Source organism: Phaseolus vulgaris, chromosome 4, assembly GCF_051622355.1.
Source record: "Phaseolus vulgaris cultivar YP4 chromosome 4, ASM5162235v1, whole genome shotgun sequence".
NCBI classification, from domain to species: domain Eukaryota; kingdom Viridiplantae; phylum Streptophyta; class Magnoliopsida; order Fabales; family Fabaceae; genus Phaseolus; species Phaseolus vulgaris.
The window spans coordinates 45,676,367-45,820,545 of NC_143501.1; the positions used below are offsets into that span (position 1 = coordinate 45,676,367).

General features: G+C 31.1%; 9 protein-coding genes and 1 pseudogene across 15 annotated transcripts; 5 read left to right on the top strand and 5 right to left on the bottom strand.

The window, feature by feature from the left end:
• The first annotated feature begins 12,442 nt into the window (after positions 1 to 12,442).
• On the top strand, positions 12,443 to 14,216 carry LOC137837793 (putative UPF0481 protein At3g02645). 3 transcript variants are annotated; one of them, XM_090301703.1, is made up of 2 exons: positions 12,443 to 13,231; positions 13,350 to 14,216. In XM_090301703.1, exons 1-2 carry the CDS (start codon positions 12,443 to 12,445, stop codon positions 14,184 to 14,186), a joined length of 1,626 nt encoding a protein of 541 aa, XP_090157829.1. In that variant the 3' UTR covers positions 14,187 to 14,216. The 3 variants fall into 3 exon arrangements, with proteins under 3 accessions (XP_090157829.1, XP_090157830.1, XP_068503025.1); XM_090301704.1 differs by having other exon boundaries at positions 12,443 to 13,223; positions 13,357 to 14,216; XM_068646924.2 differs by having other exon boundaries at positions 12,443 to 13,223; positions 13,393 to 14,216.
• A 12,129-nt stretch (positions 14,217 to 26,345) lies between these two features.
• On the top strand, positions 26,346 to 33,845 carry LOC150028123 (uncharacterized; annotated as a pseudogene). Its single transcript, XR_016520643.1, has one exon. The product of XR_016520643.1 is annotated as an uncharacterized LOC150028123 (transcript).
• LOC137837794 (putative UPF0481 protein At3g02645) lies at positions 31,804 to 33,554 on the bottom strand. Its single transcript, XM_068646925.2, is given in 2 exon segments — positions 31,804 to 33,307; positions 33,309 to 33,554. Coding segments are annotated over 2 exon segments (1,590 nt in total). The 3' UTR covers positions 31,804 to 31,963.
• A 2,102-nt stretch (positions 33,846 to 35,947) lies between the features above and the next one.
• On the bottom strand, positions 35,948 to 43,845 carry LOC137837796 (3-hydroxyisobutyryl-CoA hydrolase 1). 4 transcript variants are annotated; one of them, XM_068646926.2, is made up of 14 exons: positions 43,770 to 43,845; positions 42,895 to 42,975; positions 42,419 to 42,487; positions 41,720 to 41,783; positions 41,487 to 41,566; positions 41,309 to 41,392; positions 38,690 to 38,774; positions 38,239 to 38,324; positions 37,987 to 38,108; positions 37,836 to 37,896; positions 37,633 to 37,731; positions 37,277 to 37,378; positions 36,284 to 36,325; positions 35,948 to 36,181 (listed from the first exon to the last, which is right to left on the bottom strand). In XM_068646926.2, the coding sequence occupies exons 1-14, from the start codon at positions 43,806 to 43,808 to the stop codon at positions 36,050 to 36,052; spliced, it is 1,146 nt and encodes a 381-aa protein (XP_068503027.1). In that variant the 5' UTR covers positions 43,809 to 43,845; the 3' UTR covers positions 35,948 to 36,049. The 4 variants fall into 4 exon arrangements, with proteins under 4 accessions (XP_068503027.1, XP_068503029.1, XP_068503028.1 ...); XM_068646928.2 differs by lacking the exon at positions 42,895 to 42,975 and having other exon boundaries at positions 43,770 to 43,844; XM_068646927.2 differs by lacking the exon at positions 42,419 to 42,487 and having other exon boundaries at positions 43,770 to 43,837.
• An 8,601-nt stretch (positions 43,846 to 52,446) lies between these two features.
• On the top strand, positions 52,447 to 53,929 carry LOC137836525 (secoisolariciresinol dehydrogenase). The gene is made up of 2 exons (XM_068645196.1): positions 52,447 to 52,527; positions 52,934 to 53,929. The coding sequence occupies exons 1-2, from the start codon at positions 52,490 to 52,492 to the stop codon at positions 53,706 to 53,708; spliced, it is 813 nt and encodes a 270-aa protein (XP_068501297.1). The 5' UTR covers positions 52,447 to 52,489; the 3' UTR covers positions 53,709 to 53,929.
• Positions 53,930 to 71,395: 17,466 nt separating this feature from the next.
• Positions 71,396 to 78,962, bottom strand: LOC137837797 (disease resistance protein RPV1). The gene is made up of 6 exons (XM_068646929.2): positions 78,280 to 78,962; positions 77,079 to 78,180; positions 76,454 to 76,726; positions 74,590 to 75,444; positions 73,722 to 74,411; positions 71,396 to 71,619 (listed from the first exon to the last, which is right to left on the bottom strand). The coding sequence occupies exons 1-5, from the start codon at positions 78,837 to 78,839 to the stop codon at positions 73,779 to 73,781; spliced, it is 3,423 nt and encodes a 1,140-aa protein (XP_068503030.1). The 5' UTR covers positions 78,840 to 78,962; the 3' UTR covers positions 71,396 to 71,619; positions 73,722 to 73,778.
• Positions 78,963 to 88,172: 9,210 nt separating this feature from the next.
• LOC150028124 (uncharacterized) lies at positions 88,173 to 88,988 on the top strand. Its single transcript, XM_090301063.1, has one exon. It carries the CDS (start codon positions 88,173 to 88,175, stop codon positions 88,986 to 88,988), a length of 816 nt encoding a protein of 271 aa, XP_090157189.1.
• Positions 88,989 to 92,264: 3,276 nt separating this feature from the next.
• On the bottom strand, positions 92,265 to 103,103 carry LOC137837798 (putative 3-hydroxyisobutyryl-CoA hydrolase 3). Its single transcript, XM_068646931.2, has 14 exons — positions 103,065 to 103,103; positions 101,002 to 101,082; positions 100,429 to 100,497; positions 99,624 to 99,687; positions 99,428 to 99,507; positions 98,911 to 98,994; positions 95,502 to 95,586; positions 95,185 to 95,270; positions 94,951 to 95,072; positions 94,800 to 94,860; positions 94,604 to 94,702; positions 93,955 to 94,056; positions 92,852 to 92,893; positions 92,265 to 92,574 (listed from the first exon to the last, which is right to left on the bottom strand). Exons 1-14 carry the CDS (start codon positions 103,101 to 103,103, stop codon positions 92,443 to 92,445), a joined length of 1,146 nt encoding a protein of 381 aa, XP_068503032.1. The 3' UTR covers positions 92,265 to 92,442.
• Positions 103,104 to 108,999: 5,896 nt separating this feature from the next.
• On the top strand, positions 109,000 to 110,409 carry LOC137837799 (secoisolariciresinol dehydrogenase). Its single transcript, XM_068646933.2, has 2 exons — positions 109,000 to 109,079; positions 109,485 to 110,409. Exons 1-2 carry the CDS (start codon positions 109,042 to 109,044, stop codon positions 110,257 to 110,259), a joined length of 813 nt encoding a protein of 270 aa, XP_068503034.1. The 5' UTR covers positions 109,000 to 109,041; the 3' UTR covers positions 110,260 to 110,409.
• An 11,459-nt stretch (positions 110,410 to 121,868) lies between these two features.
• Positions 121,869 to 127,961, bottom strand: ABCG11 (white-brown complex-like protein). Its single transcript, XM_068646934.2, has 10 exons — positions 126,823 to 127,961; positions 125,888 to 126,177; positions 124,630 to 124,801; positions 124,415 to 124,537; positions 124,027 to 124,155; positions 123,656 to 123,850; positions 123,464 to 123,550; positions 123,102 to 123,374; positions 122,472 to 122,579; positions 121,869 to 122,382 (listed from the first exon to the last, which is right to left on the bottom strand). Exons 1-10 carry the CDS (start codon positions 127,216 to 127,218, stop codon positions 122,044 to 122,046), a joined length of 2,112 nt encoding a protein of 703 aa, XP_068503035.1. The 5' UTR covers positions 127,219 to 127,961; the 3' UTR covers positions 121,869 to 122,043.
• Positions 127,962 to 144,179: the final 16,218 nt, after the last annotated feature.

The window sequence follows — 144,179 nt, forward strand, 5'->3', positions numbered from 1 at the left end:
GCAGCCCGCCAGAGCCCTCCTAGCAGCCAGATTTACTTTGGCTTAAGTTAATTAAGATCAGGGTACCTGTAACCAGAAAACCTTCTTTAAACACCACATAGCGGACTTATGACCTCACATCCTCAACCTCTCCCCCTCAACTACCATCCTTCCCCTTTTATTTGTAACTTCTAATGCAGATAAGGGGATTCAGCAACCAATCTGTAAAAGAATAGCTAAAAGAGGAGCCCCTGTGCTTTAGCCACTGCCAGGACTTAAGCTGGACTTTCTGAACAATCTCCTCCACATCTACTTTCCCATGACTAAAGACAACGGAATTCCTTTGCTCCCAAATACATGCCACAGTAGTTGCCCACACTCCTTTCCAAAATAGATTTTGTCTACAACTAAGTTGGGGTAGGTAAAAGCTTTCAAAATGAGATATGATGGCATTCTGCTTGGCCGACACAATGCCGATCCATCTAAGGCATAACACCCACACCCTCTGAGCAACATCACATTCTATGAATGTATGTTGACATGTTTCCTCCTTTACCTCACACATAGCGCAAAGAGTTGTATTCACGATCACCCCTCTTCTGCTCAAATTTTCTCTTGTAGGTATTATACCTATAAGGACTCTCCACGCTGTGGTTATCACACTGGGGAAGGTTTTGATTTTCCAGAGATAACTGAACACATCATTTTGGGAGCTTCTAACCGGATGTGCTATACATTCATACGCAGAATTAACAGAAAAAACCCCTGAATCATCAAACCCCACTCCCGAATGTCTTCCTGATCCCTTGATAGCCTAATTCTTGATAAGTGTGTAGCCAAATCTGATTCCAACATGCTTTCCCACTCAAATCTAGCTCTTCTCCATCTATGTTTCCATTCCCATACTGAGTCTACCCAAGAGCCAACCTCTTCCACCTTTTGGCCCTGGTTCAAAGAGATTGGATAGAGCCTAGGAAATAAGGTTTTGAGACTACTATTGTCGGTCCATGCATCCTCCCAAAATCTTACTTTGTCTCCTTTCCCTACTTTCCATACAATTTGCTGATTAAATCAACCTTCTCTCTCACCCTCCGTACACACTTTATGTAGGTCTCTCCACCACCATGATTGGACTTTTATTCGTGCTTGCCGGCATTCTAAGTCCACCCCATACTTGGAAACCAACAGCTCCTTCCACCTCCCTTTCTCTTCAGATATCAAGCGCCACCTCCATTTAGCCAGAAGAGCATAGTTGAACTTCCTTATATTTCTGATTCCCAACCCACCTTCCTCCTTTGGTTTACACAATACTTCCCAACTTACCCAAGCAATCGGTTTTATCTCCTTCCCCCACCCTCATAGGAACCTCCGTTGTAGGCTGATTATGCTTTTGCACACACAAACTGGTGCTTTATAAAGCGAAAGGTAAAAGAGTGGGACTGCAGTTATAACTGATTTGATGAGACAAATTCTCCCTGCCAAAGATAGAAATCTCCCTCTCCATGCATTGAGTCTGTTTCTCAGTTTACTTAGAACTGGCTCCCAGAAAGAGGTCTTTCTTGGATTCCCCCCCACCTCCAAGCCCAGATACTTGAATGGAACTCCCATCTGGTCACAGTTCAATGTCTTTGCATAGCAGACCATGGCATTTCGGTTAACATTTACACCTGCAATTCTAGATTTATGAAAGTTAATCTTCAGGCCTGAGGCTAGCTCGAACCCCCTAAGGATTGCCTTAATAGTGACCACATTACTATGAGACTCCTCACATAAAAATAAGGTGACATCTGCAAACTGCAAAGAACAGAGTTCAACCTTCTCTCTTCCAATCTTGACACCTGATAGTAGGTTAGCCTTCTTTGCTTGCCTTACTAACCCAGCTAAACCCTCTACCACCACTAAGAAGAGGAAGGGGGCAAGGGGATCACCCTGCCTCAAACCTCTTGTTGGCTTGAATTCCTCTGTAGGACTACCATTCACAAGGACAAATACTGATGCAGATTCCAGACATCCACGCATCCATTCGACCCATTTACTTTGGAATCCTAACTTCAAGAGCATATCATAGAGAAAATCCCACCTAACTGAATCATAGGCTTTTTCAAAATCCACCTTCAAGCACAACCCAGATTTCCCACTCCTCCTCAGATCCTCTACCACTTCATTTGCCATGAGAACACTATCAAGTATCCCTCTATCTTTTAAAAAGGCTGACTGGCAGTCGTCAATAACAGAGGATAACACTTTTTTAATTCTGCCGCCAACACCTTTGATATGACTTTATATATAGCCCCCACTAGAGATATTGGTCTATATTGTTCTAGCTTAGAAGGATCCCTTACTTTTGGTACCAGTGCTATAAATGATGCATTACACCCCTTTGGTATAAAACCTGTATCATGGAACAAAGCCAAGGCTGTAACTAGCTCATCTTTGATATAGTCCCAGCTTCTTTTGATGAAATTAAAATTGAATCCATCCGGTCCAGGGCTCTTAGATCCTTCGCACTGCCACACCGCTTCCTTGATTTCCTCCTCTGAAAACGTTGCCATAAGAGACAGGTTGTCCTCCTGGTTTAAACTTTTGAATTCTACTGCATCAAGTCGTACCCCAGGTCCTTTGTTGCTTTAAATCTGTTCTCAAACAACTTCTTTGCTTCTATTCGAACCGTGCAAGGTTCCTCACACCATTGACCCCCAATCTCCACACCCTTGAGTTCATTCCTAAGTCTTCTCCATTTAATGGATGAGTGATAGAATTTGGTGCAAGCGTCCCCGAATTTCAGCCAATTCATTATAGTCTTTTGACTTATAAGTGAGTCAATTTTCCTATCAATCTCCCGCAGTCGACTCAACAATTCCACTCTTTCCACCCTTACACTTCCATGTTGGGCGACATTGAGGTCCTGACAGTCCAAACTTTCAATTTCTTGTAAGGTGGCCCTCCTCCTGGTATGTAAGTTTCCATATACATCTCTATTCCATACCTTGAGGTCTCCCTTTAGCCTTTTCAGTTTGTCCTTGAGCTTAGTTATTTCATTCCCCTGAACAGCATATGACTGCCACATTTCCTTCACCATCCCAGTGAACCCCCTCTCCATATGCCATGCATCAATGGTTCTAAACGGTCTAGGCCCCCAGTCCTTGTCGACCGATTTAACCACAATGGCGCAATAGTTCGACACTTCCCTCCGCTGTATATACTGCTTGCTACTTGGCCATACCTGTAACCACTCCTCAGATAGAAGAATTATATCCAACCTACTTTTTGCCGAACCATTTGCTTTAAACCAGGTGTATTTTTTCCCTACCAAAGGCAGATCTAATAACAGATTTGTCTCAATGAAATTGTTGAAGCCGTAGGTCTCCCTAGAGCACCCAACTCCACCATTTATACTCTTCCTCTCACTTATGGTTCTAACTGCATTAAAGTCCCCGCAAAAACACCATATCAGATCCTGTGATGCTGCTTTAATGTTACATAACTCCTCCCAAGCCTCTCCTTATCTGTGTATGTGCAAGCAGCGTAGACATTTACAATTACGCATCTCATATCAGATCTAGAGAGTTTCCCGAAAAAAGCAATGAACCCTTTTCCCATGACGTGACTCTCATAACCAAGCACAGACTTCTTCCACATAGTCAATAGACTACCTCCTCCATTTTCCCCTTCATTGTGTATCCACCCCACCTTATTATGCCCCCATAACGCAAAGCATCTAGCATCAGAAAAGATAGTGGTCTTTGTTTCTTGTATGCAAACAATTTTTGCTCCCTCACCCGCAATAACTTGCCTTAGGTATCTAGCTTTGGTTCCTCCCCCCAGACCTCTAATATTAAGATTAAAGATCAACATAAAAACCGGGCTTCTTCCCCTCCTCAAACCTCCGCATACACTCCGCGTCTCTCACTTCCATGCACTTATATTCCTTAACCACCTCTACTTCGTCTCTTCTGTAAGCAACACCCATACGTTTTCCCACTTCCCATAGCATACCTGATTCCTTCACAACTTCCAAATCACATAACCGGGCATTACAATCAAAGATGTCTCCAGCAGAGATTGTTGTTGTAGGCGTTTCAGCTGAGAAAAGCGAAGAACTCCTTATCCGAGCAACTCTGTCACTTATTCTTATCGAGCGCCTGGGATGGGTGCTTGGTTCACCCAATTCCCACAGCCCTTTCTTCTTGCTTTTACGAGATGTGGACTTATTCACTAGGCCCCTTACCATTAGCTCTTCGCCACTATCCCTCCTTCTTTGTGCAGCTTTGCTTCCCTCTTCAAGCTCCTACCATACCAGTTCTTCAATATAGCTTCTAAGGGGCGCATCGGAGTCAAAGATCTCTCTCTCTTGCAGATTACCCCCTCCACACCCTTCCTCATGGGCTGGCTCTAGATCTTGGTTTTCCTTCAGCTGGGCCGACTGGTTGCCATGATGGCCCAACAAACTAAGAGGTGTGAAAAGAAAATTACTATGCTCCACGTCCACCACTAGCCTCGCCAGATCATCATGTTTAGGATAGTTAAAACCTTCCACTTTATCAGTTGCCCACACTGGACAGTTGACTAACATCAACTCTTCTGAACCCTTATGGATCTCCCTTTCCCCATTCATGAAACTCTGACACACTTTAAGCCGACCTACTAGTCCTTTTGGCACAGACTCCCCAGATCCAGACATTTTTGTCTCTTGCGAGACCTGGTCCCCACCTTCATTCTCCTCCCCCTTCTGCCACATAGCCCCTCCGTCGCACCGCTCCACCTTCTCCTCACAGCTACTGACCGACAACTTTGTCTCTTCTACGTAGGTGTCAACCGAAGATACACTATCGGAGGACTCAAACTCATAAGCACTACACTTACACGGATTTTCCTTGGTGCATGAGTTTTCTTCTTCAATAAAAATGCTATAGATTTTATTGTTAATCCTCATGTCTTTCTTCAACCTTGCATTACAATTTTTCAGAATCCTGACTTGGAGTCTAGCAAACTCTAAATTCTCCCATACTAGCGTTGAGTTATCTATGGAAACCAGAGTTGCCACCTCTCTTACTACTTTGGCAAAGCAATCCTCATTCCACAGGGAGAGGGGCAAGCCATAGCATCTGACCCATACCAATTTATGGCCCGCCATATGATTCTCAGACCAGGGTTTTATATAATCAAAAATGCTATCGAACCATTCCTTGTTGAGATTAATAAGGGCCTCCATGCTTTCCTCTACTCTTGGAGTGATTAGGGTCAATCTATCACCCATATACCTCAACCTGACCGTGTCCAAACCTCCCTTCACAAACTCCTCTTCCAGATGGTCAAAGTCTAACTCTGCATTAAACTGGCCAATTGAGCTTTTTTCCATCCACGGTAAAGACTGTTGATGGGCCTTAAAAACTGGTCCTTTCCATTGCTATTGAGCACCTCCAACAACTGCTTCAACAAAGGATTTCTTTCGAGCTTTTTCCACCCAGACCTCCTTCTTTCTTGATGACCCATTTACCCCCAGACCTACCGCACTCTGCTTCCTTGTTTCTTTTGGCAACTCCAGTTGTCGCTTCAAGTCTTCCCTCTTCTGCTCCCTTCCATCTTCTACCTCATTTCTCCGGTACCTTGGAACATTAACATGCAGCTTCAGATTTCCTATATAAATTTGGTCAAGTTCCTTCTCCAATCTCCCAACGTTTCCCACCTCAAAAAATCTCACAAAACCAAACCTCCTCCCCCACTTATTTAGCCTACGAGAGATAAAAACTTCTTTCACCCTTGTCCACCTTTGAAACACCTTGTGCATATCCAGCTCACCAAAATCATGTGAGAAATTTGAGAAAAAGAACGATGTTGCATTATCCACTGATTTTCGTTTCTTGTGGTCGGTACCTCCCTGTCTCTGTGATTGACTAGTTCCCCAAGCTTCCCGTCCATGACCTCCATACCTCTGAGCATTGCGCGCTTCCCTTCCTCCATACCTCTGACCATTACGCACACCTTCCATTTTTACGCAATACGGCTAAGTTATCTTGAATGGAGTGATGGTATCAGAAAATTTTCCCACATTCTATAACAACGTTTGTTTTCTTTTGAAGGTGATGAATCCTCTTCTGACTTCCCTTCTCCCCCTGTTTGCAGGATTAGTTACCTGGACATATTCAAGGTTGTGGAGCTAACATGCCAAGAACATAAAAAAGAATTAGTAGCATCTCCTTCACTGGAAGAAATTATTCACTATGATCAGTGGGCAAGACAATATTATTATGTATTTTTTATAAAAAGATTAAAGTACTTCTAATATTCTTATTTATATAATTCTTTATAATTAATATATATATATATATATATATATATTTTGTTTTCATATCCGTCTCTCTTAATATATTTAATGTATTAGATAACCTAGAAAAATCTTTTTTTTCCTATTACCTAAAGCTGTTTTTTACTACCCAAAGTCCCTTTATAAAATGTTTCCAGAAATAATAATTTTGATTTCGTGTCATTATTCACTACAAGAAAATCATGAAATAGAAAATAATTTTTAGGGACCAAAATAATTAGTTACAATAGAAACTAAAATAGAGACCATTTTAGAAACTAAAAAAAAAAATTGGTTTCTAAATTAATTTATATTATTGTTAAATAGTTTCTAAATTGGTATCTAATTAGCAACTAAGATTTTATCTACCAATTATTTAGTTTCTAAATTTGGTAGCAAAAACTTTGGTTGCTAATTAGATAACAATTTAGAAACTATTTAACAATAATATAAACTAATTTAGAAACCAATTTTTTTTTTAGTTTCTAAAATGGTCTCTAATCTAGTTACTATTACAACTAATTATTTTGATTTCTACAAATTGATTTCTATTTTATGTTTTTCTTGTAGTGCTATGAAACCTACTTAACAATTATTACTTTAAAATATGCATATAAAAAAATACAAACAAAAATCAAACTAGAATCTATATAATAAAGAAAACAATGTTAGTAAACCAAACAATTTCTAAATCAATTTGACTAATACATCCATGGTGGGGTCACCTATTCATTCTTAACTTACAGACATCTAAATACTTTTTCAAGAATCTTATATATTGCTATATATAAGTAAAAATAATTAAAATAATAATATAAAAGAAGAAAAAATTGTCAAAATATCATAATTGAATTGACATGATATGAAGAAAACAAAAAAGGTGGCACCACATACGCAGGCAATGACAAATGTAATTTGTTTTTGGAATACTTATTATTAGATTTGTCTTTAATTGAGATTTTATTTTGTCCGTAATCGGTGTTAAATTTATTAGATTTTTCGTGTGTTGTAGACCGTCTAATTTATACCTTATCCTACGAATTTATAACAATATATAAAACATGTAAGTAGAATTATTTTCATTCAATTGGTTTAATTTTAAATATATTATTTGATAAAATAATTTAAATTTATTAACTTTTAGTTTTTAATAAAATTTTCATTATCATAAAATATAAATATTATTTAAATATTCAATAATTGTTAATAATTCAAAAAAATAACGTTCATAATTATTTTAGTCTCGATTTTAGTTGATGTTATATCTTACAGCGTACTAGGTAAAGTATTTTAATAGAAGGGTTTTTTCTTTTTATTTTTGTTATTTATCATGGGGAAGGATAATGGCCAGTAATTATTTTAATATTTATTTATTTGATTCATCCATTTATTGGTTATAAGGTATAATTTTGAAACTAAATAAAGTCGAAATAAAAATATATTTTTCCTAATTAAAATATTTAAATATGATTCATTTATTGAATTTATGATTTTCTAAATATTTAAATGATAACATTTTATGAAGCTAATAAATTAATTTAAATTAAATTAAAATAAGTCAATCAAATCTGTGTAAAATATTACAAAAAAAATTTACATTTTTTATTCTTCCGAAAGTGAAAGAATTACATTTTTTCCTTATGACAAATTTATATAAATAATGACATATTACAATAAAATCATTAAATAAAAATTAATTTTATAGATTAAAATAAATAGTTACTATTTAATGAAATTGGAGATATTTTATAAATTAAATGTAAAATGTATTATTAATAAAAGTTTATAAAATAGTTTCTAGATTGATATTTAACTATTAACTATCAAGATTTTAGCCACTTACTACTTTATATTTTTTTCTTAAATGATGACAAATTTATATAGATAATGACATGTTACAAAAAAAATATTAAATATAAACTAATTTTACAGATCAAAATAATTAGTTATCATTTAATGAAATTAGAGACATTTTATAAACTAAAAAAAACTATTAGTATCTAAAGTAGTTTCTATTATTAATAAAAGTTTATAAAATGGTTTCTAGATTGATATCTAACCATTAGCTATCAAGATTTTAGCTACTTACTACTTTATATTTTAAATTAGTCTTTTAGAGACTAATTTAGAATCTAAAATATTAGTTGTTAAAACTTAAGTACCTAGTTTAGATACAAATTTATAAACTATTTTATAATTTTTTTATTAATAATAGAAACCTCTTTATATATGAATAATTTTTTAGTCTCTAAATTAGTATATAATTTAGTTAATATAGTGACTAATTATTTTTAGTTTCTAAATTTAGTTACTATTTAATTATTTTTTTATAGTGGGATCTTTCTTAGATTATGCATTCAAAACTTATGAAAAAAAATGCATTCAAAACTCTTTCCCATTCAAGAAGTCGTCGATTAAATCTTATTGAGTCTTCCTTCAAGTCTTGCATGTGATTCAAATGTGTTTCTTGGTCATGGAATTCTCTCGTATTTGTTTCTACATTTGTGAAAATACATTTTGTAAGGATTTAGAAAATAATCTTAAAGTAGAAGTGATATATTTTAAATACCATATAAATATTTTATTATTAAAATAAAAATGTTTATAAATAGAAAATTCAGTTATTTAGATTTCATTATAAAAGAATCATCATTTCTCTAAAACTTATCTTTTCCTTTTTTTTCTCCGATTTTTTAATAGTCCGACCTCCTAATTTATCAGTTTGACGATTGGAGTTCGTCATTAGACTCCTAGCAGTAAAGACTACAAGACATACCCAATCAGAATCTCTCGTATAGTAAGTTCATTTTTTATCTTCTCTTTAAGTCAGGGTTAATCTTTGTTAGCTCATGGTATGGTCCTAGTGATATAGTTAGATTTTTTATCAGGACTTTGTGATGCATGTTAAGCTACATTTGAACAATTTTAGGGTTTGAAGCTCTTAGTAAGCATTTGTTCAAGTTCAAGTAAGGGAAGCTAGTTTTAATTTCAAATAGAACCTTAGGTTAGAAGATCTGGATGTGGGATGACGTGGTTAGCAATTCCGAATTTTGTTTATAGGATCGATTGGTTATGAGTAATGCAAGGTATTGTTTGAAATAAAATGTGAATATGTTGATTTTGATATGGACGATTTATGATAGATGTTTTTGTTTGAATATAAAAAATTGGTTGATTTGTATAGATGATATAGTGTAAGTTACTCTTGAGGTGAATGAGTTATTGATTTTCTTTTGTTTGACTTTAAATGATGAAATTGGGTAGAATTATGCAAATTTTCTACATATCTCGCTCAGACGAGGTCTGAGATGAAATTCTGGGTGCTCTCGGGTTCAATCTCGCTTAAGTAAGAGAAATTTTTGCTTGGTGAAACCCACTTTTGTTCAAGCTAGACTGTAAAAAAAAGGAAAAAAACTTAACTGAAATTTTTATCTTTGCTTTTAAAAGGTTGAGTTATAAATTATATAAAATTTTATTTTATGTATATTTAATTGAAAAATACTCTAATTAGATATTTATGTGATTCATGTATGAATTTTTGTGTTTTGAAATTATAAATTTTGATATGATTTAATTATGTGATTTTGGATACTGTGAGATGTGGAAGAGGTGGAATAATATTAAAAATTTATATACAATTTTTTATTATAATAAACACATTATATATGGAAAGAAATTTGTATGTAATGTTTGATAGATTACACGAAAATAAATTTGTATGTAATATTTATTTAATTTTTTATTAATATTAATATTCTTATTATTGATATTGTTATTATTATTAATATTAATATTTATTAAAGTTATTATTATAATATTATTAATATTATTATTATAATTTTATTATTTATTAATATTAATAATAATAAAATATTATTATTACTACTAATTAATAATAATAGTCGTAATATTAATATTATTATTATTATTATTATCTTTAGTAATGTTATTATTATTATTAATGTTATTTTTATTAGTACATGAGTAATAAAAAATAATAATAATAGTATTTTTAATAATAATAATAATAATAATAAAAATAAAATAAAAAAAAATAATAATATAAAAAATTTACAGACGAAAGCATCTATAACATAATCATTATATAATGGCTAAGTGCATTATTTATTATGCTGAATTTTTAAGAGATAAATATCTATATGTAATATTTGTATATAATACTGAATTTATTTATGAATTTATATGGAATAATTCTAGTATAGTATTGGAATTTTTTTAGTCAAAGTTATCATAAGTTAAATAAAAAAATTTGTTTAAGAGTCTATAATCACATTAACTCGTATTTTCAAATAATAAAAAATTTATTTTATGTTTAGAAATTGAATAATAAAGGAATGACGTTGGAGGATTAGAATCATTACAGCATTTTTCACTTTAGATCACGCTAACATGACAATGAGTAAAAAAAGTGTTGTCTAAAGAAGGTATAAGCAACGACTTATTATTGTTGTCCACGTAGTACAATTTATTTATTTTTTTTCAAAATATTTAGAAAAAATGTTGTCTATTTATTTTAAGCATAATGTTGGTTAAGTATTAAAATGTGAATACTTTGGACCACGTTTTTAAAACTGTGGTTTTTAAATATTAACTAACATTTTAGACAAAGTTTTTAAAGTGTGTTTCTTAAAAACTATGTTAGACCACGTTTATTATAATATGTCATGTACATATGTGGCTAAAATTAGCTTCACCTCTTCTTGAATTTAGTAAGTTTCGAAAATTCCATTAAACTCATTCTCTAATTCCAACCTAAATAAACGTTGCAAAGAATTATCTAAGGCAATACTTTTTCTAGTTTAGGTAAGTTTTTTTAGTTGTTGTCTAAAATAATAAATTGTGTAGTGAAATATTTGATCTTCTATTAATATAAGGATACAAGATTAATCGAAAGCAAGATCATGACATTAACTGCATTTACTGTGAGCCCCATGACCATAATAAGGATTGTGAAATTACTTTCTTAAGACTTTTGGTAATGTTTAATTAAAAATTTGAGTTTTAGCTTACTAATTCATATGGTAAAAAATTAGTCGAAAGGTCAGTATAGTTAATTGGAATTTTTATGATTTTAACATTAGAAAAAAAAAAAATTTAATGATAACTAAAACCATTTACTATTATATTATTGATATGATATATTGACACCTATGAAGTAACACATATTTGACGCTACAGACGTGACAATGACGTAGCAGAGTGAGATTGTGAGCGAATGAGTAGCGCGAGCTATATTACATTGATTCTTAGTAACAACCGATGTAATATATATATATATATATTACATCGATTCTTAGTAATAATCGATGTAATATATGACACAAATTCAAAGTTTCACCTTCCTCGCGACGAAGGACCTCGTGGCGACGATCTCGCTTGGCGATCTGGGATGGGTTGCGACCCATGAGAACAACAACTTTCAACTCGACCTCACAACAAAGGAACTCATCAAGGAGACGACAAAGCCAGGATATGGAGAGGAGCGTCACCGGAGGAGTCCTCGGTGGTGGTGGACAAGAGTTCAAAGAAGCAGTTCGCGACATGCGCTTCTGCTTCTGAAATCATCATTGTTACAAAATTGTCGTTGCCACGCCATCATTTTTTGCCACGTTGACAGCATTAAATGACATGTGTGTCATGGGAGAGGATGTTAACAAAATGTTTTTGTATTGATATATAACTTCGGAGGCAGCATTATGGAACTAGCGAAGAGATACTATGTTGTCATTCAATGGAAATTAGCATAGCTGTGAAGACAAATAAGTGATTGTTATGTCTTGTCTTCATTCTAACTTTGCGGATATGGTTGTTTACGTAACTTTACGAATGAGTGGAGCAACACATATATGATTCAAATATAAACAAGTAACAGTAACCTTCCATCCATGTTATCCATATTGTTGGGGACTGAGAAGGAGTAAACGAGTCACAATGAAAATCAACAAATTGGAGGGTTTCTTAACATCACATTTTTCATGCAAGTGGTAACAACTTCATTCTAATTATATAAACATTCTTTCATAAACTTCTCTTTCTTTCTCATCTTTCTACTATATATATATATATATGTGATACACAGTAGCACGTATTGCATACAGCGTCTTTAATCTTTACCAGGGAAATTAAGCAAAATCCCAGATGTCCTCCCTTTCAATCTTCAATTCAGAATCCGATGAAGATTATTGGGTAATCCAAATCAACCAAATGGTGAGTGAAACCAACGTCTCACTCTTGAAAAAAATCCCAGTTTGCATATACCAAGTTCCCAAATCTTCGAGCTCTGCCAAGCCAGAAGCCTTTGCTCCCCAACTTATAGCCATTGGTCCCTACAATCACTTCTGCCCTAAGCTCTATCCCATGGAAAGGTTCAAAGTTTTATCTGCCAAAGCGGTTCTAGACCACTTCCAAAAACATGATCTCAAACAAATAGTTGAAGAATTCCGCAACACAGCAACCTTCATCCGTGCTAGTTACCACAAATACTTGGACCTCAAAGATGAAACCTTGTTATACACCGTTGCCATTGATGCTTTGTTCTTGTTGAATTTCTTCCACAACTATCTCAATGAGAAATTTTCTGGCTCTTTCATGGCGGGACTAGAAGACCGAGTTCGCTTACGTGGTGTGAAACTAACTAAGGATGCCATCATAAGGGACATCCTCATGGTGGAGAACCAAATTCCAACCTACTCCTTGTTGAAGATCTTGGTGCTTCAAAGCTCCGAACCTCCTCATTTAGTTCAAGACTACTTGGGTTCGATGCTCTTGTCTTTCTGCCATCAACACTCTCCACTTAGGTTAACTCACGGCACCTCATGTTCTGAAGCTGTATCTAAGCATTACCATGTCTTGGATCTCATGTACCGTTTGGTGGTCTCTCATGAAAAGTCTGAAACACCGATACCTGATCCAAAACAAGGTATGTGTATAAGCTCTTTGATAATACAGAAATTATAAGATGGTTCTATTAATCTTCACATAACATGTGTTGTTGTTTTTTCTTGTAAAAGTTTGCGAGAAGGATGGAGACATAGTGATGTTGGACAACCTAGCTAATAATTTTCGTGGTAATATTGACTCTACCACAGGTACTTCTGTGCTCCAGAGAAGCTCAATTTCTGAAGCCATGGCAATTTCCTTTAAGAAAGTTAAAGGTGTATTAACATGGACAGTAGACTCTCTCAAAATGCTGAAGGACGTGGATATTCCTCTTGTTAAACGCATTAAACGAAACCTAGATCCAGTGCTAAAAGTGTCCTCTCAACTTGAAATTCTTTCATCACATCCAAAACTTGGTGAAGAAGAAGCTCCTTTGGTTGTCAAAATCCCTTGTGTGCGTGAGCTTCATTCAGTGGGGGTCTTTTTCCAACCCTTGGAAGGTGGTAACATGGCCATTGAATTTGACGAAAAGATGGGCATACTTTACCTCCCTGTGCTCAAATTGGACGTGAACTCTGAAGTGATAATGAGAAACCTTGTGGCTTATGAGGCCTTGACCAAACCAGATTTTCTCATCTTCACAAGGTACACAGAACTGATGAGGGGAATCGTAGACACTGTGGAGGATGTGAAGCTGCTAATGAAGGCAGGGATTATAGAGTCAAGTAGCTCTCTCAGTGTGCAAGAAACTGAGGAACTATTCAATGGAATGAGCAAATCCATTGGACCCACCAAGACCCAGAAGTTAGATGAAACCATTAAGAAAGTGAACAAGTACTACCAATGTAGGAGGAAGATCAACTTCTTCAGGGTCTTAACAGAATATGTGTACAAATCGTGGAAGTTCTTCACACTTCTTGCCACCTTTGTTCTCTTGGCCATGACGGCTATTGAAACGTTTTGCTCGGTTTATGACTGTCATAGGTATTTTAAACCAGAATAAGGTTTCTCTATATATTTTTTAATTTTGCGAGTATGGCGTATAATGAATGGTAATGATTTGGAGTGTATAATGTTTCTGTAAAATTAAAGTATACCTTCACAGAATGTTACAATTAATGTATGTTTGATATGTTATCCAAGTCATGTATTATATGATTTATACCTTCTATCTTTGTTATACTCCTGATGTCTGAGTTTTTCGCCACTGCAATCCATCACAGAAAAAGCCTTTGATTTGCATGATAACATTCAGTGTAGTGTTCTTAGGAGTTAGTTAGCTCGAGTATAAGGTGTTAGCTTGCATGTTTTTCAATTGCTGTTAAGAGGTTAGAAGATAAGAGTGTTTTTTTATAAGGATTGAAATACATTTTATTTATTTATTTGTATTTTGCTGATAAAAATAAGTTGATAAATGAGAATGGATTATAGAATGAAGAAAATTTGGTTTGAATGACAAAAAAACATAATATATGAAGTTTACAACTTAAGCTATAAATAAGTTAACAGGCGGGTATTGAAAAACAACGAGTTTCTAGAGTTTTGATTAAATTTGTTAACGATATTATAAGAGGAGATTCTGAAGGGGAACGTTCGAGGTTCTTTAAGATGATCTTTTGGAGGATTTAAGATTTTGTCTTTCGCTCATGTTACTATCCGGAAGATGTTGCAAAATAAAATTGACATTTGATTAGACTGATTAGACATGGGGTCGCGGTTGAAAGCATCATTTGTTACTTCTCGAGGATAAAAGAGGAGAAATTACATAAAGTATAGAATATGTGTTACAATTAATGTATGTTTGATATGTTATCCAAGTGAAACCATGTATTATATGATTTATACTACTTTCTCTATTTCTTATACTCCTGATGTCTGAGTTTTTTTGCCATTGCAATCCATCACAAAAAATGCTATTATGCAACTGCAACTCTGAACTAGGGTTATAAGAAAATGATAAAAAATGGTAAGAAGAGGAAATGTTTCTTATTTGTATAGTTACATCACTTCATGTATAGAAAATATAGAGGAGTTTCTCTCTCCAAATTACAATCTAATTAGTAGGGATACAATATCGTACAATATTACATACAATAATTGCATATAATTTGATAATTATTATTTCCTTAATACTCCCCTCAAGTTGGTAAGTGAAGATCATGAACCTCCAACTTGTGTCGTAGCGTTAAAAATCGTTCCTTACCCAGTGACTTCGTAAAAATATCTGCGAGTTGATACTGTGTGACAGTTTATCTCAATTGTGCGCGTTCATGAAATATTGGGTTTGCTGCTATATGTAATGTCGCTTGATTGTCACAGAAAAGTTGAGATGACAAGTTACATGACACCTTTAAATCCTGCAACAAATATCGCAACCAAACTATCTTCAAACAAGTATTGACCATTGCGCGGTATTCTGCTTCCGCTGATGATTTTGATACGTTTGTCTGTTTTTTTTACTTCCATGAGATAATAGAAGAACCAAGAAAAATGCAATACCCAGAAACTGATCTCCAAGTTGTCTAACAACCTCCCCAGTCTGAGTCGCAATAAGCTGTCAATGTCAGATTCTTTTCGGATGTCAATAGTAATCCTTGTCCTGGTGATCCTTTGATGTACTTTAGGACTCGAATTGCGACATCCTAATGAGGTTTCCATGGATCTGTATATATTGACTTGGGGTCCGAACCGAAAATGCTATGTCAAGCGTATTGTGACCGTGAGGTATATCAGTTGTCCCACGAGTCGCCTGTATTTAACTGGATCTTTTAATAACTTTTCATCGTCTGGTGTGAGTTTTAGGTATTGCTCCATTGGAAAATTGTCTAGACGAGCACCTGTGAGTCCCGTATCCTACAAAATATCAAGCGCATATTTTCTTTGGGACATATAAATACTAGCTTTGGAACGGAAAATTTAATCCCTAGAAAATATTTTAGGTCTCCAAGATCTTTAATGCGAAATTGTTGTAATAGACAATCTTTAATGAGTTATTTTGTCTTGTGAATAGAGAGTAATCTGTCTTGGACTGTTGAAATCCTACAGATTTAATCACATGAGAAAATGTTGAAAACCATGTTCGAGATGCTTGTTTGAGACCATAAAGGGATTTGTTGAGTCGATATACAATGTTCTCCCCTGTCGATGATGCCCGGGTGGCAAGTCCATGTAAATAATTTCATGCAATGTGTCATGTAAGAAGGCATTTTGCACATATAGTTGGTGAGTAAACCAATTTCTAGTTGCTGCAATGGTGAGGAGACACCTCAAAGTTGTTAATTTTGCTGTTGGTGAAAAAGTTTCAGAATAGTCGACACCTTCAATCTGAGTGTACCCCTTTGCGACAAGGCGTGCCTTATATCTGTTGATGCTACCATCTGAGTTTACTTTGGTTTATAGACCCATTTGCATCCGATGGGTTTCTGCCCAGCGGGTAATGGTGTCAAGGTCCACGTTTGATTTAGCTACAAGGCGGAAAGCTCTTTGTCCATTGCTTCTTTCCAATTTGGATCAAGGATAGCTTGAGAATAAGTGTGAGGTTCTTTGGTGGTTGTGATGTTAGCAAGATATGTACTATGTGTAGATGAAAATCGTGAATTAGAAAGAAAATGATGCATAGGATACCTGATTCCATTCGGCCGGTCTTGGGCAGTGGTCGAATGATTGGCTTGGGATACCGTTACATAGTCTTGAAGCCAGGAAGGTGGGGTTGATGTGCGACTGGATTGTTGAACAGGAAGGTCGGTTGGAGAAATGTTTGGTAATGGATGCTAAACTTCTTGGCATGGGAGAAGAAGGTTGGTCTACTAGAGATTCAGGTGTATTATGACAAGTAGGAGAAGAAGGTTGATTTGATGGAGGTTCAAGTGCATTGTGACGAGTAGGAGAAGAGAGTTGGTTTGATAGAGGTTCAGGTGTATTGTGATGAGTAGGAGAAGAAGGTTGGTTTGGTGGAGGTTCAGGTGCATTGTGATGAGTAAGAGAAGAAGGTTGATCGAGTGAATGTTGGACAGGAGTGGGTAAGTCAATGTCAATAGTGGGCAAAATACCTTGTGATGGACGTGGGGATTGTGTCTGTGACTGTTGGCAGAATGGGAAAACACTTTCATGGAAGATGACATCCTGACTTGTAAAAAAGTGTATGCATCTATATCAAATAATTTGTATGTTTTTTTATTGAGAGGATAACCAATGAAGATGCACTGTCGAGCGCGCGGATCAAATTTTTGCTTAGGTGAAACAACAGTTGCATAACATAGGCAACCAAAGTTTTTAAGTGAGAAAGTGAAGGTGGGCGATTATATAGCATATCAAAAGGTGATTTATTTTTTAGTAAAGGTGTTGGCAAGCGATTAATGATATATGTGGCGGTTAAAACGCATTCCCCCAAAATTGTAATGGTAAATGAGACTGAAATAGGAAGGCTCGTGTTGTATTTAAAATGTGTCTATGTTTGCGTTCTACTACTCCATTTTGTTGAGGAATGTACATACAAGTGCGTTGACATTCAATATCTTTTTTGAGAAAAAAATTACGCATAGAAATAAATTCCAATCCGTTGTCAGAGGATGGTTTTAATAAATGCCTGAAATTGATTTTGTGCAAAAGTAATGAATGATTCTAAGAGGAGATGTTGGGTTTTAGACTTGTGATTCATAAGAAATAACCAAGTACATCTAGTATAATCACCAACTATAGTGAGAAAAAAACGTTTTCCAAAATGAGTTGGGGTTTTATGAGGACCCCAAATGTCACAATGCAATAGATTAAATGGAGAATGAGATTTTATTGTGCTTAAAGAAAATGGTAGCCTTGTTTAGCTTTGGGACAAATACTACAATTATGAATGAGAATGAGATTTTTACTGCTAGGGATAGGTAGTAAGGAAAATGCAAGTTGTAGACACGCCGGAGAAGAATGTCCGAGGCGTTTGTGCCATAAATCAGGGTCAGTCGATATTTGAGATGTGTGGGCTTGGTTTGGAAGGGGGGACATGTAGTATGAACCTGCGTGTTTTTTACCCGAGCTAATCATCCTTCCGTAGCCAAGTCCTGCAAAACGCAACTATGTTGAGTAAAAACGACACAACAATTTAGGGAACTGGTTATCTTAGTAACAGACATGATATTTAAATTAAAAGAAGGAACACAAAGAACATCTTTGAAAGTGATTTTGTCATTGAATTTAATTGTGCCCGTAGATGACATGAACCCAATGAACCGGTAGGCAGATTAACATTTGGAATAAATGATTATGAAGTGTGTGTGAAAAATTGTGAATCAGATGCAATGTGATTGGTTGCTCCGCTATCCAAAATACATGGCTTCGTAAGAGCAGTAGGAGAGGAGTTATGGGCAAGCAGACCGAGCTAACGTGTCACTTTGTTACCGTTATTGTTGAGCGAGTAAATAGCCTTTGTCAATTGCATAATTTGCCCGGCACTGAAACCTTGTACGAGGTTTCTATCGGACTCACTGATGCCTTATTTGCCAGACATGATCTTTCATTTAGGGAATAAAAATGAAAAGACTGTCAGGCACCAAGATCGGTGCTCTTTGATATCATATAAGAAAATGATAAAAAATGGTAAGAAGAAGAGATGTTTCTTATTACTATCAGTTCATCATGTATAGAAAATATATAGGGTTTTTCTCTCCAAATTACAATCTAATTAGGTAGGGATACTAATAATGAGATTTCTATTATATATATATATATATATATATATTACAATATCGTATAATATTGCATACAATAATTACATATAATTTGATAATTATTATTTCTTTAATAAGGGTTATAAATAGACTGAACAAACTCATAATTAGTTTTAATTTGGTTTGTGTATTCTTTCAATAAACTTGATTCAAAAAAAATGTGTTGAAGTTAAACAAAATGCTATGTTAACTAAAGAATTAGCTAAATTTGGGCGACAATCATTCTTTCTAAACATATTATAAACGTAAAACTTAAAAACTTAATATGGGTATAGGAATATTCCCACCTATAGTTCATGTTTCCTGCAGCAGCATAGGCCATGCTTCGCACATGTAATTGCTGACTTAAAGGTTATGTTTAGTTTGATCTGCCTATGTCTTTGCTGAAGCTATTTGAGATTTTAGACCTGTTTTATCAATAACCATACACCAAAATTAGAACTAAAAAAAACTTTTTATTAAAATAAAATAATTTTAAAATTGTAAGTAAATTCGTGCATTTAATTTGTAATTTTCAAAATAACATTTTTCAATATTGAAAAATATTTTATGATGCTTCTATTCACAACAAATATAAATATATAAATAAATTTTTAAATTAGTTGTCATATTAAGAATGGTCTAAGAGATGGGTCCATATCATTGCGATAGAAGTGGAGTTAACTACAACAACGACTCTTTATTTTTATAGGCATAAAAATGAATTTATATAGCAGATATGAAACAAAATTTATAGCAAGAAAGTTAGGTTTATGCAATAAAGATGGGAAAAACGTGGATTATAAGATTATTATTTTTCTTTATGTTTAAAGGACAATACAATACACGTACCCTTTTGTTTCACGTATTATTTTTCTTTTTTTATTACATATAAATCTATCATTTTTATTTTATTTTATTTTCTTTATATATATATATATATATATATATATATGAAATTTAGATAAGCGTTTTAGATGTCCATTAAATATTTTTATAATATAAAATAAATTCTTATTTATTTTTATATAAAGACCGTTAACAATATATATAAAAATACCACTTTAAAATTGTAAATATCAACGAGGTTAACTCCAGAACTGTAATAATTATTTATTATTGTCAAGAGAAATAAAATATTATTAAAAAATAAATACAATATATTAATTATACGTAGTTATTTTGTATTTTAAAAAACACATTTTTTTTCCTACACCCTTTTTTTTTGTCTTCATGTACTTCCGTAGTCTATGCTATGTGCTAAATTGTCACTGTGTTTGGCATTATTATAGCATTAATCATGTGCCAAGCATTTAACCAGTTATACACATTTTACATGAACAATATTTTAAAGATTTTTTTGAATTATCATCAATAGGAGAAAAATTAATTTCTGCATAAGTTTGAAATAAGACCTTATATAGGTGAATACGAATTAACTTCTACAGTCTATTTTCTTTTTTTTATCAAGAAGGTTAACCTAAATTTGAAATTAATGAAATCACAAATTCAAAAACTATAGAACTTTAATATATTAGAAATGATAAATAAATATTTTCTATCGTTGTAACCTTTACAGTTTTGATGTGAGATTTCTGCATTAATTTAGTACAAATTCTTAAAATACAAACAGATTTCTTCTGGGATTGGACTAGGAAGGGAGTAAAGTTATATGGGTAAATAAGAAAATAATTTGTAAAAGTTATTAAATAACAATTAATTTAGATAAAAAAATAATTACTCACTATATTTACTAAATTAGATATTATTTTAAAAATTAAAAAATTAATGGTATCTAAAGTGGTTTCTATTATTAATAAAAAAAATTAAAATAATTTATAAATTGGTATCTAAATTAGCTACAAAGGTTTTAGCTACTTATATTTTATATTCTAAATTAGTCACTAAATGACTAATAAAGACTAATTTGGAATATAAGTAGTTAGTAGTTAAAATTTTGGTAGTTAATGTTTAGATACTAATTTAGAAATTACTTTATAAATTTTTATTAATAATAGAAACTATTTTAGATACTAATAATTTGTTTAGTTTATAAATTGGTCTTTGATTTAGTCAATATAGTAACTAAATATTTTAGTCTCAAAAATTAGTTTTTATTTAATAATTTTCTTATAGTGTAAAGGTGAAGGAGGTTTAAAAATCAAAGATATCTTAGAAGATTTAATTATTCTTTAGTTACAAAATGGACCTGGAGGTTAGGGTATGAGGGTAAGAGGTTATTGGCAAATATTATTAAATCTAAGTATGGTTCTTAGAAAAACTTAGTTGAGCGAAAAGCAAGTAAATATGAGTCTCTATGATGGAAACATCTAAAGAAAATCAACAAACAACAATAGGGGGTTAATTGGTTTGTGTCTAACATCAAATGGAAATTTGGAAATGGGTTTAAGATTTTGTTTTGGGAAAATGTATGGGTAAGAGACACATTGTTGAAGGATAAATATCCTAGGTTGTTCATAAACTCAAATAAAAAAAGTTTTTATATTGACCACATGGGGTCATCGGGTGTGAATGTTTGGTTGTGGAACCTTGTTTGGAGAAGACATTGTTTTAAATGGGAGAAACATATGCTAGATGAATTAATGAGTATGTTAGATGAAATTTTGATTCTTAAGGACAAATTTGATGAGTGGTTTTGGAGAGGGGATTGTACACGACTGCTCTTAGTCAGGTCAGCTTACAGGTTGGAAACAATCAATTATATGAGGAAAAAGAGGAATTTATCAAATTATGGAAGGCAAAGGCTTTACCTTCAACCACATTGTTCTGTTGGTGATTTATGCTTGATAAAATTTCAATGAAAACTAATTTGTTAAGAAGGAACATTCAAATTCAAACACTAAAATGTGTCATGTGTGGAACAGGAGGTAAAGATACAGATCGTTTATTTTTTTTTTTTGTTCTGAAACTGTTAAAATATGGAATTATATTGCTAATTGGTTGGGTATTAATTTTGTTCACCACCATATTGTTAGTTTGCCCTTCATTGGCTTCGATTTTGTGGGTTTTGACAAAAAGAAAAATAGGAGCTTGAAAATTATTTGGATAGCAACGATATTGACTACTTGGAATTTGAGAAACAATATCATTTTTATTAATCATATACCAGATTGGAAACAAATTTTCATGATGATTCAAATAAAAACATAGGCATGGATAACATCCAAATGTCCTAAGTATGTTTTTATTATCCTAATTGGTGCATCAACCCTATCACATGCATCTCTTTGGTATGATAACGCCTATCAGGCTCTGTCAAGCCTAGATTTACATATTTAGGGATCTCTAATGGGTTGGAGAATTAATTTTTGTTCTGAAGTGATCCTTCATCTCATCTGCAGGCCTGTAGGTGAAGCAGGGTGTGGATGTGGTGTCAGTATCTTAAGCATCTAGGCTATTATGATTTTTATCTTTGGTTGGCAAGTTCCATTGTTTTGTGGATATCGATAAACACATTCTATTAAGGAAATCTTTGTTATTTTAGGTCTAGTTATTTCATTTTTTGGGTTGGGTGATTCTCAATTCATTAAGAAATATGAGGTGTAAAATTTATTGAAATCACTTTTTTTATTTTGTATTTATTATAAAAGGATACCTCGTTTATTTTATTCTTTATAACTTTTTATATATATATATATATATATATATATATATATATATATATATATATACTTCCTTCTCATATCCGTTTCTCTTTTAAATTATTAAAAATATTTAGTGTATTAATTAATCTAATTTTTTTTACTATTTTTTATTAACAAATAATTAAATGAATTAAAAGAAGGACATTTCATGGTTGTTTTTATTTTACTATTACCTAAAGCTTTTCTTTTACTATTATCTAAAGTCCCTCTATAAAATGTTTTTAGAAAAAATAATTTTAAATTCGTATGTTAAAATGATATATATATATATATATATATATATATATTAATATTGCCACTAAAAAAAAGAGGTTTTAATAAATGTTATTTACCGGAGGTTAATATAACTATTAGAATTGATTTAATTAATGGAGGTTTTTTCTAAAACCACAACTAAATAACAGACTTTTTTTAATCTTAACTAAATTCCAAATGTTTATTCTAAAACCTTAGCAAAATAACAGAGATTTTTTTATTTTCAAAGGTTTATTCTAAAATCTCGGTAAAATAGTTGAAGTTTCTTTAAACTCTATTAATTTTCAAAGGTTTATTTTAAAAAATAACGGATTTTTTTTAATTTTAGTTAATTTTCAAAGGTTTGTTTTAATACTTCTGTAAAATAGTGGAGGTTTTTTAACTTTCTTTACAAAAATATTTATTTGACATCCATACTCCACCCTACACCCCAATAAATATTAATATTTTAATTATTTATAAAAATTTATATATTTTTTTAATTTTGAAACATTTTTCATTTTGCTTGTATTTTCATTAAGGAGGTTTTTTATTACAAATATTAATATTTATTGTGGGTGTAAGATGGAAGAAGGGTGTCAAAATATTATAACCCCTTTCTTTAAGTTCCAAAGATATATTCTAAAATCTCATCAAAATAATAGATATGTTTTTAATTTTCATTAAGTTTGAAAGGTTTATTGTAAAACATCAATAAAATATTTTAGATTTTCTCAAATAACAATAAATAAATATAATTAAAGTTTTTACAAACAAATAATTAAAAATATAATTTTAATATATTTGATAATTAAATTTTTTTAAATTTTTGAAAATGTAAGTTTAAACATTTATTTTTTTTAAATGTTCTTAATCTTAAATATTTATTTAATTAAAATTAATTAATCATTTATTCATTTTATATAAATATTTTCATTAAAAATTTACTATAAAAAAACAGGTATTTTTAATTTTTAAAAAATTTATTTTGAAACCTCACAAAAACACTTCACACTTTTTTAAAAACTTGAGTGAACAAAAAAATATAATTTTAAGTTTTTTAATGTAACGAAAATTCTCCTCCTTCATGCTTCTCCCTTTGTCGATTGGGGTTTCATTTGATAGTTTCAAACCCCAAAAGTTACACACACAAAAGGCATATTCAGTCTCTTCATTCGGCTCATTATCATCCATCTTCTTTATTTCTCACACTTCTTCCTTCAGGTGATTCTCTCTTTTCTTCATCTCTCTATCAATTTGTTTCTGATTATTTCTCTTCAACATTTCTTCAATTTCCTCTCTCGCGATTCTCGATTTTGCTTTTGTCTATTTTTTATTTTTTCTTCCAAATCTCAAATCTCAAATTTCAAATATCATATCCTTTCTCTCTTTTTTTGTCTTTACTCAGTCGTTGACAGATTGATTCCGTTATATTCAACTGTGGTTACCATATAATTTTTAATTTCCTTTGGTTAATTTGGACGAAAGAAGAGTTAAATAGCTCTCTGTTAAACTCATCGGCTTTTGATTCAGTTTTAGAAATGAAATTAGTTTTGGTAATTTTGTTTGTTTTTGTTGTTTTATTTTAACTCCTACTATTAATTACTATGGAATTCAGAAGGATTTGAGTTATTTGTAGATCTGTGCGTTTTGTTTAGTGTTCATAGACAGATCTACTGTAATTGAGGTTTTGCTTTTTGTTCTAATACACTCTATTTTCTTGTGGTTAACACAATATTTTCTTTCTCTGTTAGGAATTAACATAAAACACTTCAGCCAGTATCTGCAGGTGAAAAAGGTTTTTCTCTCTGTTTCTGTTTTTTTTTTTCTTTTCAATTTTCTATTTATTTGTGTTTGAAAATTTTGATTTAGAGTTTTAATTTTTGTCCTAATTAACAACTAGAGAATTTATTCCTTTAAGAACGGGACTGGTGTATTCCACCAAGAGAGCAGACACACATTATGAATGAATACTTATATCACTAAGTTGCCTTCTTTGTGATAATATACTAAGAATTAAGGACAATTTTTTGTAAAAATAAATTCCTGTTAAAACTTTTTTTTTAGTGTTAATACATTAAAAAAGGATTAATATATAATTTTAAGCATCCTTTATAACATAAAACTAAAAAAAATCCAACTAAAAGAGGAATTGAATAACATAAAAATGGTAGAAGTTAAGCTAGGAGTGCAATTTCATTGTACTAACTTGGTTCAAGCACTATACTGATTCAGATTAATTTTCAGTGGGTTGATTTTTTTGTTGCTGTGAAGTATCTAACTTTGTTTTAGTATCAAATGAAGTATCGTCAATCTGGGAACCATATCTTATGTTTGATCAATACTAATTATAATACAACTTGGTTTTAACTGCTTTATCAGGATTGCATATTCACCAGCCAATTGTAAAACTTTTATTGATTGCTCATTATAAGACTCTAAAATTCATATCATTACTATCCAATATTAGATTCATTCATCTCTTCAAAATCTATTTTTCATCAACTATAGTAGTAAATTTTTTGGATAAATTTTTTTTAGATAAAAGTACATATTAAAAATAATATAACATCTAACATCTTTATCCCTTATTTTTGTTATTAAATAAATTATATAAAAATCTCTAAAAATTATAAAATTATGTTATGTAATCTTTAAAAATTTCTTTAGATTAATATTTCAATGTTAGTAAATATATATGTTTTTTAATGAAAGTTTTCATGTTAGGCATCACTATGCAACTTGACATCTTAGCTAAGCTGACACCTTAAGTAACAACAATCATCTGCCATCACATGAAAAAAATATTATTAAAAAAAGGAAAAAGAAAGAAAATACAAAAATATGGGAGGACTAGACCAAAACCCACATGTTAACAAAAACGATACATAGGTAGACTATACCCACTACAAGAAAAACTTGATTTAGCTTCCAAATTTTTGCGTGGGCCATTTGCGGACGCTATTCTCGTCGGCCAAAATGAGTAAAAGCCCACGCAAGATTTACATTGGACGCAAAACGGATGCATATATTGATTTAATTTTTTTTTTTTTAAAAAAATTTGCATCGGCCGCGGCCCACGCATAGGTGTCGGTTTTGTGTCGGCCGCGGCCCACGCATATGCGTCCGTTTTGCGTTGCCCACAGAACCCACACATATGCGTCCGCTATAGCCCACGCATGTTTAAAATTTTAAAATTTAAATATTTTTAATGTATAATAAATATTTTAATTTTGAATTCTTTATTATATTTATTTTAGAATTATTTCATAATAAATTATTTAATTTATCAATTTTGAATATAAATTAATTAAATTAGATTTATTAAATTAAATAAGCGTTTGATTTAAAATTAATTGAGTAAAATAAAATATATATTTAAATTATTTAAATGTTATATAAAATATTTGTTTATTTTAAATATTATTTATTTTAAATTTATTTTATTTATATATTGTCATAACTATTTTATTTTTGAAATTATGATATAAATTAGTTAAATTAAATTTATTAAATATTAATATTAATAATAATGTTAATAATAATTTAATAAGTATAATTTATTTTATTATTATTAATAATAATTATATTAATATGTATAAATTATATTAATAATAAATATAATAAAAATGATAATATGACCAAAGAATTTCTGTAGTCTAGTGGTTAATGCTACCCTGGGTCACTGGAAGGACTTAAGTTCAAATCCTGGCTGTTGCCAATTCCTTGGAATATTAATTTAGGGGCTTGGTTTCGAGTCCTATGACTTGGGTTCGATTCCTATCCAGTGCAAATCAAGACAAGTATTTCATCGATTATGAAGCATCCACGGAACATTAGTCCTAGCCTACACTCCTTAAATTGTTTCCATTGACCTTTATCATTACAAAGAGATAAAAAAATAAATTCGATACATTTATGCAGATCCTATTAAATATAATAGAAATGATTTCTTAAAAATCATTATGGTTGATGTTTGTTTTATAATTGAGTTTTTTCTAAAATGACATACACAGTGATGGAGAATGACTTAATACTACTGGAAAATTAATTTTCATTCTTTGTTATTGAACAACTTTATAACCTCACAGGTATGAACGAACTATTCTCCTTTTTCCTTGAGATTTGTTTCAACATTTTTAAGAACCTTGGAATTAGAACCTTTTGCCAAACCACGTGCCCAAGACACTTCACGGGTCTTTTAAGATCTTATATAATATCATCATTAAAACTTCACGTTGAAACACCAAATGAATGGAAAGAAATTAAACATGTATATAGTGTAAATCAACTATAAGAGGCAGGTATTAAGTTCGAAAAGAATCCAAATGAAGGCTTACTTGACTTGACCTATTCGAATAATATGTTTATAATGCTAATCTTGAATATCAATGACAACACAAAAGTATTCTTCATAAATATAGTGACATTTGAACATTGTCATATTTAATACACAGACATTATTAATCAATATCTAATGATTCTAAATTTTCTCATCGATATTGAAAAAGATGTGAAAGTATTGACTGATAAGAAAATTAGTGAATTGGATGGGTGATGTTAATGCAGTGGCTAGAATGATTAACCATCGAGTTCAAATTAGCATGTCAAAGGGTTCAAATTAGCATGTCAAATTTCAATTTACTGTATTTCTCTCTATACAATAGCTTAAATAACTTCCTTGAAAACCCTTATAACAAATATAAGGCTATATGTTTACATGGGTACTTCAACACTCCTTGCATAAAGAGAAATACTGTGAATTGAAATCTGACATGCTAAGATTTGAGCCCAAACTGTTAATCAATGTAGTCACTGCATTAGCATCTCCCATCTAATTCACAATAATTTCCTTATCAACCAAAACCTTCACAATTTTGTCAGTGTCGATGAGAAAATTTAGAATCGTTAGATATTGATTAATAATGTTTGTATATTGAATGTGACAATGCTCAAATGTCACTATATTTTTGTGTTGTCACTATAAACATGCCATTTGAATAGGTCAAGTTAAGTCTTCATTTGGATTATCTCCGAACTTAATATTTTTCTCTGATAGTTGGTTTGCACTATATACATGTTTAATTTTTTTCCATTCATTTGGTGTTCCAACATGAACTTTTGATGGTAATATTATAGAAGATTTTAAAAGACTTGCGAAGTGTCATGGTTGGACAAAAGGTTCCAATTCCAAGATTTTTAAAAAAGTTGAAACAAATCTTAAGAAAGAAGAGGAATAGTCGATTTATACCTGTAAAGTTGTTCAAGAACAAAGAATGAAAGTTGATTTTTCAGTAGTATCAAGTCATTCTCAATATTCCGTTAACATCCAATGTTTTACCAACAAAGGGTCTCTTCCCGCCCAACCACTCTATGCCATCTTAGAAAAAACTCAATTATGAAGTAAACATCAACCAAAATGATCTTTACTATATTTAATATGATCTGTATAACAAAATAGAATTCCTTATTCCATCTCTTTAATTTGGACAACAAATTCTCTCATAGCTAGTTGTGTTCGATTTGGAAATCTCTTGAGATATTTGAGTTTATGCTCTCTTGAACATAGGCTTTGATGTCTCAAATTTCTAGAAGATTGCTTGAAGACTTTGGTTTTTTTTGTGTAGTTTGAATTTGTAAATTCACTCATAGATTTGATCCAAGGTTACTTGATTCAAGTTCTTTCGTAAAAAGGTGTTTTCTAAAGAAAGTGGAAAATCAACCTTTTGAATTGTCGTTTCAACCGGTTGTTTTACAATTAGTGTTTTTGAAAAAGCTTGAAATTGGTTGACTTTACTGTCAAGCCAATTCATTTGATTGTTTCGTGTTTTCAATTGGTTGATTTTTTAAAATTCTTAACAGAATTCAGTTGGATTGATTTAATCTGTTATGTTTTTTTTTTAAATTGATATATAATCTGTTTTACGCTCCTGGTTGTTATTGATTAATGAGATTACTTTCAAATCAAGTTTTGCCTATATTGCTTTAAAATTTGGTTTCTTTCTAAGAGTGGAATAGGTTGCACTGTACTTTTATTCAATCTTTGATTGTATCAGGTGTTATTATTCTTTTTCTCTTTTGACAATTATTTTTCTGTAAGAACTGTTGGTATGCAAAATTCAGAGGGTGTTCTAAATTCTATGGTGTGACAACCAAAGGTAGTGTGTGTTATTGAAGGATTCAAAATTACCACTTTGGTGTGTGTTTTAATCAAAGTGTTTGATTGCTTAGTGGAATACTCAGAGGTTCTCTGCGGACTGGATGTAGCTCTTGGCTAAGAGTGAACCAGTATAAAACTTTCTGTGTTGATCTTTCTATTCCTTATCTCATTTAAATTTGTTCTGCTTGGTTTTTAGTAACTGCTGATAAAAACAACCGATTGATTTTTTGGAAACATATTAAAAATAATTTTGTTTTTGGCTGAATTGATTTCTCCTTCTTTGATTCCTCATTGGTTTTCACTATACATTCAAAACTTGCGAAAATCTTTCATAAACAATTCACCCCCTCTTGTTTAAGACTGACATTTCTAACAATTGACATCAAGAGCTAGATTCTTGAAAGTCATTTAAGTTTTGATCATAATTTTTTTTTTATGGTTGATAAACTACCTTTTGGAGAAGGTGCATCTATTAACAGACCACCTCTGTTTTGTGGTTTGAATTACCAATTTTGGAAGGTAAGGATGAAGATCTTTGTATAATGAATTGATAAAGGAATTTGGGATGCAATTCAAAATGGTCTTTTTGTTCCTATACTTGAAAACGATAAAGTGATTTCTGAAAAGCATTGGTCCCAATGGACTGAGCATTAAAGAAAAAGGGATCAATATGATTGTATTGCAAAAAATATTATTACATTGACCTTAAATTCTGATGAGTTTTTCATAGTATCACAATGTGCCTTTACAAAAGAAATGTGGGATACTCCTGAAGTTACCCTTGAAGGAACAAATGATGTGAAAAGGGTAAGGAAGCATGCTCGTATTCAAGAATATGAGATGTTTAGAATGCAGAAATGGGAGACAATTGCTGAAGTACAAAAGAGGTTTACTCATATTGTCAACCACCTCATAAGTTTTGGAAAAATGTTTGATAAAGATGAACTCAACATCAAGATCTTCAAGTTCCTAGACAGAACTTGGCAGCCCAAGGTCACAACCATCTCTGAATCTAAAGATTTAACATTCTTGACAACAACTTAATTGTTTGGGAAGCTTAGAGAACATGAATTGGAGATGAATAGGCTGAATGTTCAAGAAAATGAAGATAAGCATGTGAGAAACATTGCCTTGAAGGCTGCTGGAGATAAAAAACTGTCAAGATTCAAGTGATGACAGTGATGGAGAAACTCTTAGCTTGCTAACCAGGAAATTCAGCAAATTCCTGAAGAAAAACATAAAAAAGAATCAATCTTCCTACAAGTATAATAGCAAGAAACTCAATGATTTTAATTCTAACAAATATACCTGCTTGATGTGGTGAACAAAGACATTAAAGTTGATTGCCCCAACAATGAGAATAAAGAAAGAGGAGCAAGCAAGAAAGGTGAAAAGAAAGGCAAAGCCAAGAGAGCCTACACTGCTTGACAAGATAATGAAGTTTTTTCCTCTAGCTCATCTTCAGGAGATGATGAAGCAAAGCTTTGCTTAATGGCAAAAGGAGAAACTGATATAAGCAGTGTAAGTTCCAACACTTCAATCAATTTTGAAAACTACAACCAACTTCTTGATGTTTTTAAAGAAACTCATGAAGAAGCTAATAGGCTAACTCTTTCTAATAACCGATTGAAAGGCTTGAATAATTGGCTGAAAAATAGAATCAAAACATTAGAAGAAGAGCTGGATAACTTGAAAAATGATTTTGAAAATATGAAACTGATTCTTTTTCTTGTTAAATATCTTAATGTAAAGGTTTATGTGATCATCACAATGTTGTTTTTTCTCTGTCAAGGGTTCTTTGATAAATAACAGATTATTTTCACAAAACAACTGATTATTTTTACAAAACAACTGATTGTTTTCTTTCTGACAGTTTTGTATTAAAGTTATTATAAAACTCTGTGCATTGGTACAGCTGTTGTTTTTCACTCAAAATTGTTGAGTCAAAATTGCACTTATAGCTTTGAATACAAACATTCTTCACACAAAAAATAAATAAAAATATTGCTATGTAAAAGTAATTTTTATTATTAATAAAAATATATAAAATAGTTTTTAAATTGACATATAATATTAATTAGTAAAGTTTAAGATTTTTGTTAAATATTAAGGTTAAAAACATCAAGTTTATATCCCAACAAATATCATGAACAAATTTTTAGAAAATCATAAAAGTGAGCATTCTTTGTATATAAACTTAGTGGTATGCGTATTTAATATAATACTTCAAACAAAATTTATATGAGAAACTACTTTTTATAATTTTTTTAGTAAAATCTTGTTACACAGTACAACGAAAGAGCATGAGAAAACCAAACCGAGAATCATGCAACAAAAAGAAAAAAAGTCTCCAAAAACTAATAAAATCTACAGTCTCAGAAAGATTTAAACAAACTCTACAAAAATCTAAATGAAAAATGAAAGGAAAATAGTGAAACTAAAAAAATCAGTCTATTTTTAAACTATCTCTACAAAAATCAAAACGAAAACTGAAAAACGAAGAATTAAATTAAAAATAATAATCAATTAGTAAGACCGATATGCACAAAATCATTATCATAATCATATTTATTATTGTAAGAAAAGATAAGAAAGACTTCTAAATCCTAACTTTTTCAAATAAGATTTTCACATTTAATAATTCATTTTTTTTTTTATATAATTATATTATAACTCTCAATATTATTATTTTAATATTTTTATATCATTTAATTTTAAATTTATTTTTTATTATATATATTTATTTCTAATTGATTTGATAGAGTTGTATACAACTGAATTGTAAAAAATATCATTTTCCTAAGGAAACTTATATCAACATGTGTAATGTCATAGGTACTTGCCATTTGTTGAAAAAGAAAAGCATTATCTTGGAATAATTGTAGAGATTATTTTAAGTTGAATAACATCATGCACATGCTGTTACAAATTAAATTCACCATAGATCTTAACCTAAATCTCTAAAAGTATACATATGAAGTGGTCTTTTGACATAAATCTCTAAAAGAAAAAACGGCATGAAAAATTATGTGGACTTAAAATTACTTGGACAATCATAAACAGTGCAAAACGTTTGAAGAGCAGTCATGGCTAAGAGAACAAAAGTAGCAAGAAATGTCAACAATCTCCATGAAGAGTAGACATAGCTGGTTAAGTTTGTGTAGGGATTGGCCTTCTTCTTATCACAAAAGTACTTGTTAACTTTCTTAATGGTCTCATCCAACTTCTCAGTCTTGGTAGGTCCAATGGATTTGCTCATTCCATTGAACAGTTCCTCAGTTTCTTCTACACTCAGAGAGCTACTTGACTCTATGATCCCTTCAGTTCTTAGAACCTTCACATCCTCCACAGTGTCTATGATTCCCCGCATCAGTTCTGTGTACCTTGTGAAGATAAGAAAATCTGGTTTGGTTAAGGCCTCGTGAGCTACAAGGTTTCTCATTATCACTTCGGAGTTCACATCCAATTTCAGCACAGGAAGGTAAAACAGACCCTTTTTCTCGTCAAATTCAATTCCCATGATGCCACCTTTCGAGGGTTGAAAACGTACCCCTACTGAATGGAGCTCATGCACAGAAGGCATGGTGACAACCACAGGAGCTTCTGTTTGAACAGGTGGCGTCTCTGATGAAAACTTTTGGAAGTTTGACACGTTGAGTATTGCATCTAGGGGTCGTTTAATCTGTTGGGGAAGAGGAATGTTCATGCCCTTCAGCCTTTTGAGAGTGCCAAGTATCCATGTTAATGGACCTTTAACTTTATTTAAGAACAAGACTATGCCTTCATACTTTGAGCTGGTTGTAGCAGTGTTAGAGCAATTACTGTAGGTCTTGCACAAGCCTTCACTCTCAAGTGCTAGAGTCTCTACTTTTTCTTGTTCAGAGACCACCAAATGGTACATGAGATCCAAGACATGGTAATGCTTAGAGACAGCATCAGAACATGTGGGGGTGTGAGTTAGCATGAGTGGAGAGTGTTTCCCACAGAAGGACAAGAGCATTGAACCCAAGTACTCTCGAACTGAATCATCAGGTTCGGAGCTTTCAAGCACCAAGATCCTCATCAAGATGTAGGTTGGAATTTGGCTCTCCACCATGATCATGTCCCTTATGATGGCATCCTTGGTTAGCTTCACACCACTTATCTGAACTTGGTCTTCTGGTCCTGTCATGAAAGAACCCTCCTCATTCAGATAACTGTGGAAGAAATCCAATAAGAATAAGCCGTCAAGAGCCATGGTGTAGAGCAGTGTATCTTCCTTGAGGTCCAAGTATCTGTGGTAACAAGCACGGATGAATGGTGCTGTGTTGTGGAGTTTCTGAACTAGTTGTTTGAGGTCAAGTTTATTGAAGTGGTCAAGGACCCTTTTTGGCAGCAAAAATCTTGAACCTTTCCATGGGATAGAGCTGGGGAGAAAAGTGGTTATAAGGACCAATGGCTATAAGTTGTGGGGCAAAGGCTTCTGGCTTGGCACAACTCAAAGACTTGGGAACTTGGTATATGCAAACAGGCATTCTTTTCAAGATTGAGAGGTTGGTTTCACTCACCAACTGGTTGATTTGAATCACCCAAGAGTCTTCATCAGATTCAGAATTCAAGATCGATAGAGTGGCCATGTGGGGTTTTGCTTTGCCTAAAGGATATGCTAGACTGTGACCAAACAAGTCTTATGCTTATTTATAGATGAAGAACTATGAAAATGTGCATGAAATTTGTATTGTTTCTTATATGATTATGCAAAACGTGATTTTATAACTAGGTCTTCCTTTAGGTCAAAGTTGCACAGTAAATTCCATGTAAATTTGGTGATGAAAGTGATTTGCAGTATAAATTTCATAGCAGCCCTTGCTGCACCAATGAGCTACTCACTGCTGGTAAAGATTGCAGACTTTTCATTCCACTCTTCATTACTAACCAATAGATGGTTCTCATGACTTTAGCTAGGTTGACCCAATGCATTAACATAACATTTAAATTTTAAACGTTTCTACATTTTTTTATTATGGAAAAAAAATTATTTGACACTCTCAACGTGAAACACTTCCATTTTGACAACAAAAAAAACAATATAGTAATATTTTGCATTTAAAATAAATTAAATATTAATTTATTGAATTATGAAAGGGGTGTATTAACTGTGAAGGGTGTCAAGTTATCAGCACTTTTATTATTTTTATTTTTATTGTGTACATATATTTGAGCTTTAAAAAAGCGTGTTAACTATTTAATATACAAAAAAATTTAAAACATGTTTTCAAAAATAGAAAATATGTTTTCTACCAAATTTTTGTTTTCAGTAGAAGCATTACGTCGTCTTACTTACAGTACTTTAGGAGGCATGTGTTAATATCGATGAAGAGACGGAAAATAATAAGAATATAATTTTTTTTTCATGATAATTTCAGTTTGGATTTTCAAACATTTATTGTTTTTTTCACACCAATTTTATACTAATTGTATATGTACAATATCCCATTAACATATATTATGTGGCCCCAAATAGTAATGAAATATTAACTCATAATTAAAAAAAAAAAGTAATGGTTGGGTTCAAGTGATAAAAGTTTGATTTTACTTGTGACTTATTTGGTTGTGAAGATGAAGATAAAATACAATGTTTGGGGGGGAAAGTTTTAAAATATGCTATAATTTCTGTATCATTTTAATTTATTTTTATTCATTTCTATCTTTTTCCTTATCTATTTTTATTCATTTTTATCTTTTTCTTTATTTTCTATTAAATTACATAAATTTTTTAAAAATATTTTTTTTTATCATTTTTACTTTATTAAGTAGCTAAACATTCAATTTTTATTTTTTACTTATTTTTCCTAAACTCTTTTTTCCTTCTTTCTATTATTATGACATTAGTGAAAATGTTAAATTTGAACCTCTTTTACATGAAAAATTAATTTAATATTATGTATGTGCTAAAATATATATTGTAATTTTTGTAGAAAATCACACACACGTAAACTAGAAATATAATAAAATGTAATATGTAAGTGAAAAATACGATAGTTTTGTAAAATTATGTTTAGTCTTAAACCAAAATTTTAGATATAGACAAAGTTTATTTTGATAAGATTATATCTATTGAGCTATCCATTATGATTTTGTATAAGAGTTAGAATATTTATGAATATCTCATTTAATTAATTAGTTCTTTGTTGTTGAATAGATTATAAATATTCACTTCTACAAGATTCAAACGCTACAAGACTCAAACTCATCATCCTTAAATACGTTAGAAATGAACCAATGTTGAAAAATCTAATTAAAGAATTAGGAGGAGTAAGAACCAAAAAGTGTAGAACAACCCAATATATTGTGGAAGAACAAAAGTGATATGGTAAATGTTGGCAACTAGTAATTCCACATTATGACTAATCTTAAAGGCGATCCACTAACATATCTTATATTATCACATTACTTTAGAGGAATAATATTATATTCACAACTAAATTGGAATTATAAAAGAGTGAAGGATCTTAGAAACCACTATTTTTTTTTATATTACACATTTATGGATGAAGACTCGAAATTAATTGTTGAGTGACACGTAAAATATTTTTATAAAAACTTGTTATATGAATGTAAAATACATATTTTGCAATACTCAAGTGCAATTAGCCTTCACGCTATTGTCGAGTGACCAAGTCAAACGAATGACAAACGGTGAAAACTATTTCTAAGACCTCATGCATAGCATCATGATAGAAGTTTTTTTTTTATCATAAAATAATGGTAGAGTATTTTAGAATACTTCAATTCTATTACAAATTAGTGGCAAAAATTAGAGTAACACTACATATTGTTGTCTCCGAGTAGCATTATATACTATTTTTTTTCTTATCATCTTCTTATTGTACTGAAAATTGAAGAGGTAATTAACTGCTTAGATAAATAGATGAAGGGTATTATAAATGTTTTTTACAAGAGTTTGAATGTTTTTTTACAAGAGTTTGAGTATCTCTTAAATATTTAACTTCAATTCATTTTACCTTAATTATGTAAATAAAGAAAGGAGTCCACTTTATTCATAAATTACTTGAATAGTTCTTCTGACTAACCACCAAGAATGAGTTCAATTAAACCTTGTAGCTTGAATCTACAATTTGCTTGCAATTTGGGAATTGGATCTATCAGGAAATCGAAGAGGTTCCCACTCCTCATCATTGATATTCCTAAAGTATTGATTCACCATTTCTTTATCAACAAGCTCAAGTTTCGAAGGCTCCCACTATAAACAACAATACAAAGTGAAAGTGCCAAAGCAATATAGGTTTAAAAGAAATATTCAAAGTATATCCATAGAAATGGAACATAAGATATTAGCTTGTACCTTGGGCTTGTTGTCTTTATCGAATAGCTTTGCTCTCGAACCCTTTTTTTTTTTTATCGAAGAGAAGAATTGTTAGAACATGAAAAACTAATCTCTATATCCTAATTTAGAGAAGAAGAAAAAACTAATGTATAGTCCTAATAATTATAACTTTATTTATTAGTGATGAAATATATTAACTTTATTTTAGAGATGACACTTAAAAACTATTTCAACTTTCCAACTCTAATAATTTACAGAAATTTTAACCATGAATATAAATCTATCTGTTGGATAAAACTAGTTAATAATCTAGTTAGAAGTTATATTGAAACTTATAAAATCATTAGGTGAAGGTTTTAAAAAATAGGATTAAATATGTTTTTTGTCCTTGTACTTTTACACGAAATTGATTTTTATTTACACGAAATTGATTTTTATTTTTAGGACAAACTTTAGATTTTCTAAGTACTTGTAATAAGAAAATTATTGGAATGAATCTTTACTAGTTTTTTTGTGACAAACAAAGTTTTAACATGTACTAGGATGTTAAAATATTTCATGCAGACTAATCGTTGACGTGGATGTTATAATATTATAATATAATTTACGTTGAAAATTTTTTTGTCATGGGAAGAAAAAAAATTAAGAAAGACCTATTTTAATATCTCCCTTACTATAGATATCCAAAAAGTATCAAGTTTGAACTATGGACAAAAACTACTTTCGTGTTATAGTACATAAAAAAAAACTTATCAAACAAAATAATTATTATTAACTAGAAGTGTTTATTAGAATTAGTTGATAAATTTAAAATGATATATTTAATTATTTAAGATTATTTATGATAAGTTTGTGTATCAAGCTCAAATGGACCAAAATAGTTTATAAATTACTAAAATAACTTATTAAACACACTTTTATTAAACTTTCTCCTCCCAATCATATTTATTTTAACTCTTTGAATTTATTTTGTTCAAGAACTCAAGTAATGTTTTATAGGGAAATATTTACCTCATAGAAATGATTGCCAAAAGTTCCTCTGAAGAAGTGGCAGGCAATGTTATAGTCTCTATAAAGACATTGGTCAATCTTTTCTACCCGGCCTCTCTTAATCTAACAGTCATCAAAATCATTATCATTAAAATTACAAAATTTGTAAAAATAAAATAAAAAATTAATGTAACATGAATTTGATTGTGATCTTGTGAAAACAATTAAAGTAAAATCCGGAAAGTTCTTAGTAAAAAATGCAGATATCATGGAATTCCACCATGTTGTTTTCTTAGTAAAAAAAAAAAAGTAAATAATTATATGTGAAAATTATAATAAGAATGAGAGTAATACTAGTTGATTTTTGTTGTACTTACTGATTTCAGAAATATCTTGAGGCTAGTGGGACAAGATGAACGCATGTAGCTTAATGCATTTGTAATCCATTTTTCTGCTCCAATTTGTAATTCATGTTCCTATAAAACATTATCATATGATGGAAAATGATATCATATACTAAGCATTCAACATTGTAAAGAAGAAATGATCAATTTATCTTACTTGATACAGAGATACTTACCAATGATTCAATTATTTCCTCCACAGTCTCTTTTGAGAAACATTTGTTTATAACTTCCAATCTTTTTTTTGGTACCATGAAAACCATTAATTTGTAATTCAGTATGCGTTTCAATTCTCAAAAAACACAAAATCTGAAGAGAATGATTTACCTCCTAAAAGGGCTGTCTTCTTTCACGTTTGGTTTCTCTGCGAAGGTTTTTATCAGTGCAGAAATTGTTGAAACATTTGGAGAGTTAAGAACTTGTAAGGCATTTTCCAACGACTCTAGCTTCTGTTGCACATAAAAAAAAAAATTTTATTTATATGGATTCATAGTTCTTAAAGATTACATTACAAAAACAATTACAGTCAAACTTATTATGAAAGTTTATTAATAATTGAGGAAGAAGTGATAGTTTTACTATTGAAGGCACAAAATGTGTGGCTAAACCACATGCTGCTATTTCTGCTCCATCCAATCGTGCTCCAGTCAACCCTAGGTATTCCCCTCCATAAAATTAAACCAAAAACATAAAACTGCAAATTAATATCAATGCACAAGAAGGAAAAGAAAAACATAAATTTGTTTATCCTGTATAACATACATGTTATTTCTTAATGGAAAACTTTTAGCCAAATTAAAGAAATATTTTGAATAATTACATTTTTTTACAGAGAATATATTTTAAAGGGAAAAGATAATACAATACATATTCTAAATATTATTAAATAATTAATAATATTATATTAATATAAAATTTGTATATCTCTTTATATATAAAAAAGTTACTTCAAAACATTTTCCTTTTGTGTATATGTTTTATTTGAGTGAAAAGTGACAGATGTATATTGGTAGAGATTTAAGCAGCTTACCAAAGTAGCCAAGAAGCCTAGAAAGGAAGTAGCTGGCTCCTACATCTGGAAAAAGTCCTATAGATGCCTCTGGCATTGCAAATATCTACAAATAATACATAAAACATAATATGAAGGATTCATAACAAATTAAAATAAAATTAATTTTGTGACATAAGTCTTTGATTCATAAAACTTATTTTGAATAATTTCAGTGAAACCGATATTTAGGCTTTGTGAGCTTCATTAACGTCTCTACATAGGGGACAATACTATTCTACTCTCTCTAGGGAAGAAGATGCAAACAACAACGAGATTATTATTTGCTGATAAAAAAAAATAGCAAGATTATTAAGGAACATTGTGAGTGGTTTACAAGTTGTTTTCAAATCAATTACCCTGTGGACTAATAAAAATCACTAGAGGGGATAAGATGTTGGGGATCCTTATACAATTATGGGTGAGGGAGTGTTTCACAAAGCTACGAAGCCTTTTAGATCAGTCAATGTATGAGAATCTAATACGGATTTTAACACAAAAGATGATGTTGGCCTGGATGACGTATCCAGAAATAATAAGAAACTATTTTGTGCAGACCTGAAACAATTTGACTATAAATCAAAAAGGTTGTGTAGGATTGTGAGAGTAGTAAAAACCTTGGGTCCAATGGGTTCAACTTTAGCTTTATAAAATTTGCTTGGCAAATCATAAAGGAGGATGTGTTCAAAGCATAACATAACTTTTATAGGCAAGTGACCTGCCCTAAGGTAGAAAATCATCAAGAGGACTTAAATGATTAGAGAGTTATATCTTTAATGGGTTATGTATAAGATAATATAAAAAATATTATCAAATAGATTGAAAAAGCTAATTCACGAAGTTATAGATCATAAATAATCCACTTTTAGTACAGGTAGAGAGTTATTGGACATTGTTGTGGTGACAAACGTGGTGGTAGATGAAATTAGGAGAAAGAAGCATAGGAGAGTCATAGTTAGAGTTGATTTTGAGAAGGTGTTCATTTCAAGTTGGTTTTTGTATTATATGTTCGAGAGATTAGGCTTTTGGAAAAAATGGATCATGTGGGTTAAGGGGTGTATGAAATTTGTATATATATTTATTTTGGTAAAGGGGCGTCCTACGAACCAATTTATTTAATCTAGAGGGATTAGACAAGGAGATCCTCTAACCCTGTTCTTATTTCTGATTATGGTCGAGGGCCTAGTAGGCCTAGTTAGGTAGGTTAGAGACATAAGTAGGTTACATGGCTTTTAGGAGCTAGTGGAGTAGGGGAGTAGAGGTAAATATGTTGTAGTTTGCAGACGAGACTCTTCTACACAAAATTTAATGGTTATAAAGAGCATTCTTTGCATTTTTTAATTAACATTAGGGCTAAGGGAAAATTTTTACAAAACTAAACTAGGTGGAATTGGAGTAGATCATCACATTGGACACATTTTTAGTGCCTTATTGTAGTTAAATGTCCATACCATCACATATTTTGGTGTTATGGTTAGGTCAAATCACACAAAAAAAGTCACTTTTGGATTTGCATGCTACAAAACATAAAAAAAAAAAAGGCTTGAGCAGTGGAAAGGCAAAAACATGACCTTGGCAAAAACATGACCTTTGCTGGTAGAGTAACATTGATAATGTCAGTTATCATAGTTGTACCCTTGATTTTTATGTCAATGTTTAAAGTCCTTTTAAAAATCTAGATTGAAATCTAAAAATTCGGAGAGATTTTGTTTGGGGCTAGAGGCATAGTAATAAGAAAGTTGTATGGAGTAAATGCGGAGATATGTGTAAATCTAAAGTAAGAAGTGGGCTACGAGATAAAAGATATAGATACATTTAGTCTAGTCCTATTAAGAAAATGGAAGTGGAGATCGAGGACAAAAATACATGGGTTGTGGAAAGAAGTCTTAGACTCAAAATATGGATCCTAGAGAAGTTTAGATAGTATAAAGAACATAAGCTCGAGTCGACTTAAGGAAAGAAAAAAAAAATCACAATTGGTTTAATAATATATAGCTTGGTCTAGAGGAAATGAAAATCAAATCAAGTTTTAGGAAGATAATTGGGCGAGTGAGAGATCTCTTATTGATAATCAGTTCTAGGCAAACTCACGCAATAAAAAGAGTAGTTTAAGGAAGATGATTCTATGTTGTGGGGGAGGTAGGGGGTGGAAGCTATAATGACACAGAGAGCGATTTGAGTGGCAGAGAGGCCAACTGGATAATTTTATAGACGAGCTAGGGGACTACTCTATCCAGGAAGGAAGAAAAGATACATTCAACTAGGTGAAACTAATATCTATATTGTCTAAGTTGACAATACAATAAAATTGAAAATACTTTGGTGGGGGATGGAGTATATATATTAGAAGAATTACGACGCATTAAGGCTATGCCATAAGCTCGACATTTTTTAATGGAGAGTGCTTATTTAAGAACTTCCACATGTGATAAATTGTCAAAAAGATGAGTAAGTATAATGTTATAGTCTTCTTTGTATTAAATGTAACGTCTGTTGTGGCTTGTTATGTTGTTTTTCCATCCACGACACAACATAAAAGCATGTTTAAAGAGTTAAAATTGAACCAAACTATGGACTAAATCGAGTTGTGGAGAAACTTACTGCTTTTTCAGTCACAACCCTAAACCTTGTGGGCATAGAGAGACCTGCTCCTCCTCCCATCACTATTCCATTGATAAGAGAGACCTGATTCCAAAATCATTCAAACAAAGTTACCCAAATATGTAACAAAGATGGAGAATATTGTAACAAGAAGGTATTTGCAACTTAGCAAACTCACTGTAGGCTTTTTATAGGTTGCAACCAAATGGTCCAGAATAAGCTCTTTCTTGTAAAAGCTAGCTGCATAGGTCCAGTGTCCTAGATTCACATATGTAGATAAATATTATAAAGGGAACCATAGTTAGCTTATCCATCAACTTGGCTTCAAAATCATTAACTCAACATGTTCTTCAAATATTTTGGATTGGGAAATTTTTCTTATAAATTTTGGTAGTTTTGGACAAGTTGTACCTACTAATGAAGAAGTAATCAGTGATACCACATCACCTCCAGCACAAAAAGCTTTTCCATTACCCTAGTTAACACCGAAAAACAAAGGATAATTACTGCTTCAATGATAATGGAAGTTTATTATACATAAACTAATAATGTATATATTTAATTAAAAGGTAGTTCATTCTAGAAAAAAAAAAATCTGTAATTAGCTCAAATGTATAAATTTTTAAAAAAAAACTGCAAATTTTGTTCATTTGTTTTGATTCTAAATCCATCAATCACTAAAAAAAAATCAAGTTTAAAGACAAAAGACTAAATTATATATTATTTTAAAAATTAAAAATTATTAGTATATAAAATAAATTTTATTATTAATAAAAATTTATAAAATAATTTTTGAATAGATATCTAAATTAGTTATTAAAATTGTAATTACTAATATTTTATATTATAAACTAACAGAAATTAATTTAGAATGTAATATAATTAGTAATTAAAAATTTGATAGCTAATAATTCGATACTAATTTAAAAACTATTTATTAATAATATAAATTATTTTAAATATTAATAATTTTTTAATTTATTATAATATATCTAATTTAATCAAATAAAAATTAATTATTTTAATCTTTAAAATTATTTTTTATTTAATATTTTTTTATAATGAAATATTATTAGAAAAATTCTCCGACATCTGGTTTGCTTAATTTACCTTCAATATCACAAGTTGAACTAAAGGGTCGTTCTCATACAACTCTAAATTACTTTTTATTTGACAAATCTGCAAAACAAAAATAAAATCCGTTGTCATACTTGGAAAAAAAAATCATATATATAAAGTTTTCTCTTTGCCAATAAAATAATATTCTTGAACAATAGAACGTATTTCTCTTAATTTAATTTTTTTTAACATTATTTCGTTGTTAATTAACAGATACCTATCTTTGGAACTCATCATTAAAATTTAAATCATTTGACCTCCTAAACAATGTTTGTTATATATTTTGCATGTATAAGTATTTACGGGTTGGAATATTCTAAATATAGTATATTTTTTCTTATTGATTAAAAAGAATGACACTTAATTAATTAACCTTCCTACGACCTAGTAATTTTAAAAAGAGTGGTCACAAAGTAATTGAAGTAATTTATATTAAAGGCAATTAAGAATTGGTTTTATTAACTTACCATTTCATGGTTAAGACTGTTTAGCTTTTGAGGTCTGTTTAGTGTCACTACCTTCACACAAGAATTTCCAGTGAAAAGAACCTATACAAGGAAGTTAGTCATGCAATAATATATCATAAAGAGCTTCATATAATCAATTCATTATTAAACCATTCCTTTTCATATCCACATGTTACATATTCTAAATTAAAAATTAAACTTAAGTTTATCTCAATCTAAGATTGTTTGTACATAAGATTATATAATGGAGGATTTCACGGTGAGGTGTGATAAGTCTACAATTTTTTATTATGATTGAATGTAAATGACTTATAGAGTATTAAGAAGTAAATTTTAAGTTTAACTCAACCTTTTAAAACCGTTTTTCTTACATTGATCGTATGTGAAATTATATAATGGATGATCGATAACAATAACGAGTATGATTTGATGTCTGTCTTTTAATTTTTATGCAACTTTTTTGGAAATACTAAGATGAATATTTCTTGTAATGATGTGGTAAGTTTAATTATTCTTTGCATTTATATCACTGTCCAAAGTATTTTTATAGCGGTATTATATTATCAGAAAATCTCATCTTGCATAACTTGTATGTGGTTAGGGGTTAAAAGATACGATGAAGACCGTAATTAAAAGGAATGAAAAAATAATTAACCTAATCAATTTGATAAAAATGACGATAAAAATATATATATTTTTATCTAACCATATTTCATCTCATTTTATAACAGATAAATTATATTAGTAAAATTGGAATATAATATAAATTTGAAGGTTGATTAACGTGGTATGTCATTTATCAAACATTCATGTAATAATTAAAATTTACTTGAAATAATAAAAAAGATATAATTGAAAAGAAGAAGAAGGAAAACCTGATTTTGCTCCCTATCAAAATTGAGAGTTGGAGCCATGAATATGAATTGAGAGTAAGAGGGTTTTGAAAAGGGGGCACACGAATTGAGCTCAATAAAACCTCTCTATTTATAAATCTCACCAATGTTATTATAAACCTCTCTATTAGCTTCAGAAGGCCAAAAAATTATTATATTAAGTGAAAGATACATGTGATATAAAAAACAAAACCCAAGAGGTAAGAAAAATTCAAGAAAACCAAAGAAGAAAGAAGAAAGAAGTTAAAATATATAGCTGAGATGGGAAGTACACTGTTCAAAGTTTTTTTATTAATTTTTTATCAAAAAAAAAATGAATTAAAGAGATATTTCAAGAATGTCATAACTCTTATACAATTTTTAAAACTCTCACGGTCTAACTTACTATTCAAGTTGTGTAACGCTTCTAATTCTGTTAATGATGTTCGGTGAACAATTTGGATTATAGTAGTTAACGAGATTTGAAAGCACATGAATAATGCCATTTTCAAAGGGAGGATGATTGATTGTTTAGAAATGTTTGTTATGATTCAATTAAAAGTTTGGTCTTGGATTACTTCTAAGTCACATTCTTAATTTTTTTCCTATTCTGATTGGTGTCTTGATCCATTGGTTTGTATGAGATTGATTAAGTGATATAATTTTGTCATATAGTTATAGAGTTGGTGTTGTGATAATGAGGGTTATCAGGATATGTATCAGGTTAGATTACTCGAAGTGATCCATATTTAATTTATTGTTTATTGCTAATAAAAAAATATTTTGAAATTAACTTTTTTTTATGAGAATGGATGTAATTTAAGAATGATTAACTAGATTTGGTTTATTTCTAACTTCATTTAATTAATTTTATATAGGTTTATTTTTATAAGATTGAAATATTTCTTAAATACTCTTATTTGTTTATTTTTTTTTATTTTTAATAAAAAACAATTTCATTCTTTTTAACTTTTTAACATTCTATAATCATAAATAGATAAAAAAAATTAAACATATTACCTTAAGAAGAAAAAACAATCATTTATTTCATAGATCTTTTAAAGTAAAATATATCTTGATTGTTTTTAAAATTATTTTAAATTCAAGATCATACAAATCTAATTTTCCGACCATACCAAATTTTTTATTATTTGATACAAATTTAGCGACAACGTCACTAAATACTTTACAATTATGTTATCTCAATTAACAACCAAATTTGGAAAAGATCTTTTAGTCATGGAAATTATTATATTCAGTTGCTAGCGACTGAATTTGGTTTATTCAGTCACTAATATATTTGATTACATTAAAATGATTGGGACAATTTATAAGTCGGAAAATCTATGACTATTAACAATTACTAAAATATAATTATTTAAATCAAATTGTTTTTTTTCTTAATATAGTCTCATGGTTAATGATATGGTTTTTCATTTTAGCCATGATAATTTAAGTGACTAAAGTTATCACAACAAAAATATTTGAAACTGCTTAATATTTTTTTTTTATAAAGTTTTCGTGTTAGGCATCATTATGCAACTTGACATCTCAGCTAAGCTGACACCTCAAGTAACAACAATCATCTGTCATCACATGAAAAAAAAATATTATTTAAAAAAAAAGAAAAAACAAAAATATGGAGGGACTAGACCAAAACCCATGTGTTAACACAAACGATACATAGATAGATTATACCTATTCATAAAGAATTCTAAGAACAGACTAGCTGAGAGTCTATTATACCAATGAAACTGCTTAATATCATAAATACTAAAAATTCTAAGTTAATATAAACATAAAAAATATAAGTTATAATCCAAAAAATACGTGTACCACCAGAAAAAACTAAACTAAAAAAATCTAACAATATATTAAATCTTATATAAGTCATGACATAAATAAACATACTGTCCATGATTTATTTCGATATATATATTAGAAAAAAAATAAAAAATATACTAGCAATTAAAAGATTAAAGGAGAACAATTGTTTAATAGATATAAACTTTATCATAAAATCTACTCCTTTTTTATTGTTATTATTGGTTATACCAAAAATTATAAAAAAATTCTTTGTATAAGTTCGATAGTCTTATATGATTTAGGATTTGAAATTTGTAGTACTTTATATATATTTAAATAATTAATAACTAAAATTTTAGTAATTAATTAGATATTAATTTAAAAATTATTTATTAATATTATAAATTAATTTAGATATCAATAATTTTTTTAATTTATAAAATAGTATTTAATTTAGTTAATATAGTAATTATTATTTTCTTTTATAAAATTAATTTTTATTTAATAATTTTTTAGTAGTATTATCGTTTGATTTCTGTTTTTGAAATCTCTCCTGTTTAATTTTTTTTTTAATTTAGCAAAAAATTATCTTTTGTCTTTCTTTTCTTTTGCTCTTCACTTAAATCGGTATCTCCATCCCTTAAATATAGTTCTCTTATTTTCATGATGATTTCTTGTTTCTTCTGGTTAATGTCTCCAAAGTTGTATTTGTTCAAGATTTTAAGGTCTTTTTTAGTAGTTTTAATTTCTCTTTTAGTACATATCCCGTGATATAGATATGTTATATTGATCCCCAAAAAAAATATTGTATCATGGAATCCATGTAATTGTTGTCATGTATCCAACATCCTAAAAAGAACTACAATCAAACCTTAATAAATAAATAATTATATGTGAATTTAAAAATTTAAATTAATTTAGATAATAATAATTTTTTAATTTCTAAAATAATATCTAATTTAGTCAATATAACAATTAATTATTTTTTAATTTCAAAATTAATTTTTATTTAATGGTTTTCTAGTGTTATTACTTTATTTCTTCTTTATTATCTCCTCTCAAAATAATTTATTATTTTATTGGATACATTGAGAGTATTTTTTTTTATGAGCAAGAAAAAAAATAATATGAACATGTGTTCATGGGTGATCAACCTTTTTACAAAACAACTCCTTTCAAAAAAGAGATTCTAAAACTCATCAAAAATTGTTAACTCAAAACCAATATGGGCAGTTAAAGAAAACACTACAAAAACCACAAACTCAAAACTATGAAAGACTCTTGATAAAACACAAACAAGTCAACGGATCAAGACATCAATCGGAAAAAATAAAACAAGCAGAAGCACATTTACATGTTTACCAAGACCAAACCTTTAGTTGAACCAATGAAAAGATCTCAAAATAATCAAGCATTCCTCCTTTAAAGAAGTGTTTATTCCTATGTCTCCAAAATCTCATCGATAACTGTAATCTAAACACTTCCCAAACAATATTTACAAAGGTTGGAACATTGCACAATTTAAAATGCAATAAATGTGAAATAGAATCATTATATATGATCAACTGACGTCACCCCAAGCCACTCATAACACTGATTCCAAACTAACCAAACAATTCTACATTCAAAAAGTAGATGTGTTGTTGTCTCCCCTTCTTCCCCACACATAGAAGAGTATGTACTACCAACTTCAACCCCTCGTCTAACCAAGTTAGTCTTAGAAGCGATTGAGTTACCCAGCAAGTAATGAATAAAGCTGAAGGCAAAACCTGATCTTTCAAAAAGAAGAAAACAAAGAAGAACACTCCCTTTTACAAGGACCCCTTAATATATTATATGCCAAACTAACTGAGAACCCATATGACATGTGTTGTCTTTCCAAAACCAACAATCTTCCTTATCCGAGATGAGTTGCATGCTTTGAAGCACTTGAAGAAGCTGACGTTCCTGATCCTTTTCTCAATCAAATAAACCCCTTTTCCAAACTTGATCTCACTTCAAGAATCATGAATTCCATATTTACGCTAAAAAATCTAGATGTTAACCATTAAAATATCTTTGTCACCCCATTTTAATTTGATACAAAAAATATTTTAAATATTTCATATAAATGATAAATAGAACAAATAATAATTTATATTGAAATAATAATAGTCGAATAAAGCAATATTATGCAATAAAAATTTGAAAAAGTAACATAAGTTTTTGAATGATAAATATAAATATATAAAAACAGAAGAAAATAAAATTTATACAAAACAATAATATTTATAAATATTCATAAATGTGTGTGTGCCGCTAACATGGCTGCTCATTGCAACCAAATTAATTCAATTACTAAATTTGTTTTAGTGACTCTTCGTCCTCACGTACATCATTTTCATTGTTTTAAATTTTATTTCATTGATTTAATTTTTATAAGAATTTATATAACAATAGTTCCTCTTTGAAATTTTATTAATTATTTATCTCATTCGTTTCCGAGGTATCATATTATAAAAATAAGTAAACTTTTCAACAAATAATAAAAAATTTACTCTTGGAAATAGAATTTGTAATGAATATAATCACACGTTTACTAATTTCAAAAGTTGACTTCTAACAAGGTAACTATTACAAAATATAATATATTTTTGTAAATAATTTAAAAAATTACATTTAATCATACAATTATCTATTTGATGTAATCCAAAATACTCCGTTTATATATATTATTTTTTCTTGTCGGTAAAAAATTGTCATACAATTCTATAAAAATATATAAATATTAAAGAAACTTCCTCATGTTTTTTTCTCAAGAGAGAAAGTCTCTTTAATAAAGTATCATGATTAAGTCTTATATTAGTTACAAATAATCCAACTAGCATAATTTAAAATTACAAATTGTCCAACTATCACAACTTTTCAAGAATTGTTGAGTGAGAATACAAATAGAGTTCTTAACAAACTATTATGATTAAGTCATACCTCAATTACTAATAATCCTAGTATGATAGTTACAAAAATTGTTTGAATATTTACAATAAACAAATGTAAACAACATAAAAACTGCTCAATTTAAGGATGATTTGTAGATAATGCAGTTAATGTTCACACGTTACAGACAATTTTGATAGGTCTATCAGTCCTAGTCCTAGCCTTAACAGTAGGTCTATATTATGTAAATAGAAACTTAATTTTTTTTACAGGTAGTTAAAATTTTGATAATTAATTAATTAATTTATAAATTTTATTGTTAATAATTTTTTTTAATAAATATAGTAATTAATTATTTTTTATCTTAAAAATTAAATTTTATTTAATGATTTTATTACAGTGTTAATCAAAACGATATAAATTAAATTAATATTAAAATTAAATTTTATTTAATATTAAATAAGCTGACACAAATAAATTTTAAAATAAAAAATAAATTAACGTCAACTTGATCAATACTATTTTTTTTTGGTTAAAAAATAATTTAAAAATTGTTAATTAATTAACATTGTGGACTCTATTAGTGTCCGTTTCTTAAAATCAACCCTACCAACTTAGTTTTCATACTTTTATCATCCCTTATTTATGCAATGAAAAATTGACGTTAATTTTTATTATCATCAATTGTTTCTTTATTTCAGTGAGTTTTTGACCAACTTTAATTTATGTTTAATGTATAGATTTAAAAAACACCACTAACACATGGTGATTTGATATTAATTGAAGGACTTGTAGCAACTTGGAGCAAAATATAAATAAGGAGATATACATAAAACATTGCTATAGATATCCGTAATTTGTGACATGCAATATGACGTTCATTCCAAAGTCATATATATGATAAGAAAATCATGAAATAGAAATCAATTTTTAGAGATAAAAAAATAATTAGTTACTATAGTGACTAAATTAAAGACTATTTTAGAGATTAAAAAAAATATTTATAAATTAGTTTTTATTATTGTTAAATGGTTTTTAAATTGGTGTCTAATTAGTAACCAAAATTTTTGCTACCAATTATTTAGATTCTAAATTTGGTAACAAAAATCTTGGTTGCTAATTAGACAACAATTTAAAAACCATTTAACTATAATATAAATTAATTTAGAAACCAAATTTTTTTAGTCTCTAAAATGATATGTAATTTAGTCACTATAACAACAAATTTTTTTTTCTAAAAATTAGTTTTTATTTAATGATTTTTTTTAACATGGACAATAGACATTTGACGATGACATATTAGAGTTGAGGATTGTTGGGTGTTAATTAAATTTGTGTGTGAATAATTATTATATTCTGGCTTGTTGGTTGATTCCATAGTAGACATATCCATGCAGACAAACAAACATTATACATAGGATGTGGTTGTAATTTTCAGAGACAAAAAAAGTAGGTATAATAATAAGGTTGTTTTAATAATAACTAGGGTACTGCTAAACACTGAGCAACAAAAATGACTTTGCTTTCAGATATTGAAGACTTTCAATATCAGTGAAGCTGAGAAAAAGTCATATATGTGAGGTAGTGGTCTACAAAAAAAAAAAATGAAATAAAAAAGACTCACAAATGGTAAACGCCATTTGTAGCAAGAGTCACTTTTATAAAATCATTCCTTAACACTTTGCCTATGTCATTTCTATTATTTTTCTTCCGACCATTTTTTTAAAACACTAATTAATTTAAGATGATAAAAATTATCACAAAGAAAAGATAAGTTCTAGATAACTTTAATATCATATTAAAAAATAAATTTTTACTTTAACTTAATTTTATAAAATTAATTTATATACTAGAAAATGTTATATCCATATCTTTCCTCTCTCATAAATCATTTGATATTCTTACCAGATTCTATTCTTATTTTGACAAATATATAACATGGGATATTAGATCACTTAAGAATGTAAGACTTTGGAACACATTGATGGGAAACAAAACCCTTTAATCTGAAATATCATAGACTTTATAATAACTCCACATAAATAAAAGGATAACTTAGTGAATAACAATATGAGATAAAAACATTAATAGGATGGACTACTTGGATTTTGAGATGTAGAATGCGGGTTGTGATAAGTTGTGAAGTTTGTTGGTAGACTTCTCCAGATGATTTAGTAATAGATTTTCCGTAATTGTTTTTTTCCGTATAAAAAGTTTTAAGGTGTCATATTTGTATTAGTTTAGTCTGTCTTAAACTCTGATTTTGATGTGTTTGTACTTGTAAGGAATTTATGATGTCTTATTTATATAAGGATTGATATATTCTTGAAATATCTCTATTATTTATTCTTTTCTTGTTGATAAACAAATAATATGGGATATTGGAATAATAATGAATTCATTAATTATATATATAAAAATTAATCTTTTATGAGTATTTTACAAAAAAAGAGTATTCATTTTAACTTATTTGTAAACTGAATTTTAAAATACTGATTTTAATTTATGCATAGCCTAATTTTAATTTTTTAAAACAATAGTTCATTTTATGTTTTTTTCCTTTAAAAGATGAAGTTTATTAATTACGACTGTATAGTTTTAAATTTCTATTACTAATTCTTCCTATCGCCCACTTTTTTTATTATGTTTTTAAAAATATACTAAAATAAGAGATATGTATAAACATCTTAATATTAATTATTTTAGTTATAATAAATTATTATTATTATTATTATTATTATTATTATTATTATTATGATCAATGCAAATTTCTTACATTCAATATTTTAACATCTCTAATAAGGTAATACTTAAAATTAATTAGAATAGCTTAAAGTATATCTTATATTTTCATTTCAAAAATTTGTTTCATAACCATAGCCTTTTTGAAATAATAAATAAATTAAAAATGAGTGTTATTTCATGAATAAAAGATGGAGTATTATTATTTGTTCTGATTTCACTACAAGAAAATCATGAAATAGAAACCAATTTTTAGAGACCAAAATAATTAGTTACAATAGAAACTAAAATAGAAACCATTTTAGAAACTAAAAAAAAATTGGTTTCTAAATTAGTTTCTATTATTTTCTATTATTATTAAATAGTTTCTAAATTGGTATCTAATTAGCAACTAAGGTTTTAGATACCAATTATTTAGTTTCTAAATTTAGTCTCTAAAACCTTGGTTGCTAATTAGATACCAATTTAGAAACTATTTAAAAATAATAGAAAATAATAGAAACTAATTTAGAAATCAAATTTTTTTTTAGTTTATAAAATGGTCTCTAATTTAGTTACTATTGCAACTAATTATTTTGGTTTCTAAAAATTGGTTTCTATTTTATGATTTTCTTGTAGTGTTTATCAGTCAATTCTCATTTTCCGACAATCTTATATTGTATTATTTGAGCATTTTCATTGTCAGAATAGTTATTTTATTCATTTCTAATTTAATTTTTGTGCTGTCATATTAACTTTAACACGTTTGTAATTTTTTTTATTTTGACTTTTATGTAGGAGTATTAATTACATGCTTATTAATGTTTTGCCTAGTTGTTTGTAGAAATATATATTTCTAAGATAAAAATATATTTTTTGATTTTATAATCCAGAGTTTTATTTTTTATGTTATGTTATCATACTTTAATAGAGATATCTTATAAAATATTAAAATCGGGTCTTAATCACTATTTAGTCATTCTGTTTCTTGTGATTGCAGATGTATATATAAAAATAATAGAAACATATAGAATGTGAACACAATGAAGCCAAGTGGATCATCATCACTATTGGCTAAATTGGGTTAATAAATGTGAAATTAAGTTTCAACTTAATTCAATTTTAATTAATTGCGACATCCACGTTTATTAACTTGTTTCACAATATTGTGATTAACAGTGGAGTTTACCCTCTCGCCATGATTATTTAAGGAGTTGTGTTTCTACGATTTCAACTCATTCTTATTTGCATAGAAATTGTTTTAGAGTGATCTGGTTGATATGGCACGCATTCAACAATTGCCCCTTCTAGCACAAAGGTATGGCCAATAATTAAGAACCAATATGTAACTAATATAGGGTGAAATACATAATCTATATATTTTCTTTCTAATTTTGATCGTTTTAAGAGCTTCATTTAATTCAAATATATGTATTGTTATTTGGACTTTAATTTATAATCCCATGATAAAGACATAGTTACATGGGTTCATTTAACACCAACAAAAATTACTAATTTGGCAGTTTTTATATTTTTTTCAAGAGTAAATTGTTTTATTTGGTATGTTTTCCAACCCTAGATGGTTTTTGGATTCAAACTTCTTGATAGTATTAATGGAAGGCTTATATTGTAGCGATGATTTTTGGGTATTTCCTTAATTTTCATAGGTAATTTTCAGTTAAGAGACATGCAATCTTTGATTATTGTTGTAAAAAATTTCGCAGACTAGATGGAAAGGTAGCTTTGATTACTGGTGGGGCAAGGGGCATTGGTGAGTTCATGGCAAAGCTTTTCTGCAAACATGGTGCAAAAGTGGTGATTGCAGACATTCGTGACCAACTAGGTCAAGCACTACAACATGAGATTGGAACTGAATGTGCAACTTATGTTCACTGTGATGTGTCCAAAGAAACTGATGTTGAAAATGCTGTTAACATAACTGTATCCAAGTATGGAAAGCTAGACATAATGGTGAACAATGCTGCAATATCAGATGATGCTAAACCCAACATTCTTGACAATGATGTGACTGACTTTGAACGTGTTGTTAGGGTGAATCTGGTAGGTCCCTTCTTGGGAACAAAACATGCAGCTAGAGTGATGATCCCAGCGAAAAGGGGTAGCATAATAATAGTAGGAAGTGTTAGCTCAAGCGTTGGAGGGGTTGCAAGTCATGCATACACAAGTTCTAAACATGCCATTGTGGGACTGGCAAAGAATACTGCTGCTGAGCTTGGACAATTTGGCATCAGAGTGAATTCTCTGTCATGTTATTGCATTCATAATGAACTTGCAAAAGACTTCTTCAAACTAGATGATGAAGGGTTCTCAAATATTTATTCAAATCTTAAAGGAGTTACTCTGAAAGAAGAAGATGTAGCACAAGCTGCACTTTATTTGGCAAGTGATGAGTCTAAGTACATCAGTGGACATAATCTAGCCGTGGATGGGGGCTTTACAACTATTAATCCAAGTTTTGGTTTGTTTTCACAATTCTAAGTTTGAACCTCTCAGTTCATCATTCGCCTACCTAGTTTTCCATGCTTTTCTTGTTGTTGTTCAACTTCATGTCATGTATCTATGTATGTGTAGCAATAGAGTTAAGTATGTTTTCCGATTATAACACTAAATTGCTTTTTGTCTCTAATTGGACTATCCAGATACTTGTAGTATGAAATTGATTGAAATGAATCTATATGTGAAATGATTGTTGTTTGTTAAAAGATGATTAGTTTTTCAAAATTCATTGTTGTTTTTATTATAGACTGATATCTACTGTAACTACTTTAAATGGGTTGATAAAGTGGAACCTCAAATTGAACTAATTCCACATACAAAAGGACACATTTCAATCATTTCCATACTACAAGCACCTGGATTCTCTAAAGTTTGGATTAGAGATGAAAATGAATACCGTATTATAGTACAAGGATGAAAAACATATTTAACTCATTAACGATGAGTTGGGACACCCCTGAAGTGTCCCATTTTTAATTCATTTAATTCTTTGTTGATAAAAAAAACTCATTAACATGGAAATTATTGATATATATTGTATATGTAATTTTTCATCCTTTTCCTTTTTCTTTTCCTTTTCCTGAAACTATAACTTTATTTTTTTCTATAATAAACAATTAGGTGTTATCCATATGTGTGGAAAGGTATCCCCTTAATACCTACGCAAAAACTTTAAATTGTAACACCATGCGATTACCTTTCAAATATTTGGGGATTGAAGTTGAAGGCAATCCTAGGAAGAAAGAGTTATGGGAGTTTGTTGTCAACAAAATAAAAGCTAGACTCAACTCTTGGAAGAGGAGGATTTTATCTATGACAGGAAAAATATGTCTTCTTAAATTGGTCTTTACCGCCATACCTCTCTTGTATTTGTCTTTCTTTAAAGCTCTAGCTTCGGTGTGCAACAGTATAATTAGTATACAAAGGAAATTCCTTTTGGCTTGGAGTAGAGATAACAAGGCTATTCCTTGGGTAAGCTGAGAGAAAGTTTGTAAGACCCTTGAAGAAGGTGGGCTGGGGATATAAGATATAAGAAAATTCAATTACGCTCTTTTGGCAAAATGGAAATGGCAGTTGATAAGTGATGAAAAAGGGAAATGGAAAGACATCCTTATATCTAAATATGGCTTGGAAAGAGGTATAAGTCTAGTTCGGTTGAAATATCAATCATGGTGGTGGATGGATTTAGATCAAGTTTGTGGAGAGGGAGAGGAAGAAGGATGGTTTAAAATGGCTGTTGCTTGGAAAGTAGGTATTGGAGAGCTCTTGGGAGGGTTCTGGGTGGCAATGGCGGTTAAACTAGAGGAGGGTAAGGTTTGAATGAGAGTCGGTAATCGAGGAAGATATGTTTTTTTTTTGAATAGGGGCATCCTAAATAAGGATATCGAGTATTTTGGTCTGAAATTTTTACCAGACGTTCGTCACTGTGTCTACTGAGTTTTGACTGAGATTTGAGCCCCAGATTCGTCCCACGGGATTGACAATAAATTTTTATTCATCACTACCAGGGCCGAAAGGAAGGTTCGTTTGTGTGTGAAACTGTTTGATTTTTTTCGTGGGTGAATACTCATCCGTTTGACTTGAAATCTGTCGCGTTTTGTCCCAAATTCAGTGGAGATTCTTACATGGAATTTCAGGAAAAAACTATTTCGGGAGAATTTTTCAGAAATTTTGTCTAAACCAAGGCTATCCTCTACCAAAACGTGTGAAATTTCGCCCTACTTTCTGAACTTTTATTCTGGGTCCGTATTGCGTTGAAAAAAATTCAGAGAAGTACTTTCATATGTTGTTTGCACCTAGGTAAGGAGGCACGTCCATAAACAAATCACAAAAAGAAGATACGGGGGAGAAAAGACAGGACACTTTGTTTTCGAAAAACAGGTTTTGTTCACTCTCGGTCTGGGAATTACTAGGCCTTACTCCTTGGGTATTTTGGTCTGAAATTTTTACCAGACGTTTGTCACTGTGTCTACTGAGTTTTGGCTGAGATTTGAGCCCCAGATTCGTGCTACAGGATTGGCAATAAATTTTTTATTCATCATTTCTAGGACCGAAAGGAAAGTTCGTTTGTCTGTGAAATCGTTTGATTTTTTTCGTGGGTGAATACTCATCCGTTTGACCTGGAATTTGTCGCGTTTTGTCCCAAATTCAGTGGAGATTCTTACGTGGAATTACAGGAGAAAACTATTTTGGGAGAATTTTTCAGAAATTTGGTCCAAACCAAGGCTATCCTCTATAAAACTTATGAAATTTCGCCCTACTTTCTGAAATTTTATTCTGGCTCCGTATTGCACTAAAAATATTCAGACAACTACTTTCATATGTTGTTTGCACCCAGGTAAGGACGCACATCCATAACCAAATCACAAAAAGAAGATATGGGGGAGAAAAGCCAGGACACTTTATTTTCGGAAAATCAATTTTGTTCACTCTCGGTCTGGGAATTACTACGCCTTACTCCTTGGGTATTTTGATCTGAAATATTTACCAAACGTTCGTCATTGTGTCTACTGAGTTTTGGCTGAGATTTGAGCCCCAGATTGGTCTCACACAATTGGCAATACATTTTTTTTATTTATCACTGCCAGGGCCGAAATGAAGGTTCGTTTGTGTGTGAATCTGTTTGATTTTTTTCCTGGGTGAATACTCATCCCTTTCACCTGAAATTTGTCGCGTTTTTTCCCAAATTCAGTGGAGATTCTTACGTGGAATTTCAGGAAAAAACTATTTCGGAAGAATTTTTCAGAAATTTTGTGCAAACCAAGGCTTATCCTCTACCAAAACTTGTGAAATTTCGCCATACTTTCTGAAATTTTATTCTATGTCCGTATTGCGCTGAAAAATTCTGAAAAGTACTTTCATATGTTGTTTGCACCCAGGTAAGGAGGCACGCCCATAAACAAATCACAAAAAGAAGATACGGGGGAGAAAAGCTAGGACGCTTTGTTTTCGGAAAACCAGTTTTGTTCACTCTTGGTCTGGGAATTACTACGCCTTACTCCTTGAGTATTTTGGTCTGAAATTTTTAGCAGACGTCTGTCACTGTGTGTATTGGGTTGTGGCTGAGATTTGAGCCCCAGATTCGTTTCACAGGAATGGCAATAAATTTTTTATTCATCACTGCGAGGGCCGAAAGGAAGGTTCGTTTGTGTGTGAAACTGTTTGATTTTTTTCGTGGGTGAATACTCATCCGTTTGACCTGAAATTTGTTGCATTTTGTCCCAAATTCAGTGGATATTCTTACGTGGAATTTAAGGAAAAAACTATTTTGGCAGAATTTTTCAGAAATTTTATGCAAACCAAGGCTATCCTCTACCAAAACTTGTGAAATTTCGCCTTACTTTCTGAAATTTTTATTCTGGGTCTTTATTGCACTGAAAAAATTCAGACAAGTACTTTCATATGTTGTTGGCACCCAGGTAAGGAGGAACATCCATAAACAAATCACAAAAAGAAGATATGGGGGAGAAAATCCAGGACGATTTCTTTTCGAAAAACCAGTTTTGTTGACTCTCGGTCTGGGAAAATCCAGGACGATTTCTTTTCGAAAAACCAGTTTTGTTGACTCTCGGTCTGGGAATTTCTACGCCTAACTCCTTGGGTGTTTTGGTCTGAAATTTTTACCAGACGTTCGTCACTGTGTCTACTGAGTTTTGGCTAAGATTTGAACCCCATATTCGTCCCACAGGATTGGCAATAAATTTTTTATTCATCACTGCCAGGGCCGAAAGGAAGGTTCTTTGTGTGTGAAACTGTTTGATTTTTATCGTCAGTGAATACTTATCCGTTTGACCTGAAATTTTTCGCATTTTGTCCCAAATTCAGTGGAGATTCTTACGTGGAATTTCAAGAAAAAACTATTTTGGGAGAATATTTCAGAAATTTTGTGCAAACCTAGACTATCCTCTACCAAAACTTGTGAAATTTCGCCTTACTTTCTGAAACTTTATTATAGGTCCGTATTGCGCTGAAAATATTCAGACATGTACTTTCATATGTTTTTTGCACCCAGGTAAGGAGACAAGTCCATAAGCAAATCACAAAAAGAAGATACAAGGGAGAAAAGTCAGGACACTTTGTTTTCGGAAAACCAGTTTTGTTCACTCTTAGTCTGGGAACTACTACGTCTTACTCCTTGGGTATTTTGCTCTGAAATTTTTACCAGACATTCCTCACAGTGTCTACTGGGTTTTGGCTAAGATTTGAGACCCAGTTTAGTCCCATAGGATTTGCAATAAATTTTTTATTCATCACTGCCAGGTCCGAAAGGAAGGTTCATTTGTGTGTAAAACTGTTTGATTTTTTTCGTTGGTGAATACTCATCCGTTTGACATGAAATTTGTTGTGTTTTGTCCCAAATTCGGTGAGGATTCTTACATGGAATTTCAGTAAAAAAAACTTTTTCCGGAGAATTTTTCTGAAATTATGTCCAAACCAAGGCTAACCTCTACCAAAACTTTTGAAATTTCACCATACGTTCTAAAATTTGATTTTGGGTCCGTATTGCGCTGAAAATATTGAAACAAGTACTTTCATATGTTGTTTGCACCCAGCTAAGGAGGCACGTCCATAAACAAATCACAAAAAGAAGATAGGGGGAGAAAAGAAAGGACGCATTGTTTTCGGAAAACCAGTTTTGTTCACTCTCGGTCTGGGAATTACAACGCCTTACTCGTTGGGTGTTTTGGTATGAAATTTTTACCAGACGTCCGTCACTGTGTGTATTGAGTTTTGGCTAATATTTGAGCTACATATTTGTCCCACTGGATTCACAATAAATTTTTTATTCATCACTGCTAGGGCCGAAAGGAAGGTTATTTCTATGTGGAACAGTTTGGTTTTTTTCTTGGGTGAATACTCATCCGCTTGACCTGAAATTTGTCGCCTTTTGTCCCAAATTCAGTGGAGATTCTTACGTGGAATTTCAAGAAAAAACTATCTCGGGAGAATTTTTCAGAAATTTTGTGCAAACCAAGGTTATCCACTACCAAATCTTGTGAAATTTCGCCTTACTTTCTGTAATTTTATTCTGGGTCCGTATTGCGCTGAAAAAATTCAGACAAATACTTTCATATGTTGTTTGCACCCAGGTAAGGAGGCATGTCTATAAAAAAATCACAAAAAGAAGATACGGGGGAGAAAAGCCAGGACGCTTTGTTTTAGGAAAACCTGTTTTGTTCACTCTCGGTTTGGGAATTACTACTTTATACTCCTTGGGTAGTTTGGGCTGAAAATTTTACCAGACGTTCATAAATGTGTCTACTGAGTTTTGGATAAGATTTGAGCCCCAGATTCGTCCCACAGTATTGGCATTAAATTTTTTATTCATCACTGCCTGTGCCGAAAGAAAGGTTCGTTTGTGTTTGAAACTGTTTGATTTTTTTCGTGGGTAAATACTCATCCCTTTGACCTGAAATTTGTCGTGTTTTGTCCCAAATTCAGTGGAGATTCTTATGTGGAATTTCAGTTAAAAACTAATTCGGGAGAATTTTTCAGAATTTTTGTGCAAACCAAGGTTATACTCTACCAAAACTTGTGAAATTTCGCCATACTTTCTGAAATTTTATTCTGGGTCCATATTGCACTGAAAAAATTCAGACAAGTACTTTCATATTTTTTTTGCACCCAGGTAAACATGCACGTCCATAAACAAATCACAAAAAGAAGATACGGGGGAGAAAAGCTAGGACACTTTGTTTTCGGAAAACCAGTTTTATTCACTCTCGGCTTGAGAATTACTATGCCTTACTCTTTGGGTATTTTAGTATGAAATTTTTACCAGAATTTCGTCACTGTGTCTACTGAGTTTTGGCTGAGATTTGATCCCCAGATTTGTCCAACAAAATTGACAATAAATTTTTTATTCATCACAACCAGCGCCAAAAGGAATGTTCGTTGATGTGCGAAACTGTTTGATTTTTTTTTATGGGGCAATCCTCATCCGATTTACCTGAAATTTTTCGCGTTTTGTCCCAAATTCAGTGGAGTTCTTACGTGGAATTTTAGGAAAAAACTATTTTGGAAGAATTTTTTAGAAATTTTGTGCAAACCAATGTTATCCTCTACCAAAACTTGTGAAATTTCGTCTTACTTTCTGAAATTTTATTCTGGGTTCGTATTGCGCTGAACAAATTCAGACAAGTACTTTCATATGTTGTTTGCACCCAGGTAAGGAGGCACGTCCATAAACAAATCATAAAAAGAAGATACAGGAGAGAAAAGTCAAGACGTTTGTTTTCGGAAAACCAGTTTTGTTCACTCTCGGTCTGGGAATTACTACGCCTTACTCCTTGGGTATTTTGGTCTGAAATTTTTACCAAACGTTCGTCCCTATGTCTACGGAGTTTTGGCTGAGATTTGAACCCCATATTCGTCCCACAAGATTGGCAATAAAATTTTTATTCATCACTGCCATGGCCGAATGGAAGGTTCGTTTGTGTGTGAAACTGTTTTGATTTTTTTCGTGGGTGAATACTCTTCCGTTTGACCTTAAATTTGTCACTTTTTATCCCAAATTCAGTGAAGATTTTTACGTGGAATTTAAGGAGAAAACTATTTTGGGAGAATTTTTCAGAAATTCTGTGCAAACCAAGGCGAAACTTTCATATGTATTGGTAGAGTATTTCACCCCACTTTCTGAAATTTTATTCTGGGTCCGTATTGCGCTGAAAAATTTCAAACAAGTACTTTCCTATGTTGTTTGCACCAAGGTAAGGAGGCACGTCCATAAACAAATCACAAATGGAAGATACGAGGGAGAAAAGCCAAGATGCTTATTTCGGAAAACCAGTTTTGTTCACTCTCGGTCTGGGATTTATTACGTCTTACTCCTTTGGTATTTTGGTCTGAAATATTTACTAGACGTTCGTCACTGTGTCTACTGAGTTTTGGATAAGATTTGAGCCCCAGATTCCTCCCACAAGATTGGCATTAAAATTTTTATTCATCACTGCCTGTGCCGAAATGAAGGTTTGTTTGTGTGTAAAACTGTTTGATTTTTTTCGTGGGTGAATACTCATCCGTTTGACTTCAAATTGGTTGCATTTTGTCTCAAATTCATTGGATATTCTTACGTGGAATTTCAGGAGAAAACTATTTCCGGAGAATTTTTCAGAAATTTTGTGCAAACCAAGGCTATCCTCTACCAAAACTTGTGAAATTTCGCCCTACTTTCTGAAATTTTATTCTGGATCCATATTGCACTGAAAAATTTCAGACAAGTACTTTCATATGTTGTTTGCACCCAGGTAAGAAGACACGTCCATCAACAAATCACAAAAAGGAGATAGGGGGGAGAAAAGCCATGACGCTTTATTTTCGGCAAACCAGTTTTGTTCACTCTCGGTATGGGAATTACTATGCCTTACTCCTTGGGTATTTTGCTCTGAACTTTTTACCAAACGTTCGTCACTGTGTCTACTAAGTTTTGGCTGACATTTGAGTCCTAGATTCGTCCCACAGGATTGACAATAAATTTTTTATTCATCACTGCGAGGGCCGAAAGGAAGGTTCATTTTTGTGTGAAACTGTTTGATGTTTTACGTGGGTGAATACTCATCCGTTTGACCTTAAATTTGTAGCTTTTTGTCCCAAATTCAGTGGAGATTCTAATGTGGAATTTCAGGAGAAAACTATTTCGAGGGAATTTTTCAGAAATTTTGGGCAAACCAAGGCTATATTCTCTACCAAAACTTGTGAAATTTCGCCCTACTTTCTGAAATTTTATTCTGGGTCCATATTGCACTGAAAAATTTCAGACAAGTACTTTCATATGTTGTTTGCACCCAGGTAAGAAGGCACGTCCATCAACAAATCACAAAAAGGAGATACGGGGGAGAAAAACCAAGACACTTTATTTTCGGCAAACCAATTTTGTTCAGTCTCGGTCTGCGAATTACTATGCCTTATTCCTTGGGTATTTTGGTCTGAACTTTTTACCAAACGTTCGTCACTGTGTCTACTAAGTTTTGGCTGACATTTGGCCCAAGATTTGTCCCACAGGATTGACAATAAAATTTTTTTTCATCACTGCGAGGGCCGAAAGGAAGGTTCGTTTTTGTGTAAAACTGTTTGATTTTTTACGTGGGTGAATACTCATCCGTTTGAACTTAAATTTGTCGCGTTTTATCCCAAATTCAGTGGAGATTCTTATGTGGAATTTCAGGAGAAAACTATTTCGGGGGAATTTTTCAGAACTTTTGGGCAAACCAAGGCTATCCTCTACCAAAACTTGTGAAATTTCGTCCTACTTTCTTAAATTTTATTTTGGGTCCATATTGAGCTGAAAAATTTCAGACAACTACTTTCATATGTTGTTTGCACCCAGGTAAAAAGGCACCTCCATAAACAAATCACAAAAAGAAGATACGGGGGAGAAAAGCTAGGAATCTTTATTTTCGGCAAACCGGTTTAATTCACTCTCGGTCTGGGAATTACTACGCCTTACTTCGTGGGTATTTTGGTCTGAACTTTTCACCACACGTTTGTCACTATGTCTCCTGAGTTTTGGTTGAGATTTGAACCCCAAATTCGTCCCACATTTTTGGCAATAAATTTTTTATTCATCACTGCCAGGGCCGAAAGGAAGGTTCGTTTTTGTGTGAAACTGTTTGATTTTTTACGTGGGTGAATACTCATCCGTTTGACCTTAAATTTGTTGCGTTTTGTCCCAAATTAAGTGGAGATTCTTATGTGGAATTTCAGGAGAAAACTATTTCGGGGAAATTTTTCAGAAATTTTGTGCAAACCAAGGTTATCTCTACCAAAACTTGTGAAATTTCGCCCTACTTTCTGAAATTTTATTTTGGGTCGGTATTGCGCTAAAAAAATTTAGACAAGTACTTGCATATGTTGTTTGCACCCAGGTAAGGAGACTCGTCCATAAACAAATTACAAAAAGAAGACACAGGGGAGAAAAGCCAGGACATTTTGTTTTTGGAAATCCAGTTTTGTTTACTCTCGGTCTGTGAATTACTACGCTTTAATCCTTGCGTATTTTGGTCTGAAATTTTTACCAGACGTTTGTCACTGTGTGTATTGAGTTTTGGCTGAGATTTGAGCCCCAGATTCGTGCTACAGGATTGACAATAAATTTTTTATTCATCATTTCCAGGACTGAAAGGAATGTTCGTTTAACTGTGAAACCATTCTATTTTTTTTCGTGGGTGAATACTCATCCGTTTGACCTGAAATTTGTCGCGTTTTGTTCCAAATTCAATGGAGATTCTTACATGGAATTACAGGAGAAAACTATTTTGGGAGGATTTTTCAGAAATTTTGTGCAAACCAAGGCTAGCCTCTACCAAAACTTGTGAAATTTCGCCCTACTTTCTAAAATTTTATTCTGGGTCCATATTGCGATGAAAAATTTCAGACAAGTACTTTCATATGTTGTTTGCACCAAGGTAAAAAGGCACCTCCATAAACAAATCACAAAAAGAAGATACGGGGGAGAAAAACTAGGACGCTTTATTTTCGGCAAACCAGTTTAATTCACTATCGGTCTGGGAATTACTACGCCTTACTCCGTGGGTATTTTTGTCTGAACTTTTCACCAAACGTTTGTCACTGTGTCTCCTGAGTTTTGGTTGAGATTTGAACCCCAAATTCGTCCCACATTATTGCCAATAAATTTTTTATTCATCACTGCGCCTTACTCTCGGAAAATTTTTTTATTCGGAAAATCAATTTTGTTCACTCTCGGTCTGGGAATTACTACGCCTTACTCCTTGGGTATTTTGGTCTGAAATATTTACCAAACGTTCGTCACTGTGTCTACTGAGTTTTGGCTGAGATTTGAGCCCCAGATTGGTCTCACACAATTGGCAATACATTTTTTTTATTTATCACTGCCAGGGCCGAAAGGAAGGTTCGTTTGTGTGTGAAACTGTTTGATTTTTTTCATGGTTGAATACTCATCCGTTTGACCTGAAATTTGTCGCGTTTTGTCTCAAACTCAATGGAGATTCTTACGTGGAATTTCAGGAGGAAACTATTTCCGGAGAATTTTTTAGAAATTTTGTGCAAACCAAGACTATCTACCAAAACTTGTGAAATTTCTCCCTACTTTCCAAAATTTTATTCTGGGTCCGTATTGTGCTAAAAAAAATTCTGAAAAGTACTTTCATATGTTGTTTGCACCCAGGTAAGGAGGCACGTCCATAAAAAAATCACAAGAAGAAGATACGGGGGAGAAAAGCTAGGACGCTTTGTTTTCGGAAAACCAGTTTTGTTCACTCTCGGTCTGGGAATTACTACGCCTTACTCCTTGGGTATTTTGGTCTGAAATTTTTACCAGACGTTCGTCACTGTGTCTACTGAGTTTTGGCTGAGATTTGATTCCCAGATTCGTCCAACAGGATTGACAATAAATTTTTTATTCATCACAGCCAACTCCAAAAGGAAGGTTCGTTGGTGTGTGAAACTGTTTGATTTTTTTTATGAGGCAATACTCATCCGATCGACCTGAAATTTTTCGCGTTTTGTCCCAAATTCAGTGGATTTCTTACGTGGAATTTCAGGAAAAAACTATTTTGGAAGAAATTTTCAGAAGTTTTGTGCAAACCAATGGTATCCTCTACCAAAACTTGTGAAATTTCGTCTTACTTTCTGAAATTTTATTCTGGGTTCGTATTGTGCTGAAAAAATTCCGACAAGTACTTTCATATGTTGTTTGCACCCAGGTAAGGAGGCACGTCCATAAACAAATCACAAAAAGAAGATACGGGGGAGAAAAGTCAAGACGTTTGTTTTCGGAAAACCAGTTTTGCTCACTCTCGGTCTGGGAATTACTACGTCTTACTCCTTGGGTATTTTGGTCTAAACTTTTTACCAAACGTTCGTCCCTATGTCTACGGAGTTTTGGTTGAGAATTGAACCCCAGATTCGTCCCACAAAATTGAGAATAAAATTTTTATTCATCACTGCCAGGGCCCAAAGGAAGGTTCGTTTGTGTGTGAAACTGTTTGATTTTTTTCGTGGGTGAATACTCTTCCGTTTGACCTTAAATTTGTCGTGTTTTATCCCAAATTCAGTGGAGATTCTTACGTGGAATTTCTGGAGAAAACTATTTTGGGAGAATTTTTCTGAAATTTTGTGCAAACCATGGCGAAACTTGTGAAATTTCTCCCCACTTTTTGAAATTTTATTCAGTATCCTGAAAAATTTCAGACAAGTACTTTCCTATGTTGTTTGCACCAAGGTAAGAAGGCACGTCCATAAACAAATCACAAATGGAAGATACGAGGGAGAAAAGCCAAGACGCTTATTTCGGAAAACCAGTTTTGTTCACTCTCGATCTGGGAATTACTACGCCTTACTACTTGGGTATTTTTGTCTGAAATTTTTACCAGACGTTCGTCACTGTGTCTACTGAGTTTTGGCTAAGATTTGAGCCCCGGACTCGTCCCACAGGATTGACAATAATTTTTTTATTTATCACTGCCAGAGCCGAAAGGAAGGTTCAATTGTGTGTGAAACTGTTTGATTTTTTAAGTGGGTGATTACTCATCCGTTTGACCTGAAATTTTTTGCGTTTTGTCCGAAATTGACTAAAGATTCTTACGTGGAATTTCAGGAAAAAAGTATATCGGGAGAATTTTTCAGAAATTTTTTGCAAACCAAGTACTTTCATATGTTGTATGCACCCAGGTAAGGAACTCGTCCATAAACGAATCACAAAAAGAAGTTACGGGGGAGAAAAGCCAGGACGTTTTGTTTTTGGTAAACCAAATTTGGTCACTCTGGGTCTGGGAATTACTACGTCTTACTCCTTGGGGATTTTGGTGTGAAATTTTACCAGACGTTCGTCACTGTGTCTACTGAGATTTGGCTAAGATTTGAGCCCCGGACTCGTCTCACAAGATGGGCAATAAATTTTTTATTCATCACTGCCAGGGCCGAAAGGAAGGTTCATTTGTGTGTGAAACTGTTTGATTATTTTCGTGGGTGAATACTCATCCGTTTGACCTGAAATTTGTCGCGTTTTGTCCCAAATTCAGTGGGGATTCTTACGTGGAATTTCAGGAAAAAAATATTTCGGGAGAATTTTTCAGAAACTTTGTGCAAACCAAGGCTATCCTCTACCAAAACTTGTGAAATTTCGCCCTACTTTCTGAAATTTTATTCTGGGTCGGTATTGCGCTTAAAAAATTTAGACAAGTACTTCCATATGTTGTTTGCACCCAGGTAAGGAGATTCGTCCATAAACAAATTACAAAAAGAAGACACGGGGGAGAAAAGTCAGGACATTTTGTTTTTGGAAATCCAGTTTTGTTCACTCTCGGTCTGGGAATTACTACGCTTTAATCCTTGGGTATTTTGGTCTGAAATTTTTACCAGACGTTTGTCACTGTGTCTACTTAGTTTTGGCTGAGATTTGAGCCCCAGATTCGTGCTACAGGATTGGCAATAAATTTTTTATTCATCATTTCCAGGACCGAAAGGATGGTTCGTTTGTGTGAGAAAATGTTATATTTTTTAAGTGGGTGAATACTCATCCGTTTGACCTAAAATTTGTCGCGTTTTGTCCCAAATTCAGTGGAGATTCTTACGTGTAATTTCAGGAAAAAACTATTTCGGGAGAATTTTTCAGAAATTTTGTTCAAACCAAGGCTAGCCTCTACCAAAACTTGTGAAATTTCGCCCTACTTTTTGAAATTTTATTCTGGGTCCATATTGCGATGAAAAATTTTAGACAAGTACTTTCATATGTTGTATGCACCCAGGTAAGGAACTCGTCCATAAACGAATCACAAAAAGAAGTTAAGGGGGAGAAAAGCCAGGACGTTTTGTTTTTGGTAAACCAAATTTGTTCACTCTCGGTCTGGAAATTACTACATCTTACTCCTTGGAGATTTTGGTGTGAAATTTTTACCAGACGTTCGTCACTGTGTCTACTGAGATTTGAGCCACGGACTCGTCCCACAGGATGGGCAATAAATTTTTTATTCGTCACTGCCAGGGCCGAAAGGAAGGTTCGTTTGTGTGTGAAACTGTTTGATTATTTTCGTGGGTGAATACTCATCCGTTTGACCTGAAATTTGTCGCGTTTTGTCCCAAATTCAGTGGGGATTCTTACGTGGAATTTCAGGAAAAACTATTTTGGGAGAATTTTTTTGAAATTTTTTGCAAACCAAATCTACCAAATCTTTTGAAATTTCGCCCTACTTTCTGAAATTTTATTCTAGGTCCGTATTTCGCTAAAAAAATTCAGACAAGTACATTCATATGTTGTTTGCACCCATGTAAGGATTCTTATCCATGAACAAGTCACAAAAAGAAAATACGGGGGAGGAAAGCCAGGACGTTTTGTTTTCGGAAAACGAGTTTTTTTCACTCTCAGTCTGGGAATTACTACGCCTTACTCCTTGGGTATTTTGCTGTGAAATTTTTACCATACGTTCGTCACTGTGTCTAATGAGTTTTGGCTGAGATTTGAGCCCCAGATTCGTGCTACAGGATTGGCAATAAATTTTTTATTCATCATTTCTAGGACCGAAAGGAAAGTTCGTTTGTCTGTGAAACCGTTTGATTTTTTTCGTGGGTGAATACTCATCCGTTTAACCTGAAATTTGTCGCGTTTTGTCCCAAATTCAGTGGAGATTCTTACGTGTAATTTCAGGAAAAAACTATTTCAGGAGAATTTTTCAGAAATTTTGTGCAAACCAAGGCTAGCCTCTACCAAAACTTGTGAAATTTCGCCCTACTTTCTGAAATTTTATTCTGGGTCCATATTGCGATGAAAAATTTTAGACAAGTACTTTCATATGTTGTATGCACCCAGGTAAGGAACTCGTCCATAAACGAATCACAAAAAGAAGTTACGGGGGAGAAAAGCCAGGACGTTTTGTTTTTTGTAAACCAAATTTGTTCACTCTAGGTCTGGGAATTACTACGTCTTACTCCTTGGGGATTTTGGTGTGAAATTTTTACCAGACGTTCGTCACTGTGTCTACTGAGATTTGGCTAAGATTTGAGCCCCGGACTCGTCCCACAGGATGGGCAATAAATTTTTTATTCATCACTGCCAGGGCCGAAAGGAAGGTTCGTTTGTGTGAGAAACTGTTATATTTTTTAAGTGGGTGAATACTCATCTGTTTGACCTGAAATTTGTCGCGTTTTGTCCGAAATTCAGTGGAGATTCTTACGTGGAATTTCAGGAAAAAAATATTTCGGGAGAATTTTTCAGAAACTTTGTGCAAACCAAGGCTATCCTCTACCAAAACTTGTGAAATTTCGCCCTACTTTCTGAAATTTTATTCTGGGTCCATATGTGCGTTGAAAAAATTCAGACAAGTACTTTCATATGTTGTTTGCACCCAGGTAAGGAGGCACGTCTATAAACAAATCACAAAAAGAAGATACGGGGGGAGAAAAGCCAGGACGTTTTGTTTTCGGAAAACCAGTTTTGTTCACGCTCGGTCTGGGAATTACTACGTTTTACTCCTTGGGTATTTTGGTCTGTTGAGGTCGCAGAAAGCAAATGTTGTTGGATTTTTTAAGGCTGCATCATATTTTAATCCATCTCCCGCCAATGTTGGAAAGAAGAATTTTGGGTCACAATGGATACTCAAATTTGTTGTGGATGCAGTGCCTATTAATGAGTAGTTCGGGTGGTTATGCGTGCTCAAGCTACCAGTTTTCACACCATTGAAAGGTAATTTATGCTGGGAAGTTGGGGAAGCTGTCTTTGGGGGTTGATGCAGGGGAAGAAAAAAAAAGTATTATCGATATGTAACAACATTTCCCTTGGAAATTATTTACATATAGGAGAATAACCATATTCATATGAAGGTGAAATATAATCAGTCTTTTCATTGTGGCTTTGTCAAAGCAATAGAAGTTAAGAATACAAGTATAAGTTTAAGTCTTACAATTGAGTAAAAAGCTTGTCTTTTTCAGCATTGAACTATAAATTTTTCATATCTTTATAGAAGTTCATACACGGTAATCTTGTTCGTACCACATCTATAGATTCCTCCAATGAGGTATGAATAAAAAAACTAATGTGCAATGTGTTTTGTTTTATTTCAATTTCACTTTAATGAAAAGATACACTACTATTTGATTTTAATTTATAACCCTATCAATAATGAAGGCAAAAATTAAATGGGCTCTTTTCAGGTACTGGATAAACAATCAAAAATTAAATGAGTCTCATTGAACTTTTTTAGCTCTATCATTTTAAGCCCTTCCATTTCCTTTGATTCACAAACTTTTTCCTATGAAAACATAGATAAAGAGGATAACACAAATTTAATCAAACACCAACGCCCCGTCATAGAAACAAACTTGTTTTTCATCTTCCTAGCTTGTTTCTCACTATAAATAGTAATAATAATTTAAATAATGGTAATAATAATCTGTAATATCAATCATATAGAAAATAATATTAATGATTAATATGATTAAGTTTAATCTCGATAATATTAACGATAATATTAATAATATTAATAATATAATAATATTAATGAAAATATAACCACGGATTTTGATAAAAGGGAGGCCCGATACAGAATAACAATTTTTATGTGGTGCTTCTTCATATTTTATCTGATGAAGAAAGCTTTGGGCGTTGATGTGGATCATGCTGAAATATGAAGGTTGTTTTTTTTTTTTTTTTTTCTAGCATTCTTAAAATTGTACTTTAAAAATTAACTATAAGTACCATAACTTAAAATGTTTGATAATACGGTTACATAAAAAAAAATACAAATGAAAATATAAAATGTGTTCTATCAAGTACATAGTGAATAACAAAAATATTTATATTATAAAAATGTGAAAAAATTAAACTTACATTCTGGTATGCACTTTAAGGGAGAGGCTGGTCACCGTGCTCAAGAATTTAGGGTTTAGGGTAGAATTGACTTGTGTTAATAGAAACATTATCACAATGTAATACTAAGACAAGTTGTTCCTTTATCACCTTCATTTCGTCCTCTAAGTGTGCATACTTTTGACCCCACATACTAAGTTTTGCATGAAGCTGTTGATTTTCAATCAACTGATCAGATTGTGAAGCACCAGAACTAAAAGGTTAAGTGAGGGAAGAGACTCATTGTCAGAAGTTACTAGCCAAGTCTGTCGTACCATACATCGTAATTTGGTTAGTTGAAACTAGGGCCAATTTGTTTTATACACACCCATTAGTTCACTACTTGCAACATATGGCAATTGCTTCCTACACCATATCACTGCACCCGATTCTAGCGGAAAAGACGAAACTGTCCTTAAAAAAAATTTCCGAAATATGTGTTCTGGATTTTTTTTTCTGGAACGAAATTTTATATTACGGATTTTTTTATCTGAAATGGGTTTTTCATTTTTGTTTATGGATTTTCATTTCTGAAACACAATAATTTCTTTTCCAGATTTTTTTTTCCGGAATGTATTATTTTTCAATTCCAGATTTTTTTGTCCGAAATAGAATTTTAACTTTTGTTTCTTGATTTTTATTTCCGAAACTCAATAATCACTTCCGGATTTATTTTTCCGTAATATATTATTTTCAATTCTGAATTTTTAATTCCAGAATTAAGGGCATTTTTGGAAATTAAAAATATATGTTGGGTGCAGGTTAAAAATGATTGGGTATAGGAAGTATTTGCCGCAACATATTAATGAAAAATATGGGCCCATTTTGCTGCCCATGACTTTTAGTCTATGTAGTCCCTAATTATTTTATACACCCCCACATCACTAATACCAACATTTTCTTGAAGAACATTGGCCAATTCTGCTGTCCATGACTTTTACTCTATGCAGCCCCTATTTGTTTTCTACACCCACCACTTCACTACTTGCACAATATTAATGAAAAACATGGGCCCATTCTGCTCCCCAAGAATTTTACTCTATGCAACCCCTATTTGTTGTCTACACCTACCTGTTCATTATTTGCAGTATATTAATGAAAAACAAGGGCCCATTCTGCTGCCCGTGATAATGTAATTAATTATTACAACATAACCAATGAAAAAAAAAAACTTCTAAATTTATAATGTAATTAATTATTAGAATATAATCAATGAGAAAAAAAAAATCTAAATCTACAATGTAATTAATTATTACAAGATAATCAATGAAAAAAAATAAAAAATACAATTTCCTAAATCATTCTTTAAACTGTAATAAGTTTCTTTCCTTTCCAATTATTATTTCTTTTGCTAATTACCTTTCCTTCTTTTATTAATTATCCTTTTATTCTCACTTTCATTTTTTTGTTATGAAAGAACTTTAACTTTCACGTTCTATTAAATCAGTTTTAGTTAAATGGAAATAGTAAATCCAATTAAATCAGTTTAGTAAAATTGAAATGAGCGTTTTGTAGATCAATTTATTTTGAATAGAATTAACATATGCATTGTGATAACAAGTACACGTACACCAACTTTCTTCTTTCCCATTTTCACGCACATAAGCTTTCAAGGTGTTCCATTATAGTTTTTTATTTTTTTAACTTCAAAACAAAATTATGTGATGTCGGACCATCCAAGCTTTGGACTACATCATTATGTTTGTAGTAAAACCATTAGATAAATTCAACAACAATCTCATAAAAGGTAACAATCACATAAACAACAATAATCACAAAAAAAAATTAATCAAAAAGAAAGTAATTTTAAAACTTCACCTTAGAAAAATGCACGTTGGAACAACGACGATGAAGGAACTGGGAGTTGAACGTGGTGGAGGGCACTGGAGGTGTAACACTCCATAATTTACATATAACTATTACAATAAAAGTTCTCCTAGTTTCTATACAAACTTGGAGTTTTTCAAAACATTCCTAATACATGATTAGGATTTATAGAAATATAAATATTTACAATACAGGTTTCAAAATCAACACCCTAAAGCTCTTCAGACCCTCCGATACCTGTAAGATCATCTGCTCGTGTACGTAGTACAGTCATCGCAGTTCAAACACAACAAGAAAAGCAAGGGTAAGCTAATGCAAAGAAAATCCATAACATAATTCATGGAAATAGAACCAATTTAGACTAACAATTTATAAACATTTCTTTAGTAATTTCATGTAAAATTCCAATACCAATTCCATCATTCATATAGACCACACATGGATCTATTTTCAATCACAATCATTGGATTTCATTTCAATCCCACTTCGTCTTCCGGAAGACTCATTAAGTATGCCCCTACCAGAGACTAACACCTGATCCAAAGATTACCAACGAATCCAATAGAAAGGATCAAGGTAAGTTCAAACATCCAATACCGAGTGTCTACAGTGGGACTCGGTGTGTATGAACTCCCTCTCAGCTTCTCACCACCTAATATCTTAGTCTACATGACTTAGATCATTAGTGAAGCCAGAGGATCTCCGTTAAACATCCCTCAATTGCTTGCTTTCCAAGCAACTTCTAGAATTTTATTCCCCACAATCTGGATAAGCTTCAAGATTTACGGGCCTAATGCAAGTTATCCAAACAGAACAAAAATTCAGTATATAATAGAATAAGTTGAGAGGATTAAACTTCTCAACTGACCTCACAAAGATTGATGACTAAATCCTAAGGAAAAACAGAGAACAAAGGATATTTAGAGTAAAAATGAACTTACTCTGTTTGAAAATCTGATCGGGTAGAAATGTTCCTAAACTCCTCTGCTACAGCGTGGTATGATCAGATTCTAAAATAGATGAGGTATGAAGTGAGAAATTAAGAGAGAAGGGAGAAGAGAGAAGTTGGTAAAGAGAGAAAGTGATTTGGAAGAAAGAAGAAGAAAGAAAAGAATGGTGGGGGTGGGGGTCTGCTGCTTTTTAAAAAAAAAGCGTTGTTACAGGAGGCGCGACGTCGAATGTAGTGAGGGTTGTGACGGACTTCGAGTTGAAACAAAGAAGAACAAAATGTTAACAAAAATAAGAAAAAAGAAGAGAAGAGAAAGGAAGAAACAAGAGTAAACTAGCGTGAAGAAGGCCGAATCAGTGACAACAGGACGAAGGATGAAACTGCATGGCACCGGGGTAGCAAAATGCTCACAATGAGGAGAGTGAGTATGAAAGGGAGAAGAAATTTAATTAGGTTTCTCAATTTGAGAAAATTGAGGAAAACTGAGACTGGAGTAATGAAATGTGCTATTTATTAGCATAGTGTATTCGTTAGCCACGTCGCATAACTGGAAATGGCTTTTGCGTCAGTTAGCCAAGTGTCATCTCATGACTCAAAACTTACTACATTATTATGTGCTTCATTTGAAAAAATTCAATTCCTTTTGGAACTCACATCAATATATAATTTTATTACTGTATTATGGGCATTGTGTTATTTTCTATTTTTTTTTTAACATATTAAAACAGTTATCAAAAGCAATATTTAATGTAGAGTAGTTTTTTTAATTTAATTTTCTAAGATATATCTCAATTTCTTCAATTTCTAATTTGAATTTTTGGAATTTTATCACTATTTTTTTTCTCTTCGCTTTTTCTCACTTTATCTTTCTTCTTCCTCAAATCTCTTGAAACCCAATAAGATGACTCTTATACTCTTTGCGTCTCTCATACATACGGATACACATAGATCTATATTTCATTTAAATAAATATAAATATACATATAATAATAATAAAAATAAAAAATGTGGATGTACAAGTGCAGGAACGTCTCGCTGGTAATAATAATGTAAACAAATCTTTTTTAAAGCTTGTGAAAATTTATATATATATATATATATATATTGTATATACTGATTCATCCAACTAGTTCATAAATTAAAAGAACGGATCTCTAGTCTGAAGTTCAGATATTTTAATCAACAAGTCAAAATTTCAACTTATTTAAATTAGTTAAATTTATCAAACTAATTGGTCAGTCAGTTAAGTTTGAAAACATTTTTAGTTGATTCAGTCCAGAAGCACTAGATTCACTAAACTATATATGAATTGTTACACTATTAGTTTAAACACCCTTTTGTAAAAGTGAAATTATTTGATCAATAATTAATTATGAATAATTGCTTTAGAGAAGATAATTACCATGGATCCGAAAAGGATGGTTTGTGAGCATTCATCTTCATATTTTTGACAAGCAACTTAAAGCCCTGCATTGGAGAGATTATTTTCTTTTGACTTTGCATCAATATTCTCAACTTCCTCTTCTTCTGTGACATACCAATTATAAGGAAGCTGGATTTTAGGCCCGGAGCAACTGTTGCTTTTTTTTACATAATCAAAGTGGACATGATTATGATTTAATTGAGAAAGAAATCTTTGTTTGAACCTTCTTAAGTCATGGATATCTTTCTTGAGTATTCTATCCATCCACCATCCCTGGATCTTAACACTTGGTTGCGCTTTAAATGTGATATGCGCCCCTGTTTTCACAAAATGACAGTGTTCTCGACTGATGTAAATTATCCAAATGTGTTCAGATCCATTCTCCTCCAAATTAAGTCGCATATCAAAGTACTCTTCTGTGTATTCACTTTCAAAAGAAAGATAAAACGGATGCGTTGAAGAAAATGAACTATGTGGAGATCTAGCAATCGCATCACTATTGTTGCCCTTAAATATTACACAAAAGGTAAAGCCAATCCAGTTGTCAATTGTATCACATTCAACTATCCTTATAATTGAATCTCCTCCAAACATATCAACGTTCCTCTTTGGAACTGCCCATTCCCAAGGATTAACAATGTCAAAGCCACACCGAAAATTACAGGGTTCCTATTACCATAAGGAAAATCACAATGCAAATTTTATTATGATCAATTATACTACAATGAAATTGGTTGTTAATGAAAAGTAACTTATACAATTAATTTCTAAAGACATTACTAACAATGAATTAGGCACATATGTCAGTCAAAGACAAAGAAAAAAGACAAGGTTGTAGAATGTGAACCTTAATTAGTCTGAAAAGCCATCCAAGTTCCCAAATCCCAAACTTCTTGGGACAATCAAAAAGATATAAGCCTGACCTATGATCACGTGATCCGGATACTGTTTTAAAATACCTCCCCCCTGATGTAGCTACTTCAATTGGAAGTACATCGAAAGATTTAAGCTCATGGCAATGAGACAAGTTTAAATATGCTAGACAATGAAGCGCCCTGAAAGAAGAAGGTACTGAAACAATTTTGTTTCCCTGTAGATTCAGTCTTTCCAAACACCTTAACTCTCCAATAGCATCAGGCACTTCTTGTAGATTGCAAAAGCTTAGGTCCAAAAGAATCAAAGATTTTAAATGGGATGAAAATGCTTGTCTTGGTAGCAGATCTGTTAGGTTCAAGCAACCACATAAATCCAGTGTTTGAAGAGATACCAAAGAATTAATATCAGTTGGTATACTGACAAGCTCTATGCAGCCTCTCAAACTCAAGAATGTAAGATTTGAAAGGACTCCAATAGATTCATGCATAGTGGATAAACTTGAACAGTTATCCATGTCAAGGTACTCAAGATGTGTTGCCCTTGTAAAATCTGGGGTGCTTTCGAGTTTAGTACAACCCGAGAGATGTAAAACTCTCAGAGAACTCATGTTACCTACACGACCAAAGTCAATGATAACTAGATTGCAACAATTTCGCAAATTCAAGAAAGCAAGCTTCTTGAGAAATCCAATTGATGAATGGATATGTGATAAACTCGTACATCCAGAAAGATCTAGCCTTTCAAGATTTATGATTCTGGACAAATCAGGAGTATCAGTCAGGTCCTTGGAGTTACTTAAATCTATCCTTCTCAAGTTAGGACAACTCTGTGAAAAGAAAACAGACAATCAACTATTAGTATCTAATAATAAAATTTCAATTTCATTATTTCTCTTTTAGTTTGGTATGCTTTCAAAATTAAAGACATACTAAGAGATGAAAAAAGAGAGTTTCATTTTGGTTCATTAAGTTGGAAAAAAAACATTATAATGTCATCCAAAAGGATGAACTCTGATCATAGTTACTTAAATTAATAAACTTTCACAATAATCAACTATTATAATAATTAAATGGTAGAGAAAATTACACTTGAAATAACCAAAATAATATTTAAATTGTTATCAATTTTAAGTAAATGTTTATTTAAATTTGAATTTCAAAATTATTACCACATTATACAATCCTACTAACCATCAAGTTCACAGAAAATTATGACATTATAAAACATTATATAAATGTGCTTTATATAATATATAGCACTTCCTCGAAAATGGAAAACACAAATTACTTTAATCAAGGAAAAAATATTATCCATTAATATTTTATTTGGAAAAGTTATTAAATTTATTATTAACTTATTTAAACAGCATAATAGTGTACGGTAAATATATTAAAATAATTTATTTTAGTATCTTCTAGCTTATAATATCTAAACTACTTCAGTTAATTTATTTAGTTTCTTTCTTGTTATTTTTCATATTTTAATATATTTTATATTATTTTTAATTTCCTTTTCTTTATTATTATCTGTTTCAATTCTGGAAATAATTAATAATTATATTATTTTAGTATTTGTTATTTTTTAAAAAATTTGTATACAATTAAAGTTAAAAAAATAATATTATAAATTAAAGTAACCAATATTTTTATATGATGATATGAAAAGTTACATCCTACACAAAATGTAAAAATGAAATTAAAAAAAAATTGATTGATATTCATCTTGTTACCCATTTAAATAAAATGATTTTTTTAAATAAAAAAATATATACAACTTGTAAATAAATAAATTTTTAATAATAAGAAATTCATATATGAATGTGATGATTATATTACCTTGAGGCCTTCCCATAAACGTTTGATGTGACTGTTAGGCATATTCAATTCCACAAGATTAGAGGCTGTAAAATATGGTGGCAGGGAAGCAAAAGGATAATCGTGCCACAAAAGATATCGCAGCCTGTCAGAAAGAAATTCCAGGCTTCCTGAAATTTTTGTGTGATATAATATCAGTAATGTCAGCTCCTTCATTCTTGACAATCCATCAACAGTACATTCGGACATTTCTTCTTTTTTATCTAAAACTATGGCTTTCACCTTCTCTGTTCCCTGAAACTCAGAAAAAAACATGTAAGAAAAACACACTTCATCAAGTCATTTTAGTAACTAGAATATTAAACATTTTTATAAAAGAAAGGAAAATAGTGAAGTTTTAGTTTGAAATAATTGTACTATAAATTCAATATCCAAACTTAACTTCCCTCGTACTAAAAATATATTGATCGAAAAGCATAAATATTAACAATAATAAAATGATCATATTGATGTTAAGAAAATAATCTTAGTCTAAATGGAATAACCAATGCCATTAACCATGTAGCAGATATTAAAAAAAATCTCATTTCCATGATTCAATAAACATTTCACATGACTCTGTAAGTTTGAAGATGTAACTTGTTACCGTTTCTGTTGTCAAGACTTGCAAGAAGTCTTTATGAAGCCAAATTCTACTCCATGATCCTGGTTCATCGGGAGATTGGTCCCGAACCATTTTCTTTCCTAATTCTTGTAACAATTCATGCATAAGAATTTCTTCATTGCTAATAGTGATGAGTGATTTCTCAACGAGTCTTGAAATCCCAATGTGAGGGTATAAGCCACAAGAGTCTAGAATTCGCTTAACATAATCCTCCCTCTCCCCTCTAAAGAAACAAGCAATGTGTAAAAATATTTGTTTTTCCTCGTGGTTTAGTCCATCAACACTTATTTGAAGTACATTCATAATTTTATTATCTGGACTATTCTCCAATCTATTCAACACATCTCTCCATTCAACAGCCTCTCGAGCACACAAGAAAGAACCCAACACTCTAATTGCCAATGGAAGACATTGGGCATACGTGAGTACCTCAGGAATCAACTCCACACAGCCACTGCTTTGCTCTTCACTTTTGAAGGCTTTTCTACAAAACAATTCACAAGCATCCTTCTCATTCAATAATGAAACCTTGTGTATCAATACATCACCTTCATACACTTTCAAAATATGCTCATCTGTGGTGGTAATAACCATTCTACTTCCCTTCAAAAGCAATTTAGGTTTTATGGCCAAATTTTCCAATTGCTCTAACTCATCAACATTGTCCAGAACTATGAAGACATTAATGTTGGGTAGCCTATTTCTTACAATCCCTGATATTTCAATAGGACTACTCATATCTAGAGTGTTCTCACGTAATGTTTGATAAATGATTTCTCTCTGTACAGCAGTATGGCCACCATCCCTATAAAGTTTGCTCACATCCTCAATGAAACAAGAAGCATCAAACCTGTGAGAGATTTTGTCATATAGGACAGCAGCATGAGTAGTCTTTCCTATTCCATTCATTCCCCAAATTCCTAAAACTTGAACATCATCATTGTTTGAACTTAATCTCAATTTATCTTCTAATGCTTGTACGCGTGGTTGTATCCCAACAAGGTCATTAACAAACCATGAAAACTTATGGTTTAATTTTTTAACTACCGCTTGAACAATGTTTTGAATCTGTTCAAACTCTGGCCTGCAAGAAAAGGAAAAAAAATAGAGCACTAAACAATTACTTAAATTGTCATGGTATGAATCTGAGAAAACAAAACAAATAACTGCAATTGACACTTACTTGTCCCTGAGATCCCAACCAGCTGAATTGGCCAAATCCGTCATAGCCCTCTCCCATCCACGAACCTTGTCCCGATCATTTCTGAATTTTGATCTGTGTGAAACAAAGTCGTTCTTGTAAACCCCATTCTGATGTCTTACATGAGATGGATCTACATCATAGAAAACGGGGAAAACAGTGTGGTCAGATCGTTGCTTGCAATAAGCTATGGCGGCCATTTCGTCTAAACACCAAGTGGAGGAAGCATAATTTTCGGAGAAGACAATTATAGAAAGGCGTGAATGTTGAATTGCTTGTAGAAGCTGCGGGGAAATGGATTCTCCTTTCTGTAGTTTGTGGTTATCGTTGAAAACGAAGATTCCCTTTCGGAGGAGATGAGAGGAGAGATGATCAACAAAAGAGTTGCGGGTGTCAGGACCTCTGAAACTGATAAACACATCGTATCTGTAGTCTTGATTTTGGATGGTGCCGAAGGAGTTACAGGAAGAAGAAGAAGAAGATGATGATCGACCACCCAACCGATTCCAAAACCGTTTAAGCCCTGATTTACTTTTCTCCATCTATGAATTATTCTCTTCGCCTACCACTGTTCCTTCAGCTTCACACCACACACTGCGGATGAACAACGCTTGCTGTTGCGACGAGAGGAAGGAGTCAATTAGACTTTGACCAGTTCAACCGACATATTTCTTTTAAAAATATAATACATTTATCATATAAATTTGGTTTAATAAAAATAGAAGAATTAAAATAATAATAATAAATAATATTGTTACGCATGACTTTCTCATAGGCGGCGATCACCATAATAGTCAAGTACATAGTGGTCAATGCTTCATCATCATCGTACAACCTGCTTATACGATGATTGTCGTTGAATAAATTAGAAGCAGTGGTTTCCACATCGTATTTTAAACTCAAACTCCCCTCATCAGATGAAAAGGTCATCACCATGAAGGTAGACTAGAAAATTGTTTGGAGATGTTATGAGAACAGTCTTAAGAGTCGACGAGGAACTTACGTGATAACAACATGCGCAAAGTAGACCAGGACATAGACCGACCACAGTAGACGTCCCGAGCCGACAGGAGATGTCAAGGTGGTCCAGATAAATGGTAGAGTTTTTAAGATGGGAGCAGCGTTGCACAAAGAGCTAGAGAGTAAATTAAGGGAAATCCTATAGAAGAACATGGACGCCTTTGCGTGGTCAGCGACCAATATGTCAGGCATTGACCCCGATTTTTCTCCCACCACCTTAACATAGAGGTTGGCGCCAAGCCGGTAACACAAAGAAGGCGAATGCATAACAAGGAAAAACAACAGGCCATCAAAGAAGAGACCAAAAAACTATTAAGAGCCGATCATATCAAGGAAATCCAAAACCCTGGTTGGTTAGCGAATGTGGTGATGGTAAGGAAGACGAGCGGTAAATGAATGATGTGCGTCGATTACACAAACCTTAACAACACTTGCCCCAAGGACCCCTACCCGTTGTCAAACATCAACTCTTTGGTAGACAACGCTTCAGGGTGCGGCTTACTAAGTTTCGTGGACGCCTTCTTGGGGTACAATCAAATTAGAATGCACCCCCGGGATGAAGAGAAAACAGAGTTCATGGTTGACGCAACTAATTATTCCTACAAGGTCATGTCATTTGGCCTAAAGAACGCAAGTGCCACGTATCAGCAACTAATGGACAGGATACTGCAGCCTATGCTCAGACGAAACGTATAAGCATATGTGGATGACATGGTTGTCACTTCCAACCGACGTGATGCCCACCTTATGGACCTGGAGGAGTTACTCAGAACAATAGGAAAGCATCGACTCAAACTCAATCACAAAAAATGTATTTTCAGCTTCTAAGCTGGTAAATTCCTCGGGTTTCTATTGATCAAGAGAGGCATAGAGGCCAATCAAACAAGTGTGTCGCTATAATTAGCATGAGGAGCCTAACCAAGAGGTACAACGACTAATGGAGAGGGTTGAAGCCTTATCGCATTTTCTCTCCGCCAGTGGCGAACATGGGTACCCATACTTTCAATGCCTCCAGAAGAACGACATGTTCACCTAGACTACCAAGTACGAGGAAGCTTTTTCTAGGTTAAAAGAATACCTAGCTAATCCTCCCGTGCTAAGTAGGCCTCTAAGGGGGACACCAATCCGATTATACTTTTCAGTCACAGAACGTGCCATCAGTTCGGTTCTAGTGCAGGATTCAGGTAAAGGCCAGTGTCCGATGTATTTTGTAAGTAAAGTGCTACAAGGTGCCGAGCTGAGATATCAAAGCACAGAAAAGGCCGCCCTAGCTGTCGTCTTCACAGCTCGGCATTTAAGGCATTATTTCCAAAGCTTTAACGTGATAGTCATGACTGACCTCCCATAAAGCAGGTACTCTTAAAACCCGATGTTGCGAGGCGAATGGTCAGATGGGCCATCGAACTATCAGAGTTTGATGTTTCTTTCGAACCACGGGGCCCGTTGAAGGGCCAAGTTTACACCGACTTTTTGACCGAGCTAGTCCCTATCAGTTCAGACTGTGCCAACACTGGTATGTATAAGATTTGTCAAAAAGTACTAGGTGGTTTATTTGATGAGTAGCGAGGTTTTAATGGGTTATTTTTACATTTGTTTGTATTAGAATATCTGGATAATATGTTTCTGTTTGTGTAAGTTTAGAGGGAAATGTGTCTTAGGTTGGATTTATGTATAAAGGTCGAGGTTGTGAACAGAGAATATAACTTTTATTTCACTGCTACTTTTCAAAATAAGAATACAATCTCTCTAAATAGTCTTACAATAAACTTCTCAAATTCTACCTTCTCTCGCATAAAACCTATACTAAAAATTACATTTAAAATGACATTCAAAACTAGAATTAAAGGTAATAATTATTGGCTATTCAAATTTCAAAATAAAACTGATGACAAATTTGAGTTTATTGCTAACAGAGATATCCCTGAAATACCCCTATTATTTATTCGTTTTTTATGATAAAAAAAATCTTATATGTGTTTGAGGACTTGCATATAATTACTTTCATGTTACTTAGTCTCTATAACAACTTATGTTACTTCAGTTACTCTGTTATATCAGTCACTGTACTCACATCCATATATAAATATAACTCTGCATGGCACTGTTGTGTGTAATTGGTTTTTACATAGAGAAATAATACACAACCTCTCTTTTCCCACTTACTCTCTCACAATATTCTTTTTCTCTCTCTCTCCTTTTACTCACATGGTATCCAAAGCCAATATGGCTGATAAAACACTCACCCATGTCGCTACATCTTCAAGCAACACCACAACCCAAATTTTTTCTGCTCCTGCCTCTTTTCCACATATCTTTACCACCCCTATTCACTTCAAATTGGAAGAAGGTAACTATCTCTTTGGCAACAACAAGTCATGGCCACTCTTCGGAGCCTCAATCTCACCAAATTCTTGGATGTTGCATCTACTCCTTCCTAGTTTTCCACTGCTGCAGATGAATCTACCTACACCTTCTCTCCTGCTTTTCTTTCTTTTGAACGCCAAGATCAGGCATTGTAGCCTGGCTCCTTTCTTCCATTTCAACATGGTGGGACTCTCTTCCTCTCATCAAATCTAGTCCAAACTTCATATTCACTATGCATCAAAGACTCGTGCCTATGTCAAGAAATTACGCATGCTTTTACGCTCTCCCAAAAGAGAGCGTTCCATCTCTGTTTATCTTCAAGACATCAAGAAATCTGTTGATTCCCTGGTTGTCGCTGGATCACCCATCTCCATAGAAGAACACATTGAAATAATTCTTAATGGCTTACCCGAAGAGTACGATGCCTTCATTACCTCTGTCATATCTCGCACAAACCCTGACATGGTAGACGAAGTCGAGGCTCTCCTTTTGGCCCAAGAAGAACGCTTAGAAAGATATCACAACAACAATGATCTTCTTTATCAGGTTAATGCCATTTCTTTTAATCCTGCTAAATCTTCTCCAAATGCGCACAGAAACACTCGTGGCTTCTCAAGATCCAAGTTCACTTCAAAGTCTTCTCGGTTTGTCGGTGACAGATCAACACCAAAACCATCATGGCTCTCTTCTTCATCTTCTTCCAACTTCACTTCTTTCACCAAGATTCAGTGTCAAATTTGTTGGAAAACTAGCCATTATGCGTTCGATTGTTGGGATAGGTATGACAAAAAACCTTCATCTTCTTTTTCTGCTAACCATTCACAGTTTGCTCCTCCATTACGTGACAACGATGAACCATCCATTCTCGGTTCTCCTCCTTCTACCCATGAATCTCTTTGGTACCCTGACAGTGGTGCATCTCATCACTTTACGCATGATGCTTCCACTCTCAATGACAAAATCCCTTACACTGGATCCGAAATCGTCAAAATAGGTCATGGTTCTGGCTTATATATTAAACATATTGGTTTTGCAGATTTCATTAATCCAACAAATCATCATATATTCTCTCTGAATAAACTATTACATGTTCCTCACATCAATAAAAAAACCTTCTTAGCGTCTCTCAATTTGCTCATGATAATGTTGTTTTCTTTGAATTTCATCCTCACCATTGTTTTGTTAAAAAGCAGGACACCAAGGAGATATTTCTTCAAAGAAGGCTTACAAATGGTCTATATATTTTCTCAAATTTTGTTCCTTACTCTCCATCAGCTGCTCATAATACTATTGTTTCACCTACAACTGACACTTACACTTTATGGCATGCACGTTTTGGTCATGCTAATGACACTATTATTCATCGTATTATGAAACACTGTCAACTTCCATTTTCTGCAAAAACTGGTTTCTGTGATTCATGCATTATTGGTAAAGCTCTTCAATTACCTTTTTTTTTTCTGATTTTCACACTGTTTACACTGCACCCTTACAACTTATATATATTGATATTTGGGGACCATCTCCCACTGCATCTTCTAATGGATCATATTACTACATTGCCTTTCTTGATCCTTACACAAAATATACTTGGTTTTATCTTTTAAAACGTAAAACCCAAGCCGCACCAATTTTTAAATCTTTCAAAACCTTTGCTGAAAAAAAAATCGGGTATCAACTTAAAGTTATTCAAACAGATAATGTAAGAGAATTTTTATGCATTAAATCATATCTTGATGAACATGGCATCCATCATCGTTTAACTTGTCCCTACACCCATGAGCAAAACGGGTCAATTGAAAGAAAGCATCGTCACATTACTGAGGTTGGTTTGACTCTTCTTGCTCATGCATATCTTCCTATTAAACATTGGGGTGAAGCCTTCACCACTGTCGTGACCATCATCAATGCTTTACCATCACCAGTTCTTAAATTTGATAATCCTTATCACTTGCTTTTTAACAAACAACCTGATTACTCCTTTTTTAATATTTTTTGTTATGCATGTTATCCTTTAATGCGCCCATTTTCCAAAAATAAACTAAATTTTCGCTCTGCTATCTGCTTATTTCTTGGTTATAGCCCTCAATACAAAGGGTATGTATGTGTCTCCAACGAAGGTAAGACATATATCACACGACATGTTGTTTTCAACGAATCTCTTTTTCCATATTCACAATTCTTTCCCTTACTCGATACTAATCCCACACCCTTGCATAGCTCTTCATCTCTACCATCATTAACTGTTTTGGATTTTGCTTCCCCTACATCTCCATCATCATCATCTCCTTCTTTAGACACTATTTCTTCTCATTCTTTTGCATCTCAATCCTATATTTCTTCCCCATCTCCTATTAACACACCACACGAGCATCCACCTATCACTCAAAAATATTCATCCCATGATCACAAGAGGAAAGTCTGGTATCTCTAAACCACGAGTATTTTCATCTACTGTTGATATCGAGGTTGTTCCTTCCACAGTCAAAGAAGCCTCAAACTTCCTAACTGGGTTGCTGCTATGAAGGAAGAGTATGATGTGCTTCTCGTTAATCACACTTGGACTCTCACTTAGCCACCGCAAGGCATTCAACCAATTGGCTGTAAATGGGTTTTCAAAAACAAGTACAATGTTGATGGCTCCTTTCAACGTCACAAAGCTCGCCTAGTTGCTAAAGGATTTTGTCAACATGCAGGAATAGATTACTCAGAAACGTTCAGTCCTGTAGTCAAGCCGACAACCATCTGCATCATCTTAACCATAGCTCTCTCCAAACAATGGCCCATCCATCAAATTGACATCAACAATGTGTTCCTCTATGGTGACCTCCAAGAATCCGTTTATATGCTTCGACCTCTAGGTTTTAAAAGTGATCCCACTCTAGTTTGCAAACTTCACAAAGAAATATATGGACTTAAACAAGCACCACGTTATTAGTTCCATAAGCTAAGTCAAACTCTATTTTCCTTTGGTTTCTCTGCAACTAAATCAGACACCTCTCTATTTATCAAAATTGCCCAAGATGTTACTTTATTTGTTTTAATTTATGTCGATGACATCCTAATCACTGGTAGTTCTCTTCTTGTTATACAATCCCTAATCTCTTCCCTATAACAACACTTTGGACTAAAAGATCTTGGTCGCCTTCACTACTTCCTCGGCATTGAGATCTCTTGGACAACTCATGGCTCTCTACATTTATTCCAAACAAAGTACATCACTGACTTGCTTCACAAATCTGGAATTCTCTCATCCAAACCGCAGCCTACGCCCATGATATCTTCCATGTGTCTCACTCGTGATGGCACTACAACAATTGATGATCCCTCTCTTTATTGGTCCATTATTGGTTCCCTGAAATACATCTTAATCATCAGACTTGAGTTATCCTACAGTGTCAACAAAGTTTGTCAGTATCTTCATAATCCTCAACTTCACCATTGGAAAGCTGTAAAACACATTCTGCGATACCTAGCTGGAACACGGTCCCATGGTCTTCTTCTGCAGCCTTAAACTCATATCACCATTGTCACCTTTGTCGATGTTGACTGGGGGTCTGATCTAAATGATCGTAAGTTCATTTCTGGTTATACCGTGTTCTTAGGATCCAATCTTGTTGTCTGGTCTTCCAATAAGCAAAAGACGATCTCCCGCAGTACAACTGAAGCTGAATATCGAAGCATTGTCACTGCCCTTGCGGAGATCAAATGGGTTTCCAATCTGCTTAAACAACTGAGCATCTCTTTTCCAACACCAAAGATTTATAGTGACAACTTAGGATTTGTTCTTCTTGCTGCTAACCCCATTATGCACTAAAAAACCAAACACTTTGATCTTGATCTACATTTTGTGTGCAACTCCCTTCAACAACATCCACTTCAACTCTCTCATGTTCCAGGCCGTCTACAACTTACTTACATTCTCACCAAGCCTCTCACTGGGTCTTCCTTTCACAAGTTTATGGCTAAACTAATGGTTGTCTCTAATCCCACCATTAATTTACGAGGGATGTTACTTAGTCTCTGTAACAGCTTCTGTTACTTCAGTTATTGTGTTATACCAACCACTGTACTCACACCCATATATAAATATAACTTTGCATGACATTGTTGTGTGTAATTGGTTTTTACATAGAAAAATAATACACAACCTCTCTTTTCCCACTTACTCTCTCACAATATTCTTTTTCTCTCTCTCTCCTTTTACTCACATTTCATGTCTCAATCTATCCTTGTATGTGATGATCCCTCTATTTAGTGGTCTATCTATGCAAGGTGTATCTGCACTTGTTTTGTAGGGGTCCGCTAGTGCATAGCAAAATCACAACAAATTTCTATCACTTTGTTCCTCAACATGCAAAGACACATCGTGCAAAAAAATTCTCTGCAGTGTTTATGCTTACAAAAGGAGGCAACCCACCTATTAATGGTGATTCACAATGTTTCAGTTGTTTACTGCAAAATCTGGAAGTGAGGAATATATTGTGGGGGTGGTACTACGTACTGAGAATCAAAATCTTTGAATCATAATGAAAAATAAAATTGGATAGGGACTATTAATGTTGCTCAATCGTTGTTATCTTTTTTTATTTTTTTTTTTCTTCACTAATATTGGATTCACCAGCTTTTTGGTTCAAACAAAGCATCACAAAGTTATATTACTTGCTATATCTACAATCTTAAGTTAAACTCTATTTGAGGGAAGTTGTAAGAGCCTTATGGATAACCTTAACTTGGGTAGTGCACAAAAGTAAAACATGTTATTTTTTTCTCTAATGTAATCAGTACTAACTAAGAGGAAATTATGAAGGTTAGAGGGATAAAAAATGGTATGATGTTAAGGTTTAAATGTACAATATCCAAAGGTTTTCTATTGTCTAAAGGTTAAGGTTAGGACATTGGGACATCCCTACACACCCTACTTCTCGTGTACAGTTATATATAATATATAATATATAATATAATATCTTTTTTATAAAAAGAATATATTCAGGAGTTTCATCTACCCAAATAGAAGAGAGACATAAATGCTCTCTAAGTATTTCGCGTATTTTTATATATGTTTGTTCAAGATCATATATTTTTAGAACAAGTAATGATTATACAATGATTATAGTGCAAGTGTACGATTTTTATTAAATAATAAAATATCGAATAATATACAGAAATTGTTTAGATTTTAAGAGAACAATTTAGTTCTAGTTTAAGTTATCGATTGTTAAATGTATTATAAAATAAAATTATTTAATAACAATTAAATTTAGAAACAAAAATAATTATTCACTATTTTGAATAAATTAAATACTGATTTAGAGACTAAAAAATTACTGATATTTAAAGTAATTTCTATTATTAATAAAAATTTATAAAATAGTTTCTAAATTGGTATCTAAATTAGCTATTAAGATTTTAGCTACTGTACCGTCCTAATAATTGGCTATGAATTGGGTCAGGCAAACCGGATCTACATACCGACTGAGAGGCTCCTCAGAACCTGTCCAGATCACGCTATAAATGTTGATGCAATATTCCCGATTACGCTATTGATGCCTGGAGGAACTAGGGTCAAAAATCCAAGCCCATGAAAGCTTATAAATAGACAACCACCCACAAGGAGTCTCTCAACTTGCATCTTTACAATATATTCCACTATATACACTATATTTTATGTTTTCACTAACTTGAGCGTCGGAGTGTAATCGCAGGTGGAGCTCCCAGAAGATCGGTTCGCTAAAGCATGGAAGCAGTTACCAACGCCTCATCCAGTTGGTCGACCGAGTACCAGAAGGGAAACCGAGAAGAGCTCACCCATAATCCGACCGATTTCGAGCCAGTGAGAACAGCTACTAATATTTTATATTTTAAATTAGTTTCTAAAAGACTAATAAAAAAACTAATTTAAAATATAAAGTAGTTAGTAGCCAAAACCTTGGTAGCTAATGGTTAAATACCAATTTAGAATCTACTTTATAACTTTTTTATTAATAATAAAAATTTCATTAGATACTAATAATTTTTGTAATTTATAAAAGTGACGAGAGTGTGTTGAAAAAGAATGTCGAACATATCACTACCCTACATTAAGCCCAATGCAAATATATGAAAGCACACTACAAGAAAATCATAAAATAGAAACCAATTTTTAGAAACAAAAAATAATTAGTTGCTATAGTGACTAAATTAGAGATCATTTTAGAGACCAATATTGGTAGCAAAAACCTTGGTTGCTAATTAGACACCAATTTAGAAACCATTTAACAATAATAGAAACTAATTTAGAAACCAAAATTTTTTTAGTCCCTAAAATTGTCTCTAATTTAGTCACTATAGCAACTAATTATTTTTAGTCTCTAAAAGTGATCTCACGAGGAAGTGGAAGGGAGTTAGGAGTAAGTTTATTAATGAAGATAATTAGTCTGAATATTATAGGGTTAGGTGGCACCATAAAAAGGAATTATTTAAAGGATTTGATCTTCAAGGAGCAGGTGGATATGGTGTGCCTACAAGAGACGAAGAGTTCAAGTTTTAGTAGGGAGAAGGTGTACTTTCTTTTGGGGTCTAATGAAGTTGACTGGGTTGAGAACAAAGTTATTAACAGTGTTGGTGGGGTTCTTACAATGTGGAGTAGCAAGTCATTTCAGTTGTCTAGGGTGGTAAACGGTAGGAACTACTCCATAATCGAAGGCCTTTGGAAGCATGGTAACGAGGTAAATGTAACGGTAACGAACGTTTATTACTCTAGCTCTTTATCGGAAAAGAAGGAGGTGTGGAGTGAAATCAATGTAGTTAGGCTTAATCAGTTGTCAAAGGCTTGGTGTATCATTGGAGATTTCAATTCTATTAGAGGAAAAAAGGAGAGAAATAGTTTGATATTGACGCTAGACTACTCCCGAGAAATAAAAGGCTTCAATGAGTTTATTGAAAGTTCGAAATTGGTTGATGTCCCGTTGGTAGGTAGGAAGTTTACTTGGTATAAGCCAAACGGGCTAGTAAAGAGCAGAATTGACAGAGTGTTGGTTTCAAAGGAATGGTTGGGTTGTTGGCCAAATTGCCAGCAGTTTGTGTTGAGCAGATCAGTCTCAGATCATTGTGTTGTTATACTCAAAGAGGTGTCTGTGGACTGGGGTCCAAAACCTTTTAAGTGTTTGGATGTTTGGCTAAAAGATAGCAGGTCTAGGGAGTTTGTGAGCTTGAGCTGGAATTCTTATAAGGTCGTAGGATATGGGATGTTTATTTTTAAAGAAAAATTGAAAAGATTGAAAGCTGACCTAAAAATATATGGAATAAAGAAGTCTTCGGAGATGTGAATCACGTTAGTAAGGAGGTTCAAAAGAAGATCGATGTTCTGGACGAACGCGATGATACTTATGGGCTAGCGGAGTTTGAAAGGGAAGAAAGAAAGGCTCTCCTTGCTGAACTTAATAAAGCTAAGTTTAAGCAGGAGGCGGTCATGTTTCAGAAAGCACGACAAAGTTGGATATAGCAAGGGGATCTCAATACAAAGTTTTTCCATTCGTCTATTAAATGAAGAAAGGCAAGGAATCAATTTCATGGGGTTCATGTTAATGGTAAATGGTGTGAGGATAAGGATGTGATCAAGGACAAGATTTGTACTTTTTTCGAAAACAGATTTGCTAGGAACGATGTTTGTCAGGTTCGGCTGGATAATGTTAGTTTTTGCTCTATCTCGGGCTCCGACAACGATATGCTGATCGATGAATTTTATGAAGAAGAGATTAGGGTTGCTGTTTGGAGTTGTGACATCTGTAAGAGTCCTGGCCCCAACGGCTTCAATTTCGGTCTTATAAAATTCTGCTGAGATATAGTTAAAAAAGATGTAATGGCGGCGGTGAAGGACTTTGCGGTTAACGGTCATTGGCCCAGAGGTACAAACGCTTCGTTCCTATGTCTTATACCAAAAGTTGAAAATCCCCAGCAGCTTGGTGAATTTAGTCCTATTTCTTTAGTTGGTTGTCTGTACAAAATCATCTCTAAAGTGTTATCTCTACGTTTGAAGAAGGTGATAAGCAAAGTTATAGATGTCAGACAGTCGGCTTTCCTTGAAGGGAGGGGTTTGTTGGACAGTGTGTTGGTTTCCAATGAGGTTCTGAAAGAGTATAAAAGAAGGAGAAAAGGTTGTGTCTTCTTCAAAGTTGACTATGAGAAGGCGTACGACTCAGTTAGTTGGGAGTTCATTTACTATATGCTGAGGAAGATGGGCTTTTGTGAGTTGTGGATTCAGTGGATAAAAGGTTGCTTAGAATCAGCGTCGGTTTCAGTTCTTGTGAATGGCAGTCCAACTAAGGAATTCTTCCCTAAGAAAGGTCTTCGTCAAGGTGATCCGTTAGCTCCCTTCCTCTTTCTTATTGTGGCTGAAGGGTTGGTTGGGGTGTCAAGGATGGCTGAAGAAAAGAATTTGATTGACAATGTGGTAGTTGGCAAAGATAAAGTGAAGGTCAATATGTTACAGTACGCAGATGATACCTTGTTTTTCTGTGAAGCTAACACAAAAAGCATTTTCAATATTAAGGACATATTGCAATGCTTCGAGCTTTCCTCTGGGCTCAGAGTTAACTTTTTGAAAAGTGAAATTGGCAGAACGGGGGTTAGTCTTCTTTCACTAAGGGGTTTTGCAGCCATTCTTAATTGTGATGTGATGGTTTCCCCTTTTGTCTATCTGGGTTTGCCTGTTGGCGGAAGTCATAAGCGTGAGGTTTTTTGGAATGGGGTGATTGAAAAAGTTCAGGTTAGACTAAGCAGGTGGAAAGGAAAGTGCTTGTCGATGGCGGGAGAGTTTGTTTGATCAAATTTGTTCTTTCTTCTATTCCGTTATTCTTTATGTCCTTATTTAAATTACCTACCGGAGTGGTAGATAAGTTGGTAAGGATTCAAAGGAATTTTCTTTGGGGGTGGGGCACTGAAGGAAGGAAGATAGCTTCGGCATCTTGGAAAATTGTGTGTAAGCCTCGCGAACTTGGGGGACTAGGGGTCATTGATTTAAAGCTTTTTAACTTGGCTTTGTTAGGAAAATGGATCTGGAGGCTGGGTTCGGATAAGGGTGGTCTTTGAAAGGAGATTCTCGTCTCTAAATATGGTGGTTGGAGGAGTTTGAGAGAGGAAGGTAAAAGTAGCAGGAGTTCTTTTTGGTGGAAAGACTTGAAAGAGGTTTGGGCCTCGGAGGGATGGGGCAGGAGTTTTGAAGATGGGTTCAAGTGGAAAGTTGGAGATGGAAAGGACATTTCCTTTTGGGAGGATAGGTGGCTCGGTTGTGGTGCGCTGAAGAGAGTATTCCCGAGATTGTTTTCTATATGTTCGGCCAAAAATGCTAGGGTGGCTGAGCTCGGGTCTTGGTTTGAAGGAGTTAGGGTGTGGAATTTAGCCTGGCGCAGACCTTTTTTCGATTGGGAGAAGTCTATGGTGGATCAATTTAGTCAAGCTTTACTTGAGGCGAGACTAGATTTGGGGGAGGTGGACAGGTGGGTGTGGAAGGGAGGGGCTGATCAGAGGTTTTCAGTTAACTTTGTTTATTCTCTGGTTAGGAGGGATTGTGAGGCAGATCCTTCTCCAGTTTTTAGTAAGTTATGGAGTTTAAAAGCGGTACCTTCAGCTTTATTTACGGCTTGGAGGATGATGCAGAATAAGATCGCTATTAGGGTCAATTTGGATAGAAGAGGGGTGTTGGTTGAAAGTTCATTGTGTTGTTTGTGTGGAAAGGAGGAAGAGTCCTACCGTCACCTGTTTTTCGACTACAGTTTTGCTTGGTGGGTATGGTGTTTTTGTTATAAGTGGCTAGGAGTGTCGTTCGTGTCTCACAATGACCCTATGTCAAATTTTTCCCAGTTCAGGATGAACACGTCCTCTGCTTTTATTAATGAAGTGTGGAATACAATTTGGGTTAGGGTCGTGGGGGAAATCTGGATTCACAGAAACTCTATTATTTTTAATAGGGGAGTGGCTGACGTGTCTGAAGTTTGTACTTTGATGCAAGCAAAGGTTGGGTCTTGGATTTCTGCAAAATCTAGCACTAATTTAGTCTCCTTTTCCAGTTGGTGTTTGGAACCTTTGGAATGTATGCGTTTGGTTATTTGATGCTATTTAGGTTTTTAGTGTGGTTTGTGCTTTTGCTTGATGGGTTTGGAGGGTCCTGATAGTTGGATTATGTTTTTCCTTGTATACGGGTTGTTCCACCCCTGAAGTGGTTCATTTTTTTTATATATTTGTTATTGCTGATAAAAAAAAATTGATTTTTATTTCATAATTTTCTTGTAGTGGCATATTATACTCTAAACTATATACAAAATGAAAATTGTATTTAAAAGCTTTATATCATGTGAATTTTTCCACAATACATCGATCAAAACTTGTTTTTGTTTCTCACTCTCTATGGATTATTTTTAATCTTTATCATTCAATTTTAAGGCAAGTGTAATTTAGTTATTCTTTTAATTTAAGGTTATAACTTGTAATAAAAACAAAACAAATCACTTAGCATTTTAAAAAAGACAGACAAAGAAGAACACTTCTTTTGTTAAAAAATAAAGAATAATAGATGAAAAGCTAGGAGAAAGTACAAAAATAGAAAAGTCTCGACAGATTCACGTTCCACAAAGAATTTAATTTACTCAATCATAATTAAACTTCAATTCATTTTACCTTAATTATGTGTAAATAAAGAAACACTCCACTTTATTCATAAATTACTTGAATAGTTCTTATGGCTAACCACTAAGAATGATTTCAATTAAACCTTATAGCTTCAATCTACAATTTGCTTGCAATTTGGGAATTGGATCTATCAGAAAATCGAAGATGTTCCCACTCCACATCATTGATATTCCCAAAGTATTGATTCACCATTTCTTCATCAACAAGCTCAAGTTTCGAAGGCTCCCACTATAAACAATACAAAATAAAAGTGCTAAAACAAAATAGGTTTAAAACAAATATTCAATCGTGTTGAGTGAAAAATATGATAGAGTTAATTATAACTCAATTGGAATAATGGAAGGTGTAGAAGTATGCGTTCCTAACTTTACATTTTGGGATTTGAAGTAATCTGTTCAAACTCTTATCTATTGAGGTGATATTTTATATATTAATATTCAGTTCTTAATTAAAAAAATATTCAAAGTATATTCGTAGAAATGGAACATGAGATATTATCTTGTACCTTGGGCTTGTTGTCTTTGTGGAATAGCTTTGCTCGGGAACCCTTTTCAGTACATCCAAGAGAAGAATTGTTACAACATTGAAAATTAATCTCTATATATATTTATACAGTCTTAATAATTATAACTTTATTAATGATAAAATATAGCAACTTTATTTTAGAAATCACACTTAGAAACTGATTAAAACTTTCCAACTAAAATAATTTACAAACATCTTTTTACCGCGAATATAATCTATCTCTAGAAGAAAACATCTTATTCATATATTTTTATCAAATGTTTTCATTAATCACTTTTAAAGTGTTGGATAAAACTAGTTAATAAACTAGTTAGAAGCTATAAATCAGTTTGAATTGAAACTTATAAATTCATAAGTTGAAAAGTTAACAAAATTAGGGTTAAATATGTTTTTCGTCCTTATATTTTCATGCAAGATTGATTTTCATCACTAGTTCAAATTTTAAACCTTCTAGATACTTATAGTGAGAAAATTATTGAAATGATTTTTTGGTGACAAATGGATTTTCAACTTAGTTTAATATTTTAAAATATTTCATGCAGATTTAGTCCAAATTTTAAACCTTCTAGATACTTATAGTGAGAAAATTATTGAAATGATTTTTTAGTGACAAATGGATTTTCAACTTAGTTTAATATTTTAAAATATTTCATGCCGATTTATTGTTGACGTAAAAGTTATAATATTATAACATAATAACTCTTTCTAATAGTTTTTTTAAGTACAATTCAAAAGATCTAAAATTTAAACTAAAAAATCAAAAAACTAATTTCATGTGTGTTAATTTCATGTGTGTTATTATGTGTTATAGTAGAGAAACGAAAAAATATATTAACCTGGAAATTAATATTAACTAAAAATGTTTATTAGAATTAGTTTATAAATTTAAAATGATATATTTAATCATTTAAGATTATTTATGATATATAACTTTGTGTATCTAGCGGATCTAGTTTATAAATTACTAAAATAACTTATTAAACACAGTTTTATTAAAATTTCTCATCCCAATGAAATTTATTTTAACTCTTTGAATTTATTTTGTTTAAGAATTCAAGTAATGTTTTATAGGGAAATATTTACCTCATAGACATGATTGCCAAAAGTTCCTCTGAGGAGGTGGCAGACAATATTATAGTCTTGATAAAGACATTGGTCAATCTTTTCTAACCGGCCAATCCTAATCTAACAATCAATAAAATTGCAAAATTTGTAAGAAAATAAAATAAAAAATTATTTGGAAAGTTCTTATGATAAAAGATACTATAAATAGTAATATTGATTAATATTTAAATGGACATATGATGAAACAATTCTAGAAAATTATTGAATAAAAATAATTTAAAAACAAAAAATAACTAATTATTATATAAATTAAATGAAATATTTATTTTATAAATTAAAAAATTATTAGTATATAAAGTAGTTTTTAAATTTATAAACTAGTTTCTAAATTGATATCTCTAATTAGCTACCAATTTTAGAATTTAAAGTGGTTGGTAACTAAAACATGGGTACTTAATTAGATACCAATTTAGAAACTAATCTATAAATTTTATTAATAATAAAAGTTATTTTAAATATCAATAATTATTTTAATTTAATTTTTATGTAATGATTTTTTTTAATGGAATATGTTATTTTATTAGTAAAAGACAAAGAGAGTAAATAATTATATGTGAAAATTATAATAACAATGAGAGTAATGTTAATTGATTTTTGTTGTACTTACTAATTTCAGAAATATCTTGAGGCTAATAGGACAAGATGAACGCATGTAGCTTAATGCATTTGTAATCCATTTTTCAGCTCCAATTTGTAATTCATGTTCCTATAAAACATTATCATATGATTGAAAATTATACTATGCATTCAACATTGTAAAGGAGAAATTATCAAAATATCTTACTTGATGCAGAGATACTTACCAATGATTCAATTATTTCTTCCACAGTTTCCTTTGAGAAACATTTGTTTATAACTTCCAAACTTTTTTTTGGTACCATGAAAACCATTAATTTGTAATTCAGTAAGCGTTTCAATTTTCAAAAAACAGAAAATCTCAAGAGAATGATTTACCTCCTAAAAGGACTGTCTTCTCTCACGTTTGGTTTCTCTGCGAAGGTTTTTATCAGTGCAGAAATTGTTGAAACATTTGGAGAATTAAGAACTTGTAAGGCATTTTCCAACGACTCTAGCTTCTGTTGCACATAAAAAAATTATTTGTATGGATTCATAGTTCTTAAAGATTACGTTACAGTGAAGCTTATTGTGAAAGTTTATGAATAATTGAGGAAGAAGTGATAGTTTTACTATTGAAGGCACAAAATGTGTGGCTAAACCACATGCTGCTATTTCTGCTCCATCCAATTGTGCTCCAGTCAACCCTAGGTATTCCCCTTCATAAAATTAAACCAAAAAAGTAAAATTGCAAATTAATATCAATGCGCAAAAGGAAAAGGTAATACAGTACATTTTCTAAAGATTATTAAATAATTAATAATATTATATTAATATAATTTTTTTGTATATCTCTTTATATATATAAAAGTTACTTCAAAACCTTTTCCAATCGGTTTATTTGAGTGAAAAGTGAGAGATGCATATTGGTAGAGATTTAAGCAACTTACCAAAATAGCCAGGAAGTCTAGAAAGGAAGTAGTTGGCTCCCACATCTGGAAAATGTCCTATAGATGCCTCTGGCATTGCAAATATCTACAAATAATACATAAAACATATTATGAAAAGGATTCATAACAAATTAAAATAGACTTAATTTTGTGACATAAATCTTTGAATACTAAATACTTCCATAATAATATTAAGTAGAGAACAATGTAAAATATAATCAAGGGGATTGGAATCCAGAATTAGTAGGAACAGTAACAGATGCAATAAAAAACCACTTTAGGAACACTTTGTCTAAGAGTTGAGTGTTGAAAATTAGCTTAAATAATATTAGCCTTCTAGAGCTTTAGTGACCAAGACAGTGTGATGCTTACTAAAATCTTTTCAGAAGAAAAAATCAAAAAGCTTGTGTAGGATTGTGAGATCTTGGGCCCGATGGGTCCTACTTCAGTTTTATAACATTTTCTTGAAAAATCATAAAGGAGGATGTGTTCAAAGAAGAACATAACTTTTATAGATGGGACAAGTAACCTAGGGAAAGTAATGCATCATTTATCACTCTCACATCTAAGGTAGAAAATTGGGTTGTGTGTACAAGATAATATTGAAAATATTATCAAATAGATTGAAAAAGCTGATTAACGAAGTCATATAGATCATAAATAATCGATTTTAGCAAAGGTAGAGAGTTATTGGATATTGTTATGGTGACAAATGAGGTGGTGGATGAAATTATGAGAAAGAATCATAGGGAAGTCATAGTTAAAAGTTGATTTTGAGAAGGTGTCCAATTCAACTTGGTTTTTGTATTATATGTTGGAGAGATTAGACTTTTGGGAAAAATTGATCATGTGGGTTAAAGGGTGTACGAAATTTGTATCTATATTTATTTTGGTAAATGAGAGCCTTGTAGACCAATTTATTTAATCTAGAGAGCTTAGACAAAGAGATCATGTAACACTATTCTTATTTATGATTGTAGTTGAGGGCTTAGTAGACCTAGTTAGGCAAGTTGGAGTCATAGGTAGGTTACATGGCTTTCAAATAGGAGCCAGTGGAGTAGGGGAGTAGAGGTATAAATATATTGTAGTTTGCAACAAAAACTCTCTTTTTGTGCACCATATATACACAAAATTTAATGGTTACAAAGAGCATTCTTTGATTTTTTTTAATTAACATCAGGATTAAGGGCAAATTTTAACAAAACTAAGCTACATGGAATTGGAGTATATCATCACACATTGGACACATTTTCAGCACCTTATTTATTACAAGAAAATCATGAAATAGAAACTAATTTTAGAAACCCAAAATAATTAGTTGTTATAGTGACTAAATTAGAAATCATTTTAGAAACTAAAAAAAATGGTTTCTAAATTAGTTTCTATTATTGTTAAATAGTTTCTAAATTGGTATCTAATTAGCTACCGAGGTTTTAACTACCACTTATTTATATTCTAAATTTGGTAACAAAAACTTTTGTTGCTAATTAGATACCAATTTAGAAACCATTTAACAATAATATAAACTAATTTAGAAACCAAAATTATTTTTAGTCTCTAAAATGGTCTCTAATTTAATCACTATAACAACTAATTATTTTTTGTCTCTAAAATTGGTTTCTATTTCATGATTTTCTTATAGTGATTGTAGTTAAATGTCCGTACCATCACATATTTTGGTGTTATGGTTGAGACAAATAAAAAAAAGTCACTTTGGGATTCGCATGCTACAAAACATAAAAAAAAGGCTTGCGAAGTGGAAAACATGACCTTCGCTGGTAGAATAATATTGATAAAGTTAGTTATCATAGTTTTACCCTTGCTTTTTATGTCAATGTTTAAATCTAAAGAAAAAATGGGCTAGGAAATAAAAGATATGAATACATTTAATCTAGTCCTATTAGAAAAATGGAAATGGAGATTTTGGAGGAAAAAATAAATGGTTAGTGGAAAGAAGTCTTAGATTCAAAATATGGATCCTAGAGAAGTCTAAATAGTATAAAGAACAGAAGCTCGATCTTAGTGGTAGAGAGACTTGAGGAAAGTGTGTGAGAAAGCAAAAAATCACAATTGGTTTAATAATATATAGCTTGGTCTAAAGGAAATGAAAATCAAATCAAGTTTTGAGAAGATAATTAGGCGAGTTAGAGATCTTTTATGGATAATCAGTTCTATGCAAATTCATTCAATAAAGAAAGTAGTTTAAGGAACATGATTCTTTGTTGTGGGGGAGGTAGGAAGTGGAAGTATAATGACGCAGAGAGTGGTTTTAGTGGCAAAGAGGCCAACTGGATAATTTTATGGATGAGCTAGGGGACTACTCTATCCAGGAAGGAAGAGAAGATACATGGAACTGGAAGTATAGTGAAACTAATATCTATATTGTCAAGTTAAACACATAGTAAAATTGGAAATACTATGGTGGGGGATGAAGTATATATATTAGAAGAATTACAAAGCATTAAAGCTATGTCATTGGCTCTATATTTTTGAATGGAGAGTGCTTATTAATATAACTTCCACACATGATAAATTATCAAAAAGAAGAGTAAGTCGTTAGCCCTCTTTGCATTATGTGTGGGAAGGAAGATAAGTCACTACCAAAAGTTTGTTAGGAAACATTTATCTGAGTTCTCAATAATAGGTTTGACTAAGGAAGGAGACAAGATATGGAAGAGTATGTGAGTGACAATTGTTTGGTTAACCTGGACACATTGAAACGGTATTGTCTTTAAGATTTAAGAGTTTAGTCTTGGATTATAAGAAGGTTTTTAAAGCATCCCAATACCTGGAAAGCGCACTTCACTTACTCGAATTGGTGCCTTTGTCTAGGACTCTGTATCAAATCCTAAGCAAGTTAGATTTTTATTTTGTTTGTGGTTAAGGGATATAAGGGAAGGTCTGACTTAGATAACATCCTAAGACTCTCCAATAAATATTATTGTTGGGATGGTGAGTATATTGTTTTCTAAGAAAACTAATGATGTAATTTTGCATATATATGAAACATTAGCACAATAGTAAGCTGGTGTTGTTTATTGTTGATCTAAACTAGGTTGCTCTGTTATGCAAATCAATATGATCTTTCTACAGTTATTTTTTTCATGTGTATATGCTTTGTTGTGTCTTGTTATGTCTTTTTTTCCATCAACGGTATAATGTGGAAGCATGTCTAAAGAGTTAAAATTGATCACGGACTATGGACTAAATCGAGTTGTGGTGAGGTTGAACATTCCACTCTTCACTGCACCCAAATTACTTCCAACCTTCTTTGCATGATGGGTTGTGCTCTCTTAATTGGTAATGTGAGACAAAGTGGAATGAAAACTTCATCTTTGACATTTTTGGATAATTAATGAAAACTTTAATATTTTATAATTATAGTTTTGGAAGGTGAAGAGAAGCTTACTGCTTTTTCAGTCACAACCCTAAACCTTGTGGGCACAGATAGACCTGCTCCTCCTCCCATCACTACTCCATTGATAAGAGAGACCTGATTCCAAAACCATTCAATCAAAGCTACCCAAATATGTAAGAAACACTACAAGAAAATTATTAAATAAAAACTAATTTTATAGACAAAAAATAATTAGTTGTTACATTGACTAAATTAGAAATCATTTTAGAGACTAAAAAAATAATTAGTTTATATTATTAATAATTAGTTTTTGTTACCAAATTTAGAATTTAAATAATTGGTAGTTAAAACCTTGGTAGTTAAATAGATACCAATTTAGAAACTATTTATCAATAATATAAACTAATTTAGATCAATAATTTTTTTAGTTTCTAAAATGGTCTCTAATTTAGTCACTATAACAACTAATTATTTTTAATATCTGAAATTGGTTTCTATTTAATGATTTTCTTATAGTAAAAAATGGAAAATATTGTAAAAAAAAATATTTTAAACTTGTCAAACTCACTGTAGGCTTTTTATAGGTTGCAACCAAATGGTCCAGAGTAAGTAGTTTCTTGAAAAAGCTAGCTGCATAGGTCCAATGTCCTAGATTGACATATGTAGATAAATGTTATAAAGGGAAGCATAGTTAGCTTATCCATGAGCTTGGTTTCAAAATCATTAATTCAACAATTTTTTTGGTAGTTTTGGACAAGTTGTACCTACTAATGAGCAAGTAATCACTGATACCACATCACCTCCAGCACAAAAAGCTTTTCCATTACTCTAGTTAACATAGAAAAACAAGATAGTTACTCTTTAATCATAATGAAAATTTATCATACATAAACTTTGATAATTAGTGGAAGATCAAGACTAATAAATTTTGATAATTCATTCATTGAGTATATTTAATGGTGGATATTCCAAAATTTTGGAATCATATAAAGACTATAAAATTTAATCTAGAAAACTATTTTGAAAATGTGATAAGCATTAATTGTTCATTATCTCTTTATGGAGGAACATTGAGGACGAGAAAAATAAGCAAGTGAGAATAGTAACATAGAAAGTAAATGAGAGAATTCATATCCATCATAATGTGAGATTAAAAATCCTAATAAGAGGTTAGAGAGATATTGTATTTCACTCTTACGGAGTGAGATTAGAACTCTCATAAAGTGAAAAAACAAATATTGTAATTCTACTTTTATTGGGTGTTTACTTCTAAGTTGAGGAGATTTTTATGACAGATTTTCAGTGTCATTATTTTATTTCACTCTAATTTTTTTCTACTTATTATTTATGTAAGTATCACTTTTGTATCTATAAAAAAAAATTGATTTCTTCAACACTAATAATATAAATATTTAACTAAAAGGTGGTTCATTTCAGAAAAAAAAATTGTAATTAGCTCAAAAGTATAAATTTTAATCAAAGAAACTGCAAAGTTTGCTCATTGTTCTGATTCTCAATCTAGCAAATAATATTAGAAAAATTCCCCAGCATGTGATTTGCTTAATTTACCTTCAGTATGACAAGTTGGACTAAAGGGTCATTCTCATACAACTCTAAATTACTTGTTATTTGACAAATCTGCAAAACAAAACAAAATCCATTGTCATTCTTGGAAGAAAAAAAACGTCATATATATAAAGTTTTCTCTTTTGATAAAATAATATTCTTGAACAAAAGAACGTATTTCTCTTAATTAAATTTTTTAACATCATTTACACTACAAAAAATCATGAAATAGAAACCAATTTTTAGAGACCAAAATAATTAGTTGCAATAGTAACTAAATTAGAGATCATTTTAGAAATTAAATAAAAAAATTGGTTTCTAAATTAATTTCTATTATTGTTAAATAGTTTTTAAATTGGTATCTAATTAGCAACCAAAGTTTTAACTACCAATTATTTAGTTGTTAATTAACAGATGGTTAGAATTTATTTATAGTATATTTTTCTTATTGATTAAAAAGAATGACAGCTCAATTAATTAACCTTCCTACGACCTAGTAATTTTAAAAACAGTAGTCACAAAGTAATTGAAGTAATTTATGTTAAAGGCATTTAAGAATTGGTTTTGTTAACTTACCATTTCATGGTTAAGACTGTTTAGCTTTTGAGGTCTGTTTAGTATGACTACCTTCACACAAGAATTTCCAGTGAAAAGTACCTATACAAGGAACTTAGTCATGCAATAATATATCATAAAGAGCTTCATATAATCAATTCATTATTAAATTATTCATTTCATATCCACATCATCTTTATAATTTATCTCTAAATTAAAAATTATACTTTAAGGTTAACTTAATTTTGTAAAATTATTTTTCTCACGCGCTCAAGTTACTAACTCTCTCTAAGATTATATGGATGATCATAGTGGGTGGTCTCATCACTAACTCTAATGTTTTTGTTTGGATTAGAAAATGGATTCGAATGGAATGTCCGAAGAAAGTGAGGTTGTTTGAAATAAAGTAGAAAGTAGAAGAAAAGTTTATGAAAATTTGTGAATGATTTGAAAGATATAATAAATTTTAAAAATTATAAAATAATTTATATAATTTATTTATTTAATATAAATAAATTTAACTAAATAAATTATAATAATTTTATTATATAATTAAAAAAATTAGTTTTATTATTATTACTATTATTTATAATTATTTTTCATAATTATTATTTCATAAATTTATTATTTATTTTAATTATTATTTATATGTTTATTAATATTTTATATTTATTTTAATAATTCTTATTATTATTTATATTATACTATATTATATAATTAATTGTATTTATTTTATTATAATATAAATATTAATAAATTAATAATATAAAAATATAATATATATATATACTTATATATCAAAGACCTCTTTAATTACTCTCAATTTTTTTATTTTATCTTTAATATCATATTTAAGCTTATTATTGTATTATGAACATTGTGTTATTTTTTAATTTTTTTAAATATTAAATAGTTATTGATATGACTTTCACACTGTCGGAAAACAAATAAATCTATATTTCATTTAAATAAAAAAATACATATGTACAGACGGTGCTAGTCTAGTATAATAGTTATACACTTAATAAAATATATATTCATAGTCGAAATATATATTTTTTTATATAATTTTACTTTTTTTTTGCAAATCTTCATATTTATACGAAAAAAGGACGCTTAATTTTTCGTAGAAAATAAACAGAGACGTAAATGGTTTTAATAGAGTATTATAAACTTTAAACTTAATTTAATTTTATAAAATAAAATTTATATTACTTATATTTTATATATTATGATATATTTTTATTTTTAATAGTAGGATTTTCAAACTCTTTATACGCTTAAATCGACTTACCTTCGTCTAAGGGGGACAAAGTTGAAGAGAATGTGACTGTATATAAAATGTAAAAAGTTTTGGGTGAATAAACTTGTACCTACTGCACTAGTTACCGGAGGCTTTTGCGTTGGTCCAACTAAAGACTTGGTCTTGGGTTTCATCCAAGTCACTATTTTTTTCCTTTTCTAATTGGTGCTTAGATCCGATGATTTGTATTAGGATGATCTTATTAGATGTTTACTTAGTATGTCAGATGTCTTTCTCTGAATTAAGTTAGAAGTGTCTTGTATAGTCATCTTGGATATATGTCTATGGATGGATGTGATTAAGATTGTCATTATGTATAAGTATTGAATCACTCCTTAAAATATTTATATTTATTTATTATTGTCGATAAAAAACAATAAAATTAATCCGAACACATGTTTATTTTCTGCAGAATCTTTCTTTGCATTTATATCACTGTCCAAAGTATTTTTATAGCGGTATTATATTATCAGAAAATCTCATCTTGCATAACTTGTATGTGGTTAGGGGTTAAAAGATACGATGAAGACCGTAATTAAAAGGAATGAAAAAATAATTAACCTAATCAATTTGATAAAAATGACGATAAAAATATATATATTTTTATCTAACCATATTTCATCTCATTTTATAACAGATAAATTATATTAGTAAAATTGGAATATAATATAAATTTGAAGGTTGATTAACGTGGTATGTCATTTATCAAACATTCATGTAATAATTAAAATTTACTTGAAATAATAAAAAAGATATAATTGAAAAGAAGAAGAAGGAAAACCTGATTTTGCTCCCTATCAAAATTGAGAGTTGGAGCCATGAATATGAATTTTGAGAGTAAGAGGGTTTTGAAAAGGAGGCACACCAATTCAGCTCAATAAAACCTCTCTATTTATAAATCTCACCAATGTTAGATATTAACTATTATTATATTAAGTGAAACATACATGTGATATGTGATGTTAGAATAAAAAACAAAACCCAAGAAATATATAATTAAGGAATATTCGCAACAAAAGAATAAATAAATAAATAAAGGAATATTTCACAACTCTTATTATATAATTGTCAACACCCTCACCATTTAGTTTACAATACAAAAACATTATAAAAAAAAAAAATAACTTATTAAGATATATAGTCTGAAATTAATTTTTTTAATAAAAATTAATGTAATTTAAGAATGATTAGTTAGATTTGTTTTATCCATTCAAATAGATCTGGATTGCTTTCTAAATTATTTTAAATTCTAGATCATAGAAGGACCAAATTTGAAAATGATCTTTTAGTCATAGAAATTATATTCCGTTCACATTAAATTGATTGGAACCACTTATAAGTCGCCAAATCTAAGACGATTAACAATTACTAAAATATTGCCGATAAAAAATAATTATTTAAAAGAAATTGCTTCTTTTCCTAATATAGTCTCATAGTTAATGATATGGTTTTTCACTTTAGCCATGATAATTTCAGTGATTAAAGTTATCACAACAAAAATATTTGAAACTACTTAATATCATAAATACTAAAAGTTAATATAAACATAAAAAATATAAGTTATAATCCAAAAAATACGTGTATCACCATAAAAATATAACAATATGTTAAATATTATATAAGTCATGACATAAATAAGAATACTGTCCATGATTTATTTCAACATATATATTAGAAAAAAACTTACCAATTAAAAGATTAAATGGGAACAATTGTTTAGAAATTCAACTAAATAAGATGAAGAATAGATATAAACTTTATCTTAAAATCTATTTCCTTTAGAACGTGGTGATATACTCCTTTTTTATTATTGGTGTATAAAAAAATTATAAAAAAGATTGTTCCCTTAATACCTAAAGTTTTAATAATTAATTAAATATTAATTTAAAAATTATTTATTAATATTATAAATTAATTTAGATATTAATCATTTTTTAGTTTTTTATATAATATCTATAAAAATTAATTAATTTTTATTTATAAAATTAATTTTTATTTAATAATTTTCTGTTGTGTTATCAAGTTTTTTTTTTTTATAAAAAACTTTCATGTTAGGCATCACTATGCTACTTGACATCTCAGTTAGGCTGACACCTCAAGTAACAATAATCATTTGTCATCGTATGAAAAAAGTATTATTAAAAAAAAAATACAAAATATAGGGGAGACTAGACCAAAACTCATATGTTAACAAAAACGATACATACGTTAGACTATACCTATTAATAAATAATTATAAGAACAAACTAGATGAAAACATATTATATCAATGAAAGGATTCTCTACGAATAAATCCTAAATTAGTCAACTTATCCGCACACGCATTCCTTTCACAAAAAATATGAGTAACCCTAAACGTGATTTTTCCACAGTAATTAAGACAAGTATTTCATCGATTACGAATATTTGTCCTAACAGTAAACGCAGCACAAACTAAGACAGAGTAACATTCCAGCCAGACATTTGATTTCTGCTTTTGTAATGTGAAAATGATTTTTTTTTTAATTCAGCGAAAAATTATCTTTGGTCATTGTTTTGCTCTTCACTTAAATTGGTATCTCCATCCCTTAAATCTATTCCTCTTATTTTCATTATTTCTTGTTTGTTCTTGTTAATGTCTCCAAAGTTGTAGTTGTTCAAGATTTTAAAGTCTTTTTTAGTAGTTTTAATTTCTCTTTTATTACATATTCCCGTAAGTTATATTGATCACAACAAAAATTATTGTATTATGGAATCCATGTAAATTATTGTCATATAGCCAACACCCTAAAAGGAACTACAGTTATCAAACCTTAATAAATGAATAATTAGATATTAATTTAAAATTGTAAATTAATATAAATAATAATATTTTTTTTTAATTTCTAAAATAATATTTAATTTAGTTAATATAATAAATAATTACTTTTTATCTTTAAAGTTAATTTTTATTTAATAATTTTCTTATAATAATATTTCTATATTTTTTTTCTATTATCTACTCTCAATATTAAGGTAGATGTTAACCATTAAAATCCGTATATCTTTGTCACCCCATTTCAATTTGATATAAAAAATATTTTATATAAATGATAAATAGAACAAATAATAGTTTATATTGAAATAATAATACTTGAATAATAGCAATATTATGCAATAAAAATATGAAAAATTAACATAAGTTTTTGAATGATAAATATAAATATATGAAAACAGAAGAAAATAAAATCTATATAAAACAATAATATTTATAAATATTCATAAATGTGTGTACCGCTAACATAGTTGCTCTTTAATTAATTGCAACCAAATTAATTCAATTACTAAATTATTTTTTAGTGACTCCTCGTCCTCACATACACCATTTTTATTGTTTTGAATTTTATTTCATTGATTTAATTTTTACAAAAATTTATATAACAATATTTCTTCTTTGTAATGTTATTAATTATTTATCTCCTTTTTTCCGAGGTATCATATTATAAAAATAAGTCAACTTTTCAACAAATAATAAAAAATTTACACTTGGAAGTAGAAATTGTAATGAGTATAATTTCAAAAAATATAATTTATTTTTGTAAATAATTTAAAAATTACATTTAATCATACAATTATCTATTTGATGTAATCCAAATACTCTGTTTATATATTATTTTTTCTTGTCGGTAAAAAATTCTCATACAATTCTATAAAAATATATAAATATTAAAGAAACTATTATTATGAAGTCTTACCTCAATTACTAATAATCCTAGTATAATACTTACAAGAATTGTTGAATGTGAATTATTACAATTAACAAATATAAACAACATCAAAACTGCTCAATTTAAGGGTGGTTGGTAGATAATCCAATTCGTTTCAGACAATTGTAGCCTTATCATTGGGTTTATTTTATGTAAATTTTGTTTTAATAGAGGTATCTCAATCATTAAATCAAAATTAAATTGTTTTTATAAAGTTGATAGATGAAATTTGAGAATTTAGAAATTAATTTATAAATTTTATTATTAATAAAAAATTTGATATTAATAATTTTTTTAATCTCATATCTAATTTAATAAATTAAAAATAGATTTTATTTAAAATGAAAAACAAATTAACATCTATTTAGTCAATATTAAATTTTTTTAATTGAAAATTATTAATTAATTAATACTGTATTTAACGTAGGCCATGTGGAGTCTATTAATGTCCGTTTCTTAAAACCAACCCAACCAACTTAATTTTCATACTTTTAGCATTATCACTTGTGTATGGCATGCAAAATTGACGTTAATTTTAATTAGCATCAATTGTTTCTTTATTTCAGTCACTTTTTGACCAACTTTAATTTATGTTTAATGTATAAATTTAAAAAACTTTAATTTTTATTCATTATATTCTTTGCTTGTGATTTGATATTAAAAAACCTTTCAAGATGACATATTATTAGGAGCCATCAATTATTGTTGGGTGTTAATTAAGTTTGTTTGTGAATAATTATTATAGTCTGGCATGTTAGTTGATACCATAGTACACCTATCCATGCAGACAAACAAACAAACATTAGCAAAGAGTCACTCTTATAAAATCAATCCTTAACACTTTCCCTGTGTCATTTCTATTGTTTTTCTTCCGATATTTTTTTAAAATACTAAATAAGATGATAAAAATGTCACAAAATAAGATAAGATGATAATTTTATATTATATTAATAACTAAATTTTTAGTTTAACTTAATTTTATAAAATCGACTTATATATTAGAAAATTTTATATCCATATCTTTTCATTCATAAATCATTTGATGGTTTTACCTGATTCTATTTTTATTTTGACTTAAGAATGTAAGAATTTGGAACAAAATCTTTTAATCTGAAATGGAGTTCTTGAATTTTGAGACGTAGAATGCAGGTTGTGATGAGTTGTGAGGTTTGTTAGTAGACTTCTCTAGATGGTTTAGTAATAGATTTTCTGTTCGTTGTTTTTTCGGTATAAGAAGTCTTAGGGTGTCATGTTTGTCTTAAACTCTAATTTTGATGTATTTGTGCTTGTAAAAAATTTAGGATGTCTTATTTATATAAGGGTTGAAGTATCTTTGAAATATGTCTATTATTTATTCGTTTGCTGATAAACAAATAATATGAGATATTGAAATAATAATAAATTCATTATATATATAATATGCAAATTTCTTACATTCAATATTTTAACATTTCTAAGAAGGTAATACCTAAAATTGAAGTATATCTATATTTTCATTTCAAAAATTTGTTTAGCCTTTTTGAAATAATAAATAAATTAAAAATGAGTGTTATTTCATGAATAAAAGATGAAGTATTATTATTTGTTCTAATTTATCTGTCAATTATCATTTTCCGACAATCTTATATTGTATTATTTGAGCATTTTCATTGTCAGAATAGTTATTTATTCATTTTTAATTTAATTTTTGTGCTGTCATATTAACTTTAACACATTTGTAATTTTTTATTTTTACTTTTATGTAGAAGTTCTAATTATAAGATACACATGCTTCTTAATGTTTTGCTTAGTTGTTTGTAGAAATATATATTTTCAAAGATAAAAAAAATTATTTTTTTATCTAGAGTTTTATTTTTATGTTATCATACTTTAGTCTACAAGAAAATCATGAAATAAAAATCAATTTTAGAGATAAAAAATAATTAGTTGCTACAGTGATTAAATTAAAGACCATTTTATAGACTAAAAAAAAATTTGGTTTCTAAATTAGTTTCTATTATTGTTAAATAGTTTCTAATTCAGTATCTAATTAACAACCAAAGTTTTAACTACCAATTATTTAAATTCTAAATTTGGTAGCAAAAACTTTGATAGCTAATTAAATACCAATTTAGAAATCATTTAATAATAATAGAAACTAATTTAGAAACAAAAAAAAATAGTTTCTAAAATGGTCTCTAATTTAGTCACTATAACAACTAATTATTTTTTATAAAATTGGTTTCTATTTCATGATTTTCTTGTGGTGAATAGAGATATCTTATAAAACATTAAACACTCGAGTCTTAACCACTATTTAGTCATTCTGTTTTTTTTGTGAAATATTATCATAAATTACTTTTCCCTAATTCAAATGAAGGGAATATTAATCTTCTCTCTTAGAAATTATATTCCATGTTGCTATTTTTTTTTTTGTTAACGTTTATTAAAAGAAAAAAGAATATAGTGGAAAGTTATTCATACCGAGAAATTAATAGGAAAAAATAGATAATTTCTTCTTGTTGTGTATTAAGAAACTAAAATGTTTCAAAAATTACTCTTCTCGTTTCTCTCAATCATTAATTCATCTTCCATTTTTTTTCTCTTCTCACACTTTTTTTCTTTTCAACCGAACATAGATGAAGAATTATTTTTGTTTTTCCTTTCATTATAGTTAGAAAAACATTTGAAAACCAACCATTACCTAATTAATTACATGAACAACTCGATAACCACCAAAAATATTGTCTAATGTAATGTCTGTTCATTGGTGGGTAAATGTGGACAGATAGGCAACCACGTTGAATGAGAATGTGAACACAATGAAGCCAAATCACTATTGGCCAAATTGTGTTAATAAATGTGAAATTAAGTTTCAACCTAATATAATATTAATTAATTCCGACATCCACGTTTATTAACTTTGTTTAACAATATTGTGATTAATAGTGTAGTTTACTATTTCTCCATGAATTATTTAAGGACTTGTGCTTATACGATTTCAAATCATTCTTAGATATCTTCATAGAAATTGTTTACAGTGATCTGGTTCATATGGCATGCATTCAACAATTGCCCCTTCTTGCACAAAGGTATGGCCAATAAATTAAGAACCAATATAGGGTGAAATACATATATAACTCTATATTTTTTCTTCTAATTTTGATCGTTTTAAGAGCTTCATTTAATTAAAATATATGTATTGTTATTTGGATTTTAATTTATAATCCCATGATGAAGACGTAGTTACATGGGTTCATTTAACACAAACAAAAATTACTAATTTGTCAGTTTTTATATTTTTTCCACTGAGTAAATTGTTTTATTTGGTATGTTTTCAAACCCTAGATGGTTTTTGGATTCAAACTTCATTTGCATATTGACAGTAGCAGTGGAAGGCTTATATTGTAGCGATGATTTTTGGGTATTTACTTATTTTTACTAGTTTCAGTTAAGAGACATGCAATCTTTGATTATTGTTGTAAAAAATTTCGCAGACTAGATGGAAAGGTAGCTTTGATTACTGGTGGGGCAAGGGGCATTGGTGAGTTCATGGCAAAGCTTTTCTGCAAACATGGTGCAAAAGTGGTGATTGCAGACATTCGTGACCAACTAGGTCAAGCACTACAACATGAGATTGGAACTGAATGTGCAACTTATGTTCACTGTGATGTGTCCAAAGAAACTGATGTTGAAAATGCTGTTAACATAACTGTATCCAAGTATGGAAAGCTAGACATAATGGTGAACAATGCTGCAATATCAGATGATGCTAAACCCAACATTCTTGACAATGATGTGACTGACTTTGAACGTGTTGTTAGGGTGAATCTGGTAGGTCCCTTCTTGGGAACAAAACATGCAGCTAGAGTGATGATCCCAGCGAAAAGGGGTAGCATAATAATAGTAGGAAGTGTTAGCTCAAGCGTTGGAGGGGTTGCAAGTCATGCATACACAAGTTCTAAACATGCCATTGTGGGACTGGCAAAGAATACTGCTGCTGAGCTTGGACAATTTGGCATCAGAGTGAATTCTCTGTCATGTTATTGCATTCATAATGAACTTGCAAAAGACTTCTTCAAACTAGATGATGAAGGGTTCTCAAATATTTATTCAAATCTTAAAGGAGTTACTCTGAAAGAAGAAGATGTAGCACAAGCTGCACTTTATTTGGCAAGTGATGAGTCTAAGTACATCAGTGGACATAATCTAGCCGTGGATGGGGGCTTTACAACTATTAATCCAAGTTTTGGTTTGTTTTCACAATTCTAAGTTTGAACCTCCAAGTTCATCATTCCCCTACCTAGTTTTCCATGCTTTTCTTGCTGTTGTTCAACTTTCTGTCATGTATCTATGTATGTGTAACAATGGATTTAAGTGTGATTTCTGATTATAACAATAAATTGATTTTCGTTTCTAGTTCAACCATTCAGATATTTATAGTCTTAAAATGATTAGAATGGATCACTATGCATGTTAAATGATTGTTAAGTTTTTTTAAAGATGGTTAATTTTTTCGAAATTTGTTGTTGCTTTTATTAGAGACTGATGTCTATTATAATTACTTCCAATGGTTGATGAAGTGAAATCTCAAATTAAACCAATTTCATTTACAAAATGACACATTTTTCAATCATTTATGTCTTACAAGCGCCTAAATGGTCTAAATTTTGAATTAGAAATGAAAACCAATCTCATATTATAGTAAAAAATCAAAAACATATTTAACTTTAAAAGTTATTCATATATATTGTGTATGTAATTTTCCCTCCTTTTCCTTTTGCTTTTTCTGGAACTATAACTTTTTTTTCTGTAATAAACAGTTAGATGTTATCTATATGTAACAACATTTCTCATGGAAATTATTTACATATATCAGCATAACCATATTCATATGAGGGTGAAATATGATCAGTATTTTCATTGTGGTTTTATCAAAGCAATAGAAGTTAGGAATACAAGCATAAGTTTAAGTCTTACAGTTGAGTGAAAAATTTATCTTTTTTAGCATTGAACTATAAATTTTTCATATCTTTATAGCAGTTGATACACAGTAATCTTGTTCGTACCACAGCTACAGATTCCTTCAATGAGATATGAGTAAAAAGCTAATATGCAATGCGTTTTGTTTTATTTCAATTGCACTTTAATGAAAAGATACACTACTATTTTTATCTATAACCCTATCAATAATGAAGGCAAAAATTAAATGGGCACTTTTCAATACTGGATAAACAATCAAAGTTTGCTATTAATATTATAGTAAATATTTTATTTAGTACGTTCTTAAAAGTCCGGAAGCATATATATGGTTCAAATTATTTTCTGCCTTTTATTGATTATATATATATTATTTTGGTATGTCGAATATAATCTCATATCATTTAAGAGTCGAGATTACATACTTTATATACATATTCTTCTTTAAATTTTTTGAGACATTTTTTAAGAATAAAATAATGACGAAACTGAGTTTTAAAGCGGACAACACCTTAGGTGCAATAATTGACTTAAGTGATATTACCTCAACGAACTTGAGGTCCAAATATTTGTGTCGTCTGTGGGGATCAACGAGGTTTCAAAGATGAACCATTATTCCCTAAGAGAATAGAAAAGTGGTTCCAATTAAAAGAAAACATGTGATTATTTGTCACACATTTGTATCAGCTAAGTGTGGGTGTCATTCCATCGGTCAAACCCACGCAAAAACATTTTCGTGAGTACTCCGACACATATGGAACACACAAAGAGAATAAGAAAAAAAATAATAGTATTATGTCAGCCTGGACCGAAGAATAATTTAATTTATGCATTGGCCTGACCGACAATAAATTCCTAAAAATGTATGCATAAGTATATTTAAATATTTTATTTTTTTGTAAAAAATATTTATTTTAAATTTATTTAATTTACAAAATTGTAATAATTTAATTTTGAATATTTTATTCTATGTTTAATTTTATTACATGTATAGATTGATTTAGTTCAAATTTAATTTTTTTAATATTATAATAAATATTTTAATTTTGAATATTTTGATATAAGTTAGTTAAATTAAATTTATTTAATTGATTAAGTGTTAAATTTTAAAATTTTAAATTATTTAAAGAAATTACATAAAAAGTTTAGAAAGAATTGAAAAATGTAGAAAAATAATAATTGAGTCAAAAAATACGTATTTAAATTTTGTAAATGTTATATAAAATATAAAATATACATAAATTTAGGAATATAAATTTAACATGAAGTAACTAATTAATGTAAAATTTATTGAATGTATTTAAAAATAAAGAGTCAATTATTATCATAAAATACAAAAGTAAACTTAAGAAAAGAAAAAGTGAGGTAAAACTTTTGATTGGTAACTTAAATAAATTTGAATTTCATATCTCTATAATGGATGAAGGAACAATTTATTTTGAACTGGAGATTTCCCTTTGATGTCAATTGTGATTTAAAAAATGTTATTTCTCATAAATGAAGCATAAGATCATCTTAAAGATTTATCGACAAAGCATAAGATTTCTCATAATGTTAGATTACTACAATATCCAAATTGTCCCAAACTTAACCACATGTTCTATAAATGCAAATTGAATATATAACTAAATTATTCTTTAATTATTGGACCTCTTTTCCATTTTCTTATGGAGGAAGATGTGACTAGTCCAAGATATGAGTGTGTTTTTACAAGCAATCATTTAGGACATACCATGCAATAATGAAAATTTTAATTTAAATATAATAATAGAAATAAAAGAAATAAACAAAAAGAAACACATGAATTCTTATACTTATTGAATATGATCATCAAAAGAAACTAAAGTTTTCCAAATGAAGCACATAAGAGTCACGAGATGACACATGTGCAATATACCATATAAGGGTCTTAATACAGTTCCCTTTATCTGAATGGTTTTACTCCAAACATAATTTTGTTTTGAAGTTAAAAAAATCAGAAACTCTAATGGAACACCTTAAAAGCTTATGTGGTTGAAAATGGGGAAGAAGAGAGTGTTGTGTGTGCATATACCTGTTATCACAATGCATATGTTAATTCTATTCGAAATAAATTGATCTACAAAACACTTATTTCAATTTTACTAAAACTAGGTTAAAGTTAAGTTATAGCAAGAAATGGAAATGGGAATAAAAGGAAAGATAATTAATAAAAGAAGGAAAGGTAATTAATAAAAGAAGTGATAATTGGGATGGAAAGAAACTCATTACCGTTTAAAGAAAGATTTACGAAATTGTGTTTTTAATTTTTTTTACTTATTATCTTATAATAATTAACCACATTGTAGGTTTAGATTTTTTTTATTTTTTCCATTGATTTTGTTGTAATAATTAAGCACATTATACATTTAGAAGTTTTTTGTAATAATTAAGCACATTATACATTTAGAAGTTTTTTCTTTTTTTTTCATTGGTTATGTTGTAATAATTAAGTACATTATACATTTAGTTTTTTTTATTTTTTCCATTGTATTTAAAAGAAATTATTCTGTTTAAAATATTTATCATATATACATATATATATATATATATATATAATTTCAGAAAAAATTAAAAGCTGGTGGGTGTAGAAAATAAATAGGTGCTGTAGAGAGTAAAAGTCATGGACAGCAGATTGGGACAAGTTTTTTAAGAAAATGTTACAAATAGTGATGTGAGGTTGTATAAACTAAATAGTGGCTGCATAGAGTAAAATTGATCACCAGAAGAATGGGCCCATGTTTTTCATTAATATGCTGCAAATAGTGAACTAGTGGGTGTAGACAACAAATAGGGGCTGCATAGAGTAAAAGTCTTGGGCAGAATGGACCCATATTTTTCAAGAACATGTAACAAATAGTGAAATGGTGGGTGTAGAAGATAAATAGGGGCTGCATAGAGTAAAAGTTATGGGCAGCAAATTTCGGCCTAGTTTTTCAAGAAAATATTACAAATAGTGATGTGCGGGGTGTATAAAATAAATAGAGGCTGCATGGAATAAAAGTGATGGACAGCAGAATGGCCTATATTTTCATTAATATGTTGCAAGTAGTGAAGTGGTGGGTGTAGAAAACAAATAGGAGTTGCATAGAGTAAAAGTCATGGGCAGTAGAATTGGTCCATGTTCTTCAAGAAAATGTTGCAAAGAGTGATGTGGGGGGTGTAGAAAATAATTAGGGGATGCATAAACTAAAAGTCATGGGTAGCATAATGGGCCCATGTTTTTCATTAATATGTTGCAAGTAGTAGACTAATGGGTGTAGAAAACAAATTGGCCCAAGTTTCAACTAACTAAATTACGATGTATGGTATGACAAACTCGGTTGGTAACTTCCTTCAAGGAGTCTCTTTCCTCACTCAAATTTTTGCTTCCAGCGTTTCACAATTTGATCAATTGACTGAAAATCAACAACTTCATACCAAACTTAGTATGTGGGTCAAAAGTATGCACACTTAGAGGACGAAATGAAGGTGATAAAGGAACCATTTGTCTCAGTGTTGTGTTGCAACGTGACAATGCTTCTATTAGCATAAGTCAATTCCACCACCAATATGCTATAGAGCATGATGACCAACCACTCCCTTAAAATGCATCCTAGATTGTAAGTTTAATTATTTCATATTTTTATTATATATTAAATATTTTAGTTATTCACATTTTTTTGTACTTCATGAGACGCATTTTATATTTTCATTTGTACTCTTTTTATGTAATTCTATTATTGAACATTTTAAGTTCTAGTACTTTTAGTTAATTTCTAAAGTACAATTTTAATTTATGGTTTATTTTAATTATAAGTTATATTTTATGTACTGCTATTCGGTTTGAATGATTTGGATGGATGAAATTATCTCAATGACTTTGTTTTTCTATTTGGATTATTTTTCTATTATGAATGTGGTGTGAATGTTGATTAGGGATTTGTTATTTTGAATTGTGAATGACTTTTGAATGACTTTTTCTAATAGGGGATTTGTTATTCTGAATGTTACAGGTAAAATTTGCTAGAAAGAAAAATAAAATGTTTTTTTAAAGCATTTATACATCGGTCAAGTCCATGCAAATAAATTGTAATTTTTTTTCCACTTCCATTTATGTGTATGGGCCAAGCCCACACAAGTTTTTTTTTTCCTTAAATTTTGCATCGGTCAAGCTGACGCAAAATCTTATTACATTTTTATTTTTTTCGTCGGTCAAATCAACGCATGCACGCTTTTCTGATACATTTGTGTCGGTTTGGCCCATGCATAAGCCGATGATATTATACCATTTTTACGTCGGTTTGGCCCATGCAAAATGTGTGGTTCATGTTGGTTGACGAAAAAACACTTTGCTTCCACAACTTTTTCATCTTATGCTTGGTCGACGCAAAATCTGACGTTTTTTCGTTAGTTTTAAATCATTTGCGTTCGTTTTTTACCGGCCAAATATAAGTTTTTTCTTGTAGTGTCAACGACGCTTAATATCTCACATTGCTTAGGAGCCGAGGTCAATAATGGTTTATATACACTTTCCTCCTTTAACCCTTCAATAGAAAAGTGGTTCCAAAACCACCTAATATAGTCCCACATCCGCTTAGGAGTTGAGGTGAAAGATAGTTTATATATACCTTTCTCCTTTAACATTCGATGGAAAGTGGTTCCAAAGACACCTAATATAATCTCAAATCACCCAGAAGTCAAGGTAAATGATAGTTTATATACACTTCCTCCTTTAAACCCCTAATGTAAAAATGGTTTCAAAGATGTCCAATATAGTCTCACATCGCTTAGGAGTCAAGGTCAATGATAGTTAATGTACTAGACAGAGTGCTCGGTGCTCAGTAATTGGAGCTCGGTGCATGGGTGTGAGTAGGTCAGCTCGGCTGTTGGACCTATGAAGCGGATCATAAGTTTGGCTCAGTTGCCTTAGTGAGATCGCTGGAGAATAAGTAAAGTAATATTCTATGTGTTGGTTGAGGGTTATTAGTAAAATATACTTTTTAACCTAAAGTGGTGTTGTTGCACTTGACGGCTGGGTCACATAAACATGTTTGACCTAAGTGTGCATTTTAGGGCACGAGATAGGACAAGTTGCATGCATTGTAAATAGATAATGTTGCACCATAAGGGTGCCCACATGAACAAAATGTTTTCCTGCAGTTAGGGCCTATAAATAAGTGGTGCCCCGTAGCAGGTAGTTTTTTTGTTGTTCTTTTATGTTTTCAGTCAAGATAAGATTTTCATGAGAGAAAATTATTACAAAAGTAGTTATAAAAGGGGCATGAGACCCCAGGTAAAGGTACGCAATTTTGAGTGCTGGACTAAAGTTACATACTACTTTTGTTTTATGCTCTTACTGACTTGATCGTCGGAGTGTGATCAACAGGTATAACCCTCTCTGTTGCAACGGAGCCACTTTCCAGTGCAATTCAGGAGACGAAGGGTTGATCAACGCAAGGGAGACAGGTTAGAAGCGGAGCTCCACCCAGGTCAACCGACGAGAACATTTTATATACATCTTCCTCCTTTAACCCTTTGATGGAAAATTTGTTTCAAATATGCCTAGTCTCACGTCACTTAGGAGTTGAGACCAATGATGATTTATATAAATCTTCTTCCTTTAACCCTCCTCGACACCTAGATTCTCTGCCACCACTCGAGTTTCTATGACACGTGCCTCCCCTTTGATTAGCCTCCCTCTGCCGGAAACTTCACAGACATCTCTTCGCGGTCACCCCTACGTCATTCTGGTGGCCAAAGTCAGAACCCTCTAACTCGAAAAACTCTTCTTTAAACATCTTTTCCGACCTAGCATCTGAGTCCCCTCCATGCCTCTCCCCCCACTTGTGGTGACAACCACAAACACATACGCTTGAGATGGAGGGCTCCTCCTCTATAACAACCTTACACGGTGTTTCATTAAACCTCACATTCTTCATCGTGCATGCCTCTCGAACCACTGGAACCCTCACCCTCAACCTTGCATACTCAAGCACCTTTTGTTCTACCTTGCAACGTCGACTTTAACCTAAGACCCTACCAGTGCAGCTACTTGTTCGAAACATTGTTTGTTCCTAAACTTTTGATATATACCTCTACATCTAACCCAAACAAGCTTGTCCTCCACTACAAAGTTGTCAACCCAGGGCACTAGTGATTCGAAAGAATCTGCGTACCACTCCTTATTCTCTACTAAAGATTTCTGAAGCACCCCTTCCGAATCCCGAACAGCAGCACATAGTTCCCCCTAGATACCTCACTCTGATAAACTTGAAACCTTCCATTATGAAACTCTCCACGGCCTACACCTTCTCTGCCTCTGCCACTCTTCCTACGAAGTTATTTCTCAACCATTTTGCTTTTTCCTCCTGAGCTGTAATAAAAACCCATTTGTATTCCTTGTCTCCTTGTACCCTCCTTTCACTCTCCTTCACCAGCACCTGAACGTAAGTTTGATGTTGGTCCTTCTACCTCCATTCCTTCTGTTGATGCCTTGTTCCATTGGTATTAACTTCTTGTACTAAGGTTTATTAACCATCAACTTCCAAGTCCTAATCCATATAAAATTTAATCTTCATTCTAGCTAGTCCACACCGACCACTTCTTGAAATATCTAACAAAATCAAACTTCTACCTTTTTACGTTTAATCTACTGAATATGAAAACATCTTTTATCCTCCCTTCTCTAAAAAATCTTCCATATATCTCTTTCATTATGGTTGGTCAGAAAATTGGAGAAAAAGAAGCTAACCTCCATCTCGAAAACCTCTCTATCTCTATGTGGTAACGGTAAAAAAAATATACATCATTTGTAAATTGATATAAAATTATATCAACTTGCTTAACAATACAAAAGTAAGTACTCATAAAACTGAGATAACAATGATAAGAGGTATTGGGATTGAAATTCACTTATTCCATTCTCTTTTACTACTCTGTATAGTTAATTCAATGTTATTGAAAGAATTTTAAATTAACCTTTTGAATTTAAAAATTCTAAATATTCAATTATAACATTTGATCTCTCAAATCATCATAATAAAAATCTTCCCTTAAGCTCAAACTTGATTTAACTAATAAATTCAAATTTATCCTTAGCATTAAAAATATTAGATTATTAAATTCTAATATCTCAAATTTTTATTTAATTTAAATTGTAGAATTGCATTCGATTAATCATTGGAGCACACTTCTCAATTATTACAACAGATAATAAAGACCAGCATGATAAATTTAACAATGGAAATCACAATTTATAAATGTTAATTAAGGTGAATTAACAGTGTGATGAACAAGTAACCATTGCTGCTAACTGATTTCATAGATTGTTTATCTCAAAATAGATGACAGGTTTTTAATAATGAAAATTAATGGAACTAATTTATAATAAGGGAAATCAAGTAACAAACATAATTATACCAGAAAAAAACTCATTAATGCGCAATTTTCATAGAAACAATCAATATTAATGAATTAGTGATAAAAAATACTGGTTTATCAAACAAAATATTCTGAAAAAAAAAAATTATTATGGAGTTCTTCAAAACATTAACTTAAATCAATCAATCTAAGTCAAATATTCAGCAAGATAATAAAATTTAAAAATTTGTACATACCTACAAAACTTAATAAAGCATGAGATTAAACATAATCTTTGAATTATCAAACAATGTTCAGAAATTTTAGTTAATTATTGTTAAGCTGGATTATCTAAAGTACTTGGATTTTTTTAATGAAATTATTATATTTGCAACAATCTTACACATTTGCACAAATATTGTTTAGGGTTGCTTCTTCCTGCACCTTCCCTTTCTTGTGCCACCCTATAAGCTTTTTTATTCCAAAAATACCCTTTTTTAATATTTTGGAATATATAATCTAGAAGTCTTTTTCTAGATCCAGAATTTGCTTCCAGATTATGTAATCTGAAAGCTTTTTGTGATTAGCTTCTGGATTACATAATCCGAAAATCTTTTCTATACATAAGATTAGCTTCCGAATTATATAATCTGGAAGCTTTTTTTTCATATGTGTGATTAGCTTCCGGATTATATAATCCAGAAGTCTTTTCTAAATATGAGATTGAATTTTAAATCCAAAAAAGAGTTCTGAATTTTTAAATCTAAAGAAGACTTCTGGATCCAAAATCATCTTCCGGATTATGTTAGAGGTGACACCAAAAAGAATATAACAGTATTTTCACATTTAGTATAAGGTGGTGCAAGAATATATGGAGGTGTAGGAAGAAAGAGTCATTGTTTAGTTCAATGGAGGGTGCGAGTAAAAGCTGGGCACAGCCCAGTGAATATTCCCAGGCAATTTCTTCCTGCACCATGTAAATTCCAATATGCACCCAATGAAAATCATAAAAGTTTCCTTTCAAAAAAATAATCATAAACTAAAAGAAGGTGTAGATAAAAATTACTTGCAGAATTCTTTATCCAAAAATATTCTAGATTTGAATTTCCATAACACATTTTTTAATTCCATACATTTTTATCCATGCATTTTTAATTGTGTGTTTTGAATTTTTTTTCCAGAATATATTTTTTTAGTTTTGATTTATATTTATTCTTTTGAATTTTAAAATCTAAAATAAGAGTAATTTAAAAAAAACAAAAATTAATAGGGTACAAGTTAAAGTTAAAATTGATATGGTGCAGGAAGCAATTGCATATCACCAGGAGAGGGAACCAACATGGATCCAAAACTGAAATGAATAAGAAACAGAATAGGGAAATCTCTATTTACACGTCCTCAAATTTCTATTACACTCCCTTTTTCTCTTTTCTTAAAGGAATTCACAATAATAACATTTTCATTCCCTTGCCAATACCCTTCCTTTCTCATCAAAACTTTCTAAATCCTATTAAAAGGTATTACATGTTCACTTATGAATAGAAATAAACTAAAAATAAAACAAACAGAAAAAAATACCATCTATAAGTATTTTCAGAAAATACTTTCTGAAACAATTTAGGAAACTACTTCTGTGAATTACTCCATAATGATGAACCAATTCAGTCTTATTTTCTGCACTTAAGAATTTGACAAAAAAAATAATGTGCATTGTTGAATTCATATAGAATGCAATTAACAAAATTAAATATTGTATATCATGAATACAATACAGTAAAATTATTACATGTCAACTAATTTAATGACACAAAATAATTAATTATTATATTAATTAAGTTAAATATTATTTTATAAATTAAAAAATTATTGATAATTAAAATAATTTTTATTATTACAAAAATTTATAAAATAATTTTTAAATTGGTATTTAACATTAGTTATTAAGGTTTTCACTATTAACTACTTTATATTCTAAATTGATCTTATGACAACTTTAGATATTAGATTACTAATCTTATTACTGTTAGATTCTGATTTAAAAATTGTTTTATAAAAATTTTTAATAATAAAAACTACTTTCAATATTAATAATTTTAAAGTTTATAAAATAGAATCTAACTCTAATAATATATTTGTCTCTAAAATTAGTTGGTATTTAATTATTTTATTTGGATTTATACCTTATTAGATCAAAGAGTATTTTGATAATAAAAAAAAGGAAAAAGGAAAAAAGTATGTATCTTTAACACGTGAGTTTTGATCCAATCTTTCCATATTTTTGTTTTTTCTTTTTTTCTTTTTAATAATACTTTTTTCATGTGATGGCAGATGATTGTTGTTACTTGAGGGGTCAGCCTAACTGAGATGTCAAATTACATAGTGATGCCTAACATAAAAACTTTTATATAAAAAAGAAAAGAAAAAAAGAGTGTAACAATAACTAGGGAAGTGTAAATAACAATTGCCTAAAAGAGAAATGAGACTTATCCAAGTAGTAAAACAAAAGGGCAATGTGAGAGAAGAGAAATGTACATTAATTGGGAAAGGTGAGGTATTATTAGTGCTGTTATTAGGGTAGTTGTGATTTAGGGTTTAGGGCAAGAAGGTTGGTAGTTGCTGCCATTATTATGGTAGTTGTGGTTCTAACAAGAAACAAACACAAAATTGGTTCCATTTAGATAAATGAATGTAGACAAACAAAGAAGGGATGATAAAAAGTGTTGCTCAGTTTGGTCAAAATGGTTCATCCAATTTTGGATTTATTTTGTTATTTTAAAGTGTGATTAGTTTAATTTCACTTAAGCACTCAATTAGTCAGCTTAGTCCTTTTAAGAACATTTTAATGCTGCAATTATGGAAAAGTTGTTTAACCCATACTTATGAAGTACACTTAAAATGATTCCTTATATAAATTCTTGTACAAAAGTTGCTAGACATTTTTAATAAAGCAACTCTCTATATAATCAAATAAAAAATATAAGGAAATTTCAATAAACTCAATTATGTTATCATTTTTAAAATAAAATACTTTTATCGTTATTTTTTTTTATGTGATGACAAATGATTATTATTTTTTTCATATGATAACAAATGATTATTATTACTTGAAGTGTGAGTCGAGATCTCAAATTGCATAGTAATACCTAACTTAAAAGTTTTTATTTGAAAAAAATACTTTTTATCTTTTACACAACAATCCAATAAATATGATTAAAGAAAATTTATAAAATGATTTTTTTAAAGAAAATCAAAAACAAATTTAACTAATATTATAAAATTAGATAATTTTATTACTTACATTTGGTCATATAAAATTCACCTATTAATTTATAGAATCACATTTACACTCAGCCACTTGTCATCCAAATTAATCGTATTTGTATATATAATTAACCATTATGATTAACCAAGTGAAATGTGGACAATTAAGAACTTTAAGACATGACTAATCATATTCAACAATTGTATATAACTAACTATATTAAATTCTTATGAAACAAAATTAATCATACTCCTATATATAATTGAAATGGATGAGAATATTAGGTGAAAGTAGAAGTAGATTGATATTTTTTTCAAATTATAAACAAGAAGACAGTGATGACTCTCTCAAAATATGGTTAAGAGCAAGAGTGTATAAAATAATAAGATATATTATATCTAATCCTAGTTGATAATTAATGAAAGGTTCATTGTTTGAGTCAAACTTTGATGACTTCATTTTGTTGGAGGGGAAACATAGGTTCTGAGAGATGGTGACTGAGTGAGAACATCAGGTGCAATAGTTGTATTCTGTGCTCCGCTCTTCTGCTGCATTCTCCTCCTAGCCAAGTACCCTCTAACCCATGGTGTCACATCCTCGTTGATTTTGATCATGATGAAGAAAATGATGCGGTAGATCACAATCATGCTGAAGATCACACTCAGGTTTATCCACTTTGATCTGTTCACATCAATTTGAAACACTTTTTCCAAGATGTATTCTCCTGGTATCTTTGGAAGCTCTGGTGTCTGGTTGTCAAATATCAAGCCCCTCAAATCATTCTGGTACTGACCCTGAAACAGTTTTCATTGTTTTCATCATCAAACTTTGATACAATAATGGCACATGGCTTTCTAGAGTTGAAATGTGTTTCTTCTGTTACCTGTAGTGCCCAGAAGTGGAAACTGATGTATGACATAGGGTAGCGCCACACTGGCTTTGGGATATCATGTGGAAGCCTAAAGTAGCCTGAGACCAACATGAATATGCCCTGAAATTTGAAGTATAGAAAAACAGAAGTCAATTAATCAGATGTGAATGGATGATCAAGTGGACTGTTTAACATATTATTGAGCAAAAGCTCAAAGGGTTTACAGAATATCTTGTGTTGAATTTTCACGTGATTTTGCCGTGAAAAAATTGTGCATGTGTGGAGATTTATCAATATTTGTGAGCATCTAAAGAGAGAGTAGACAGCATATTTGGTTTAATGTTTTGGATGTGGTTTTCATGTTTATATTTTAGACATGATTTCTTTTTCTCTTTCTCAAGGAGTTTTGAAACATGGTTAGAGACAATTTTCAATTCCTGGTTTCAACTGCTTATGCAACATGATATGCAATTAGTACTATTGCATTTAGTAGATTCAGTGTTGCATGAAAAAGGCAGAAATTTATGAAACAAACTGGAGAGGTTGAATTTTGGATGGTGGTTTAAAGGAAAAGATGGCATTGTTTTGGATGGATGCAATTTAGTGCACATGTGGCTATACTATGGGGAGGAACATGCATACCTGAATTCCTGCTCCAATAATGATGCCCATGAGGAAGTTGGGGACAATGCTAGCAATTGCCATCATTAAGCTTTCAACCACTGTGACACTGGCATAAAGGCACAACACAAAGAAAACATAATGCCAAAAACCAGGGTGCAGGCGAACCATGAAGTAGCAAATGGTTCCAGAGAGAAATGTGATCAAAATCAGGAAGGGCATTGCAGATAATGTGTTGCTGATGACAAATGCAGTGACACCATAGTGGCCATTAAGCCTCTCCCTTTGGAAAACCTGTGATTGAAATTGAAAATATATGATTTTATACTACATTATAGTGAGTATCATGGTTAGTTGTTGCATGGAGAGCACTGAACACTCACCTTCATGTCTTCAACAAATGAAGGGAATCCACCAATTGACATGAAGGTCACAAAACCAAAGACAAAAGATGCACAAGAACCTCTGGCCTGAAAAGAAAGGAAGAAAACACATGAACTCCAAGAAGGCCAAATTTCTTGCAAAAATGAATCAATGACAACTTCAAATTGCTTTCAAATGAGAAGTAGAAGTACCAGAATAGAGTTGTAGCCTGTCCCCACATTCAAATAAATGGTTCCAATACAGATAGTGACCACGATGTAGATAACAAGCCTAAGCCAGTAGTAGCCAAAGTCCCTTGACATGTTCATGAAGGAACGTTTGGTTAAAGTGTAAGACTGCATCAAGAAACTAGCCTCACTTCCTCCAGCTTCAAGCACTGTTCCCTTCTGCAGAATGCATCATTCTTAAAAGATCACAACATTGAAGAATTGACTCCAGAAAATGAACAAGAAAAAGAGGATGCATGTGTGTGAAATATATATATAATATATATTACACTCAATTGCATCATTCTTAAGTTTGGTTATTTTTCATAAATAAGTAATCATTGAAAAGCACTTACAACTTTAGATATCTCATCCACTTTTTGAGTTGCAGCATAAGAGTGCTGAGAAGAGCGGTAGAAGTCAATAAGAGTTCTGATTGCTTCAGCAGTAGTGATCCTGTCCAAAGGATCATCACTTCCCTCAAACTACAGAGAAAGGTTCAGACCAAATGTTAGCAGAGGCATATATATATGTTGGAAAATAATTGATGAAAAGCACATATTAAAATGTTGGAAACTAATGTTGCCATAACATAATGAGTAGAAATAATAACTTTAAAAGAATTAACAAAACACCACCTCCAAAGATAAATTAAATGTCACATTTTTTAAGGTGAAAATGACTATATAGAGTGTTATGAAATTGAAAGACAAATGTGTGTCATAAAGAAGAAAAGCTGAATACCCTCAATTTCATGGACCCTTTAAGAGTGGCCTTGACTTTGTCAAAGTCAGAATTGATGCACCTGAGGAAATGATCAGAAGGGTTCCTCAAAGCAGGACAAGGGAAGCCAGCTTGTGCAAAGAACTGGGGACAAAATAACTTGTATCAGTAATCAAAAAGCTTCATTCTTTACAATCATTGCTGATTTAAGAAAAAAAGTGGAATGTGAGTTTTACCTCATATGCGTCTGAAGCCTGCCCAAAATAAACAGTTTTGCCACTAGAAAGCAAGTACAATTGGTCAAATAACTCAAACACTTCACTGCTAGGTTGATGAATAGAGGCTATCACGGTTCTCCCATCCCTTGCCAAGGCACGTAGTGTCTGAGTCACAAAGAATGCTGAAGCACTGCCACAAAGAAAAATTTCCAAAACAAACTATGACATGAGTTCACTAAAAAGACATGTTTCTACTTTACAAATTTGATCAATAGCAGAGACATCACAAACCAAACATTCTCCACCAAAACAAATGTACATAGAATATTGTAACCCCCCTTTAGAAAAGGTGCACACAATTTGATGTTGTTGTGACTGTGTAAAACATTATCCAAAAAGTTGAAGACGTACATAACTTCCAAAATCATTTTCAAAAATTGTCGGTTAAAGTTGTATTTGTTTGTTTCTGCAGTTTTTGTATAGAGATAGATAAGAAGAATTTCTAAGATCAACAGAATACAGACAAAGCATGGCCCGTTATTTATTGCACCACGTTTTTCCTTTCCAAAGATACATAGAAAGACTACAATCATAAACAGATAGAAAACACCTACATGACAATCATACAACTTTTAATTAAAATGGTTTTTGATAGTTAATTTTATAACAGTGTTAAAACATCTCTATCTCATTTTCTTTACTATTTTAATTTGTTTCAAAACATTTTTCACTCTAAAAATTAAAAAATCATTAATTATTTCTTCACTACTGTTCTCATTTATTAGTATCCACCAACATCTTGAATGAATTAACTACCACAGTCTAACTTTTTAATAAGGATATATCTTTATAAATAGTAATTGAGTGATTAATAATTTTTTTTAAAAACCTGCATCATGTTAAAAGCCAAATTATATATAAAAAAGGTAAAATTTCTTAAATGGCATCACATATCATCACATAAATCTTTTTTTTTTTTCACAAACAGTGTGTACTAAAATGAAATTATTTAGATTTTCTTTATCAGAAAAGACAAAACCCCCTACAGGAAAAATTGCAGTTAGGGGGAGATATTAAGAATAAGCTTACTGAACCAAGTTTTTCTTCTACATAAATGTCAATTACTTCAAAAGCACAACTATGGTACACAGTTACAAATACAGCACATATTTGGTAGCAGTTAATTAGATGAAAATTGACGTGTGACAACTTCATATATGAATGCAAACCACTTAGGACAAGGAAATTAAATTCACATAAAGTGATGTGCAACAACCTGTCAAGTCCACTAGTTGGCTCATCAAGGAAAAGCAACCTTGGTCTCATCAAGATCTCCAAGGCAATGCTAACCCTTCTCTTCTCCCCACCACTGATACCACGCAAGTGCCAATTTCCAATCACTGTGTCTGCACAATCTTGCAGTCCCATTGCCACAATGGTGCTCTCCACCAGTGCTCTCTTATCTGTCCATGGCATGTTATCAGGCAAACGCAAACGAGCTGAATATGATATAGTTTCTCTCACTGTTAAGGTGCCAATCAAGTTGTCATCTTGTGTCACATAAGCCTGGTTAAGTTCACAGCATCATAAACCAAGTTAAGAACAAACCCTTTTTGCAAAAATAGCATGGAAAAAAAAAGTAACCATGTAAATCTATTAATTAGTCTATTTCAGTACTATAATTAAAACAAACCATAGTTACTCTTAAAAGTTCAAAACCAAACTAATTCCAAAGGGAAGAATAAAGACGAAAGTAAGAGCTAATATATATTAGCAAATCAACTAACTATATTCTTCCAATGAAAGGTAGACACGGCTTGGTAGCATTAAGTATGGAGCATTTAGTACATAGACAGAAGAGAATGAAACATTTTGTTCTATTCTTGATGTAAAAATCAATATATCATCTTTCAAAAAATTGTCTTTTTTTATTCTATTCTGAAGAGAGTTGTCAGTGATACAGTACCCAAAAGAATCCAAATATTTTTGATTGAGTTGTTTTTCTGGCCAATAAGAATGAGTTTGGTGATATATAGAGAAATAAGAAAGAAAATCTACCAAAACCTTTAAAACATATCTAATATATGTATTAAATAAAGATCCAATATTATTATTATATTCAGTTTTGTTTGAATGCATCCACCAAAAACTATATGTTAAGGCAAAAGAACCAAAGACTAGATGTTAAGGCAAAAGAGGAAAACAACTCACTGCGGTGCCAAAAGAGAGTTTGGCTTTGCGTCCATTGAGAAGGATGGTGCCTGAGAGAAAGGCATTTGCAGCTAGGCGACTAGAAAGAGCATCAAGGAGAGTAGATTTTCCAGAACCTGAGGGTCCCATGAGAGCAGTGAAGGTTCCTGGTTCAGCATAACCAGTGAGACCCTCCAAAACGTTTTGTGTCTCACCGTTGCTGAGAGTGACCATCACAGTCAGATCCTTCCATGTGAGTCTTGCTGAGACATCTCCAATGATCTCTGAGTTGGCCTTCTCTCTCCAAAGGGTCTCACTGAGAGGACTCAACCCTGGTAGGGTGGAACCATTCCCTGAAGGCCTAGCTGTTGCTTCTATCTCCATACCCACATGGCTTGTTGCCTCAGAGTTTCTCATAATAATTAACTTTCTTCAATACAATATGGTCCAGACCCTCCAAAAGAGTTTTGTGGTACACTGATAAAATCCGATCCAGCAAAAGGGAAAAAGGGTAGGAACCAAATTCAAAAGCCAAGCAGTGAAACCTATTGAGGGGGAGTGTATGTGAGTGTGTGTATATATATGAGGAAGTTACTATAATAGAAAAACCAAAAGGGAAGTAGGAGGGAGAGAAAAGTGTGAGTGGTGAAATGGGAATGGTATGATTGGGGAGTTTTGACTGAAGGAGATGGTTTTAAGAGAGATGATGGATCATGCAAAAAGAGCCCTGTGGAGTTGCATATGTATATATGTGTTGTTGCAACTGTTGAAAGGGTTTATAAGTTCTTGTTATGAACAAGAAGAAGTGATTGGAGCAAAGGGTATTATATATTCTGATCAAACTGATATGAATGTAAGGGATGACCACAACACAACAGCTACACCAACATGATATGATATGATATCTTACTACTACATGCTACTCGTTTTTTGTGAGAGAGAGAGAGCTCAATTCTCGAAGGAAATATTGAGAGATGAAGCAATAAGTTTCAGCCATTATATGGAAGCAATCAATTAATGGGTGCAGCTAGTTGTTGGTAGCTACATTTATTGCCAAACCGACCCCCATTTAACCCTGAGGGTGAGAGATCTGTTCATACTTACGTGTGTTTTTCAACTTTTTCCCTCTCATCACCCTCTCTTTCTATTCTTCCTTTCCCATTTCATTTTTATTTTCATAAACCCTTATACTACACTTTTTACTACACTATTTTCAACCGTTCTTGTTATCAACACTCCTATTCATTACTCTTGAGATATATAAGTTCAAAACTATAAATAGTAGAGACTTATTACAGAATTTGAAAGACAAAAAAAAATCATTGCAGATTACATAGAAGTGCATTAAAATATCTTAACCAGTGTTTTAGGTTAGAACTTTCCTTTAAATACGCCACATCAAATACGTTAAAGAAGAAAATCATGAAACAGAAATCAATTTTTAAATATCAAAATAATTAGTTACAATAGTAACTAAATTAGAGACTATTTTAAAAACTTTAAAAAAAATTGATTTCTAAGTTAGCTTCTGTGTTAAATAGTTTCTAAATTAGTATCTAATTAGCAACTAAAGTTTTTCTATCAAATTTAGAAACTAAATAATTGGTAGTTAAAACTTGGTTGCTAATTAGATATCAATTTAGATACTATCTAACCATAATAAAAGCTAATTTAGAAAAAAAAAAAAATTAGTTTCTAAAATGGTCTCTAGTTTAGTTAATATTACAACTAATTATTATGATCTTTAAAAATTGGTTTCTGTTTCATGATTTTTTTTAGGGATATGGTAATTTTTTTGTTAGATATTAGAATAAAGAAAAGGTATTTGAATTTGGATTAAAAGATGTGTGGTTAAATCTCTTATATTTGACCCTAAGTGACATAGAAATGTGATGGTGTGTGGGAACATGAGCCTAATTAATTTGGCATGCCCTGCAAAGGCAAAGGCAAGTCTTTGCTTTGATGGTAAGGAAAAGTAGCAATGGTGGAAAGATGAGATTAATTAAGAGAAGGGTATCCACGTGAGAGCATGGATGGGACCAATTAATACCCATCGACTTGAATGAATTCATCAATCAACAATGGCCATCCTTGTCATTTGGTTACAACTTACGTATGGATCATTCATTCTCATTAGTACTTACTATTATTCTTTTTTATTTTTTAAATCTTAGGTGGAAGAAGGAGTTGGGAGTGGAGAATTGATTAAAGGATAAGAAGAAAAAGTTATGTACTTAATAGATACATGTCATAGTGTGATAGTGTGAGTGTGAAAGAAAGTTCAATTCTAGTACCACCATGTTCCTTTTATGATTATTATATTATTTAGTAGGGAAATATTAATTATAACACAATATTCATGTCGCTATTAGGAGGAGACCTAGTAACATACATTTAAAAATATTAAATTTTATTACATATCGGTGTAATACCGATAGCTACATTATCCATAAAGTTATATCATACAATTATTTACTTATATATTAAAATAAAATATAAGAAATAAAAAAATTATTTGCTTAGTGAAGTTTTATCACCCACAACGTACTACCATTATAAATTTAAACAATCACGATAAAAAATAATAGGCTACATATTTTTCAAAGATTATAAATTTTAATTCTAATTTAAACAAGTTACAAACATCTCAAACTTTAATATTTTTCATCTCTTTTGGTGTCCTAAACAATCAAGTATTTACAATTAACTTATATTGAAGATCATTTATGCCAGAAATTCACTAACATACACATAGATATTTTACTCTACTTTTGTGGGGTACTTGCGTTAAATTTGACTCAAAATTTTGTCATACAACATTTATTGTGTTATCTCTCCACATAACATGAACATAGGAACTAAGTTCTCTCATGTTAGAGGGTAAATTCATATACCAGTTATCTTTCAAACCACAAACTTGGTCATATGAACATTTCTCGACTCTCACCACTTGTTAATTTTCATTTATATGATTCTAATATATTGGTAGAGTCAAAATATCTTTTTCTAGATGAATCTCTAATTCAATGCATATCCTAAATAACCTCAACACGGTATTTTCACGAAAGAAAATACAATGTCTCAATCACACTTTCAATATGATTCATACTTCATACTACACAATTATACAAAAATTAGCTTTTGTAATATATTATAAATTCTAATGAGAATCACAATTTACATAACATTCAATTCTCTCCCAGTAAGTTTTAGTTACCTAACGAGAGTATGGTTCGCTCATGAATCAATGCTCTCAAGTTTTTAATTATCTGAATCCAACAAGAACATTGCTCGCCCAACGAGTATGCATAATCTGCATAATTTTGAAATTGGTTCAGGTATTTCAAATCATTTCTTACTAATTTAGAAAACTATAATTCCAACTTGAATCACTTCATCCTATTCAGAATTGTACTACTCAAGTACTCATACACAATTCAGACTATTCAAACCAACCAAATTTCACATCAAATAATCAAATATCACAATACAATCATACACAAACTAACAATACTACAATTTCTTTATTCTATCTAATTCAATTTATATAGACTCGTTAAATACACTAAAACATACTCCACTAACATCAAACATCCAACCATTTCATATCACTTATCAATTCAAAACACATCTATTTCACTCAAAGGTTCAATCCATCAAGAAATTCTAGCAAAGTGATCAAGTCACTTTCACCAGATCTTATAACCAAGTGTTATTAAGACTCAAGTCTAGCTTCCGGATTGTATGACTAAGTACCAAAAAGAAGTTCCAACTCCTAAAAGATGCAGAGATAACATAACTTGCATCACAAAGTTCTAATCAATAATTTGAACACATCTCTAGAACCTTGAACTAAGAAAGACTAATTTCATATTCATAAACATCACATGTAAATCACGTTTACCTAATTAAACTAAAAAACCCAAACTAATTTAAAGTAAATAGAAACATAACTAAATTTATTAAAAAACAAAAAATCTTATGGACAACTTTACTCAATAATCCGATAAAGAATAAAGTCTGTTTTTAGAAAGAAAAAAAACAAAGGAAAAAAAAGTATTTTTAAATAAATTATAATTATTTTAAAATAAAATATAAATAACTAATATTTTATTAATATAAATTGTTAATTTATTAATAAAATATGCTAATATCATTTTAAATTATATTATTTTCACTCTAAAATTATTTTACACATAGTGACCATCAAATATACTTATATCTTCTATTATTATTTTAGTAAAAATTATGCAAAATCGCTAATTGTCTAAAAAAAATACGTTACTTTTTGCTACAAATTATTATTATTATATATGATTGTTTTTTTACTTTTGATAATAATCACTTTAAAAATTATACTAACAGATATTTTTAATTGATTGATAAGGTAGGATTTCATGTGCAGACATTTATTTTCAACTCTTTTTTGTTAGTTAATGAGCATGAAATAGATATTATATTTAACTCTACTCATTTTAAGACTTGTTCTCTTATATTTATTAATAAAAACGAATTTGATGTGAAAGTCAAAGTTGATGTATGTATTCGCATTAAGCACCGCCATACCTTCCACACGTGAGTTAGGTATTAGAGACACTAAAATGTAGGGTCCTATTATTCTACATAATACTTATCAATTTTATTTTTATTTTTTATTCTACTATAGATATTTTATAAACTAAATATAGTCTAACATCATAATGTATTACCAAAAAAGTTTTAGAATTTAAAATTTGAAAAGTCAATAACTTTGGCTAAGGGTAACATTTTAATCACCGATCAATACGAATTTATTATTGAGACTTAACACTTGTCTCTTCACTTCTTCTTGCATTAATATTCAAAATTATATTATTTTTATATTCCACCGATTAACTTTGAATTAGTTTTTAAATCAATAATTAAATACATGTATGAAAACTTCTATTTACAAATTCAAGTATCACTCGTGCTACATTTAATATTTCTTGTATATTTTCAAATTTACCATATAATTTATATTTATTTATGAAAAAATATATTTGATAAAAGATAAGTTTAATGGTTTTTTTAATAAATACAGTTGTCAAATTGTTTATATTTATTTTAATAGTGAATATTAATGTTGTTGTGTAAGGGAGGTTCAAACTTCATATTCAACACTTTCTCATTTCTTCATTTTTGTGCATCATTTAGCATTATATTATTACATGTATATATAACATAGCACTGTCACATCTAGGTTAGAGAGTTATTAAATTAGTTGTTGACATTTAATTTATTAATTATTTATAGTTTTTTTCTAAAATTGTGCTTAACATTTTTTACACTAATTTTCTTTCCTTTTTACACTTAATTGTTTTTTATATAATTAATTAATATTTAAATAGATAATAATGATCATGTAATTGTGATTAATTGTCTTCTCTCTTCTTAGCTAACACAAGAGCTCATCTCATTATTTTCAATATTTATTTTTGTAACTAAAAAGTTATTAATTAATTAAAAACATTTTAACAAAATAATGATTAATCAATTATAAATTAAAAAAGAAACCCCTAATGGATTAGAAACCCTCTAAAAAATATTTCATGCATTTATAGTAATTTTTTCCTTACCAAGTAGAGATAAAATTAACAGTTTTGATTGCATATTAGCTATAACATTAGTTTTCTTTTTCTTTTTAATTAAAAATTATGTGAAAGTTGTAATTAAATACATAATTTGAAACATTGATTGTAATATAATCTTATTATCTGTCTTGCTTCTCAAAATAAACAATAAATTCTCACTTGATATTCGTAGATTAATATTATCATAATCATATATAATATATAGAATAATAAACCACAAATTCTCATAATAAACAACAAAATTCTCACTTAATAATATTCTACACCTGTGATTGACTGTATTATATTTTCCTAATCAAGATTGTTACAACTATTTAGAACATAACTGTTGATTTGATTGTGAATTTAACATCTGTCTTCTATTTTGTGATAAATTAATTAAAAAATAATTTTATATATTGATTTAAAAATAATGCAATTCACGAAATGGCTTAGAGAGTGTTATACTCAGTTATTTTTTTCCTTATTCTTTCCAACCCCATTGTGTGGCCCAAATCTGGTGTTTTTGCTTTCAATTTTTTTCGAATGCTTCTTCCTGCACCTCCATAGCTGCATCCTTCATAAATTTTAAAAATTTCCAAAGTTACCCTACAATAAAAAGACGTAATTCGGAAGTAAAAAATTACCACTTCTGGATTACATAATCTGAAACCTATAAGAAAATAAACCTACCGAATTATATAATCTGGAAGTCAAAAATTACCACTTTCGCATTACATAATTTGGAAGTCAAAAATTACCACTTCCAGATTACGTAATTCAGAAGCTATTTTCTTAAATAAGTTTCAGATTATGTAATCTGGTATTGTTAGTTGTTGAATAGGTTCTGGATTATGTAATCTGGAAGTGATAATTTTTTACTTTCGAATTACTTAATCTGGTAAGTTTATTTTCTTACATAAGTTTTGAATTATGCAATCCGATATTGTGAATTGTTAAATAGGTTCTGGATTATGTAACATGGAAATTGTATTTTTTGACTTCCACATTACGTAATTCAGAAGTTGTAATTTTTTACTTTCTAATTACGTAATTCGTAGTGTAAACATTGTTTTGATTTTTATCTTTTTACTGAAGGATAATTTTGAGAATTTTAAAATTTATGGAGGTGGCTGAAGTGATAGGAAGAAGCAGTCATTTTTTTACTTCACACACCAAGTGGTCCATACAACAATATTCTACAACTTTTGCTTTCTGTACCACCATAATTACTAATTGCACCTTCATACTAAGAGACAAAGACTATAATACCCTCCATTTGAACCCGTTACCACCACGACTTCTTCTTCCTGCACCTCCTACCTTCTTGTGCCAACCCCATAAATTTTTTGTATTCCAAAAATACCCTTTTCAATATTCTGGATTACATAATCTGGAAGTCTTTTTCTAGATTCAGAATTAGCTTCCGGATTATGTAATCTGGAAGTCCTTTGTGATTAGCTTCCGGATTACATAATCTGGAAGTCTTTTCTATACATAAGATTAGCTTCCGGATTATGTAATCCGGAAGCCTTGTTTTCATATGTTTTATTAGATTCTAGATTACATAATTTGGAAGTTTTTTTGTAAATATGAAATTGATTTCTAGATTATGTAGTCCAGAATATATCCGGATTACATAATTCATAGGCTTATTATTCAAATCCAAGGGTGGAAAAAAAAGGATAAAATGGTATTTTCATATTTAGTATGGGGTGGCACAAGAAGGTATGGAGGTGTAGGAAGAAAGAGTCTACCACCACCTACACCTCTGTTCTCTATCCCATGTAGCACTCTTGAAGAAGAAGAACAATAAGAGAGAGAGAATTGTTTCGAAAAGCTTATTTTGGAAGTTATCATCTACATTTAAAAAAGTTTTTTTCTACAAACTTTGTTAGAAAGCTTGTTCTACAACGCATTTTATGTGTTTCAAAAAACTTGTTTAAAAAAATAATTTTAAAAAACTCGTCTATGAAAAGCTTGTTTCGAAATGTATTCTATTTGTTTAGAAGTCACTTTTATAAAAAAGTAAAATATCATTTTAAAAACTACAAGGTCCAGTTTGAATTTATGGGGTGCATGAAGAAAAACCGACTTCACTTACACTACTTTTTGGGCTAATATTTATAAGCCCATAAAAATTGAAAAGGTTTGTTTGACACTATTTGAGTTCAACAATAGACAAATTCTTCCTACACTCAATATTTTTGAACATGCACCTAACATATTTTTAAAATTCTAAAAATATCCTTTATTCCATAAATAAAATTCAGAATTAAAAATAGTACATTCCAGGAAAGTAGATTCAGAAGAGCTTTTTGTGTTCTGGAAATAAAAATCCAGAAGATAAGAAAATCCTCAATACAAAAAATAAAGGTAATTGCTTCCTACACCCAACACTTTTGAACCCGCACCCAACAATTCCGAAAATATCCTTTATTCTGGAAATGAAAATAATGCATTATGGAAAAGTAGATCTGGAAGAGATTATTGTGTTCCGGATATAAAAGTCCAGAAACAAAATATCAAAATCTCATTCTAGATAAAAATATCCAGAATTAAAAATAATACATTATGGAAAATTTTATCCATAAGGGATTATTGTGTTCCGGAAAAGGGGTCCAGAATGTAATTTTATATGTACCCCATTTTATTAAGGATATTTTTATCTTTTCACTACAAGAAAATCATGAAAGAGAAATCCATTTTTAGAAACCAAAATAATTAGTTGCAATAATAATTAAATTAGAGATTATTTTAGACACTAAAAAAAATTGATTTCTAATTAGTTTCTATTATTGTTAAATAGTTTTTAAATTAATGTCTAATTAGCAACCAAAGTTTTTGCTACCAAATTTACAAACTAAATAATTGGTAGTTAAATTTTTAGTTGCTAATTAGATACCAATTTAGAAACTATTTAACAATAATAGAAACTAATTTAGAAACTAATTTTTTTTAATTTTTAAAATATCTCTAATTTAGTTACTATTGCAACTAATTATCTTGGTCTCTAAAAATTATTTATATTTCATAATTTTTATAATTTTGTTTCTCTTTTAATTGGGTGCAGTGATATGGTTTAGGAAGTAATTGCCTCAACAATAATGACTAACTTGAAAGAAAAAAACAATAGGTACTATAAACTTTCCATAATCTAATTCCTTACGTATAAATATTTTTAGCCACATTCTTTCGTTTTAAAATGAATATTTCATAATGCATTTATATTCTGGATAACCCACTGAAATTTTATAAATAAAAAAATACTCCATTCTAAATTACTTAAAGAGTGTTGTGTAGTTTCTGGTCATGGAAAAAAATTATTTATTAATATATTATAATTTTAACTATGTAAGATCTCCCACATAAACCTAATCTAAAATTGTAAATAATTGTATATTAAGATAGTAGCAAAGCTTAAAAAAAGTAATCTTATTAACCAAATTAGTAACCGATAAAATAAAATATTTTTTTAAATCAACAAAATGGTGCATAAAAGGAATTACACTAATATTCAAATTTAATATATTTGTAATACAAGTTTCAGTTCACGTAAGTTTATCAGATTTCCTTTTGAGTCACTTAAAAAAAATCATTAAATAAAAATTAATTTTAGAGATAAAAATTAATTAATTATTATATTAATTAAATTAAAAATTATTTTGAAAACTAAAATATTTTTTTTAAAAAAATTATTATTTTTATTAATAAATAATTTATAAATTAATATCTAATTAGTTATCAGAATTATTATTACGAAAAAATATTAATAAAATAATTAAAATGATATACATAAACTTATATAATTAAAATTTAAACTTTATTTTAAAATATCATAAGCTGTAGCATAATTATTTTCAACTCCAATTCCAATGTTTTGTTTCTTTTACATTATGCAAAGAAAAGGGAAGAAAGTTTCCTTTACTTTCTTAACCCAAGACTCTTGGGGACATGTAAAAAGGTTAATTATCTATGAAAAGCTTTTTTGTGGTTGGAAAAAAAGAAAAGATTAATTATCTATGAAGAGTTGAAACAAAAGTCTTTCTTTTTCTATTCATAATACACATCAACTTTTACTGTGGACCATCAAACTTTTCAAAAAAACACAAACTACCCATTTAGTTTTAAAATGCCCAATATCTCACTTTATTTAATATAATTCAAATTTATAATAGATAAATATTTTTAAATGTATAAATTCAATTATACTAAAAATCTATAATGAATAAATATTTTTAATTTCTATCATTTTGTCTATGTACACATCTTAGAATTTGACGAGTGTCTCAAATAATATATTTTTGTTGGCTTTCATTCACATATACACGTGTCAAAGATTTATATTTGTTAATAATTTATGTTTGTTTGATTTATTCTTTCACAGTTTATTTCCATACAGATGTCATGTGCGCAGAGAAATGGAGGTGCGAAAATGTTTATAAGGCAACATATATATGATTGATATTTTTGTCTCTATGCATTAGTCCAAAATACCAAAAACGCAGAATAATTATTATCATAAAAAAAATATATGATAATATTTTCGTAAAAAAATCTAACTTTTGACAACGGTTGTCCCATAATTGTTGTCAATTCATATAATACTAAGGGTGTGTTTGGATTAGAGGGTATGGGGGAGTGGAAAGTTGAGGGTGAGTGAGAGTGGAAGTCTGAAGAAAATGTGAAAAAAAGTTGAGGTTGTTTGGATTGGGGTATGTTAGAGTGAATGTGTGAGAAAAATATATTGAAAATTGTGAGTGATATGATAGTTGTAAGAATATTATAAATTATTTTGAATAGTAAAGTTTGTGAGATTACAATTTTACCCTTGTATATAAAAAAAGAATAAATAATGATTAATCCTATTTCATATTTTAGTTAATTATAATTTAAAATTAAAGTATAATTATATTATTTAACATTTTATTAATTAAGAATTATTTTTTATTTAAGTTAATTTATTTACATAATTTTAATATTATAAATGATTTTATAAATTATGTTATGTTATATATATACAAATATATATAAAATTAATTTTAATAATAATTTTCATTATTATGAATAGCAAAATGAATATATTTTAAAAAGAAAATAGAAATTTAGAATATAACATGAATATTAAGTAGGTGTCAAAATATATAATATAAAGTCATTACATGATGAGCATAATAATGTTAATTAGAAAAAGAAAAAACATTCCCAGTAATAACATTTGAATCCTTCTTGTGGAGACCTTCAAACGGTTTTCTAGAAGACATATCTTATTATGTTGTATGATAATAATTTCATCTTTTTCATCGGCAACGTCTTCAATGCACCATTTGAAAAAATTACAGCCTAGAACCATGCCACTTCTAATCTGTTCTGAAGAAAACAATAAAATTGAACAATGAATAAGTTTAAAATAACATTCTTAAGTTTGTTTAAAACCTAATTGAATAAATTTTACCTTGTAGTTGGGACAACCCCAAAAAAATTTTCCAGCATTTTTTTTGTTGTCGCTATTCTCAAAACAGCAAATTGTCCACAATCACAAATAGGATCAACGAAGGCACTTGTGCTCCCAGTAGCATGGGTAAAAGTACCACGTTTTTGCACACTACAACCAGTACAACTAGATGACGACGTGTTGTGATACACAGACATTAATGACACTTAACCAATGTTGTCGAAGTAATAAGATGGTAAAAAAGTTGCATTAAAAACAATATGATTATGTAAATAAGTAGCATAAAACCTTAACAATAACAATGTCAACATCAAAAATAACAAACACAATTCATCAATGTTCAACATGAAACTTAGAAATAAAAGTAACAATGACAATAACATAATAATAACACACTCAATGGCCTTGATGACGTCGAATGTCAGCGTGAGTAACCTCCATTCTGTCCATTCGGGTATTCATGTTTTGTATGTCGGACAAAATTTGATTTAACAATTCCCTTTGAGTGGGGTTTTCCTCCTCGGGTTGACCACCTTCAACATCTTGTGCTGGCAATTCATCCTCTTCATCATCTTCTTCGTTTGCATGTTGGGGTCTACCAAGTTGCCATATGCCATTGACCTGGAATATATTTAATTTTGTCATACTTTTTTTGCCAAAGTAATGATTCCGGCCTAGCATTATTGCTTGTTCATTGGACAAGTCAAAGCCATACACCTGCAAGATCCTCGTTATCAAATTTGCATATGGGAGAGACATCTTGTTATCCCGGCATTTGATGATGTGTTGCATTATGTAATGAGGCCAATTAATGCGTACATTATTCTTGATTAACCATATCATGAAAATATCTTCATTCAGCAGTGTGCATAGTTGCTTCCTCGAGGGCACAAGATATGCACCCATGTGTAATGCAACAGTCGGTCATTCATTTTCAGACTACCGACATTTTTCAGATTTTGACCTTCAACATCTTCACGAATCATGGACGATAATGTTAGACCTCGATAAAAATTCAGTTCCTCAGGTATCGTCCCAGGGGTTAACTTAAGACCGTCATACTGTAGATGAGCAATGGTCATCCAATCTATTTCTTTAATGTGTATCATTTTTCCGCAAATCTCAATGGCAAGGTGACCAGCAGGTGTGAAATTTGCATTTGTATAAAATACTCTTACAAAATCCTCATAATACGGAAGATTAATTCCAAGGAAAGGTTGTAAACCTTGCCAATTCATAAGATTTTGGAATTCAAATCCTGGACCAGCAAAAAATGGAGTATGCATCACTTTTGGTGGTAATACTGCTCTTGCGTGAAAGTTCTTTTCAAAAACCACCATTTGACGCCTAGTACTGAAGTATCTTGAATAATCAAGAACTTCTGGAATCCTCGTTGGTGGAGGAGACACGTCAACATCTTCTGCTGGAGATTTACCCTTACGGGTTCTGTTACGTTTGTGGGATGATGATGTCATCTATAATGCAATTACTACAATAAATAACTAAACAGAAGTTAACATAATATCATAAAGCAATAATGTAAGTTCAAAAACCAAAATATTACATTGCTAATGAAAGTAGAAGTTCACAAAGCAAAATATTACATGTCCAATAACTAACACAGACAGTCAAATATTACATGCCCAATAACTAAGAAAGACAGTCAAATATTACATGTCCAACTACTAACAAAGACAGTCGAATATTAGATTAATAATAATTAAAGGTAACCCCCACGTAGAGATATGAAATCAATGCCTAGTCATAAATCCAAACAATTTTGTCATTCGACACTCATATGGCATCCTAAATAGTTGCTTAACTCTTCCGGGATGGTCACATAAAAACTCATAGCATTGATCCATGAATTGTTCATCTTGAATGTTTAGCTCCACGAGCATTGCCCAAATATCAGACTCTGAGTACTGGTATGAGGCATGGCGTCGATGGTGGTGTACATGCTCAACATATAGGTCGTTTCTTCGTCTAATTTCGGCAGCTATATCTTGAGCTGTCGTTGCTTGTGCACGAGTAATATTAACCAACTGAGAGGCATTTTCATTTCCATCCTTCATTGATGACACGCATTGTTGAAGATTAGTATTCAACATTGCAAATTGTTCATCAATGCCGTACATAGTGGGGCCTTTTCTCTTTGATCCTCGGGATGAGGATGTGCCCGCACAGCCAGCAGACGACATAGAAGGAGTGTTTGATGGTGTGTCTGAAGGAGTGTCACTAGATTGGAATTGAGCAGCAGGTGATCGTGGGACGTAGTCATCTGCCTCCTCAAAGTTCGGTTGTTCGGGGATATAATCCATATTATTCTCCCCAAGGTTGACACTGAAATTGGTCATGTCAGGAGGTGAATTCATGACACGGGCTGTCCTCACCCGACTTCCCGTGGCTCTATCATTAGACCACAACTCCTCCATGAGGTCATAATGGCGAATGGGATTGAAACGCCATTTTGCCGCAGATGGTTTGGCCTACATACATTTCACATATTAGTATATCATTCGAAATGTGAAGTTAAATGTAATTGTTACGTAAAAAAGTACTTATCATTGTACCTTAATCAGCTCACTCCAAGCTTCGTCCTCGGCTTCAAAAAGTTTGGTGGTCTGGTTCCATGCGAAACCACTCAATCCACCAAACAAATCATGGATTTCCCTTCACTTATCCTTCAGGCTTTTCTAACGGTTCTTCACATTATTTTTCTTAAGACCCGATAAACCAGCCTCATTTAAAGCCATAACTATGTTAGTGTATCCTTGAGTGGTCCAGCTACCATCAATTCTACACCCTTTTCGTACCTCGTCAATCATTGCATTGAGAAAAATTAGGTCCATCTCCGCCGTCCACTTGGTGAACTCTCGATAAGAACCTGATGAATTTGAAGCCACATTTTTTCCTCGATCCATCTAATTAACTTAAATAAAGTTAGGATGACAAACATTGAAAAATGGTAGAAAATATATTATTTCATTAAATTAATTGTTTACATAATCTTGCCACATTTCGTTTGCTATAGCGTCCCTAATATCACACCCTATCCTGTAATCATGTTCACGAGCATGGGTGGTGCTTGGTTGGACATCTTGTTCTAACAATTCATTATCTACTTCTTCAAGCAGAGACTCATCATTGTCGATCCCGCGTAGAAAGTTATGCAGAATACAACAAGCTAAAACAATTTTTGTCATAGTATCCACATCATAATGTGGCTCAGTCCCACTGGCTATAATTGGAAAACGTTTTTTAAGCACCCCAAAGGTTCTCTCAATTACGTTCCTAAGTGATGAATGTCGATGATTAAACAACTCTTTTGCATTTTGTGGCCCTCTTCGCAAATATTCTTTCAAATGGTATCTCACCCCGCGATAAGGTGTTATTATATTTCGTTTTAACATAAAACCTGCATCACCAAGATAGTATTTTCCTACAAAGATTGTGGAAAACTGGGTTAGTATATATTACTACAACCTTTTAATTTTTCTGCACACCCAATCCCCTATAACTAACCTTCTGGAATAACCAAAGGATCGCCTCGTACCAAAGCATCTTTCAATATCCTTGAATCGGAGGCAGTTCCTTCCCAACCGGCTAAGACATATGTGAACTTCATGTCAAAGTCACAGGCTGCAAATATGTTTTGGGTTAGCCAATCTTTTCTCCCTCGAAAACGAGGCGCATCAACACGTGCAACCTTAGCACGTACATGACTCCCATCTATGGCCCCTAAACAATCCTAATGTAAACAAAAACGATTCCTGAGCCAAGTCAGGAATCTCATGGTTTCATGTGGCATGCATGCAGGGCCACTGTTCCTCTTGATTCCAGCAAAAGCAAGAGCAACATTGTAAGTTCCTTCGGATGACTTGGCACTCCCACTCTACAGTGCAACTTTCTCTTCATCTTTGAGCAGAAGGAGAATTCACTCTCCTTTCTCCTTCCTTCCACCCTCACTCTCAAGAATGCATGGATCCAAACGGGGTGCTGTTGTGACTTCCGTCGTCGACAACAGTACCACCCCTGGATCCAAACGGGGCCTAAACTCTCACAAAAATCATTGTTAATTAAATATTTACTTAAATAAAATGATTATAGACTACTATCAGCATTATGTTATGTGAACTATATAAATTCTCTCACTCCTTTCTCATAAGTATCATTTATATATGGTGGATTAATCCAACTTCGATGAATATCTCTCTGCTTTGTATTTATGCTATTGTAATTATTTGTTGTACGATGCATGCAAATCTCACTTTTTTAATTAAAGGTATGACCCTATCCCATTCAAAAAGATTTACTTTTATTATAATTCAATAGTACACAAACTTTAATTATCATCCCTTATATTTCACAAAATTTTGGTAACATTTTCACGGTTTTTAGGTGACACAAAATTTCCACAATCAAATATATAATCGAAGAACAACACAACACGTAATGAACCAAAAATAAGTGAAATATACGAAATGTAGATTATAAATATGTGTTAATCAACTAATAAAAAATGATTACTCTTCTCAAACTGTCAAACTAGACTAATCAAGATTCAATACAATTATTGTTGATACAACTTTCACTATTTTTAAATTTACCATGATGAAAAACACTTTTTTGAATTGGAGAAGTACTACATAAGTGAATGTATTAAAATCTCAAATAGGACACTAAGGATCCTCAATAAATAAGTTAGGCTAAAAATTGACACTACAAGAAAATCATGAGATAGAAACCAATTTTAGAAACAAAAAATAATTAGTTGCTATAGTGACTAAATTAAAGACCATTTTAGGGACTAAATAAATTTGTGGTTTCTAAATTAGTTTCTATTATTGTAAATGTTTTCTAAATTGGTTTCTAAATTAGTTTCTATTATTGTTAAATGGTTTCTAAATTGGTATCTAATTAGCAACCAAAGTTTTTGCTACCAAATTTAGAAACTATAAATAATTGGTAGTTAAAACCTTGAAAGCTAATTAGATACCGATTTAGAAACTATTTAACAATAATAGAAACTAATTTAGAAAACAATATTTTTTTAGTTTCTAAAATTGTCTCTAATTTAATTACTATTGCAACTAATTATTTTGATATCTAAAAATTGGTTTCTATTTGATGATTTTCTTGTAGTATAAATATCATGACACATATAAAATTGAATAGAACGTTTAATAAAAAAAATATGATATAATTTAACAAGTTTAATAGTATAATTTAAATGGAAATAATTAATAAATATAATAAAAAAATTAAAACAAACTAACCCATACCTTGAATAAGCGCCGACACAGGATTTGCATGATGGCATAATTAGAATTGCGAGTGCACATAATGTCTATATTTTGATCAACTATAGACATTTAACAATGATTTATATAACAATTATCGTCATTGCATGAGTTTTGAGAATAGTTATGACACAATAATTGTTAAAAAATACATAAAAATTAGCGAATGAATAAATAATAAATTTCATTTTTTTTCACTTAAATTTCTTTCAATCCAATCTACTTTACTTTACTTTTTTTTCTGCATGCTATGGAAAAAGGATAAAAGTGATGAATTAGATGAGAGAGAATGATAGGTGTTTGTAATAATAATATGAAAGTGTCTTTATCATCACTTATACTCAATATGTGGTCTACCTTTTACTCTTTTGTTCTATTATTTCCTCTTCTTTGGCTTTGTTACACGATTTTATGAAAACTAAAAAACAATGAAATGAACATGTTTTAAACTTTTCTTTTTTTTTAACATTTACTCTTGTCTTCTTCTAAAAAAATCAATGAAATTTTCCTTATGGGATTTTCTGGATTGGTTCCTCGTCAATAATATCATTGGTCTTGTTTGATTTTAGAAATACAAAATTAATTTTAGATATAAAAAATAATTAGTTGCTATACTGACTAAATTAGAGATCATTTTAGAAACTAAACAAATTATTGGTTTCTAAATTAGTTTCTATTATTGTTGAATGGTTTCCAAATTGATATCTAATTAGCAACCAATGTTTTTGTTACCAAATTTAGAATCTAAATAATTGGTAGTTAAAATCTGGGTAGCTATTTAGAAATCAATTTAGAAATTATTTAACAATAATAGAAACGAATGTAAAAACCAAAAATTATTTTAGTTTCTAAAATGATCTCTAATTTAGTCACTATAACAACTAATTATTTTTTGTCTCTAAAATTAGTTTCTGGTGTTTGTAGATCTAGGAATTGAAAGACTAAGAACAAATTAATTGAAAACAACAAAAACTAACACACTTTTTATGTAAAGATAATGATAAAATAAATAAAAATTCAGAATTTAAA

Bases quoted from the DNA above. Each gene is read 5' to 3' on its own strand.
- LOC137837797 (XM_068646929.2), bottom strand. From the start codon at position 78,839: ATGGAGAAAAGTAAATCAGGGCTTAAACGGTTTTGGAATCGGTTGGGT. The intron at 78,181-78,279 runs GTAAGTGTCAAT...CTTTTCTTGCAG, and splicing joins GGTTGGGATCTCAGGGACAA to GCCAGAGTTTGAACAGATTC. The intron at 75,445-76,453 runs GTAATATAATCA...TTCTTTTCACAG, and splicing joins GTTTATGGGAAGGCCTCAAG to AGTTGTCCTAACTTGAGAAG.
- LOC137836525 (XM_068645196.1), top strand. From the start codon at position 52,490: ATGGCACGCATTCAACAATTGCCCCTTCTAGCACAAAG. The intron at 52,528-52,933 runs GTATGGCCAATA...AAAATTTCGCAG, and splicing joins TTGCCCCTTCTAGCACAAAG to ACTAGATGGAAAGGTAGCTT.
- LOC137837796 (XM_068646926.2), bottom strand. From the start codon at position 43,808: ATGGCTCCAACTCTCAATTTTGATAGGGAGCAAAATCAG. The intron at 41,567-41,719 runs GTACAACTTGTC...ATGTGAATCTAG, and splicing joins GATTACTTCTTCATTAGTAG to GACACTGGACCTATGCAGCT. The intron at 37,379-37,632 runs GTAAGTACAACA...GATGACTGTTAG, and splicing joins TCAAGATATTTCTGAAATCA to ATTAAGAGAGGCCGGGTAGA.
- LOC137837799 (XM_068646933.2), top strand. From the start codon at position 109,042: ATGGCATGCATTCAACAATTGCCCCTTCTTGCACAAAG. The intron at 109,080-109,484 runs GTATGGCCAATA...AAAATTTCGCAG, and splicing joins TTGCCCCTTCTTGCACAAAG to ACTAGATGGAAAGGTAGCTT.
- LOC137837793 (XM_090301703.1), top strand. From the start codon at position 12,443: ATGTCCTCCCTTTCAATCTTCAATTCAGAATCCGATGAAGATTATTGG. The intron at 13,232-13,349 runs ATAAGCTCTTTG...GTGATGTTGGAC, and splicing joins ATCCAAAACAAGGTATGTGT to AACCTAGCTAATAATTTTCG.
- ABCG11 (XM_068646934.2), bottom strand. From the start codon at position 127,218: ATGAGAAACTCTGAGGCAACAAGCCATGTGGGTATGGAGATAGAAGCA. The intron at 126,178-126,822 runs GTGAGTTGTTTT...GAACTTAACCAG, and splicing joins AACTCTCTTTTGGCACCGCA to GCTTATGTGACACAAGATGA. The intron at 123,551-123,655 runs GTACTTCTACTT...CTTTCTTTTCAG, and splicing joins CAGGCTACAACTCTATTCTG to GCCAGAGGTTCTTGTGCATC.
- LOC150028124 (XM_090301063.1), top strand. From the start codon at position 88,173: ATGGTGTGCCTACAAGAGACGAAGAGTTCAAGTTTTAGTAGGGAGAAG.
- LOC137837798 (XM_068646931.2), bottom strand. From the start codon at position 103,103: ATGGCTCCAACTCTCAATTTTGATAGGGAGCAAAATCAG. The intron at 100,498-101,001 runs GTAAGTTAACAA...TTTGTTTTGCAG, and splicing joins ACAGTCTTAACCATGAAATG to ATTTGTCAAATAACAAGTAA. The intron at 94,861-94,950 runs GTAAATCATTCT...ACCAAAAAAAAG, and splicing joins GAAGACAGTCCTTTTAGGAG to TTTGGAAGTTATAAACAAAT.